Genomic DNA, 126367 nt, shown 5'->3' on the forward strand with positions numbered 1-126367 from the left:
CCCATTTTCATCCAGGGACCGCCCGAATTTGCCGGGACTGTCACTGAAAATCTGAGACAGTTTCTGCAAATTCGGGACAGTTGGCAACTATGCAGTAGTTATGCCCCATTAATCCATCCTCACAGTAGTATTCCTCCTAATATAAGTGAAGGCCCCCATAGGTGCAAATAAAATAAAAATCTGTAATACACACTGTCTCCTGAGTACATCCCGCTCTCCCCAACAGGCTTCATGCAGTGACATAATTGCACCTGCTGGGATGAGTAGACGAGGACAGGCCGGGGATGACCTTAAAGGGGTTCTCCGGGAATTTGGAAAATTAAAATACTTAAATATTACTTTATGATAAGTATATTCCCAAATACCTTTAATTAGATATAATGGCCTGTTTTGTCTGTGGAGTAATCATTAGGAGAAATAAAATGGCCGCTGTCCTATTAGTACACAGAAAAGCTGTCCTAATCACAAAGGAGGACATGCTGCTTCAGAGCAGTGAGCTAAAGAGCTGCCTCATCTTCTTCTATGATACTGAATACAGTTTGATATGATCTTCAGCTAAATCTCTGTAGAAATGGAGTTCATGAGGAGGCATGAAGTACAGAGAGGAGGGTGGGGGTGATGTAGATATGTGCAGCAGCACATGTATGCAGTCTTCATTACCACAGTCTGTCCTGTCCGTCCTCTGTGTCCTTCATGTCTCCTCATGAACTCCATTCCCACAGAGATTAAGTTAAAGTTCTTATAATCTCTATTCAGTATTATAATCCCTGACAAGCAGAGCAAAGAGGAGGATGAGGCAGCTCTTTAACTCAGTGCTCAGAAGTAACATATCCTCCTGTATGATTAGGACAGGTTTTGTGTGCATTAATAGGACAGCGGCTATTTTGTTTCTCCCTAAAAAAATTAGCCATAAATAATGAAAGGTATATGGGAATATATTTACAATAAATTAGTATTTAAGTATTTTCTAAATTCCCGAAGAACCCCTGTAAGCCCCTGCACTCTTCTACTTAGTCCAACAGGCAATGTCACTGCATCGCACCACATGCTGAAGAGAGCACGGTTGGGGAATAAATGACAGACATCCATTATGGCCTGGGCATACACACAGTACTCATTATTAGTACTCATTGGCGCCTCCCTGTTATATTTAACGCTTTTCCGCCCCGCCTCCAAGAGATTGCTATTGGACATTACAGGGAGGAGGTATAAGAGCAGGGAACTACAACTCCAAGCATGTTGGGGCAGTTATTAAGTGATATCAGAAGACATTACAGGAGTAGGAGGCATGAGTACAACTTCCAGCATTCCCCTGGCTCTTACATTGAATCCATGCTTTTTTAGTGTCTCCTAATGTCACAGCTGCTCCACCACTGAGCTCTGCCCCTCCTGCACTCATCACGTGCTGGTGATGTCATCACTGGACCTTCATTAGCACTTCCACTCGCCACTGCTCAGCTCCGCCCCTCCTGCACTGATCACTTGACAGTGATATCACCACTGGTCCATCATCACAACTTCTACTCTCCACCGATGAGCTCTGCCCCTCCGACACCGATCACATGATGTGACATCCACAGGTCCTTCAGCTCTTGCTAATGGCTGTTATCAGCCATTAGCAGAGCACTCTTACTAACGGCGGGACAGTGATGAATAACCGCAGGACGGGGTCCAACTCCCAGCAATACTGCCAATCAGCTGTTCGAAAGGGTACATGTGACGCTCGTGCGAGCCCTGATTCCTCTTCAAAGTTTACCTGAGCACTGTCTCTATTCAGAAAGAATTTGGCTCCCTGCTCCACCACTGCGGGCAGTTATTGAGAGGGAAGCGTTCCTTCCCTGCAATTCGCTCATCCCTGAATCCAGTAATTGGCGGAAGTATTACACTGCCAGATCATCCCTAGTGAGTGTTCATACAAACTCTTGTTAGCGATGATCTGAAAGATTATCTGCCAGTGTAATATAAGCTTTACTCTGCTAAGTTTCCATCAGGCAGCCCAACTATAGATACCAAGTTTATGTAAAGGTGGGGAAAATCAGGGAGCCATAGATGTCTGGAGGAAGCCTTCATGGCAGTCTGGGCTGAATGGAAAAGAAAATGGAAAGTCAGGGATAACAGTTTGAAAGTTCCTGTGTAGAACTGGTAACTAACACTATATGGTCACTGCAGGGTGGTAATTTTGGTCTTAGTACAGTGGTTTCTATTCAGTATCAGTATGGTGGTATTCTTTCACTATATGGTGGTAATTTGTCTTCATGGCCTGCAGGTTTTATTTGGCCAGTGGTAGTATTAGTAATGTTGGTTACAAGAAATATTGAAAATGCAAATAGAAAAACACAATAAAAACTATCAAAACATCTGATTTGCATCGGTATTCTGAGAAGTAGAACAGAGACTACATTTGTCTGAGGGGCTGAGGAAAGACTCCTCGATTTGGACCAGCAGAGCGGAATTAGCCCCAGGGAATGACTGAAAGGCAGCCTGCTCCAAAAGTGAACAATAAAGTGTGAAGGACAAAGTGAGAATCTTCAATATATAATTAAAATTTTTCAGTAGTTTCCCATATAATCACTCACCAATTATAGACCCAGCGGGAGGTTTATAGCTCTCTGCCTCAGTTGAATACCTGTAGTTAAAAGGAAATGTGTCATCAGAAAATGACCTATTGTTTAAATCATGTTTTTATGTTCAACATAATTTTAAAGAATGTTTGGTGGTTATTTTTAGTTTTCCAAGTCACCATCTATATTCAAACAAAATCTATGAAATCTTGCAGTTTTCGCACTGGTCAGCAAATCTAATAGGTGCCATTTCTTGGTCTGTACAGATTACTTTACTGAAGTTACCTGCTTATATGTCATTTTAATACTGCCTGTAATGGTATCACTTCTGTGTATAGATAAGACCGGATCCACAGAAGGTTATTAATAGAAGTCAATGAGGTCCCCTCCAGACCATTGTGTCTATGGCAAAAGCAATTTTCTAAATGCTTTCTAAATGCTGTTAAGAACAGCTCAGACAAGATGGCCGCCCCCATAATCTTGTTCAGGAAATAGAGTTAAAAACAAATAAATCTGCAATTAGAAAACAAAAAGAGATAAGAAAAAAAGGATGTGTTACTATCTGGTTTTAACTGGCAGAAAACATTTTTGGTGACATATTTCATTTATTACGTAACTCCTCTACACAACTATCCCACTGTAGGAGCATCGATGACCTATTTGCTCAGGCACACTAGAGATATAACTCTATATAGGAGAAAGGGAGTTTTAGAAAATTATTTTTTTCCCCCTCACCCACGACAGCACCACGAAAGAGGATCTGCCCCCAAAGACAGGAATCCTGAGGTACAAAAAGGCGAAGACTCCCCTCCAACTTCAGTATGGTTTCCTGTCTTTGGAGGGGAAGCCTGTGGTACTATAGCTTCTCTTCCTTTGGGTGCCTCTTCCTTACCTGCGGTCCCCCAGTCTGCTGACATGCGGCACGAGTAGTGCGCGATGGGTCGGGTAGAGACGCGACAGCCAGAGAGGACTTAACAGCGTTTGGAGGCATGATGCTTCAGTGCTAATGGAGCGGCACTAGAAGCATCTCTTTCTGGATGAGAGGATCGTCATCTTACCCGGGGGAGGATCTTCTGGCCTTGAGTAGCGCTATGGGAGAGGAGGAATCCAGGCTGAGGCTTGGAATGCACGTATGCATCGTGACGCAGCATGTGACAACAGGGGAGGTGCATATGAGTCGCGATACCCGGAAGTAAGCTGCCGGCGGGTTTTCATGGGAATAGACCGCATGTATGGTGTCCTGGTAGAACCTGGGTGTTCTGGATAAGGAGGGCTAAAACTCTTCTGGCAAGCTACTATGGAGGAGGAAAAAAAAGGACATGGCTGATGATCTGGCGTCCACTCTAGCCCTGGTACCTACAAGAGGGGGTGAGATGCCTCTGGCCATATGGTACTGATGGTATTTATGTATATGTATTTTCAGGGAAAACCTAAAAAAGCACTAACTAAAAGAAGAAATAAGGAATGTGCTATTTTTGACTATGAGAAAAAACGATGTCAGGTCTGCATTGATAAAACGAAGGCGGAGGAATCTCCATATTTTTATAAATGTCTTTAGTCATTGGTTAAATCCGAAGTGGATTCGTCATTGGCCCTAATAAAGGTTAATGTAACTAAAGAACAGAAATCAAAAAGGAGCCAGGCGTTAGATAATATAATTTCTTAAGAGTCAGAAGGGGAGGAAGATTTTCAATCCTTGGAAAATCTTTGTTCTGAAGCCTTATCCTATTCTTCTGGGGATGACGAGAAAGAGATAGGAAAAACCTTTTTTCCTGTAGAAGATGTGGATAGTTTATTAAAGGCAGTAAAAACTACAATGGGAATTGAAGACTCAAAAGAGTCAAAATCAGTACAGGATGTAATGTTTGAAGGGCTTGAAACTAGGCATCATAGGTCTTTCCTAGTTCATAAAAATGTGGCGGCATTAATTAAGGGAGAATAGAAAAGGCCTAATAAAAGAGTTTATAGTTCAAAATATATAAAAAGAAAATATCCCTTTTCGGAGGACATTTCTGCCTCCTGGAATAAAGCCCCTAAAATATATGTGGCTATCTCTAAAGGTAACTAAGAAAACGTCTCTTCCTTTTGAAGATATGGGATCTCTAAAAAATCCTTTAGACAAAAAAGCGGATGGTTTTTTAAAGGGTGCCTGGGAAGCGTCCACCTCTTCATTCAGACCTTCTATTGCTTCTACCTGTACTGCACATTCATTAATTATTTGGCTGTCAGAGCTAGAGGACCAAATCAAGAACATATGCCCCAGAGAAGAAATCTTAGCGGGGCTTCCAACAATTAAAAAAGCTGCTGACTTTCTAGTGGATGCTTCGGCAGATTCCATTAGGTTAGCGGCTCATTCTTCGGCCCTGGCTAATTCAGCACATAGACCCTTATGGCTAAAAAACTGTAGTGGAGATTTACAATAAAAAAAAAGAGACTTTGTGCTGTGCCCTGTGAAGGTGATTATATCTTTGGTTCAACATTAGATGAGCTGTTAGAAAAGGCAGCAGACAAAAAGAAGACCTTTTCAGCCCAGACTTTCTTTTCTTCTAGGGCCATTTAATCGGTCCTTTCGTACCTTTAAAAGTAACAGGGAAGAAGATAGAAGAGATAAAGACTTTAAACTTAGATCCCAAAGGAAAGGTGGCAGAGGTTTCTTCTTCAATCAATCCTTTGGAGATAAGAAAAAACCTGATCAACAATGAAGCCAGGGTTTCATGTAGGAGGAAGGTTAAAAAATGTTCTTCCTGCATGGAAAAGGATCTCCAGAAGTGCATTGGTTATAGACACCTTGGGCCAGGGCTTAAAACTGGAATTTAGTTCCCTTCCGTCATCAAGATACGTGGTAACAAAAGTTCCATAGAGTCAGAAGTTCTAAATCTAATAAAGAAAAATGTACTGGTGCCGTTCCCGGGGGTACAAGAGGGAGAAGGTTTTTATTCTCCTTTCTTTCTGGTGAGAAAACAAGATGGTTTATACAAAACAATAATAAATTTTAAAAAGCTAAATCAATTCTTGATCGAAAAAAAATTCAAGATGGAGACGATAAGATCGGCAATAAATTTGCTCTTTCCAGGTTGTTTTATGGCGGTGCTAGATTTAAAAGATGTCTATTTCCATCTACCTATACATCAGGATCATCAAAAGTTTCTTTGAATAGCGGTGAACATAAGAGGGATTACCAGACATCTGCAGTTTCATGGCCCTTCCTTTCAGGTTATCGATGGCTCCCAGAGTATTTACCAAGGTGGTTTCCGAGATGGGGGCCCACATCTGAGAAAAAGACATAATCTTCATTCCCTATCTAGACGACTTTTTGATAGTAGCAGAAACCGAGGAGACCTGCAGAAAAGCGGTACAGGAAGTGGCTCAAATCTTGAAAAATTGGGATGGATTCTTAACATGGATTCTTAACATGGAGAAGTCAAAACCGGATCCCGTGCAGATTCAGCAATTTCTAGGCTTGATACTGGATTCCAAAAAACAGAGTTGTTTTTTTTTTTACCAGAGGACAAGATCTTAAGCTTAAGAAAGAAAATAGAAATCCTAATCAAGAATCTCACTGAGAAAAGGTATGTTGATTCTTGGAAGTCTGACATCTTGCATTCCTGCAGTTATATGGGCCCAATTTCATTTGAGAAACCTTCAATGGGACATACTGACAGCCTAGAAGGGGGTAAAACAACCCTTAGACACAAAATTGGTGATCTCAGAGCAGACTATAGAAGGCCAGAAATGGTGGTTGACGACAGGCAATCTGATTCAGGGAGTGCCTTGGAAAATAGATCTATGTTAAACGACAGATGCAAGCCCTTGAGTTTGGGGCGCTCATGTCCAGAACCGATCATTTCAGGGGTTATGGAAAGGCAGTCTGAAATCAGCTTCCTCAAACATGAAGGCGTTAATGGCAGTCAAATTTGCAATGTTAGAAATTCTCCTGTTATTATCAGACAGGAACTTAAGGAACCAGAGAGTAATGTTGGACAACAGAACAGTTGTTTCTTACGGTTTCGGACAGCCGAACAGAATTGCAGGTCCATCTCGGCAGTTCACATAAGAGGGTCAGAAAACGTTCAGGCATATTTTTTAAGCCTCCATTTAATTTCTCAGGGAAAATGGAGTCTGAGTACAAGGATTTTCATGAAAATTGTACACAGTTAGGGTCTCCCCTGCATAGATCTCTTGAAGTAAAAAAAACTTTTTCTCTCTGTCCCCAGAAGGATTGGCCTGTGGTCTGGATGCTTTCTTCCACAGATAGCATATGCCTTCCCTCCTTTTTCTTTGATTCCCAGGGTTTTGAAAAAGATAAGGGAAGATCAGGCAAGGGTCATATTGATAGCCCCATTCCAAAAGAGCATGGTTCACCTGGTTAAGGAAGATGTCAGTGACAAACCCATGGGTTCTTCCAGTAACCCACAACCTTCTTTTTCAGGGCCCAGATTTCCACCCTCAGATGGAGAGCCTCCATCTGACTGCTTGGAATTTGAAGGGGTTCTGTTAGCAAGGAGAGGTTTTACCTTTGGAGCTAGTGAATACTCTCCTAAAAAGTAAAAAAAAAAGGTTACTGTTTCCATTTTTACGCTAGAGTCTGGAAAAAATTCCTGGTCTTTGCGGGTTTCGATTTTAAATTCCTTCGTTATTCACTCTCGTGTTGCTGTCGTGGGCGAGGGGAAAAATTAAGATTACTCTTACCGGTAACTGGATTTTCCTGAACCGACCACAGCACACTTATTTTCCCTTCCCCTTCTTTCTGGTGTTTAGTTGATAACTCATGGGTGTTGCATGGAAGAGAAAAAATAAATAAATAAATAAATAAAGATATTTATACTAACCATTCTTGGAAAGACATTCTGAAGGTGAAGGGGAGTCTCCGCCTTTTTGTACTTCAGGTTTCCTGTCTTTGGGGCAGATCCTTTCTCGTAGTGCTGTCATGGGTTCAGGAAAATCCAATCACCAGTAAGAGTAATCTTTATTTTTTGGTCAATGATGGACGAACCTTTTGCTCAGGAGAAAGCCATTCAACAAGAAGGTGTATACAGGGATGCACCACCAATGAGGTCAGGTGAGGCCATCGCCTTAGGCAGCACCAGGTAGGGGCAAGAGGGGGGCAGCGGAAAGACCGTGGGCAATGAGCGCTTCATTGTGGCAAAGGGGATAGGTTAAGAGATTGGCATGGGCATATAGGAGTAGTGATCAATTACGTGTGGGAGAGAAGAATGAAGGGTCAAGCTGGTTGTCAGGACTCCACAAGCTTTTGCTCGATTACTGTACATACCTTCGTTACATGTAATGTAGGGTTCATTAAGGACAATTTATAGGTGGAAACACATTATATAACCCCAATATTTATTCAATACAGAACCTACAAGTTTATTTAGTAGCCACCCTGCTCCCAGAGAGGAACAATGGGGAGATTTATCAAAACCAGTATAGAGAGAAAACTGGCTTAGTTGCCCATCGCAACCAGATTCATTTTTCAGAGCTCCTTTTGAAAATAAAAGGTTTAATCTGATTGGCTGCTATGGGCAACTAAGCCTTTATTTGATTTATTTTTTACACCAGTTTTGATAAAACTACAACTTATTGGGGGAGATGTAACTGCCCTTGGGGCTTTTTCCCTTTACAACGGCTCCTTGGCCATGTAAGAGGGCAGACAGTTTATAAATAGGGTGACAATTTGAAATAATTTTAATAACTGGTACAGCAGAAACGCGAATCTCCTGTATTTTGGTGTACAACCACTAGATGTCAGTGTTGTATACAGTTAGCCTGCAGTGACAGACTGCACTGAAATAACTAGTATCAGCTTGACTAGTTCTTTGCAACTTCAATGTCCAGCAGGACAGTCCTGAAACAACTGAGGTATGTGACAAGTTAAACTGCATTGACGTCCTGAGGATACAGTTAAAAGCAGTTGTGACGCAATGTGCACCACTGCTATTGTTCCCCTTTGGGCTTTTCAAAATCCTCAATTTTTATACTTAGTTTTTACTCCCTGCCCTTCAAAGCAAGGAACTCGCAGTGTGTGGTCCTGTTCTGACCGGATCACAGCATTTATAATCCTGCCTGACCAGGAGAGTCCTGGAATCTATTGTATTACACTGACAGAAGGGAGAGACGCTTTGAGTCTCCGCAGAAAGTTGAGGACCATTAAAAGGGACAGTGAATGAACAAAGATGGCTGTAGCGTTCACCATCACATGGTTTGGGTTATATTGCTTCAGGTGCCCTTCCACACTTCTGTTTCACAAGTATCAGCGCTTGTAATGCAGCGTCCCACTCAAGTAACCATGGGCCCCGCAAACGTGTTTTTATCATGTATTAATGTCATGTGATATGCCTGTATTTTATCTCCTGTCATTCTCCATGTCACAATGTGATTTTTACATGCAAATATCCTTTACACAGGCCTAGTCAGGGTGCACTACACTCAATTCTCCACCGGATGGCACAGTGTCAGTGTGTATAAATAGCTTAGCTCAGACCTAAGTTAGGCAGTGCAGAGCAGTTCAGTTCCTGGTTGAGGTCAATCCAAACCAGTGCAGATGAGCTCAAGTAAATCCAAGTGAGAGTTCAGTTGACTGCAGTTCTCTCATGAGCCTTCAAGAAAGCAACAGCCATGTAGCTGAATATCTGGAGGGAGGCATATTCCTAGCCTCTCTACTCTGTCCCTGTTGGTTCCATAACCCAGGGTTAAGGCCTCCAATCATTCTTCCTAGAGGTGAGCAATCCACTCCTATAGATCGCTCTTCCAGGGTGACCAATGTCTAAACTGCATGCAGCCGAGTATATAAGGAATTATCGCGTTTATGCAAGACAAAGGATTAGCAAGACAGTCATTACCTGAGGACTTATTAGGCACCTTTGTAGTAGGTGTAGGAGACAGCATGAAGCATCCACACCTCCAGTTTAATTCCTGAGGACAGTCCGGCCAACTGTCAGAACAACATTGGAATAGAAGTTTCAGGATTCAGAAAAGCACCTTTTTATTCAAGGATTAGGATCAGGCCGGAGTTGTTACCAGTGTTAAGACTCATTATTACAAGCCTAGTCTGAGCAGTCGTCTTCTTATGTATTACAAGAGCCTGTACTTCATTGAGGATTTGCATTTCCCTTTCCCCATATGTATGGGAGATTGTGCTTAATGCCGGATTGTATCAAGAGACTGTTTAATGCCTATGGATGTGTTGTAATCAAGAGTCATCATCAGTAAAGTGCCATTTGGAGTTTCCCTCTGCTTGCTTCAGACTCAGTTCCTCTATTAACACTATAGTAAATGGTTGTACCTCCATACAAAAAAGGTACTGGCGTCACGATTACAAGGGACATTGCCACTGGCACATTAATACAGACCACCAAGGGCACCTCGAACCCACATCTGGCCAGTGTCCCTTACACCAGAGTGTGCCCCAGAGAATCCTTGTGCCGTTCTTTTCACTTATGCGAGCCTGCCCAGGGACGACCTAACCGTGAGTAACCAGAACTGTATTTACCTCGGCCCACCTATTGCTCACACCATTAATTCCCCTGCAAGGTCTGGCATACCGCAGTAGGGCTAGAACAGGATTGTCACTGTGAGGACTACTACTCCCAACCACTCCATTTCACAGCTCTCCCATGGCTTATATGACTTTGCCTCCTCCAAAAATTGCGTAATGTGACTAAATCCAAGAAATTCTGCCATTTTGATTCCCTCAGTTGGGTTTTCAGTGTATGGGATAAACACTTATGCTAGTTTTCCTTTGGGGCAATTTTATCAAAACTAGCATAGTTACCTGTAGCAATCAGAATCCACTGTTCATTTTCCAAAGGAGCTCTGAAAACTGAAAAGGTGGGATCCAATTGGTTGCTATGGGCAACTAAGCCAGTTCTACTTGACACCAGTTTTGATCCATCTCCCCCAGTTTGAGCATGAGCCCATATTCTTCCAGCATTATGAATAGCCCTTATCTGCAGTGCTGATGCAGCACAACACCTCATGCAGCTGGCGCAGGTAGTAGGTCTGCTTCTGTATATCCGCCATGGTGTCGACTACCTGTACATTTATTGCTTATTGTTTTGAGGTGCTGGTCCAGATTAGATTTTTGCATTGTACATTTTAAAGGGTCCAACAGTAAAGAGGTTGCCATCTTTATTAACACTTTTTTAATAGCAATAGAAAAAACTTCCATGTTTACAACACGTAAAAGACAGTAAAAGTGCAACAAGTTATTTTACAGTACATAAGTCAGATGAGAGGGTTTCTGTCTCTAAATAAACCAATCACTGCCTGAATGGGAAGGTTAAATATAAGCAGCAGTTTTCTTCTGGCCGAGTCTCGTCATATTTGCCGGGTTGCGGCCTGATGTCCGCTAGTCCCCATTATACTTATTGCGGCTGGACCACGACATTCAAGCTTCCAGAACGCAGAGAGATCTGGCAGGCTAGATCTCTAGTTTTAATGTGAAACTAGTCCAAGCCATTTTCTCTAGGACCAACGCTGGGCTCACACCTGAGCTGGGCTCTGTATGCGCGATTTTATCAGGCGTTTACAGACACGGCTCCGGCAACAAGCAAAGCCCATTGTCGCACGTTCCTGGAAGTCTATGTACAGGAACGTGCAACCATACGCCCCAAAGAAGCTCCTGTACTTCTTGGGGCGTAGGGCGTTTTGCAGCGCGTTCGTACGCGCTGTAAAACGCTCAGGTGAGAACCATGCCCATAGGACATCATTGGTTCTTGCCTTTTGAGCGTTTTACAGCGCGTAGGAACGCGCTGTAAAATGTTCAGGTGTGAACCCAGTGTTAGTGTGGGCTGCGTCTGGTGCACTTTTCACTAGCACTGGCGATATTGATAGTGAAGTCATCTTCTACCATACGCACTCAGACAACCGGAGGAGAAATGTATCCTGCCCACTACCGAGCAACAGGAACTTGTCCCATCTGCCTGGCTTATGACTTACAGGATGTTTGCATGCAATTTAGGTTTTGTTTTTAATTTTTAACATCCCATTCAGGCAGTGATTGGTTTTATTCTACAGTAAAACCTTAGTCTTCCCATTCCTCTTCCTCCGCATCCTCTTCATCTGTAAATTAAAGAAAATGTAATATCATTAATCCAGTTAAGAGGAGCCATCCCACTAGATACTTGTGCAATACAGTAAACATTGCAGTTCTAGTATCAGTGGCGGTCCCAGCAGCCAGAGCCCATGGATCAGAGACATTTACGGCATATGCCACCAGGCAACCATAAATGTGGGTACTAGGAAAGCCACAAGGCAAATGCAAGTCAGTCCACCCAAGAATATGTAATGTACAGCTGCCAACTGACCAAAGTCTATAGAAAAGTGAATCCTGGTGAAAGTTTATTTGATCAGGATATCCGCTGTATGACGAGGCTTGCAGCTGTAAGTTGGAGAATAGCCAAGATTTGTTACTTCTATAGGTTGTGTAGACTTAAGGGTGTATTAGACACCCCGATCACACAGAATTGTTGGAAGAGAAGCATTCCCTCCCAGCAAATCGCTTGATGAGGAGACCGCTGCTATTACATGCGGCAATCTCAGCAACATGGGGAGGAGCCATCGCTATGCCATCATTCATCACCATGCCAGCAGCATATCCTAATCTCAAAGCCTGATGAACAAGTGTTTGCACGTTCATCGTGTAATCAGCGGTAGTATTAGACTGGCAGATGATTGCTACCGAACATTACTACGAACACTCATTAGCAGTCATAGGGCAGAGAATCTGTCTATCTAACATACCCTTTAGACTGTCTAGACCTTCACCAAATTAGTCACAGGGGCTCAGGCTGGAGGATAAATCTGGTGCAGGGACAGACACTTGTCTCTCTACCAACTTTTGGTTTGCTTACACAGGATTATGCTAGAATTGTGGTACAATTTTGGCACAAGATATTGCATCTTAGGCTACACCCCCTTGTTTAACAAGTTGAAAAACATGTATCAACCCCAACTGTGCCAAATTGCAGCACTTTCTAAATTCTAGGTGCAGAAAGATAATAGTCAGTGGTATAGCCGCTTACACCAACAAGGTTAAAGGTGTACCAGTCACATGCAGCAGAGTTACCATAGAAGTGAATGGGAGCTATGGAAACCACGTAGCACAACCCGCTCATCTGTTTACATAGCCCAAGCCACCTCTGGCCGCTGCATATGATGGCAGGAGATGGGAATACCACACTAATGAGGGCAAGCATTGGTCTTCTCATTATTTTGCAATAACTTCCATACCTGACGATTGTATAGCCTTGTGCCTTCTTTTTAGGACATCCATTAATGCTGTGACAAGATTAGAACATTCTGCATTTTCAACCTTCACAGTTTTTGTCACCTAAAAAAAGTGATAGAAACCCACATTAGAGAGGAAAAAAAAAAACAATAAAAACTTCGGCTCAATTTAAAGACAAAGGGGGTAATTTATCATAGACCGGTGTTTTATTCTGCTGGAGAATGTGCCTAATTTGTGGAGAGGAGCAGGCCTTGTCAAATTAGGTGCACCCTCTGGCAGTCCATGGACCTAGATTGAAGTCTGTAGCAGCTGAGATTTCATTCAGAAAACTGGCATATTAAAAAAAAAAAAAGTTCTGGGCCCACCCCCACCGGCAAAGGCATGGTAACAGGCTGCCAGAATAAAACTGACATGTCCGACATTTATTTCGGCAGCCTCTTTCCGTGCCTCTGGCGGAACTCTGCCCCCACCCCCATTATAGTCAGTGGGAACGGGGCGGCAGTCCGGGGGCACATGGTCACTAGCGGCAGGACGGATCCGGCAGGCTGTTCACCCAACGGAACAGCCTGCCGGAGGTCTGTGCCGCTGGTGTGAAAGTAGCCTAACAATGGAAGTCTACACCAAGTCCTTTCTGGCGTAGACTTCCGATTCTGGACATGGACCTGCTGAGAGTTGCCAAAATTAACCACACCTCCTAATATGTGCCATCTCACATCACCGCAGTCTAGATCAAGCCTGGTGTTGGAAATGCCTCTGTCTTCTCCATGGACTCATGAAAGCAGTTGCCTATTGCAAACAATCACAGCACAACTCATACCTCTGGAAAAATTAAACGATTGGTTGCTATAGTCATATACTTGACTTCTCCATGTGATCTGCTTCCTCATGTTTTTTAGAGGATCAATTTTTAGTTGCCCTAGTGGGGGTCATGTCATCTCAGACTTTGATGCCATATCACTAGGATATGCCACCCATGCCAGATAGGTGTGGGTTCTCAGTGATGGGACCCACACTTCTCTCCAGAACAAGCCCCTGAAAGTAAAGGCAAGCACACCATGCATGTGCAGTGTGCTCTCCATTAATTTATATGGGAATTCCGAATATAGCAGAGAATTTTGGAAGTCTCACAGAAAAGAATGGAGAGCACACTGCCCAAGAGTAGCCACCGCTCCATCCTTCTATGGGACGGCCAGAGATAGCCAAAGCTCTATTCAGACGGGGCAGATTTGTTCTTACTACAGCAACTCCTTCCCACCAAATCCCAAAAAGGCAAGTGTGATCGGCAACCAAATGGTCAATAGAGCAACAAAAGTGATTACTTCAAGAAATCTATTTTGTTAGCCTGGATTCATATATGCGCTGCTCCAGCGGAGGAACAGACTGGAGTTCACTGTATGTGGCAGATACCACCGCGCCACCACTATCCACTGTAATGGGATCCAGTCACTTTCCAGCATATATGCCAGCTTTCAGCTGGACAAAAAAAAAAAAAAAAGCTGCGTGTAGTATTTTTTTTGTCCAGCCAAGAGCCGGCATATGTGCCGGATACAGTAAATTCCAGCAGTCTGTTCTACCGCCGGAGTTCACAGTGCGCAGCCTTGCAAATTACCTTAGGAGGTGTCAGTGATTAATAGCATTCTCTGTGTAATTGTGTATACAGAGATAAACAGTCATCACTGATAAGTCCCCCCCCCCCCCCCCCTGCTCATGGGTGGTCCAGGCATGCTTCAGTTAGAAAAAGCAGAGTTATAAATTGAAGTTTTTCTGAATCTTTCCCCATAAAGCTATATAATCAATCTGCTCAGTTCCTCCTGCTCTAGGACATGCTGCCTGCACTGCATTTTGTGGTGACAGGTCCTCTTTAAAGGGAATCTGCCACCAGCCACCTCTCCAATTGTTTGCAAATACCGGTAGTTGTAGTTCATATGATTAAGGCACTGTTCTTTTGTGGATCCAAGGCTCCGTTCCGAAGTTATGATACTTTTAGTATGGAAGTTAGGCTTTTGGTGCAACGAGGGCATCATCATTGCTCTTGTTGCACCATAGCTCTGCTCCTTTCTGTGGTCAGCCCCTCCATGCTTTGTTGGATAGTGCCAGGCAGTAACAAGAGCAATGATGACAGTCAGTGCACCAAAGGCCAAATTTGTGTATTAACAAGATACAACTTAGGAACGGAGCCTTGGATCAACAAATGACAGTTTTAATCAGGTGAACCACAGCTATATGTATGTGCAAACAGCTGATTGGGAGGTTGCTGATGACAGATTCCCTTTGAGGTATTGTTACTAATATCGCAGAGCAGTATATTAGTATGGAATTGTTGCATCAGCTGTATTCCTTAATAGTGCACATGTCGAGGAATATGATCCAGCTATACTAGGTAGTACCCACTATAGATCACTGCCACTTTCCTCGTGACCCCCTTTTCCAGATACATGCTGCAGAGCTTGATAAATACAGTGCTCAGCCAGTGCCACTTATCAGTTCTCACCATTTGTGCACACTTACAGATTTCAGCTGGACGCCCTGCTTGATCTGGTCCAGGTACATAGCAGGATTAATCTGTTGCTCAGGTTCATTACTGGAAACCATGTTTTCTGGTACTTTGGATGCAGGGTTACTGTTTTTCTTGACTTCAGAAATGAACGGGAGCTCAGATCCATTGGACAGTGGCAGGGGAGGTGGTGGAGGCGGTGGAATAGCAGAAGAGACAAGCTCTGTGTTTAGCAGACATTCTTTGAGATCATAGGAGGTAATCATTTCTGAATTAGGTTTATCAAATAGTGGAAGAGGTGGAGATGATGGCACATCTCCAAATTTAATGGGCGGCTCAATGCATGGGATAGATGAAATTAAGTAGGCAGGTATGCAATTGATTTTATCTGAAGAGCCACTGAAACTAAGTGATTGAGGGGAGGAGGAGACCACATTTGTTGTAGAGTCAGCACAGGAATAGTCTGGTACGGGTTGTGGAAGAGGGCCAAAAGTTTCTGAAGGAAGGCTTTTTGCAACTGGAAGCAAAGGGGCTGGCATCTTCATGGGGTTTTTAGCAGAAAGGGATTGTGGAGGGAAAGATCCTTTCTTTGACTGATGAGACACAGAAAGGTTATCTGCTGGAGAAAAACTTTGCGACAACTCCTCCAAATATGGAGGAAGAGGCCTCATTGATGGGAAGTGGCTAGAAGGTGGAGGAGTTTCCATGGGTGGTGGCACTTTGCTTAGAGTTGGAGGGTAACATAATGGACTAGAACCATGTGCCAAAATTGCTGCAATTTTTGCAGCATGGGGAGAATCCTGTTCAAGACAGTTTTGCCTTTTTGTTGGGACCAAGCTGGAAGACGACAAAGAACGGAGTCTAGTATAGGTGCTTGGCTTTTCCACAGATGCTGAAAGAATGAAAACAGAGATAAACAGTGAATCTCCAATAAGAATAACCATGTCTATAAAGCCAAAATGCACGTTTTAGAGTCAGGTAAAAAAAACTGCTAGTACATACTCATTCTCCGAGTCTGCTTCCTCACAGCTTCCATGCCACCTGCCTTTTCTAGCACAGAAAATATTCGATGTGAGACTTCTGGGTCTTGAAGGTGTTCCTTTTTGACACCTGCCATGTTGAATAACTTCTTCAGGTCCATTTCTAAATTAGCCTGGAAAGGTCACAGTGGATAAAAAAAAATAAAAAAAATTAAAAAATATACAGGTTTAGATATAGAAGTCAGTTATGCTTCATACACAATCATGTGCTTTTTGGCTTGTAATACAGAAGGCAAAATATGGACCTGTACTGTGGACTCAGATCAGTGAAATGGAACCCCACTCAGATCAGATTTTCTCTAGATGTACTGAATTCAGTATGAAAACACAAATCTGCTGTGTTCTGAATTATGTTAAGTCTAAACAATAGAATATTTAAACACAGGAACGTGTGAACAGCTGTATTGATGAACACTGCCACCAGGTGCGCAACTAGAGGAAGCAGGAAAAGTGGCTACTACTGGACTTGAACCTCAGAAGGGGCCCACCCAGGAGGGTTGCATGGGAGGAGGGAGTTGCTGGTGGAGCCCATTCAAAAATTTGCTGTGGGGAACAGTCAGTTCTAATTACTCCACCAATTGCTTCTGTTATTAACGAAACACATGGTCCACAGATTCATGTTGGACTCGTAAGCACTCCATGCACCATATGTATCCATAAGGCTGGCCTGCAATATCTCCCCCCCCCCCTGCAAAAACACAGGAGAGCAATGCAACACATGGCAGCATTCACTTATTTAACCAAGATGCAACATGCTTGTGCATGGTTTGCAGCTACGCCATTGCTAGAGCCACTCTTTATGCAAGCAGGCTATAGATTATAGAAATCCATATGCCTTAGAAAAGATTTTAGAATTACTGTGGTGTAGGAGACAACTGTATAAGGACCCTTTTGATTTGACATTACCACATTTTAAATCATATTTGGCACATTCCATATGTTCCCTCTTGTGCCCCATGCAAAATGGTATGATCCATAGTGTCTAACCAATGGAGTTCTTCCACCCTCCCCTCACAGTGGATTTAAGTTGGGTACTCACCACTGTCTTTCCCCTCCTGATGGTCCTGGAGCAGCCTTATTCCACCGACCCTCCATTATGATGAACCTACTCTGTAGTACAATATGCAAATCACTTCATATCTCTATGCTACATGTCTTGTGTTCTGATGTGTGCTTTTGTTTTCTTCTTTTCAGCTGGCTATGAAGACATGGTTTTCTCATAACTGCTCAAGTTACAGCCAAGGTGGTCAATATGGAAGTGGGAAGCCTGTGGAATGGAAAGTGAACTTGCTCGCTGGAAGTCCAATGGCTGGAGTACAACATCCAAGAGATGCGGTTTCACAATATCTTAACCACCACAAGTACCTTACAGTTTATGAATAGCAACGTGACCAACCCCCGTCCAAAAGTTCTGTTTAATTTGATCCCGTAGTGACCAGCCTGTCCTTGCCCTTAATGACCACGAGATTCTCATTTTTTCATTGTTGCCTTCCAAGAAATATAACTTTTTTCTGTTTGAGGGACAAGTTGACGTTTTTAATTGCACCATTACGTATGGATTAACTTTTATTAGCTTTTTGGGAGGGAGATGGGAAAAACAGCAATACTGCCATAGAGTTTTTATGTTATAAATTTTGCGGCATTCATTTTTCAGTAATACCAAACCTAGTTTCTGTTTTACTACCCAAACTTCAAAAAAGCTAAATTTAGCCAACTAAGAGGCCATAGGCCTAACTAACTGGGACAAAGTCCTCAAAAATAAAAATACAGCCAAAAAATGGGATATCTTTAAAAACATCCTAAAATCTCATTGTGAGAGGTACATACCGTATGGGAATAAAAGGTTAAGGAACAAAAAGAAACCAATGTGGATAAACAGAACTGTAAAGAAAGCAATAAATGACAAAAAGAAAGCATATAAAACACTAAAACAGGAGGGTAGCACGGAAGCACTGAAAAACTATAAGGAAAAAAACAGAACATGTAAAAAACAAATAAAAGCGGCCAAACTAGAGACCGAGAGATTAATTGCCAAAGAGAGTAAAACTAACCCTAAAATGTTCTTCAATTATATAAATGTTAAAAAGTATAAATCTGAAGGTGTCGGCCCTTTAAAGAGTAATGAGGGGGGAGTCGCAGAGAGCGACGAGGAGAAAGCAAAGCTGTTAAATATTTTTTTCTCCGATGTATTCACTGAGGAAAATAAACTGTCAGATGAAATGCTGAATGCTGAAATAAATTCGCCATTAAAAGTGTCCTGTCTGACCCAGGAAGAAGTACAACAGCGACTTAAAAATATCAAAATAGACAAATCGCCAGGACCGGATGACATACACCCCCGTATCCTAAGGGAATTAAGTAATGTCATAGCCAGACCCTTATTTCTGATATTTGCGGACTCTGTACTGACAGGGATTGTCCCACAGGATTGGCGCATGGCAAATGTGGTGCCAATATTCAAAAAGGGTCCAAAAACAGAGCCTGGAAACTATAGGCCGGTAAGTTTAACATCTGTTGTGGGTAAACTGTTTGAAGGTTTTCTGAGAGATGCTATGTTAGAGCATCTTAACGGAAATAAGCAAATAATGCCATATCAGCATGGCTTCGTGAGGGATCGGTCATGTCAAACTAATTTAATCAGTTTCTATGAGGAGGTAAGTACTAGACTTGACAGCGGGGAATCAATGGATGTCGTATATCTGGACTTCTCCAAAGCATTTGACACTGTACCTCATAAAAGGTTAGTATATAAAATGAGAATGCTCGGACTCGGAGAAAACGTCTGTAAGTGGGTAAGTAACTGGCTCAATGATAGAAAACAGAGGGTGGTTATTAACGGTACATACTCAGATTGGGTCACTGTCACTAGTGGAGTACCTCAGGGGTCAGTATTGGGCCCTATTCTCTTCAATATATTTATTAATGATCTTGTAGAAGGCTTGCATAGTAAAATCAATTTTCGCAGATGACACTAAACTGTGTAAAGTAATTAACACTGAAGAGGACAGTATACTACTACAGAAGGATCTGGATAGATTGGAGGCTTGGGCAGATAAGTGGCAGATGAGGTTTAACACTGATAAATGTAAAGTTATGCACATGGGAAGGAATAATGCAAGTCACCCGTACATACTAAATGGTAAAACACTCGGTAACACTGACATGGAAAAGGATCTAGGAATTTTAATAAACAGCAAACTAAGCTGCAAAAAACAGTGTCAGGCAGCTGCTGCCAAGGCCAATAAGATAATGGGTTGCATCAAAAGGGGCATAGATGCCCGTGATGAGAACATATTCCTACTACTTTACAAATCACTGGTCAGACCACACATGGAGTACTGTGTACAGTTCTGGGCTCCTGTAAACAAGGCAGACATAGCAGAGCTGGAGAGGGTCCAGAGGAGGGCAACTAAAGTAATAAATGGAATGGGGCAACTACAGTACCCTGAAAGATTATCAAAATTAGGGTTATTCACGTTAGAAAAAAGACGACTGAGGGGAGATCTAATTACTATGTATAAATATATCAGGGGGCAGTACAGAGATCTATCCCATCATCTATTTATCCCCAGGACTGTGACTGACGAGGGGACATCCTCTGCGTTTGGAGGAAAGAAGGTTTGTACACAAACATAGAAAAGGGTTCTTTACGGTAAGAGCAGTGAGACTATGGAACTCTCTGCCTGAGGAGGTGGTGATGGTGAGTACAATAAAGGAATTCAAGAGGGGCCTGGATGTATTTCTGGAGTGTAATAATATTACAGGCTATAGATACTAGAGAGGGGTCGTTGATCCAGGGAGTTATTCTGATTGCCTGATTGGAGTCGGGAAGGAATTTTTATTCCCCTAAAGTGAGGAAAATTGGCTTCTACCTCACAGGGTTTTTTTTGCCTTCCTCTGGATCAACTTGTAGGATGACAGGCCGAACTGGATGGACAAATGTCTTTTTTCGGCCTTATGTACTATGTTACTATATGTTACATTTGCACAATAAAAACGTTTTTTTGCATCATCGCATCCCAAGACCCATAACCATTTTTCTTTCTACAGAGCTGCACGATGACTTGTAGTCTTCATTGGTATCATTTTGGAGTGTACAACTTTTTGATATCTTTTCATGGCAAATAAGCAGCAATTCAGATTATTTATTTTTTCATCAGAGTTCACTCTACAGGATAAGTGACAAGATCAGCGTGTAGTGCGGGCCATTGGACACACCAATATCAACTATGTGGAGATTTTTGAATTGTTTTATTTTATAACTTTTTTCTACCATTTAACAGTTTGTTATGTTTTTTCAGAAGTGTAACCAATTATATTTACTTATCCTAGTCATAATAGATATTCATTGCCTTTAAGAGCAATGTTGGCTTATATCCACTATTTTGTATGAATTTTTAATGTAAGCCGAAGTAGGTCCATGGGAAGATTACTGCGTTGGACATGGAGAAAATATATATATATATATATATATATATATATATATACACACACACACACATACACATACACATGTCAAAACAGCTTAAGCATGGGCTTTGTTAATGAGTATCTGTGAAGATGTGGTACAATTGGTGTAGCAGAGGAGGCATGGATATCTGAGAAAACAAAGTTTATTCATATTATTATCATCAGTCTTATAAGTCAACAATGTGGGAAACCTTCAAAAAGGAGTCTAAGAGTCTGTCTCCAATTGGTAAGAAGTGTCAAAATTAACCAGTTAGCTTTGATTTAAGCTTCCAAATACCAGGTGTGTGTACTGAAAATAAAGTCAGATTTACATAGTTACGGTAACTCTTTGGGGCATGATGCGTGCGAATTATACAACAGTGCCACACCAGTAGCAAAAGTGCATTCTGGGTAGTGTTATGACGTCACACCCCTTATCAATGTACACGCCTATCCGACAGTCATTGGAAAGTTCCAAACTAGGAAGGTGTGTTCATCTGATAAGTTTTTGGTTAAGAAACCACATACAAGGGAGAGAGAAAAAAAAAAAAAAAAAAAAAACACAAAGAAAGGGAGGTTCCAGGAAAAGATCTTTATCGGAAAAACTCTTGAGCAGACTTCCGAGACTCTGCACATCCATCACTTGACCCTTGGGTAATGTATATTTTGTTTTATGTAATATTGGTATAGATTAATTGGCTTCATACTTAGTCAAACCCCGCTTATTGCGGACGGATAGTGTTAGTACCACAACAGTATCAGCGGATTCAGTGAAGATGCATATCACTGAATACAAGATCTTATATGGATAACAAGAGAGCTTCTCTGCTGGGGATCTTTATATTCCCTAGTTTTATATCAAGCAGATAATTTATAAGTTTCATTGCAATACTACTTATACAATCTGAGGTTGGTCATAGACTCTGATCTTGGTGTTAAAGTTGTGTTCTGTTGGCACCATCTAGTGGCAGATTTTGGGTAATACAGTTTTCTTCTATCATTGGTTTTATACTCCTCGTTATTGATTGTATAATAAACCATTTAAATTTTTGTATAGACGCTTGTACTCTGTTTTACTGATTGTACAAAATAATTAGGTTCTCGATCAAACTCTGAGCTAGAAATATATATATATATATATATATATATATATATATATATATATATATATATATATATATATATATATAAAGAAATCAGGGCAGCACTCCTGGTGGTCGGGTGTGGGTGCCAGCGGCGATAAACACCTTACCAAGGTGTACAATATAGAATAAAGAAAGACACCGCAGCACATCCGTTTGGTGAAAAAAGTGGGACCCTTTATTCACCTGTGCGACGTTTCGGTCCGCTTACTGGGACCATTCTCAAGCAATGCAGATTGCTTGAGAATGGTCCCAGTAAGCGGACCGAAACGTCGCACAGGTGAATAAAGGGTCCCACTTTTTTCACCAAACGGATGTGCTGCGGTGTCTTTCTTTAATATATATATATATATATATATATATATATATATATATATATATTATACACACACACACACACACACACACACACACACCTCGCGGGTCTATATAATTTGCATAATTTTTCTTTTGATCCATTAGATTTTTTTATATAAAGCTTTTGCTTTATATACCCAACAAGTTCTACAAGGCGACTATAATAGATGATCTATTGATAGCTTATAAAATATTTTACACTATTCCAGTAAAGCAATGCATTTTTATTGTCCGTCCTACACTGACAAATCCTCAGCAGGCTGTGCCTGAGAGGTACAGCCTGCTGGGAAATGCTGGAAGCAGATCTGACCTTCACTAGGCCCCAGACTGCTTGCACCAACAGACACCCAGGAATCTCATTTGTGGGGTGCCCATGGGAGACACGAGTCCACTCTCTGTAACCACTTAAATGCTGCGCCATTGCCCACTGAATGTAAGGGATTAAATAGGCAGGAGCGCTGGTCTGGGCTGTTCGAGCAGCTGATATGTTACAGCTGTGTCCCCCAATCTCTGCAGCACAGGAAGCCAGTGGCAGTCCAGCCCATGCCCCTCTAGTGACTGCTGGAAAAAGGTGCATTAGTGGTCACCAAGGGGTTAAGGGGCATCATAGGGTGCCAAATGCTGTACTATTACAGTAGTTTTACATCCCAGCAGCCTGAGATTACAGCCTTCAAAAACATTTAGAATGGATATTGTTTAAAGGGATTCTGTCACCAGAATTAACCCTATTAAACTAGCGGATATTAGCGATGTGCTAATGTCAGCTGAACCTAACTAGTCTATTCCTACTTTTAGCTATGCCCCCGTAACTCCAGAAATATAACTATATATAATATGCTAATTAGCCTCTAGGAGAAAGGAGGGGGGCGTTGCCGCTGCTCCTAGAGGCTCCGTTCTCCCACCTCTGGCCACGCCCTGCTACACTAGATTGACAGGGCCAGGCAGCCTTCACCTCTAACTGCCGGCCCTGTCTGCCGGGTAAATCTCGCGCCTGCGCTGTCCCATTCAGTATTCAGCGCAGCGAGTAAAGGGCGCTCGCCGGCTTCCTCACTGCGCCTGCACCGAATAGTGAATGACGCAATATTTCCCTAGCGCAAAGGGCGCTAATGTCAGTTAGCTAAATTTGCACAGAACCCGAATTTCCTCACGCTTTGTGGTAACGAATCACATTTTTCCCTAAAATGGCTGCTGCACGCGTTAGGACATGGAGCAAGGAACTCTGGGAATGAGGGATCACCCACAATACCATGCATGCAGCCAATCAGCAGCCAGCCCTGTAATGTCACAGCCCTATAAATAGCCTCAGCCATCTTGGATTCTGCTATTTTCTAGTGTACTTAGCGCAGGGAGAAACGTCAGCAGGCACTAGGGACAGGGGTAGAAAAGACTTTAAAACTTATTTTGCTGTATAGAAGTTCAGGGAAAGGATAGGGAGGAATCATTCCACAGTATTGAAGCAGAACAGGGTTCAGTAGGGGAGGTTACAGCCTTGGAAATAGGAACAATCCTATTACACCTTGCTGCACTGACTGGGGATCCAAATTGCCATTATACAGCTCTGTAATTCCAGCAAAGCGTTCTTGTTATTGGGGTGCAAGTGCTGTTTGATACAGCCATTAACAGGGTTTATTACAACAAATATTTCTAAGTCTCATTTGTCCTTGTGCGGAGCAGTTATATGTTCTAAAGCATTTTTTTTTTGCATATATTAGTGGCAAAAAAAATAAAATAGCCATTCAGCGGTGAAGTTCCATTGCACTACAGCCATTTATGGGGTTTATTAATAGGATAGATACGCATGTCCTATTAGCCATTCTGCGGTGAATTCTGATTGTTATATTTATTTTTTTGGGGTGTATTAATAGGAAACAATACATCTCAGTCAGTCTGCAGTGAACAGACATGGTTATACAGACATTGTTGGGGTGTATCAATGGTAAAAATAAGTATGTATTATTAGCAGTTCTGCTGTGAATTTACATGGTCATTCTTTGGGGAAATTTGTCTGCGATACAGCCTTTTTGAGAAAATTGGTCGATAGCTGTAACTACGGTCAAGGATAATATATGTCCTTTACAGCCCATTGGGTAAATATGGTTCCTGCCCAGCCACACCAGCAACTTCGCCTCCACATTCTCACGCCGTTGGTCCTGCAACAAATGTTTGCCTCTGCCTCCTCATCCTCCAGTGTCCTCAGCCTCCACTGCAGGGACATTTCACATTGCTCCTCCAGCATACCACATGTGCAGGGCACGGCAGTGTTACGCTGTTTTACACCTAGTTTGCCTGGGCGAACAGAGTCACACAGGGGAGGAACTGCTCCGTGTCCTTCATCAAGAAATCAAATCCTGCCTTTCTCTACGACAACTCAAAATCGGAACCATGGTGACCGACAACGAAGAACATGGTGCCAGCGCTGAGTCAAGGAGGGCTGAGCCATGCATGGCACAAGTGTTCAATCTGGTTGTCAAGCGGTTCCTGAAGTCTCCCACCCATCAGCAAGACATCCTAAAAATGGGCAGGAAACTTTACATGCACTTCAGCCACTCGTACACCACAAAGCACAGCCTCCTTGAGCTGCAGAACGGCATCCCCCCAACATAGGCGGATATGAGACTTTTACACCCGTTGTAATTCCACCTTCCATATGTTGGACTGACTGTACGAACAGAGAAAGGCCATAAAGGATTTCCTGATGATCCAAGTGAACAGGAGTACTCCCCTGTGTAACTTCGATGTCAGCCAGTGGCAGCTCATGCATGACACCTGCCATTTGCTCAAGCCCTTTGAGGAGGCCACGTTATTTGTCAGTCGCTAGGACTATGGGATGAACAACATCATTCCACTGCTTCATGTCCTGGAACAGATGCTGCTAAATCTGGCTGGTCAGGGGATTGGAGATGTGGCACCTAGATCTCACAGCCACATAAGCCCTGTGGGGGCTGAAATGGAGGAGAGGAGGAACAGGAGCGGAGGAACAGGAGCAGCCAGAGGAGCTACAGGGCAATGAGGAAGATGGGGCAGAGGACCCAGATACACCATGGCAGTATGCAGTGGAGATTGAGGCAGGGAGTCTGAGTCACTAGCACAAATGGCCCGATGCATGCTCACTTGTGTAGTAACAGCTGAATTGTGAGTATTTGGCAGAGGGATGACTTCTGGCTCTCCACCTTGTTGGACCCTTGCTACCGGTCCAAAATGTTTTTTTTTTGTTTGTTTTTTTACACCAGCCGAAAGGGAGGACAAACTGAACTACTATAGAGACATCCTATGTAGTCATTTGGCTGCTGCCTATATGCACCATCATCCATCCTCTCGCAGGTCTGAACGGGGGGGGGGGGGGAAAGGGGGGCCCTCTGCGCTCACGTTCCTCTGCCATGGCGGCTGTGGCAGGGTGGGGCAGGAGCAGTTCGAGCTCCATCAACAGCAACTTTAGTCTAGAGTTGCTGATGAGCAGATTTCTTCACCGGCCTAGTGAAGAAACTACTCACCAGCTAGACCTGGAGCAGAACCTGAACCAGCAGGTGGTGGCATACTTGGACAGTACCCTGCCACCCCACATTGAAGATCCGCTGGACTACTGGGCAGCCAAACTGGATTTGTGGCCACAACTAGCAGAGTTTGCCCTGGAAAAGCTGTCCTGCCCGGCCAGTGGTGTGGCATCAGAGAGGGTGTTCAGTGCGGTGTGGGCCATAGTTACCCCAAGAAGAACTCGCCTGTCCACCCAAGATGTTGAGAGACTGACCTTTCTCAGGATGAATCAGGCGTGGATCAGCCAGGATTTCCATCTGATGCATCAGACTAGATCATCCATGGTGCCACACCAAAACTGACGAGACCGGTTTCTTCTGGCTACCTGCCTCAGCTACTATTCTTTCACCCAGCATCTTCAGCTGGTACTGTATTGCCACCCACCTCACCACTGTCACCGGGTAACTCTGTGGTCTCCTGATGCCGCCGCCACCTCCAGACTGTCATTGCGCCCCCCTGTGGCCTCCTCCTGATGCTGCTGCCGCCACCTCCAGACTGTCATTGTGCCACTCTGGTCTCCTCATGCTGCTTTGACCTCACCACTATGTCACAGGGCCACTTTGTGGACTTCACATGGTGTTCCCACCCTCCCCACTTCATGACTGAGCCACTATTTTGCCTTTTGGCCTGGCTGACATGATTTATTTGACCCGTTTTCTGATCTGTCAATGTAACAGCTGTAAGGCCTGCATGACATGGTCCCTATTTTGCATCAGAATTGGCTTATGATTTGGTAGCCAAAAGCAGGAGTGGGTACAAAACGCAAAAGACATGCAAATATTCCATTCACGTGTCATCTTTTTGGATCCACTCCTGTTTTTTTGGCTTTAACAATACTGATGGATTACGGACCAAATGCTGACCGAGTGAAGGCAGATGCTCCACAGACAGGATCTTTTTTGGGGGCTTATTGTTCAGTTGGATCAGAGGAAGGGCAAAATAATCAGTGATGTCAAAACAAGCTTACTGCCGACACCCGCTCCACTCTGTCGGGGGGCTCTACTTATAGAAGCGTTTAATAGAACAGGTTGTGTAGAAATCTATGTGGAATCCGCTGACGGTGTAAAAGGAGTGCGCTTCTTCTTGACGCCAACATCGACCTGTAAGGCTGAATTTGACACGAGTTATTTGGTCAGTTTTAGCCCCTGTAATTGCCTAAATAAGTGAAGTGTGCAGCGATTCTAAAAGAGAAGCCCGTCATCTAGATGTCATACCAACTCACAGAATTGTTTCACTACCACAGCAGACTCCATATGCGTGTTACTGCAAGGCACAGTGTTCTACACCCCTACAGGCTCTCTGCAGCCAGGAAATAGCCGTTTGCCACGAATAAATCCAGACCAAAACAAATTTTTGTGGAAAACTCGGCGAACCGCTGAATAGAATGAGAAATCCGCTCATCTCTAGTGATCACTAATGCCATCAATCGTCCCCATACTGACTAGTTGTTTGCTGGCAGCAGATTGCGATCAGACAGCAAGATCTGCCGCATGCTTAGAAATACGGATTGCCTGATTAATGAGCATTTGCTCATTCATTGGGTAATCAGCAGCAGTATTACACTGCCAGATCGCCAACAAGCATTCCTAGAAAACAAATAGTTACCAATGATCTGGCCGACAATTGGCCAATGTAATACTGGCTTTAGAATGGCAGATAGACAGTCTCTATGTCAGACTGCCACTGCAGCCAGAGAGCCCATTGTGGGGAATTAGAATATAACACATTACATTAAGCAATGCTCTTCTGTGGGCATCTTCCTATAGGCCTATCACAAAAACAAGTGAGCCGTCATACTATCATCAAGAGGAGTACTCTTCAGATAATTCCCTTCCCTCACAGCAGCAGTAAACAGGATTACCCATCTGTATTGGACGTCTAATCATTTGTGCTGACAATATTTTGTATTATCCTTAGCGCTGTACTAAGAAAAAATAAATAAATATTGATTTCTATGGATATGGAGTAAAAAAAAAAAAAAATTAAAATTTCTGATGGAAGGTTACCTTTAACCACCTCAGCCCCCAGTGCTTAAACACCCTGAAAGACCAGGCCACTTTTTACACTTCTGACCTACACTACTTTCACCGTTTATTGCTCGGTCATGCAACTTACCACCCAAATGAATTTTACCTCCTTTTCTTCTCACTAATAGAGCTTTCATTTGGTGGTATTTCATTGCTGCTGACATTTTTACTTTTTTTTGTTATTAATCGAAATTTAACGATTTTTTTGCAAAAAAAAGAAATTTTTCTCTTTCAGTTGTAAAATATTGCAAAAAAAAACAACGAGATCCATATATAAATTTTGCTCTAAATTTATTGTTCTACATGTCTTTGATAAAAAAAAAAAAAATGTTTGGGTAAAAGTCATAGCGTTTACAAACTATGGTACAAAAATGTGAATTTCCGCTTTTTGAAGCAGCTCTGACTTTCTGAGCACCTGTCATGTTTCCTGAGGTTCTACAATGGCCAGACAGTACAAACACCCCACAAATGACCCCATTTCGGAAAGTACACACCCTAAGGTATTCGCTGATGGGCATAGTGAGTTCATAGAACTTTTTATTTTTTGTCACAAGTTAGTGGAAAATGATGATTTTTTTTTTTTTTTTTCTTACAAAGTCTCATATTCCACTAACTTGTGACAAAAAATAAAAACTTCTATGAACTCACTATGCCCATCACGAAATACCTTGGGGTCTCTTCTTTCCAAAATGGGGTCACTTGTGGGGTAGTTATACTGCCCTGGCATTCTAGGGGCCCAAATGTGTGGTAAGGAGTTTGAAATCAAATTCTGTAAAAACTGACCAGTGAAATCCGAAAGGTGCTCTTTGGAATATGGGCCCCTTTGCCCACCTAGGCTGCAAAAAAGTGTCACACATCTGGTATCTCCGTACTCAGGAGAAGTTGAGGAATGTGTTTTGGGGTGTCTTTTTACATATACCCATGCTGGGTGAGAGAAATATCTTGGTCAAATGCCAACTTTGTATAAAAAAAAAATGGGAAAAGTTGTCTTTTGCCAATATATTTCTCTCACCCAGCATGGGTATATGTAAAATGACACCCCAAAACACATTCCCCAACTTCTCCTGAGTACGGCGATACCAGATGTGTGACACTTTTTTGCAGCCTAGGTGGGCAAAGGGGCCCATATTCCAAAGAGAACCTTTCGGATTTCACTGGTCAGTTTTTACAGAATTTGATTTCAAACTCCTTACCACACATTTGGGCCCCTAGAATGCCAGGGCAGTATAACTACCCCACAAGTGACCCCATTTTGGAAAGAAGAGACCCCAAGGTATTCGCTGATGGGCATAGTGAGTTCATGGAAGTTTTTATTTTTTGTCACAAGTTAGTGGAATATGAGACTTTGTATGAAAAAAAAATAAAATAAAAATCATCATTTTCCACTAACTTGTGACAAAATTAAAAATTCTAGGAACTCGCCATGCCCCTCACGGAATACCTTGGGGTGTCTTCTTTCCAAAATGGGGTCACTTGTGGGGAAGTTATACTGCCCTGGCATTTTCCAGGGGCCCTAATGTGTGGTAAGTAGGTAAATGACCTGTGAAATCCAAAAGGTGCTCTTTGGAATATGGGCCCCTTTGCCCACCTAGGCTGCAAAAAAGTGTCACACATCTGGTATCTCCGTACTCAGGAGAAGTTGGGGAATGTGTTTTGGGGTGTCATTTTACATATACCCATGCTGGGTGAGAGAAATATCTTGGCAAAAGACAACTTTTCCCATTTTTTTATACAAAGTTGGCATTTGACCAAGATATTTATCTCACCCAGCATGGGTATATGTAAAATGACACCCCAAAACACATTGCCCAACTTCTCCAGAGTACGGCGATACCAGATGTGTGACACTTTTTTGCAGCCTAGGTGGGCAAAGGTGCCCAAATTCCTTTTAGGAGGGTATTTTTAGACATTTGGATACCAGACTTCTTCTCACGCTTTGGGGCCCCTAGAATGCCAGGGCAGTATAAATACCCCACATGTGACCCCATTTTGGAAAGAAGACACCCCAAGGTATTCAATGAGGGGCATGGCGAGTTCATAGAATTTTTTTTTTTTTTTGGGACAAGTTAGCGGAAATTGATATTTTTTATTTTTTTCTCACAAGGTCTCCCGTTCCGCTAACTTGGGACAAAAATTTCAATCTTTCATGGACTCAATATGCCCCTCACGGAATACCTGGGGGTGTCTTCTTTCCGAAATGGGGTCACATGTGGGGTATTTATACTGCCCTGGCATTCTAGGGGCCCTAAAGCGTGAGAAGAAGTCTGGAATATAAATGTCTAAAAAATTTTACGCATTTGGATTCCGTGAGGGGTATGGTGAGTTCATGTGAGATTTTAGTTTTTGACACAAGTTAGTGGAATATGAGACTTTGTAAGAAAAAAAAAAATAATAATTCCGCTAACTTGGGCCAAAAAAAATGTCTGAATGGAGCCTTACAGGGGGGTGATCAATGACAGGGGGGTGATGAATGACAGGGGGGGGGGGGGTGATCAATGACAGGGGGGGTGATCAGAGAGTCTATATGGGGTGATCACCCCCCTGTCATTGATCACCCCCCTGTAAGGCTCCATTCAGATGTCCGTATGTGTTTTGCGGATCTGATCCATCTATCAGTGGATCCGTAAAAATGATGCGGACATCTGAAATGGAGCTTTACAGGGGGTTGATCAATGACAGGGGTGTAATCAATGACAGGGGGGTGATCAGGGAGTCTATATGGGGTGATCACCACAGTCATTGATCAAGCCCCTGTAAGGCTTCATTCAGACGTCCGTATGCGTTTTGCGGATCCGATCCATCTATCAGTGGATCCGTAAAAATCATGCGGACATCTGAATGGAGCTTTACAGGGGGTTGATCAATGACAGGGGGGTGATCAGGGAGTCTATATGGGGTGATCAGGGGCTAATAAGTGACGGGGGGGGGGGGGGGGGGGGGGTGTAGTGTAGTGGTGCTTGGTGCTACTTTACTGAGCTACCTGTGTCCTCTGGTGGTCGATCCAAACAAAGGGGACCACCAGAGGACCAGGTAGCAGGTATATTAGACGCTGTTATCAAAACAGCGTCTAATATACTTGTTAGGGGTTAAAAAAAAAACACATCTCCAGCCTGCCAGCGAACGATCGCTCTCTTACCTTCCGTTCCTGTGAGCGCGCACGCCTGTGTGCGCGCGTTCACAGGAAATCTCGTGTCTCGCGAGATGACGCGTAGATGCGTGATTGTGCGCAGCGCTGCCACCTCCGGAACGCGATCCTGCGTTAGGCGGTCCGGAGGTGGTTAAAAAGAAATGTGAAAACAAAACATTTTATCAATTACAAAATTAGCCAATATTGTTTCATAGAAACATTGCTTAAGGGCTCATGCACATGAGCTTGCAGTCCGCAATTCGGGCACAGGGCGCACATGCTCATGTGCGTGAACCCTAATGCTGGGTTTGCCGAGTCTACATAGACATTGCAACAGAACAGTTCATTCAAATGCATTCCTGCCGTCTCTCCCACAGATCTGCAACTTTGAATAAGGACCAGCCTTCTTTCTGAACCTTGAAATTTTAGTTTGAAAGAAAACAGGATGCCTCATGCACACGGTCGTGCCCGTATTGCGGCCCACAGACAGCATTCACTTGGAGATACGGTGCGGAACGGAGGCACGGATCAGACACAATGCACGGGCACTGACCGTGTGGACAGCAATCTGCAGGACAGGCTTAACGTTTTGTGGTACTCTCACCGCAGGATAATAACCTAGGTTCTGGATCACCCAAAACATACCCACTGTGCAGACAATGCAATCCAGCCATTACAAGCTTAAACAAATATAAGTAGGACTTACATCAAAACTTGGCACCGCACTAAATCCCACGTGAGTAACATGTCTGGGGGGAGAAGGAGAAAAAAAACAAATCAGTTTCTGGTCTTTCTAGATAATTAACTAGCATTTAGTCTTTTTTTTTTTTTTTTTTTTTTTTAGATAACTGACCATCTTTTTACTGCATTTTTTTTATAGCAGCCAGATTTTAATGAAGTGCGCCAAGAGTAAGAATTTGCAAGACCAATAAACAGATCCCAACAGTTTTTTTTTTTTTTTTTTTTATCTGGTATGTTACAGTACCGCTTTTCTAGCTACATCAGTTGTCACCCAAGATGTTGGTGGTTTAAAGAGGACCTGTCACCAAATCGATATATTTTTGATAGATTTGTGGGAAAAGATTCCGTAAAGCCTGTACTTTATACATTTATATCTCTGCTTTTTCCCCCTCCTGTGAGCAGCTATTGGTACAGGAGGGAGGGGTTATCAGTGATTGACAGCATTGTGTGTACAGGTGTGCATAAGACACAGCCGTCAGTCAGGATATCCCCTCCCTCCTGTACTGAACTCTTCATAGGGCTGCAGATGTAAGTGTAAAAATTACAAGTTTTACTGAAACTTTTCCCACAAAAATATATAAAATCAATCTGCTCAGCTCCTCCTGCGCTATAACATGGCGCTTTCAGACTGCATTGCATTTTTTGGCGACAGGTCCTCTTTAAAGGGGTTGTCCAGGTCCAGTGGGGCAGCACTACGGCCAGTGATGGGCAATAGGCATTTCCTGCATGTTGAGATTGGCGGGGACAGTGTCAGAACAAAGATTGCAGTGATTAGACAGCACCAATCTTCAACCACGCAGCCATTGTGTCCTGCTAGAAAATCCCCTTTAAAAGAGACTTGAATTGTTCAATACTCAAGGAAACATTATTTCCTCCCCTATGTGTTAAATCTTGAAGGGGATGTCCCAGCTGGACATTTATGACATACCAATAGGATAGGCTATAGTTGTCCAAGGGGTGCGGGTCCCATCTCAAAAAAAAAAAAAAACTGAGCGCCAATGTGAATGAAGACCACACCGTGCATGCACTCCGAGTCCAGATAAGAATACCCCTTTGGCCGAATGCACGCGGCCGTGAGCGGTCCGTGGTATCCAGGCCTGGCATCCTGCTGAGGGCAGGAGCGCACGGCGTCATTGGTTGCTATGACGCCGTGCGCTTCATGCCGCCGCACTACAGTAATACACTTGTATGATCTACACCAGTGTATTACTGTAGTGCGGCGGCATGAAGCGCACGGCGTCATAGCAACCAATGACGCCGTGCGCTCCTGCCCTCAGCAGGATGCCAGGCCGGGATACCACGGACCGCTCACGGCCATGTGCATTTGGCCTTTAAGTGTTGATACCAGAAGGCAACATCTAGATATGTTAGAGCACCATGAGGCTAGGGCTACACGGCAATGTGTGCAACTTGACAGCTGTAAAATCGCAGGCGAGTCGCATGTCTTGCGTGACTTACATTAAAGTCAATGGAGTAAAAGTTGTGCACGACTTGTGACAAAATCCCATCAGGTGTGGATTTTTTGAAGCATTTGCTTTAGCAATGTATCACACTGCAGCACCACTGCCGTTCATTAGAGCAAGTGTCGCAACTTTCTTGTTGCTCAACAGGTCACATTTAGCCCTAGCCTTACAACTGGAGGGCAAGCCTTCACTTACTTGAAGTTAGTTGGCGTGCCAATGTCGGATTTGTTCACCTTTCCTCTTAGACCTCGCTTTGTAAGGGACTCCTTTGGGGTGTAATAAACAGACCCGCTATCAGCTCTCTCCTCAGACGCTTGAAATATTGAGCCTGTGCAAGGGCAAAAAATCCATTACTGTGCGCAAATAAACACTTAAAGGGGTTGTCTCCCTTCAGCAAACGGCATTTATCATGCAGAGAAAGTTACTACAAGGCACTTACTAATGTATTGTGATTCTCCATATTGTTTCCTTTACTGGCTTCAGTCATTTTTCCATCACATTATACACTGCTCGTATCCAGGAGTTACAGCTACGAGGTGGCTGGGAAGAATGCTGCTGCGCATGCGTGCCTGTGTGGACTCCCATGGTCCCGGCAACCAGAGAAGCTATCACTTTTTCCTATAGTGTGCAAGCCCGACCACCACTACTGGATTGCAGGGTGGTCATAACCCCTGGATAGGAGCAGTGTATAATGTGATGGAAAAATGAATCCGGCCAGCAAAGGAGCCAATATGGACAATCACAATACATTAGTAAGTGCCTTGTATTAACCTCCTCTACATGATAAATGGCATTTGCTGAAGTGAGACAACCCCTCAGGAAATATTTTTGTACCCCAAGGCCACCGCCACACAGGAGCGGATGAATGCACATAAGATCCGCATGACTCTCCATGTGTTCCTGTAGCATATCCGACCAAAATGTCCAGATGCGGATTTGATGCGGTTTTGCTGCAGATCTCACCCCATTGAAAAGGATGAAATCCGCAGCTAAAACTGCAAATATAATTACCATACTGTAGACTTGGAAATCCACACAGCAGGTCAATTTCTGCACAGAAGAGAAAAAAAAATAAAAAAATTGGTGTAATCTCATACAGGTACTGTACTAGGCGGTGGTTTTCCTACACTGGAATCCACAGGGAAAAACTGCACGTATTCTGCAGTGTGTGCAGGTGTCCTATGGAGGAAGATGAAGACTGGAATTTCACACACTAGGCTTAATAAATAGTGAGTCTTTCCTCAGCACGCAAAATATGGAGCATATTTTGACAGCTTGTGCGCAAAACTTTTTATTTTTAAAAACCAGCATGTGGGAGAACAAAAAAATAAAAGTAAAAACTTAGGGTCCATTCACACGTCTGTATGTGTTTTGCGGATCCGCAAAAAACACAGACACCGGAAATGCGCGTTCTGCATTTTGTGGACCGCACATCGCCGGCACTCATAGAAAATGGCTTTTCTTGTCCGCAAGAGCATAACAACGCCCCTGAATTAGGCTAATTTTTTTTATAAATGACCCCTATTATGTTGTAAGTTTTAGCACAAAGTCTACAAGTATCACACTACACTTTTTCCGTGGCTTACAAAAAAAAAAAAATCCCATGAAAGTCATGCGTAAAAAAAAAAAAAAGAAAAAAAAAGAAAGAAGAGAAGTAGAAAGAAGTTTAGTCAGACTATAGAGAAATCTGAGAAAACCACCAGGGGGGGGAGGGGAAGTGGTCGGGGGTGCCACATGGGAAAAACAAGGAGACAATTAGGGTCATTTACAAAGACTGATGGTTCACACAGTCTTTGATTCCCCCTGCGCTGCCGGAGAAGGCGCCTAATTTATGACATTGCACACATCACATCATAAATAAGGCTACTTTCACCCTCGCGTTTTTTTGGCTTTCCGTTAGTGAGATCCGTTCAGGGCTCTCACAAGCGGTCCAAAACGGATCAGTTTTCCCCTAATACATTCTGAATAGAAAAGGATCCGATCAGAATGCCTCAGTTCCGTCTCCATTCCGCTTTGGAGGCGGACAAGCAGCGTTTTGGTGTCCGCCTGATGAAACTGAGCCAATGTAAGTCAACGGGGACGGATCAGTTTTCACTCAACAGAAAACGGATCCGTCCTCCATTGACTTTCAATGGTGTTCAAAACAGATCAGTCTTGGCTATGCTACAGATAATACAAACGGATCCGTTCTGAACGGAGGCAGACGGTTGTATTATCTGAACGGATACATCCATGCCGGATCCGCACAAAACACGTGTGAAAGTAGCCTTAGGCTAATCCATCGGCAGTCTGCGCGCCTCGAGTGGAAAAGGTACTTCTCTTCCTGAGTGGAATCGTTTTTTCACCATCATTTTCTCCCGTTTCCAGGCATAAGCGTCACTGCAAGTACCGCGGCCCCTGCCACTCCCCAGGGGAGAGGGCACTGAGAGCATCAAACATTTGCAAGAATGGGGCTTGTAACGTTTTTCCTCCAAACTGGCATTTATAAATTATCCCCAATCTTTGTACAGTTTTACATAAAAAAATAAAATAAAAAAAACTTTGGTCAACTAGTGTTTTTAACATCAGCATTTTTCAGCAAAAAAAAAAAAAAAAAAGTCACTGACCACAAAAAAAATTTTTTTTTTGTAAAAGAGACAAGATGGCCACCCTTAAGGGTGCATTCACACAACTGTATTATGCTGTTTACAAACCACAGATCCAGTCTGTGTGGAGTCTGCATTTTTTTTTTCGCAGACCCACAGACCGCATCCATATTTTGCAGACCGCAAAAGGATATGGTCATGTGACTTCACACTAATTAGGTACATATATAAAAAAAAAAAAAAAAAAAAAAAAAAGGGGGTCCCTGGGGGGGAAGATTGATCAAACTGGTGTAAATAAAAAGCCCGCTTAATTACCCATTGCAACCAGATTCTACCTTTCATTTTCCAAAGGAGCTTGGAAAAATGAAAGGAGGAATCCGATTGGTCGCTATGAGCAACTAAGCCAGTTCTACTTTACACCGGTCTTGGTAAATCTACGCCTCTAAGGGCTCATTCAGACCACAGATAGACAGACACGCAAACCACGGATACCGGGCGTGTGCATTCCATATTTTGCAGACTGCACATGGCCAGCACTATAATAGAAATTACTAATTTTGTCTGCAATTGCGGACAAGGATAGGACATGCTCCATCTTACTTGCGGGGCCACAGAACAGAACAACAGCCCCATTGAAGTGAATGGGTCCGCACCCGTTCTGCAAAATTGCGTAACAGTTACAGACCCATTCAGGCCGTCTGAATGAGCCCTAATGCAATAGAAGCAGATTACCTATTTTAACAACAAAGTCTACTCTTCCGTCACTTTCCAGCGCGCCAATCATTTCCACCATACTCACCAATCATGTTAAACAGCGCCATACTGCACAAAGCCAACCTACACACAGCCCTGCCTGACGGGGACTGCACTGTTTTATATACTGGTCTACCAGTATAACCAAGCACCTGATCACTGGGATAATCCTCACCTGATGGGAGGTCGCTAGAGCTCAGTCTCCTATCACAGGACTTCACTGAATTTCAGTCATTAAAGGGGTTCTCCAGGAATTGATAACGATGACCTATCTTCAGGATAGGTCATCATTATCACATTGACGGGGGTCTGAGTCCAGGAACTCCCGCTGTTCAACTGTTTGCCAGCTCCCGGCAGCTTCCTCACGCCTGTTTCACACTTGGGTTGTTGTTTTCCGGTATTTAGATCCGGCAGAGGATCTCAAAGCCGGAAAAAAATGGTTCCATTTAGTCCTAATGCATTCTGAATAGAAAGAGATTCGTTCAGTAGGTCTTCCGTTCCGGCAGCGTTCCATTTTGTGATCAGACACAAAACCGCTGCAAGCTGCGGTTTTCTGTCCGGACATAGAAATGGAGCAAACCGGATCCGTCACTAAAAACAATGTAAGTCAATGGTGACGGATCCGCTTTTTTAGGATACTAAAAAAACTGATCTGTTACCCATGGATATGGTTTTATGATCCTCCGTCGGATCTCAAAACCGGAATTAACAACGCAAGTGTGAAACAGGCCCAGGCGCAGTGCTGTACATTGTATAGTGGCTGTGCTTGGTATTGCAGCTCTTCTAACAGCTGATCAGCGGGGGGTCCCTAGAGTCGGACCCCTGCCAATTTAATATTGATGACCTGTCCTATCCTGATGGATCCGGCACTCCAATCATTTTTTAATTTCTGCTCCTATGGCCATACAGAAAACTAGAAACATGAACTCAGATGTGAACCCAGACTAATCGGTCACGTCGCCTCCAGGGGCCACACTCAGATCTGAAGGTCTGACTGTACCCACATGGAAAAGACATTAAAGGGGTATTCCCATCTTAGACAATAGGGGCATATCGCTAGGATATGCCCTCATTGTCTGAGAGGTGCAGGTCCCACCGCTGGGACCCGCATCTATATCGAGAACGGAGCGGGAGGCGCTGTGGCTGGAGGACCCCAGATTTCCCGGGGTCCGTCCACCACCAAGCACTAATCCCCGCCTCTCCTATAGAAGTGAATGGGAGCGTGCCGCGCATCCGCAGCCAATGCTTCCATTCATTTCTATGGGGCAGACGGCAATAGCATATGCCCCCATTGTCTGAGATGAGAAAACCCCTTTAATTTATATCTATTTATGTATTTACAGCGGTCCCTCAAGATACAATATTAATTGGTTCCAGGACGACCATTGTATGTTGAAATCATTGTAAGTTGAGTAATCGGTTCCAAGATAAGAGAAAATGAAGATTTCAGTAAAATAAGCAGATAACTAAGGCAGATAAAACGAATCCTTATATATAACAGTCAGGAATAGATGCTAACTAGCAACTAAGGCTACTTTCACACTGGCATTTTGGCTTCCGTTTGTGAGACCCTAATGCATTCTGAATGGATAAGGATCCGCTCAGAATGCATCAGTTTGGCTCCGTTCCGCCTCCATTCCGCTTTGTAGGGGGACACCAAAACGCTGCTTGCAGCGTTTTGGTGTCCGTCTGACGAAACTGAGCCAAACGGATCCGTCCTGACACACAATGTAAATCAATGGGGACGGATCCGTTTTCAATGACACAATCTGGCACAATAGAAAACGGATCCGTCCCCCATTGACTTTCAATGGCTATGTTAAAGATAATACAAACGGATCCGTTCTGAACGCATGCATGCGGTTGTATTATCTGAACTGATCCGTCTGTGCAGATCCATGACGGATCCGCACCAAACGCGAGTGTGAAGGTATCCTAAGGGTGGGTTCACACTAGCGTTAGGGATTCCGTTATGGCTTTGGAAAATAACGGAATGCCCAGACAGAATGCAAAACGGAATCCTTTAAAAGGCATTCCGTTTGCTTTCCGTCCTAATAGAAGTTTAAGGGAAAGCATAACGGATACGTCTTGGTCCCGTTATGCAATACTTTGCTTTCCGTCTTGAATAACGGGACCCATAGACGGGTCCGTTTTGATTCCCATAGACTTTTATTAGGACAGAAATCAAACAGAATGCCTTATAAAGGCTTCCGTTTTGCATTCCGTTCATGGGCAGAAGAACGGATCCGTTCTTCCGTCTTATGGATTCCGTTATAACATGTTATAACGGAAAGCCATAACGGCATCCCTAACGCTAGTGTGAACCCACGCTAATCCAGCTATTTTCCCATAGAAGTGGCCTTGACTGGTTGGATTTGACTCTGAGACATTGTATGTTGAGTCTACTTTCAACTTACGATGGATCAGAAAAGACCATTGTGTGTTGAAAATATTATATCCTGAGGCCAATGTATCTTGAGGGATCACTGTACATTAGGGATGAGTGGATCGATTCATATGAATCAGTTTGTTTCATCAAGATGTGAGGTGCGGTCCCCGCAGGTTAAGAGGCTGCCGCTTGATTGACAGGGCTGGATATCTTGCGCCTGCGCTGTTTACAGAACAACTGCGCATGCACCACTACACTTCCGGGTAGTAGCGCATGAACAGTTGCTGTTCTGAAAGTGGATGTAAAGCCTCTGCACCACTACAAGCGCAAGATCGTCAGGGTCCGGTGATATGTCCACCCTGTCAATCAAGTGGCAGGGGGAGCCTCTTTACCTGAGGGGACAGCACCTTTTTGATGAGAGGAATATATTCTCTCATCTCTAATTTATAGATATAGATAGACAGATACTGGTGTAAAGGATACCTGGTTTAGTTGCCCATAGCAACCAATCAGATTCCACGTTATATTTTTCAGCGCTCCTTTGAAAAATGAAAGGTGGAATCTGATTGGTTGCTGTTGACAAGTCAGTTTTCCTTTACACCAGTTTGATAATTCCCCCCTATCTATCTGAGGACGGCACATTTGTATAAAGGAGGGCATTATTCTTCCAGCTGCCATTTTCTAACAGTCCCCTCCCGCCGTCCTCCTGTCATCCGACCAGTGCTTTCCCTACTGTGTTATCTTGTGAACTTGTCAATAAAGTTTGTTGAACTGGAACCTCGTCGTAAACAAACATGGCGGCTCCCGCAGCAGAAGGCGACGATTAACCCGGGTGGAACCGTGATTCTTTTCCGTCCGCACCGTAAACCATGGAGGACATGGCGGGGTTTATGGACGACGGTGAAGAGCAGCTACAGGTGAAGATCATCGGCTCGGAGCTGGTGGAGAATTACACGGTCAGTGGGCAGGCCCTGTCATGTCTGCTTCATATCCTCCGGACTTTGCTTCTAATAGAATAAGCGGCTGTCAGGCTGTTGAAAAACTACAGCTCCCAGCATGCCTTGACAGTCGAAGGGTGTGAGGGCATGCTGGGAGTTGTAGTTTTACAACACCTGGGACCTGCAGAGCTATCTGACCATCCTTGTGGCAGCTGTTGAGCACATTCAGTAATAAATAATATTTCACTTTCCCCCAAAAATTTTTTAAGAACAGTTCTGTTTATTGATCTCCTTCGGCTGCTTTCACGTGTATTTTATTAGTGACTTTTTTTTACACATTTTTTGGATGCGTTTTTGCTGTAAAACCCCAGATCCAGATGTTAGCTGAAGGTATGGGAAATATGAAAGGCACAACACAAGTTTTTGGTTGATCAGGTGACGTCCTTTTTCTTTCTGGCTGTTGGCGTTTTTATGAAAACGCACGTGATGAGGTAGACGGGGAAGAGATCTCTCTAAACTGTAAAGTCAAACTGGCTTAGTTGCCCATAGCAACCTATCGGATTCCACCTTTTTTAAGAGCTCATTTTGGAAAATGAAACGATCAATCTGATTGGCTGCTGGGTAAGCCTGATTTACTTTGTAACCATTTTAAGAAATTAACCCCTCTGTACCCCCCTCTAAAAAAAAAAATGTAAAAAAAATGCAGAAGCCCTAATAGAAAGCAGCATGCACTTACTCTGGTGGTCTAACCGCTCAACACCAGTGCAAATTCCTGTGTGGAAGGACCGTACAATGGTAATAGTACTACTAGTCAGGATCTGGTGTCCTAATAGTAATAGGCTAAGGATCGTCCCTAGAACCCCCTTGGAGAGTGCAAGAGAATATGGAGATTGGTGGAGTGATCACATTTTCTGTGCTGAGAGAAACCAGTATAGACCCACAGAGAACCCAGGAAGCAGCGACTCGGAATGGGAATGTTGGGGATCAGTGACGCAGCTGGAATTTAGGGTCCTATCTTGCCCATAGCAAATCCATCCATCCATGCAAAGAATAGTAACTGAAAATCGCATGGAGTTTTTACAGACTGAATTTTGCATGGAGTCTGCCCTAAAAAGCTGCCACCTATTGTTTTACAGTGGGAGGCCGTGGCCATGCCAGTAAAGGACATGTCCTTTTGTCATGGCTGCGGCAATAATCCATGGCTTCTCATTGAATCCCTGACGGATTTTTATTGCAGAATCCATGCCAAATTCAGCCTGCAAGAAACTCTGGCCTCCTCTCCAGCAGCACCGTGAAGTGTAGTGTACCCTCCCCCACTTCGTCGGTGCGGTACGCTCGTCGGTCCGGTACGCTTGTGTCTTGCCACTAGAGAAGAGTCCCAGATGGTGTTGAGCGAACTTGTGTTTGAAGTTCGGCGTCTAAAGTTCGAAGAATCGAGTTATGGATTCTAAATTCTGTTATGGTCCGTGGTAGCAGAATCCATAACAGGGCTCCAGATGGCGACCAAAATGGTCGCCAATGCGACTTAAAATTTGCAGATGGCGACAAGACTTTTTAGTCTTGTCGCCATTTGCGACTGTACCGCCGCGCTCCTGCGCAGCCTAAGTTCTCTTCAGTAGCACAGTGGAGAAGGAAGGAGTCCCTCCCTCTCCACTGTGACGCGGCCGCCACTGCCACCAATGGGGAGATAGCAGGGAGGAGGAGGGGAGGAGCTGTGGCCACTGCGCCACCAATGAATGTAAAACATAAGTATAGGCAGTGGTATCACAGACCCGGCACCCAGCCTCAATAACAGGGCATACGATCTGCGGCAATTAACCCCTCAGGTGCCACATCTGAGGGGTTAACCACAGATCGCATGCCCTGTTATTGAGGCCGGGTGCCGGGTCTGTGATACCGCTGCAGACAATTGTATAAAGGAGTTAAAGAGGACCTTTCGTGGGTCCAAAGAATATGAACTTAGTAGCAGTAGCAGCGCTGTCCAATCAGAGCTCAGAGTGAGGGAGGTTTTTTTTTCTCCCTGGCTCTGTGCTGCGATTGGACAGCGCCCCTAAGGCGATTCTTCGATGACGCCGAACTTAAAACACAAGTTCGCTCAACACTAGTCCCAGAGCCTTCTCCTGGTAAAGGGCCTTTTAGATTTAGGGATTATCGCCACATGTAATAGCTTGTGCAGCGATCGTAATACATGCAGCGTTGGTTTTCTGTGTATCGGACCGATCTGTCTGACTGAAAGATTATCAGGAGGTTTAAAAAGACCTTTGCCATAATCAGGCGTCTTATTGGGAATTAATGGGATGTTCCCAATAATTGTCAACGGAGATGAGGGGTGCATTTACATGCAACAATTGCCTCAATTAGACAAACAAACAGACAGGAACTATGTAGTGTACATGGAGGGACATTAAAAATTCGGAAAACCGTACATCTGTTTTTTATTTAAAAAATGACATAGAATATTCACATATAGGTTTTTAGTATGTGATAAAAATGATGGAAGTTTCCCTATAAACAGTATAGAAAGACATGTTTTCTTATAACTTTTTGTCTTTTATGTGTCTTAGGTTTACGTCATAGAAGTTTATACTGGAATATACAATTGGACTGTGAAGCATCGTTACAGTGACTTCTATGATCTTCATGAAAAGGTGAGTATACCGGCAATGTTCTTACCTGAACGCATGTTACAGTTCAGTGCTTTTCCATATGCTTCATATGGTATAGAGCAGTGGTGGTGAACCGTTTAGAGGCCGAGTGCCTAAACTGCAACCCAAAACCCACTTATTTATCACAAAGTGCCAACACGGCAATTTAACCAGAGTACTACAGTCCGATATAGTGTATCATTATCGTTTAGGGCTCTTTCACACTTGCGTTGTCCGGATCCGGCGTGTACTCCACTTGCCGGAATTACACTCCGGATGCGGAAAAACGCAAGTGTACTGAAAGCATTTGAAGACGGAACCGTCTTCAAAATGCTTTCAGTGTTACTATGGCAGCCAGGACGCTATTAAGGTCCTGGTTGCCATAGTAGTAGTGGGGAGCGGGGGAGCGGTATACTTACAGTCCGTGCGGCTCCCGGGGCGCTCCAGAGTGACGTCAGAGCGCCCCATGCGCATGGATGGCGTGTCCAATGCGATCACATGATCCATGCGCTTGGGGCGCCCTGACGTCACTCTGGAGCGCCCCGGGAGCCGCACGGACAGTAAGTATGCTGCTCCCCCGCTCCCCGCTACACTTTACCATGGCTGCCAGGACTTTAGCGTCCCGGCAGCCATGGTAACGACGTTTAGCTTAAGGCCGGATCCGGATCAATGCCTTTCAATGGGCATTAATTCCGGATCCAGCCTTGCGGCAAGTGTTCCGGATTTTTGGCCGGAGCAAAAAGCGCAGCATGCTGCGGTATTTTCTCCGGCCAAAAAACGTTCCGTTCCGGAACTGAAGACATCCTGATGCATCCTGAACGGATTTCACTCCATTCAGAATGCATTGGGATAATCCTGATCAGGATTCTTCCGGCATAGAGCCCCGACGACGGAACTCTATGCCGGAAGAAAAGAACGCAGGTGTGAAAGAGCCCTTAGCTATAATAGCCTGCCTACATTCAGTGCGCTGCCTGTGCTGATGAATAGCAGGAAAATTCTAATGCATATTGGCACGCCTTATACTTTTTCCAGGGTGCAGGTGCCCACAGAGAGGGCTCCGAGTGCCGCCTCTGGCACCCGTGCCATAGGTTCGCCACCACTGGTATAGAGTGTTGGACCCCTGCTAATCAGATATTGATGGCATATCCTGATATTAGGCCATCATTATTAAAATCCTGAAAAACCCCTTTAAGGTTACATATAGGATGATAGCCTTGTATATCTATCTACATATTAAACTATAGTTGTATTCTAAGAATTTCATGAAAAATATATTTACTTTGAGGGTCTTTTTGTTGGGCAGGTATCTCTATTTGGTTTACTTAGGTCTCATTCCGATATATCTGAACATCCGTTTTATTCCTGGAGGGAAACTGATGCCAGAACTGCTCCCATTGTTTTCTATCGGTTTGTTTCTGGTATCTGGTACATCGGTTGTAATACCTGGTGTCTCCCTGCACCAGAATGAAAAATACACCATGTAGGGTTATTCTGTCTGTTTCTGGTTATGGATGCTGGATGGGTGCACAAAAGGCACAAAAATGTTACTAGTTGTGTTTGCCCCTGACATTAAAGAACTGGCTGGACACAATTGCTAAATGTGAACCCAGTCCTAAAGGGGTTGTCCGTAAGGCTACTTTCACACTAGTGTTTTGGCTTTCCGTTTGTGAGATCCGTCATGGGCTCTCACAAGCGGTCCAAAACGGATCAGTTTTGCACTAATGCATTCTGAATAGAAAAGGATCCGCTCAGAATGCATCAGTTTGCCTCCGTTCAGTCACCATTTCGCTCTGGAGGCGGACACCAAAACTAGGGATCGACCGATATTGATTTTTTAAGGCCGATACCGATAATTTGAGAACTTTCAGGCCGATAGCCGATAATTTATACCGATATTCTGGGTATTTTTATTTTTGAGGAAAAAAAAATTTTCCTACACAAATCTGCTGAAAATTAATATGTTTATTGTTAACGTGTATTTTTTTTATTTTTTTTGTAAATCTTTTTCATTTATACTTAATATTTTTTTTATTTTTACTAACTTTTAGCCCCCTTAGGGATTAGAACCCTTGTCCTATTCACCCTGATAGAGCTCTATCAGGGTGAATAGGAGCTCACACTGTCCCTGCTGCCCTGTGCTTTGTGCACACAGCAGCATGGAGCTGAACATGGCAGCCAGAGGCGGGAGCTGGCTGCAGAATCACATAGCCGGCTCCCGACCTCTATGAGCGACAACTGCGATCCGCGGCACCTAAGGGGTTAACTACCGTTTTACCCCCACCTGTCCTTAACCCTAAGGGGTTAACTAGTTTTACCCCCACCTGTCCTTTAATTTTTTTATAAAAATCACTTTTATTTATACGCTAATTGCCTTCATAAGGAGCCCAGCGTGGCTGTTAATTATTCTCTCCTCAGCTTTTTTTTCCCCGCAGTGCGCCATAATCTCGTGCATGCGCCAATGTTACACATGTCCGGGCTCACACGGTGTCCTGGCAGCAGCCTCATCCAGGGGAATCTGAAAGCTGGCGCATGCGCGGTGGTATGCAACCGTAAATGGCGCCCTTAGAAAGTACAACTTGTCCTACAAAAAATAAGCCCTCATAAGGCAATGTGAACGGAAAAATAAAAAAGTTAGGACTATGTGAAGGCAGGGAGTGAAAAACGAAAATGCAAAAATGGAAAATTGCAGGGTCCTCTGAGGGTTTAGCCATATTTCTATCAGTAAAATAAGAATTGAGCTATAATGAGTGTTTATAAGAAATAAGGAGGCATAAGCTGAGCTGTCTGATGGAACAGAGTAAAAAACAGAGCCTGCTACTAGAGAATCTCAAGGCTGTAAAGAGAAAAAAAAAACAGAGCAATGAAGATAAGGAAATCTACAAGATTAGGCAGAGAGAGGCCAAGCAAGTTATAAGAACTTCTAAAGCGCAGGCAGAAGAAAAACTAGCTCAGTCTATGAAAAAAGGGGATAAGACATTCTTCAGATATATAAATGAAAAAAGGAAATTAAAACAAGGAATAACTAAATTAAAAACAAAGGACGGAAGGTATGTAGAAGAGAATAAAGGGCTAGCCGACTGCCTTAATGAATACTTCTGTTCAGTTTTTACAAAAGAAAAAGGAGAAGGACCTCCACTAGAAAGAATGACTATTAAATCGTTTGATGCATGTATCTTTACAGAGGAAGATGTTCTAAGTTTGCTGTCTAAGGTGAAGACAAATAAGTCACAGGGGCCTGATGAGATACACCCAAAATTATTAAAAGAGCTTAGTGGTGAGCTGGCAAAACCGTTAACAGATTTATTTAACCAATCATTAGTAACAGGAGTTGTCCCGGAAGATTGGAAATTGGCAAATGTCGTGCCCATTCACAAGAAAGGTAGTAGGGAGGAATCGAGCAACTATAGACCAGTGAGTCTGACATCAATAGTAGGCAAATTAATGGAAACCCTATTAAAGGATAGGATTGTGGAACATCTAAAATCCCATGGATTGCAAGATGAAAAACAACATGGGTTTACTTCAGGGAGATCATGTCAAACAAATCTTATAGATTTTTTTGACTGGGTGAATAAAATAATAGACGGTGGAGGTGCAGTAGACATTGCTTATCTAGATTTTAGTAAGGCTTTTGACACTGTCCCACATAGAAGACTTATCAATAAACTGCAGTCATTGAGCATGGACTCCCATATTGTTGAGTGGATTAGGCAGTGGCTGAGTGACAGACAACAGAGGGTTGTAGTCAATGGAGAACATTCAAAACAAGGTAATGTTACCAGTGGGTTTCCACAGGGATCTGTACTGGGACCGATTTTGTTTAATATCTTCATAAGTAATATTGCAAAAGGCCTCGCTGGTAAGGTTTGTCTTTTTGCTGATGACACAAAGATATGTAACAGGGTTGATGTTCCTGGAGGGAAACGCCAAATGGAAAAGGATTTAGGAAAACTAGAAGAATGGTCAGAACTCTGGAAACTGAAATTTAATGTGGATAAGTGCAAGATAATGCACCTGGGGCGTAAAAACCCAAGGGCAGAATATAGAATATTTGACACAGTCCTGACCTCAGTATCTGAGGAAAGGGATTTAGGAGTAATTATTTCAGAAGACTTAAAGGTGGGAAGACAATGTAATAGAGCAGCACGAAATGCCAGCAGAATGCTTGGATGTATAGGGAGAGGTATAAGCAGTAGAAAGAGTGAAGTGCTTATGCCGCTGTACAGAACACTGGTGAGACCTCACTTGGAGTATTGTGCTCAGTACTGGAGGCCATATCTCCAGAAGGATATAGATACTCTAGAGAGAGTTCAGAGAAGAGCTACTAAACTAGTACATGGATTGCAGGATAAAACTTACCCGGAAAGGTTAAAGGACCTTAATATGTATAGCTTGGAAGAAAGAAGAGACAGAGGGGATATGATAGAAACTTTTAAATACATAAAGGGAATCAACTCGGTAAAGGAAGAGAGCATATTTAAAAGAAGAATAACTACCACAAGAGGACACAGTTTTAAATTAGAGGGGCAAAGGTTTAAAAGTAATATAAGGAAGTATTACTTTACTGAGAGAGTAGTGGATGCATGGAATAGCCTTCCTGCAGAAGTGGTAGCTGCAAATACAGTAAAGGAGTTTAAGCATGCATGGGATAGGCATAAGGCCATCCTTCATATAAGATAGGGCCGGGGGCTATCCATAGTATTCAGTATATTGGGCAGACTAGATGGGCCAAATGGTTCTTATCTGCCGACACATTCTATGTTTCTATGTTTCTAAAGCGGCTCAACATTTTTAATAAAGACCAGTTGAAAAAGTGATTTTTAGCTCAAAAGAAGTACAATGCAATAATGGCTCCCAAAGGTGTACATAGCCTTTAATTCTTTACCTGTGATGTTTGCTCTATTAATGTTTACTTGTGCATTTTAGCTTACAGCTGAAAACAAAATCGAGTGGAATTTATTGCCTCCAAAAAAGATTATCGGAAAGAACTCTAAAAGCTTGGTTGAAAAAAGACAGAAGGATCTGGAGGTCTACCTGCAAGCCCTGCTCGCAAAGTTCCCTGTCAACGTACCCAAAGCTTTATCACATTTCCTGCACTTTCACCTATATGTAAGTTCATTAAGAGTTAAACCTGACTGGCCGATGTGTAGCCTGTACACATGAGGCCCAAAAAAGTCATTCTGTCGTTTCCATAATGTTAGGTTTCACATTACAGAATGAAGATTTGTTCCTCCTGGACACTATTTGTGCTTCTTTCTAGAATGGAATTTCATGTAAGACATGTGGATTTAGCATCAGACTTATTTCTACTTTCTTCTTTAACCTCTTAAAGCGGTTTTTAAAGTAAAAACGAATTGCAGAAGGCATGGGATGTTATTAAAATAATAAAAAAGTAACTTATACTTAATGTTCAGAAGCCCCCTCACTCAGATCCTCCCTACAGCTGCAGCTATGACATCATTTTTTTTGGCTGTAGCGATCACGTCCTGTATCCCCACCTGACTGCTGCAGCCAGTCACAGGCCTCAGCGACACATGGCACAAGACTTCTAAGGCCAACAATTGGCTGCAGCAGTCACGGGAAGTATATTGGCATGTCACTGCTGCAGTCATGAAAACAAAGCCTGGCAGGGAGGATTATAGCAGTGGTACTGAAACAGAGGGAGTTTTGAATGGTCAGTATAACTTTTTTTATCATTTGGTACCTTCTCATGCCTTACAATTACTTTTTTAACTGTGACAACTCCTTTAAATACTGAGGCAATTTTTTAGGATGGTGTAATGTTTTCATTTCCAACCTCCCCGCCTTCAATGAGCCATAACTTTTAGATTTTTCTGTCGACATAGATGTTTGATCATTTGGTTTTTGCAGGGGTAGTGTTACAGCATCGTACATATATTGCATTAAAAAAACGGAAAATGTCAGATCGGTGCGGGTCATCAAAGCAAAGAGGAGCGCACCGAGCATGAGGGACGTGCTCGCTCTTCACTTCTATTGGTGTTATGATAATAGCTGAGCGCTGGCTCTGCTATTTTTGGAACTCTCATTAAAGTGAATGGGGAGCACACCACGCAAGAACGGCCACCGCTCCATTCACCTCTATGAGTCAGCGCTCAGCTATTTTCAGCACTCCCATAGAATGGAATGGACGGTGGTCGTGCGAGGGGCCCCGTCCTAGAGAAAGGTGCAGGTCCCAGTGGTGAGACCCCCGTATCGGCCACCAATATATGAGATGGGCCAACACCTTTTAATATTTTGAACATTTTTAGACGTGCTGATACTAATTACCGTATTTTTCGCCCTATAAGACTCCCACAAGACACTTAGGTTTTAGAGGAAGGCAATAAGGAAAAAATGTTTTTTATTAGACCTCAGGTCAGACCACCAAACAGACCCCCCAATGTTAATCAGACCTCAGCTGACAGCCCCAATCAGACCCCAATGTGAATGACCCCCAATCAGACCTCAGATAAGAGCCCCATATGCCTCTCATCAGCCCCCATTGCTGCATATCATCCCCCATGCCTCTCATCAGCCCTCAGCCATAGAGCACAAAAGAAAAACCACTTACCTCTCCTGCTCCGGACGCCGCTGCTCCTCACCGCCCACAATCTTTTTCCTCCTGCCTTTGGCTGTGCTGTGATCTGAGCCTTCACCACTTCCCGATCCTCCGGTACTAATGAGCGCTTTCATAATGGAAGCACTCATTAGTATTCACTCCATAAGATGCAGGGAGGGGGGGGGGGAATGCAACTTATGGGGGGAAAAAATACGGTATGTCTTTTTTGTATTTTCTTTTAGTTATGTGAAATGGGCAAGGTTTTTGTTTTTAACTTTGTATTTATTATTTTAAAAGGGTTTTCTGATATTTTACAACTGATGACCTATCCTCTGGATAGGTTATCAGTATCTGATCGGTTGGGGTCTGACACCTGGGACCCCCTTGTTCATTTGATTGCTTGTTTCTTACACTTAAGTACAACGTGAACGTTGATAATATGATTTTATTAAATATTACAATAAGTATATAGATATCGAGGTATAATGTCCTCCTTCTGACATGTTACGTATATTCAAAGAATAGAAAACGTACATCATCAATTGAGTTAACATCATCTGACAGCGACACATCAGCTGGGAAGTCCATTTTAGCGAAAAGCAGTCAGAGTCTCTATCAGGATAACATATCTACGTAAAGTGTCCTTCCATAGATGCACTTCACCTGCTTAGCTACAAAGGTCCAGCTTTTATTCTGTTTAGGCCTCATGCACACGGGCGTTGGGCGGCCGTGGCCGTATTGCGGCCTGCAAAAGGCAGGTCAGCAATCCTCGGCCGCCGGTCATGTGCACCCCGCATCACGAATGCGGACCCATTCACTTGAATGGGTCCGCAATTCCGGAGATGCGGAACGAAGTCACGGAACGGAACACTGGAAGCACTACGGACGTCATATTTTTGGCGGTGCCGACATACCATGGACCCATTCAAGTTGAATGGGTCCGGCCCGCTGCACGGATGTTGGGGACCGCAATGGCGGTCCCCAATGCACGGAACGGCACCACTACGGCCGTGTGCATGAGGCCTTAACCAAAGAGCTATCAGTTCTTTGGGTATAGCTCTGGCACCAAAAAACTCATTTTTGTCGATATTGTAGTGGACAGAGTTTGTCACTCCAATGGGAGCAACGCCGACCTCAGTGGGAGCAGCGCTGTAGTAGCGAGCTTTCTTCAATGCACAGTTGATGACGTTGTGTAGTTCCACCGCTGACTTCCGGCGACAGAGCTGCACCCGAAGAGCTGATCAGTTGGGAGTGCAAGGTGTCAAATCCCAGAGCTAGTTATAGGATGAATAAGATATCCCTCCATAAAAGATGGATGGCCTTTTAAGTGGTGGCATAGCCCACAGAAGGCCAAGAAAAATAAATATAAAGCATCTCTCGCATCACCTCAGATAAGGCTTCACATGAGCTGACAGAACTCAGGAGTGACAGTCTGCAAATAGACTGATTTGTAACCACCTGTATCACAAAAACTGCTGAAAATATTTAATAAAGACCAATTGGAAAAATATTTTTAGCCCAAAATGAGTAAACGGGTACTTACCTGTTTCAAATTAGTTTTTTCTCAATACTGATACTGAATTAGAGGAGTGTTTTGCTTCATGACTGTATATGTGTGCTTTATATAATTTATATATATATCTGGTACCCTTATTGCTAATCATGTATTCTGCTAGAAATCCTGGGAGTTTAGCACAATAACTTATTTCCATTCATGTCTGTAGCATTGCTGCCTGTCTGGATGTCACAGGCACATGAATGTCATGTGGTTGACCTGCCATAAAGAATCGTTTGTCTTTACAGGAAATCCATGGGATTGCAGCTGTCCTGGCTGAGGAGCTTTTCCATAATGGTAATTTTGACATGTAACTGAATAAATGTGATGCAACGAGCTTATAATGTTGCTTTATCCCACATAGATTTTGAGTTAACAAGGGTTATTACCGGGGCTGAACCATCCATTTTTATTATGCTAAATTATTATCCTTTATCAAATACTTGGGATTCGTGTCCCCACCTATCCCTTGGTTGAACTTGATGGACTTATGTCTTTTTTCAACCATATTAACTGTGACTTTCAGATTAAGGCTACTTTCACACTAGCGTTCTGCTGTCCGCTCGTGAGCTCCGTTTGAAGGGGCTCACGAGCGGAGCAGAACGCTTCCGTCCAGCCCTGATGCAGTCTGAATGGATGCGGATCCGCTCAGACTGCATCAGTCTGGCGGCGTTCAGCGGCGTGCGGATCCGTCCAGACTTACAATGTAAGTCAATGGGAACGGATCCGCTTGAAGATGACACCATATGGCTCAATCTTCAAGCGGATCCGTCCCCCATTGACTTTACATTGAAAGTCTGAACGGATCCGCTCAGGCTACTTTCGCACTTAGAAATTTTTCTAAGTTATTAATGCAGACGGATCCGTACTGAACGGAGCCTCCGTCTGCATTAATATGATCGGATCCGTTCAGAACGGATCCGATCAAGCGCAAGTGTGAAAGTAGCCTTATTCTTGAATTAATATCCACAGCTGTGTAATGGATGCCCCATTTTATAAAGTGCCTTTCTCACAAAGAAAACCTTTTTTCAGATGGAAGCTATCGCCATTAACTAATTGCCCCTGTCAGGCTTCTTGCACACCAGGCAAACCCCTTATTTTGCAGGGAAAGTTGCTGTTGGTTACATGTTCTCCCTTCATCAGCCCTATAAGGGAAGTTTAGTATTACATGGCAAACGGAGTCTGCCAGAGCATCTACAACTCTCAGCATGCCCAGGGAGAACGCATAGAACTCTCAGCATGCCCAGGCAGAGCAGATACAACTCTCAGCATGCCCAGGCAGAGCAGATACAACTCTCAGACAGCATGCCCGGGCAGAGCACAGGCAACTCTAAGCCGGCATGCCCGGGCAGAGCACGGGCAACTCTCAGCCGGCACGCCCATGCAGAGCACGGGCAACTCTCAGCCGGCACGCCCATGCAGAGCACGGGCAACTCTCAGCCGGCACGCCCATGCAGAGCACGGGCAACTCTCAGCCGGCACGCCCATGCAGAGCACGGGCAACTCTCAGCCGGCACGCCCATGCAGAGCACGGGCAACTCTCAGCCGGCACGCCCATGCAGAGCACGGGCAACTCTCAGCCGGCATGGTCAGGCACAGCAGATGTTAGAGCATCCTAATTGTTGTAATTTCACAGAGCTTCAGATCACAGGTCATAATTGTAGATAACCTGGAACACCTTCTGTTTGTGACTATGAAATAACAATATTCCAAACACCTCACCTGTGCTTAAAAAGAAGCTGTTACCACAAAATGCAGAGCAATCTGGAGGCAGCGTGTTATAGAGCAGGAGGAGCTGAACAGATTGATAAATAGGTTTTTTGGGAAAAGATTCAGTAATTTATACATTTATATCTCTGCTCTTTTTATACTTATGTCCGCCCCTGTATACAGCTGTCAGTGACTGACGGCTATCTGTATGCACACTTACATTGATGGCATTCTCTATCACTGATAACACCTCCAGTGTGTACAACTGAAATCAGAAAAAGCAAAGTATAAAATTAATAAAGTTTTACTGAATCTTTTCCTACAAAACTATATATTAATCTGCTCAGCTCCTCCTGCTCTATAACATACTGTGTGCAGACTACACTGCATTTTGTGGTGACAGGTCCTCTTTAAATGGCCACTGTCGTTTCAACAAACTTTGCATAAATCATAGTACATATGAGTACAAGAATCTCAGTAATATATCTTAGAGAAGAATGTCTCTTTCTTCCCTCTGCCCCTTAATAAACTAACAGTCTCTGTTGAATCTGTAGAGAAGATGCTGATTTATCAGATTTACATGCTGCCTATAGAAGTCTAAGGCGTGGGGTGAGGAGGATTGAACTGTTAGAGGGAGAAAAGGACAAAATTTGTTGAAAGTACAATGACCATTTAAAGGGGTTGTTTCGGTTCTAAGCTTAATTCCCTTGAAAGGGAGTTGATCTACATTAACCTGGCACAGACACTATACAGTGGGATGAGCCGTCTACTTCTGACTCCATGGTGGCTGCTGAGAGCAGTTAAACAGTGGATGGTACCTGGTGTCTGACCCTTTGATATTGATGACGTATAGGTGATCGTAATCTAGAAATCGGAAAACCCCTTTAAAATGAAGTGCCAACAGTTTGCAGAAGTTCAGGCACACTAGCTGAGGAGAAAAGTGGGATCAAATGTGGAAAGTAAATTGTAGAAGATAAATTATGGTTTATTGGGTAAAATTTGTTAGTTGACATTGTTTTATTTGACTTTCTTCAAGGTGAGCAGTTACTTGTAGCAGGGGAAGTATTTCATATGAGGCCTCTTCAGCTATATGCAATAACAGCGTTACTGCGCCACGCCAAACCAACATGCATCAACGGGGATGCCAAAACCGACCTGGGACATATACTTGACTTTACTTGTAGGCTCAAGTATTTAAAGGTAAACCATATGAAGATGTGTGGTGATGATATGTGTGTAACCATTTTTACACTTGGGGTCCATTCAGATGTCCGCATGTGTTTTGCAGTCCTCAAGTTGCGGATCCACAACACACAGATACCGGCCGTGTGAATTCCGCATTTTGTGGACCACACATGGCTGGCCCTGTGATAGAAATGCCTATTCTTGTCCGCGATTGCAGGCAAGAATAGGACATGCTCTATCTTTTTTGCAGAACGGAACTACGGATGCGGACATCTTTTGTGGCCCCATTGAAATGAATAGGTCAACACCCATTCTGCAAAATTGCGGAACGGACCCACAACTACGGACGTCTGAATGGAGCCCTAGTCAGATTTTCTTCATTTAGTTTTTAAAGAAGACCTTTTGCTCGGAAATGCAATCTGAAAGCAGCATGTTATAGAGCAAGAGAAGCTGAGCAGATTGAGATATAGAGACAGTAAAACTTGTAAATTATACTTTTATATATTTGCTTTTTTGCAGCCCTTTGAAGAGCTATTGGTGCAGGAGGAAGTGTTATCAGTGCCTGACAGCTATCTCTGTATACACACAATGCTATCAGTCACTGATAATACCTCCTCCCTGTACCGATAACTCTTCAGTATAGATTAATCTTTTCCCACAAATATATATAGAGCAAGAAATTTGTATGGCTGCACACCGTTATACATGAAAACAATAGAACTAGGTATTATTCTGGATTAAAGTGGTACTATACCTACTATACATTAAAAATGGAAGCTCTTCGAGCACAATTTTGATCAAATGTGTGTTGGGCCCATCTATCAACGTCAAGGTGGCTTCTGCAGATGGGTACCTAACACTAACCTAACTGCCTCTCAGGCTTCTCATTTCCTCCAGCTCTAACTTGCTGCTTTCAGATTGCATTGCATTTTGTGGTGACAGGTCCTCTCTAATCCTACAGGAAGTCTGACATCAGTTTTCTCAATGCAAAACTGCTGACAGACATAGGTAGGAGCAAGGACAGGAGGTAGAACATACTTCTGCTTTTAATCAGTGCTGTACTGTAAAAATGTACATTGAATGCCATGGTTGCAGTTCCCATAGGTGCACTGGGGGGGGGGGGGGGGGGAGAAACGTGGCTGCAGTGCTTCAGGCTAACTGCAAGAGCAGTCATTCACAGCAGAGGGGAGAGGCTGTGGAACTGCTCGTACACTGAGCCTGAAGCACTGCAGCTGGCAGTCACACACCCGATGTACTTCCAGTGCACTTTTGGGAGCAGCGCTAGTTCATTTTTGCATCATTAGTACTGCTGACAGACTCCCTTTAATCATCAGTATCGTATATTAGAAACTAGTCTCCTGACTTACTAGCAATAAGCTAATTTTCTTTTCTCTCCGATTTCATACGTTTACTCATGTTCTTCCTCAGATCAGCGGCACTAGGGGTCCTGTAGGAACAAGTAACATACAAGAACATTTACTTCCATATGATCTTTCTGTATTTAAGTCACTTTGTCAGGTAGAGGTAAGTACTAGTACACTGTTCACTAAGTACATGTTGTGTTTCTTCTCCGTTGAATACCAGAACTTACTATTAGAGGTATGGTGAATCAATTTGTATGAATTGATTTGTTCATCAGAGTTCTTGAGCAGCGAAGGATTGTCCCTGGCTGCTCAGGAGGCTACTCCCTGGTGCTTGATTGACAGGGCTGGACATCTCGCCCAGCTCTGACAATCTCTCGCCTGCGCCACTGCCCTACCTGAGCAGGGACTATGCGTGCAACACTATATTTTCAGGGAGCTGCGTTTGTGCAGTTGCTGCCCCGGTAGCAGCAGCAGAGCCTCAGAGCTTGGGCCGCACCTCAGAACAGTGGCGCATGCCTACGATTGTCTAGGCTTGGCGAGTTGTCCAGCCCTGTCCGTCAATCGGTGAGGTTTGCCTTTTCAGCAGCAGAGACAGCCCTTCGCTGCTCAAGAACTTTTAGGAACAAATTGATCTCTACTTACCATTAAATCAAATGTTACGCAGATTAAAGTGTTGGCTTTACCACTGTTTATTGTCTTCAAATTTGGCTGCTTGTTAGCTCAGTTGAACTAGGGTAAAGCTACTGTATAATCGGTGACTCCAGCTTAGTTGTATTGTCTATTGTGGTTCTGAAGAGGTCTGAAATCCATTGCCCATTTCATCACGGGCTATTGCTCTGTCATAATGCACAGAGGCTCTTACACATTTGATAGCTGTTGACTGACCACTTCTTCAGTTTACAGCAATCTCTCCTGACTCCTTGGCTGAGCATACATGTGTCCTGAAAAGGTAGAAAGCCACTGCCAGACACCGCCTAGCAACTTACCTCCCTGAGAACAAAAGAATCAAGAAGTTGAAATCCAATATGCCCCTATAGTCATTAGTTGGTCAGTCAATCTCGCCAAAGTGTAGCTAATGTGTATCTCCTGGTTAGTTAGTACGTATGCTAATACTCTCACATACAGTGGCATGCAAAAGTTTGGGCCCCCCTGGTCAAAGTTACTGCTACTTTGAACAGTAAAGCAAGTTGAAGATGAAAGGCACAAAGTTAAAACTTAAACACGTTTTTTAACATTTTAATCAATATCAGTGTATTATTTTGGCTTTGTACAATTTTAGAGTGAAAAAAGTATGGGAACCCAAGGAAATTTTGACCAAGGTCTCAAACCATAAATAGCCTGTTAGGGATAAGGCTTGTTCAGTCATCATTAGGGAAGGCCAGGTGATGCAAATTTCAAAGCTTTATAAATACCCAGACTCCTCTAACCTTGTCCCAAAAAATAGCATCCATAGGTTGTTCTAAGCAGCTGCCTAACACTCGGAAAATAAAAATGGTTGAGGCCCACAAAGCAGGTCAAGGCTATAAGAAGATAGCGTTTTCAGGTTGCCATCAGTTCGAAATGTAATTAAGAAATGGCAGTTAACAGGAACAATGGAGGACAAGAGAAGGTGTCGGAGACCAAGAAACATTTCAGAGACAGCTGCTTGTAGGATTGCTAGAAAGGCAAATCGGAACCCCCGCTTGACTGCAAAAGACCTCCAGAAATATTTAACAGACTCTGGAGTTGTGATACATTGTTCTACTGTTCAGTGACACCTCCACAGCCAATAGCTGGCCAAGCTGCTGACCTGCCCCCTTTGACGCAAGAGAGTAGGTCACCGACTGCTATTGGCTGCACCCCCTGTCGCTGGATGCTATGATCTGCACGATGGGGAGTTGCAGCAACAGCCGTGGAGGGATCCAGAAGGACACAGGCGTCGGGGACTAGGTACGTATTCTCTGTATGAGGAGCCTGGGCATTGTGGAGGGGTGGCTTACATCTCTGGATAACTCCTTTAAGAGGGGTGTGCAGTGTCAGGATATTAATGACCTCTCCTCAAGATAGGTTATCGGTATCAGATTGGTGGGGATTCGACTCTCAACACCCTCACCAATCAGCTGTTTTGTGTGAGCACTGCATCCTCTTCATTGTTTACCTGCATGTTGCCTAGTTTATAACACCAGCGCAGTGTGATTACACCTTCCTCTCTTATGCAATTGAATGGGAAAAGAAGGTATAATTACACTGCCCCGCCACTACAATCTAGACATTGAAGAGAATGCAGCGCTCGCTCAGAGTTGGACCTCCGTAGCTCTGATATTAATGGGGTTTTTGGAAATTTGTTTAACTGATAACCTATCCAGAGAATAGGTCATCAGTATCTGATTGGTGGTGGTCCGACATCTGGGACTCCCGCCGATCAGCTGTTTGAAAAAGCACCAACTCTCCTGTAAGCACTGTGGTCTTTCTGCAGCTTATCGTACACTGCACCCTACATGGCACAACGGCTGTGCTTGGTATTGCAGCTCAGCCCCATTCACTTGAATGGGTCTAAGCTGCACCTAGGCCATGTGACCTATGAATGTGACGTCTCTGGCCAAGGGAAAGCAGCGAGAAGGCCGCAGTGCTCATAGGAGTGCTTGTGCCTTCTCAAACAGCTAATTGGCAAGGGTCCTCGAGTCGAACGCCCACCAATCAGATCCAGTTTATAAGGCATCAGTTGAAAAGTCTTGGAAAACCCATTTAATGACATTTCCTGTGGATAGGTCATCAGCCTTCTGACATGGTACAACCCCTTTAAATAATAGTACAGTAAAAAAGTTTCAAAAAAACAAGTATTATAGACTTGGTTGGTCTTCCCACAATCCCACCAAGCTTTACATTTATGTTTAATACAAACATGTAAAGCAATATGGATGTAATGTGATGTCATTGTAGATGACACGTCACAGTCCAGCCTTGTAAACCGTACCAGTGTGTTGGGAGGAACAGGCTTCCCCAGTGCATCTAGAATGAAAGGTGGAGGAACTTGCACTAGGTTTAAAGGGGTTGGCCCACAAACCACATATATCACCTGTCCACTGGATGGTTGATTAATTATGTGATCGCTGGGACCCTGACCATTCATGAGAACAGGAGGCCTCGAGGTCCCTATGTGTATACAGCGGTAGTGCTCATGGGTGACCACCGCTCCATTCATTGTGTGAGTGGGACTGCCTAGTATAGTTCAATAGAAGTGAATGAAGCAGTGATCTGACATGCACACTGCTGCTGTATTCATACTCTCCTGATCATGGAGGTCCCAGTGTTTAGGCGCCCAGCGAGCTTACGTTTATCATGTCCTGTGGACAATTTAAAATAATGGCTGTGTAGGTGCGCCTAGCCCTTAATGGCTACTACCAATATATTTGGTACTGCAGTTCAGTCATATGGAGTGTGCTTCCACAGGAGAGCCGGCAGACCCCAAGCACCTTTGTTCTGCTGATCAGCATGTTCTGGAAGTCCCTGGGCTTTCTGAATATGAATTTACTGGTTAGAAAGCTGTATACAGCAAATAAACTTTCCATAACCTTCCTGGCAATATGTTATTTTGGTAGAAATTGTCATATTTTGTTTTTCCTTCTTCTTCCGACATTGTTTCCCAACGATTGCCGCCAGACCTTTTAAATGCTGATAGTCTTCCAGTAAAAGTTCATCTATCACGTGAAGCAGCTGACGGTCACCAGATTCTGATTCATGTAGTCAACAGAGATAATTAATGCAGCATTTCAGGATGTGCCCTGCCCCCACTATTGTTCTCAGTAAAGGCTGATAATGTTTTTCAGATCTGCCATTCCGATGCCAAACTTATCAAAGGATTCACCTCGTGCAAGAAAACACTGGCGACCATGACTGTTCAGTTTTCAACATCATCATTAAAGGTGCTGGTTTCAATAAATAGCAATGCCTTATGTCTGCACATTTTTTGTTGCTAGATTTGCTGTTACATGGGCCAAGGTAGTAATGCAGCCTCCTCTCTCACGCAACATGTCAGAAACGTCATCTATGTGGAAACCAAGGTTATAACGTACAGAGCTCCTACAAGCAGCGGCAAATAATCGTAATGCTGCAGCATAATTCTCCCGCATCATAACGCCTGACGGTGGGTTTGTGTCCTGTGGAGTTGTACGCACCATGTGACGCCATATTACTTAGAAGCATTGCTACTTTAGTTGAATAACATCGTAATATGGCATCTGATGGAGCCCAGTGATCTGCAGGATCACCAGGTTTAGGGCTCATTCAGACGTCCGTATGCTGTCCGCAAAAATGCAGATCTGCATTTTTGCAGACCGTTCAGCATGTCCGCAAAAAAAAGATTGCATTCCACATTTTTGCTGACCCATAGACTTCAGAGTGACCATGTCACTGGCAAGTATAGGACATTTTTTATTTGTTTTGCGGGGCCATGGAATGGAAGAAAAGGGCCCCATAGAAGCGAATTGGCCCGCATCTAATCCACAAAATTGCGGATCAGATGCGGCAAGCAACATACGGCCGCCTGAATGAGACTTTTATAGAGATATAAAAACTAGGTAATACGCTTACCTTTCGGTGTTGTGTAAACCTCAACAGTTCGATGAGAGGGCTGTATTTTTATACCGCACAGTGAGCGGTGGCCACAGCTCTGTGTGTGACCGCTGGCCGTCTGTCGAATGGAGGAAGAGTGAAGAAACACGGGACCTGTATCACGGCGCTTTCTCCAGTAACAGACTTCCAGACTAGGTAAGTATATAAAATAGGTTCCTTTATTAACGCTACGTTTTTTTACGGTGAATAGCACTCTTCATCAGGTATACAAAACATTGTATGCGCGCGGAAGTGGACTATTCGCCCTCGAAACACGTAGCGTTATAAAATAGGTTCTTTATACACTTACCTAATCTGGAAGTCTGTTACCGGGGAACGCGATGTGATACAGGTCCTGTGTTTCTTCATTCTTCCTCCGATCTGATGGAACATGTTACAATGTCTCCACACAGAATCGGACAGAAAAACATCTGTATGCCTGTGTATTCAATTAAAGGCACTCAGAGGTACACTGTGGATCCCAAATATTTCTGTGGGACCATTTTGCTACTGTAGACACATTGAAGATTGTACGAAGCGGTAATATGCTTATGTGTGTGAGACCTCACTATGCACAGGAAATCCATATTCAGACTTACAGGACTTAAAGGGTTTCTACCACCAGAAATACTGTTATGTAGCTGACATTAGCAAGGCGCTAACGTCAGCACTACATAACAGTATGTTTTTACCTTTCTCCTTGCAGCTGTTTTGGTAAAATACACACTTTTATAATATGCTAATGAGCCTCTAGGTGCTATGTGGGCATAGAATCAGCACCTAGAGGCTCTGTCTACTCTACTCACCCTTTATCCCGCCCAGGTCCCCTGTCCTGCCCGCCCCGCTCCTCTTGATTGATGCCACGGTTCGCAGCATCGCTTACGAAATCCCACGCCTGCGCCGTTCACTTCTGTATTCGGCACAGGCGCAGTGACTGAATGATGCGCTCCTGGTGCCGGATTCCTCACTGCGCCTGCGCCAACTACGTCACAGTGAGGAAGCCGGCATCAGGAGAGCGGCCTTCACTCCCTGCGCCGCATACAGAAGTGAACGGCGCAGGCGCGGGATTTCGTAAGCGATGCTGCGAACCGTGGCATCAATCAAGAGGAGCGGGGCGGGATAAAGGGTGAGTGGACAGAGCCTCTAGGTGCTGGTTTTATGCCCACATAGCACCTAGAGGCTCATTAGCGTATTATAAAAGTGCTTATTTTATCAGAACGGCTGCAGGGAGAAAGGTAAAAAACATACTGTTATGTAGTGCTGACATTAGCGCATTGCTAATGTCAGCTACATAACAGTATTTCTGGTGGTAGAAGCCCTTTAATTCCTCAGCATACAATGAATGAGATTCTTTAATGCTATCTGGAACAAATCCAAATAAAAAATTACTTTTCTGTAGAGCCCTGATATTGACTTAATGCATATATGGTTTTATTGTATCAGTAAGGGCAAAAACCAAAGCTAGCCAGCACATCCTAATGTGCAGGGGTGCGTCGCCAAGGCTGAAAATACATAATCAGCATAAAGCTGAAGCCTGCTCTCCCTGAATTCATTGGAGGCTCTTAGGCACCAGAAGAGGTCAAATACAGACTGGGCTTAGTATATGTGGAACCTGTCTCCCCTAAATTTATTGGAGGCCAGTTGGCACCAAAAGAGGTAGCATTTAGTGTGGGTTCCTGTTCAAAAGAGGTCACATTGCCGTAGTAGATGGGCACAAACTATTTTAATTAAAATATACTTGCTAAGAACATCTGTGAGCATGGCATTAGTTCATATATTCTGTGTTTGCAGCGTGCTGTTGCATTGTATTATCAGATGTCTCTAATAAACTGAGTTCTAACATGGACATGCACATAGAATACATCAGCAACCTCAGACTTAGAGTACATTTTAAAGTACTATTTGTAGAAAATAAACATTTTTATGATGTGTGCCATAGTGTGATGCTTTCTAAAGCAGATTGGTTGTGGCTTATTTTAGGACATCTTGGTACCAGAAGCTCTTGAATTTGATCATTGGGTGGCAGAAGGCACGTCTTCAGATTGTCCTATTACAGCTGTGGTTCCAAAATGGAGCGCTCTGACCACTGTGGATATGAGCCACAATCAAATCTCCTCTATAGATGATTCAGTGGTAAGAATGCTTCTGTATTATGTGCAAAAGAGGGTTCTAGACAGACGGAAGGAGAGAGAGGGAGAGACGGAAGGAGAGAGAGGGAGAGACGAAAGGAGAGAGAGGGACACAGACGGAAGGAGAGAGAGGGACACACGGAAGGAGAGAGACGGGGACACAGAGACGGAGGGAGAGAGAGGGAGACGCAGACGGAAGGAGAGAGAGCGCGACACGCAGACGGAGGGAGAGAGACGGGGACACGCAGACGGAGGGAGAGAGACGGGGACACTCAGACGGAGGGAGAGACGGGGACACTCAGACGGAGGGAGAGACGGGGACACTCAGACGGAGGGAGAGACGGGGACACGCAGGCGGAGGGAGAGAGACGGGGACACGCAGGCGGAGGGAGAGAGACGGGGACACGCAGGCGGAGGGAGAGAGACGGGGACACGCAGGCGGAGGGAGAGAGACGGGACACGCAGGCGGAGGGAGAGACGGGGACACGCAGGCGGAGGGAGAGAGACGGGACACGCAGGCGGAGGAAGAGAGACGGGGACACGCAGGCGGAGGGAGAGAGACGGGGACACGCAGGCGGAGGGAGAGAGACGGGGACACGCAGGCGGAGGGAGAGAGACGGGGACACGCAGGCGGAGGGAGAGAGACGGGGACACGCAGGCGGAGGGAGAGAGACGGGGACACGCAGGCGGAGGGAGAGAGACGGGGACACGCAGGCGGAGGGAGAGAGACGGGGACACGCAGGCGGAGGGAGAGAGACGGGGACACGCAGGCGGAGGGAGAGAGACGGGGACACGCAGGCGGAGGGAGAGAGACGGGGACACGCAGGCGGAGGGAGATATAGATAGATAATTTGGGTTTAACTTTTCTTTTATGTACTTTTTTTTTTTTTTTTGCAGAAACTTACTCCACAAGTAGAATTTCTGGCCTTGAGTCATAATCATATAAGCTCAATAGAGAATCTACAGGTAAAGATATCATGTGCATATATCAATGGTTCTCATCCTCATATACAGTTATCATTAACAAACCCACTGTTTCTCCACCAAACTCGGAGGTGTATCTCCATAGCAGCTCTAGTTGCTGTCATTGCCTTCCCCCACTTTAGCAGCTTCCTGGCCTGCTAGTCTCAGAAGTGGTAGATGCAGGTAAGGAAGAAGGACAGGCTGTTATTGAGACGGCACGTTTACAGCCAAAAATAAGTGGTCTGGGCAAAACTGGAAAAAAAAAACATGTTTCTGCTGTGTCAGCAAGTCTGGCTTTATGCAGATCTGCATCGAGATGGATGAAGCTCTGTCACTTGTGTAACACACATTTTTCTCAATGCCAAGCATGAAACTTCTTCTGTCTGGCTAATGCAGATTAGGAAACCATAACCGTTGGTGCTATATAGTTTACATTAAAATTTTCCTTGGAATAACCCTTTAATGCAGTACTTGGTTATTTTGGGCTCGCCTCATCTAGTTTCTGCGTATAGATTATTCTCTCATTTGATTTTGGCCACAAGGGTGGTATCGTGTCCAACAGAGGGGTTGTTTGGTTTGGAAAACCCATTTTGAAATACCCTATTAGAGAATTTTTATTTAGTACAGGGGTGCCCCTCATTTGGGACCTTGATCAAATAGCCGATGCCACAAAGAGCATATCTCACTGTGTAGGACCCTATCTTTCTGTATGATATATGGACAGCCTGCTGATGTCAATGGGCACCATGTATTGTCTTATTTCACCTGCGCTACAGTGGTTGAACACTTTCTGTCAGTTTGCCATACACATTACTGTTGACCATCAGCAGTGGAGCCTTCTAACAAAAGATGATTTCCAAAGTGCACATGCAGTTTAAAGGGGTTGTCCAAGACTGGACAAGACGTCTCAGGGGCCTGGAAATGATGTACAAAGGAAAAAAAAAAAAACCTTGTCACACTCACCTCAGACTCACCTTGTCATTCTGAAAAGGTGAGTGTTTTTCTTTTCACTGTACACAGTTTCCAGACCCCTGAGAATTTATGGTAGAGTTCTTAAAATTAGGACTCATTTGCATTTTGTGTGACATCTAAAATCATCATTTGCAGGTAGTTGCTCACCCTGTGTAAACAGGGATTTGCTGCTGGCAACCAATGAATCTGGGAAGAAAAGATCGTAGTAGTGATCATTCATCCCATATAGAGAAGATAATTACTGCATGTAAATGCAGCTCTACTGCGCCTGAACAATCGGGCAATGATCGAGAATGAACCGTTCATTCCCGACCATTGCCCTGTGCGTCAGCTTATGCTAAAGGGCCCTTAGCCCGTCCGAGATAGAACCTCATTTAAGGCCGGCTATACACTTTTGACAGCTGTCAGCCAATGTTCAGCTGACAGCTGTCTCTCCAGACTCCCTGATACACATGCATGCTTGTAGGGAGAATTGAGTCTGCCGCAGAAGCAAAGGTACTAGGCAGTTAATGGGAGTCTGCCAGCAGTTTTGACCATGTAAAACTGCTGAGAGCAGTAGGTAGCGGCTGGGGAAAGCAAGACAAACATACCTTTTATGGCTCTTTTACTATTAGGAGTAATTTGAATAAAGCATTTTATTCTGCCAGATTCTGGTTTTGAAAGTGCACTGGAGGCGGAGCTTCAATGTGAAGTGCTCTCTGCATTGAGCTGTTTTTCAGCCCCTCCCCTCTGTTCTGAGTGACAGCTATAGCATCCAACCAGGAGGCCACTACAGCTGTCAAGCAGAGGGGAGGGGTTGTGGAGCAGTTTAATGCAGAGAGTACTTCACAGTGAAGCTCCGCCTCCAGGGATCTGGCAGAATCAAAGTTCATATTCACCCTGCTCCTGATAAAAACTTCACTCAAGAAATGTTTGTATTGCTCCCTTACACCCCTGCCTAGTACTGTCAACGTTTTAGCATGATCCTTAAGACTCCCCCTGAAATCCATAAGTCTGATCCTTCTTTGCCCTGAAATCGTCTGGTTTGGTGATGATACATCTAATTTGTATGACTAGCTGTATAAGGAGATGTAACAGCCCGTTGATGTCAATGGGCATCATGCTAAAATGTTGCTAATGAGTGATAACGTAGAAGTGTTTTTTTTGTCTTCTTATTTAGCACTTGTACAATCTTGTTCACTTGGATCTTTCTTATAATAAGCTTTCCATATTGGAAGGAGTTCACTCAAAAATTGGGAATATTAAAACGCTTAATTTATCTGGAAACCTTCTTGAGAACCTCAAAGGACTTAATAAGTTGTATTCTCTTGTCAACTTGGACCTTAGCAACAACAAGATTTCACAGGTAAGCAGCCATTGTTCCTATGTCATTCCTAAATATAGTCCTTGTATGTGGCCTAAGGAGGTTGGTATTGTATATTATATTGGTGCGCTGATGTGTCACGTGACATATACGGTACAACTACACTGAAACATGTGTTGCACGACATATTTTATAATGCTAGTCTATGGTTTTGCGCTGCGACATGCTGCAACTGCGACACGACAGTTGTACAAAAACCCATCTTCGACTGTTGTGTCGAAGGTGCAGCACGTTGCATGTCGCAGTGCGACACTGTAGACTAAAATTGTAAAATATGCTGTGCGTCATTACAGCGACAAATAATCGCGCGATAAATGTCGTCATGTAGCCCTAGCCTTACTCTTATTATGCCAGATAAATTGCTGATCCGGGTACCTATCAGCAGCACCAGTTAGCAGTGCTACATTCCTAAAACATATATTTGCTTACAACATGAAAAGTGCTGTTCACCTCCACTTGTAGCTGTAGGAATTTCTTTACACAGTGTCAAAAAAATGCATAGACCCTGCTCCTCCGTTTTTAGCTCCTCTGTTATTTGTTATACAGAGTTGCTGATGTGTGCTAGCCTGAGCTCAGGAAACGGAACACTCGAGAATGATATAGTGTCACATATAGCGTACCAGGGGTCATCTTAAAGGGGTTGTGCAAGAATGGGGGGGGGGCCTGTGAAGGGAAGATTATTTTACCCGGCGCTGGCTCCCCACTCCTTCTCCTCCAGGCTTGGTCTGCTCCGCTGGGCTTCCTCAAAGTCAACATTCGGTTTGACATTGCTGTGGCCAATTACTGGCCGCGGCAGTGACCAGCTCCCCTTACGTTATGACAAATGGTCCCATGATCCGCTCTCTGCTGCGGCCAGTGATTTGCTGCGGCGATGTTAAACAGGATGTTGAGATCAGCAGAGCATTGCGGGCCAGGAGGTCAAGGAGCTGGGAACCAGAACCGGGAGGCAGGTAAGTCATCTTCCCATTACAGGTCCGGTAAAGTGGGGTGGTTTGCTACAAAAAACCCTATTCTTGCTCAGCCCCTTTAATATTAAGTTACTTACATAAAATGCTTTAGTATTTCGTTATCTAAGTTAGAAAACTTTTTCATGAATCATTTATTTTCAGGTTGATGAAATAAAAAATATAGGAAGCCTTCCATGCTTGGAGACTGTCAATTTGACAGACAACCCCGTTACGATTGTCCCTGATTACCGAACCAAGGTTCTTGCACAGTTTGGGGATCGAGCTGCGGAGGTAAAATCATGTTCAGTATGTATTAAATGGTTAAAACATCTTGGCTGTGTGCACTCTTATGGTCAAAGTGAACAATATGCTGGATGCCTCTTGTACAAGTATATTTGTACCCTGATGAAGATATTCTAGCAATGTATCATAGCGTGTAAATAGACAGCTAAGACCGACTGTCCCAATATACATATTTAACTGATTAGGAGTTAAAGGGGTTGTCTCATCATAGACAATGGGGGCATATCGCTAGGATATGCCCCCATTGTCTTATAGGTGCGGGTCCCACCGCTGGGATCCGCACCTATATCGACGAGAACGGAGCCCCGCAAGTGAAGGAGGGCGCGCGTGCGCAGCCGCTCTCTCATTCACTTCTATAGGGAGCCGGCTTGGTGGAAGCCGGACCGGAGTCCTCCAGCCACCACCTTGCGGGGCTCCGTTCTCGATATAGGTGCGGGTCCCAGCAGCGGCACCCGCACCTATAAGATAATGGGGGCATATCCTAGCGATATGCCCCCATTGTCTATTATGATACAACCCCTTTAAAACTTTTTATGTAATTCTGTGCCAGTGAACTTACTATTACCCAGACCTGCTTCAAGAGAGTCTGCCCCTCTGGAAGGTTTGTTGTGACCATGTATCACATATTGACTTGTGGCTACTGGGACAACTGCTTGGGACAACACCCCCCCAACTGGTTACCTCCCCTCTGTACCATTACTGCAGACTGCTAGCAATTCATTCATAACTTCTAGTAGAAATAAGAAAGGAATGGCACAACATAGAGCCATAAGAATAGATGCCCCAGAACTGTGATAACATGGGGAATGCATGAAGCTATTAAAACAGGTGTCAGGAGTGGTGAAAGGTCTTCTTTAGGGCTGTTTCACACGAGCGGATGCCGTGCATGGAATCCGCAGCGTGAAAGACAGCCAAGCCCCGTTCCGGACAGCAGAGAAACGGAGCATTAAAGGGGTTATCCCATCTTAGACAATCGCTAGGATATGCCCCCATTGTCTGATAGGTGCGGGTCCCACCTCTGGGACCCGCACCTACAACGAGAACGGAGCCAGGGAGAGTTGTGGCTGGAGGACCCGAGTTTCCCAGGGTCCGTCCACCACCAGGCACAGCTCCCCGCCTCTCCCATTTATGGTAAATGGGAGCGCACCGCGCATGCGCGGCCAACGCTCCCATTAATTTCTATGGTGCCGACAGAAATAGCCGAGCCAGCGCTCGGCTATTTTCGGCAGCTCCATAGAAATGAACGGAGGGCGGCTGCGCATGCGCAGTGCGCTTCTCCTTCACTTTCCCTGCTCCGTTCTCCTTGTAGGTGCAGGTCCCAGCGGTGGGACCCGCACCTATCAGACAATGGGGGCATATCCTAGCGATTGTCTAAGATGGGATAACCCCTTTAACATGATTGATAATGCTCCGTGCCTCTCTGTGATCTTTTTACTACAAAATCACAGGGAGATAAAGTTGTCACCGTGATTTTGTAGTAAAAAGATCACAGAGAGGCACGGAGCATTATCAATCATGTTACTGCTCCGTATCTCTGCTGTCCAGAGCGGGGCTTGGCTCTCTTTCATGCAGCGGATGACACGCATGGCATCCGCTCGTGTTTGTGTAGAGTAGGACGGTAACTAATATAGCCATAGTGGGAGCTATGTTCTTGCATGTTGTTATTTATTATTATTATGATTATTATTATTACTGAATTGATTGCTAACCGTAAGTTTTTTCCTTTTTTTATTTTATTTAAGGTTTGTTTGGACAGTACCAGCACAACGGAAAAGGAGCTGGATACTGTGGAAGTGTTAAAGGCAATTCAAAAAGCAAAGGAAGCAAAAAATAAATTGAATAATGCAGATAAAAAGGTATAAAGAAGATTTTATCTCTTCTGAAAACATTCCCGTAGTATTGATTTTATTTTATTTTTTCCGATTTTTGCACATCAGTGCACTGATAACAATGGGCGACTTCTTACTTTTTACATTTCTTGTTACACAAGTGAAGTTAGGTTCTCCCAGACAGTGTATGAGTTGTCTATATTAATAAGATGTAGTTGTACTTTTTTATTAACAAATGGTGTTCTACACAGTTCTGTTCTCAGAGAGGGAGTGGAAGAGGGACGGGGGAGAAAACTGCAACACATTTCACAGTGTAGCAGTTCCGAATATATGCGAAATAAGATATTTTTAATAGGAGATATTGATGATGTGTTATTTTTATATCATAGTTCAGTTTGATAGTGTTTTGGAGTGACTGAGAAGAATGCATAATATATACTCGTTCTATTTTTCTCTCTTTGATAAAAATTGCTGCTACATAATGACTGCCCGGGGCCGTACAGAACCCAGTTATTTGCTTTAGTGCTTCTCAATGACATAAATCTATGACGCCTTTTTTTTTTACAACTCAGCGTTTTGCTGTTCCTCAGTAATTCCTCCTGGAAGTGATCTTTTAATGTTATTATTCCTCATAGGGTGGGTTACTACACAGTCAGACATTGTCAGCCCTGATTTGACACTGTGAGAGTACAGAAATGTGCTGTCGATAACTAGAACAGCAACACTCAGTTGTCACTTAGGGTAGGTTCACATTTGCGTTAAACAGTCCCAGCAGGCTGGCAGAGAAGCGGTCGCAAGGGTTTTTGTCTGGCCGAAAACTGGCACTTATGCCAGAAAGCGAGGATGCAGTGAACTCCAGCAGGCTGTTCTCTCCCAGAATAGCCTGCAAGATCCGTTTAACACACATGGGAACCTACCCTTAGTTTATTTTTCCAGGGTGAATAACCGAAGAATGTCAGAATACAGAGTTGTAAGAAAATATTCTCCAAGGTTATTTCCTGGAGAATACAAGTTTTAGGAATTTACTATTAGAGATGTCAAGAGTGGTGACAAGTCCCAGCTAAAGGTGTTTTCTGAGATTTTAATACTGATGACCTATCCACAGGATAGGGAAAAACACAATAATGAGAGCAGCACCATCGTTCCCCCCCCAGACCTCCACAAGGGATGAACATGCCAGTCAGCAATTGCAGATCCGCGATGACCGCTCCACATCAATAGCACAAATACAAATTCGACATCATGGAGGGTATGCTGCCCTCGACTTTTTGTATTTGAGCTATCCTCAGGATAGGTCATCTGTATCTGATCGGTGGGGGTCCAACACCTGGGATCCCCGCCGATTAGCTGTTTCTCGCAGCTTTCCCTATGCCATGTGATGTCACTTTCATCGGTCACATGAGCAGCTCAGCCCTGTTGAAGTACATAGGGCTGAGCTGCAGTACCAAACACAGCCACTATACAATGTAGAGCGCTGTGCTTGGTATGCTGAGTGAAGCTGCGAGCAGCAGTGCTTTCTCAAACAGCTGATTGGCGGGGGTCCCAGGTGTCAGAGGATAGGTCATCAGTTAAAAAATCTCAGAAAACCCCTTTAATTGATCAGATGCCCACTTTCCAGTTAGGTATGTCAGTCGGCATGTATGAATCCCCTCACAACAAACCCTCCTATAATGAAGTTGCTTAATACGATCCCACTGTGGACAGCACATTGTCAATTTTTAATCTTTTTATCTGTTTTTTAACTGTTCTATTGTGTATAAATGTCTATTAAAAGAAATCATGGAGACCCGACTAAGATGGTGAAGTGTGGATGCTGTTAATTGTAATGTCCCTTATTGTGCCCCCTGATCTCTCATGTTGTTCTGCTGTTATATTCTGTACATTGACAGTGTTAGAAAAATAAAAAGAATCTGTGAAATAATGCATGTGAGTTTGCATTTGCTGCAATTCCATTCTTTTGTGGAGCCGCATTTTATGCATCAATTATTAATACTGACTGCTTGATTTATTCTTATTTCATACAGGTAAAATATTATAGTATTCATGAAGTCCTAGGAAACAGATGTATAATGCAATCAACATGGTTTGTTTCTGATTGTATGTGCAAATGAGTAGTGAATTGAACCTCCTGACTCTCCCTCAACATGTTAGTTCTCAGCCCTGCCTTTGCCCCATACATGCGTACCTGGCCAAGCATGCATGTATACAGAGCAGTCAGCCGAATGAGCATATAAGTGACTATGTAATGTGTATGGCCAGCCTCCGCCATCAGCTGTCTGCATAGAGCACTGAGGATAAGTGCCATGGGGTTTGCTCCTGTTTGGTGTCTCTTTGTTCTGATCGCTACAGCTAAACATTATAGAAGGTCATTAGGACTTAACGTTCACTTTCTTGTCTTCATACATGGTGTGGGAATCGCAGAGCACACTTTTCAGCACTTACAAGAATGAGGGTCACCAAACTTCAGTGCTTAAATCTTTACAATACCATTGGCCTATCTATAGTGTAGCTCATCATTTATCAGATTGTGGGTGGCACCCCTGCCAATCAGCTGTTTGAAGGGGCAATGCAATGAGTCAGACCCCCCACCGATCTGATATTGATGATCTGTCCTGAAGGAAGGCCATGAGTATTCTGAAGAAGCCTAAGCAAGGAATTGACCCATATTAAGGAATTCTACAATAAAGGGGTTGTCCGGGCTTTTACTATTGATGACCTATCCTCAGGATAGGTCATCAATATTAGATCGGCGGGGGTCCTACTACCGGCACCCCCGCTGATCCACTGTATGAGGAGACGGCGTGCGAACGTGCCGTCTACCCTTTTCTCTTCTTGTCCACTACTGCTGTCTATGGTCTTTGCCATAGACAGCAGCTGTGAACAGGAAGAGAGACTGCACATGTGCACTGCGGGCGCCGTCTCTTCATACAGCTGATCGGCAGGGGTGCCAGATGTCGGACCCTCCCCGATCTGATATTGATGACCTAGCCTGAGCATCAATAGTAAAAGCAGTGCAGATGACCCACACATACCCCTGCATTACATGCTCCACCAGTTTTAATTTGAATCTGTAATAATTCATCACATCAGATTACATTGCCGGGAGTCACACACGGCATTCACTGAGAATTAGGAAAACGCCTTGTAGTCAAATATGGATTAACGACAACGTTAAACAGATGCAACTATGTTATCTGGAATTATGTTTGCATGTATTTCTAAATTGTGTCTGCGTTGTTTTTGTTAAAATCTTTGTTATTTCAGTATATTCTGGTAGACTGCAACCACAAACATGGATGAAAATACAGATGCAAATAATAGGCTACATATTTTTTCCAGTGTAGTGAAATACAGACCGCACAAAGATGATTCATTAAGCTTAGGCTACATGCACACGACCGTATGCGTTTACTGATCCGCAAAAAAAAAAGGAAGACATCCGTGTTACATCCATTTTTTTGCGGATCCATTGTAACAATGCCTATGCTTGTCCGCAGAACGGACAAGAATAGGACATGCCCTATATTTTTTGCGGGGCTACGGAACGGACATACGGATGCGGACAGCACACAGTGTGCTGTCTGGATTTTTTGCAGACCCATTGAAATGAATAGGTCTGCATCCTATCCGCAAGAAAAAGCGGAACAGACACGGAAACAAAATATGTTTGTGTGCATGAGGCCTTATACATAGGAAACTTTAGGTTCAAACATATGTTGGTATCAAGCATGTGACAGATGGTCGGATATTTGCATACCATGCTGGTAAAGATCTGGCGGTCTGCAGCTTTTTTCACTTTTCTCTGGAGCTGTGCTCGTCTGTGGAATTGCAGTCTGAATGAGGGACTCTTATGTTATACATCACTCCAATAATCTCTGTTGAATAGCTGTGTGCAGGAAGAACAGAAGGAAGAAATATATCAATGTGTTTTACTGTTCACCTCTGCATTGTGGCTTCTGTACATAAGGGAACAGATTAGTCATACCATGGACACTCGTGGTGCCTTATGGATCCCACTGAATTATAATGGGGGCCATCATGTTAAAGGGGTTGTCTCACTTCAGCAAATGGCATTATTCACGGAGAGAAAGTTGATACAAGGCACTTACTAATGTATTGTGATTGTCCATATTGCCCCCTTTGCTGGTTTGATACATTTTTCTGTCACATTATACACTGCTCATTTCTAGAGTTTACGACCACCGCTGCAGCACAGATACGAAGTAGCCAGGACGGAAGCTGCTGCTCATGCGTGCCTACGTGCACTGCCATGGCCCCGGCCACCAGAGAGGTGAGCAAGCACGTCCACCAATTTATGCTGCTGCAAACACCGGCCCATTTCGGGGAACCCACTGCTGAATTTCCGTGTAAGAAATTCTGCACCCGAATTGTCCCGTGTGGTCCTACCCTTTAAAAGCAACATGTGTGCTTTGCAGACAGCGACGTGCTCCACATTACATAGTGACCATCTACACTAATTTGACATTGTTTCGTCAGGATTGTCATTTAAACCATTGGTGGTGACATCCCTTACAGAGGCCTCTTCTGTTGCTGTATGATCTCTACATTAGAAATTAACATTTTTCCTGTAAGATGAGAAGATCCCAACAATCAAATAAATGCTGTTCTGTGCTTCTTTCATGCCTGAAAATGGACTATACAGATCGCGCCAAAATGAGTTCAATGGATGCATTTATTATTTCACTGATGTGCAGCCCAGCAAGTGACAGCGGAGTCCTTCCTGTGATTGTTGTCTTGCTTAGTGTTGCCTGTTCTTCTGCTTATTTCATGCTCTCTTTTATCACTTTATTTGTCAGATGAGTGAGGACTTCCGGCTCACATCTGCCAGCTCTTCTTTTCCTGCAAACGCTTCCTCTTCACCTCTCTCTCGGCCTGTTATCTCCAGTCAAGGTAATCATGTATGTATCTTTTGGCTCAAGCTATTGCCCTTTTATTTCTCGGTTACCTTAAGGAAATCTCGAGTTTTGAGTAATATGTGCATTGAAAATGCATTGAAAATGAATTAAATAGTAGTACTAAGTATGATTGCTAGAAATGCTCAGACCAGGGCGCCTGTTAAATGATTACCCCAGTAAAATGTTTTACTTAGTATTTACTTTTCAGTGTCTGCCGGGGCTAGTATTGGTTACCGATTAATAGGTTGTCTGAGAATAGAAACGGGGTCTGTGTTTTTTCTGACACTACTCTTGTCAGTTAGTTATTTTCTGAAATTGGAGCTCAATAAGGTCATTGAGGCTGAGCTGCATTGCTTTACACAGCCAACGGACAGTGGTGGTGTTTCTGGAACAAAGAGTCTAATTTTGGACAGCCCTTTTAAATGAGGTCGCTCTGCTTACCTCGTCCAGTCTACACAGCAAAGCTGACAAGTGAGATGCAGAAATCGGGAAATGTCAGCATATTGTATGAGCTCAATGAATGAATATGTTGTTTTCTGAGGATACACTCTCCTTAAGTCATACAGGCTGGTGTTATACATTTTTCGTTAAGGCCCCCTTATACTGCCAGTTAAAAATGACAATTGTTGGGAAAGAAGCGTTCGGTCCTGACATTCACCTGCTCGTCAGTGAAGGAGACCGTTGCATTTACACAATCTCCTCAACAGTATGGGTAGGAGCGATCGCTAATGCCATTGCTCATCCTCATACAGTCATACAGAATCATTGTGTCTGGGCAGCAGAGTACTGTTTAGACAGCATGATCTGCTACCGGCAAACAATAGTTTAGGTGACCACACAAACGGTCACCAGAGGCACCTTTAAAGGGGTTCTCCAGGAATTCCTAAAATTACTGAAAATACTTTAAATATTACTTTTTTTTTATAAATATATTCACAAATACCTTTTATTAGTTATAATGGCTCATTTTGTCTGAGGAATAATCATCAGGGAAAATAAAATGGCTGCCATCCTATTAGTACACACAAAACCTATCCTAATCACACAGCAGGACAAGTTACTTCAGAACACTGAGCTAAAGAGCTGCCTCATCCTCCTCTCCTACTTGTCAGGGATTATGATCCTGAATACAGCTGATCTTCAGCTGAATCTCTGTAGGAATGGAGTCCATGAGGAGACATGAAGTACAGAGAGGTGGGGATGTGGCTGATGAGTAGCAGCTCTTGTATGCAGTCTCTATTACTGCATTCTGTCCTCTCTGTACTTTATGTCTCCTCATGGACTCCATAAGGAGATTCAGCTGAAGATCTTATCAGCTGTATTCAGGATCATATTCCCTGACTAGCAGAGAGGAGGATGAGGCAGCTCTTTAGCTCAGTGTTGTGAAGTAACTTGTCCTGCTGTGCTGTGATTAGGGCAGGTTTTGTGTGTACTAATAGGTTGGCTGCCATTTTATTTTCTCTGCAGACAAAACGAACCATTATAACTAATGAAAGGTATTTGTTTATATTTTTATAACTAAGTAATATTTAAGTATTCTCAGTAATTTTGTTTTATGAATTCCGGAGAACTGGCCGATTTATTGCTGTCAAGCGTTCTTATGAATATCTGGTAATGTAAAGGGGCCTTTAATCTATGATGATGTTTTTTACGTCTGACTTTAGAAGCAAATCATTTCAAAATCCATATTTCAAAATTTTCTTCTTCTTTTTCAATTTCTATATGATGGAGACAGCTACTCATTCAGTGAAAGTGCAAATTAACGCCATTGCCTGCAGTGGTGCTTATCCATTGTTTTCACATATCTTCTTTCTTCAACATATCGCCTCCTTATTTCATAATAATAATTCCTGCAGCTTGCTGGTAGAAGAAGACTTGCACGATAATTATCATTGATGTTTCTCTATCTTTGGTTAAGAGTTTTTAATAATCCACTCTAAACCTTGCTATCTGTATGTCTGTTCTGCAAAAAGATAGAGTATGTCTGCAAAATGAGGACCACGGATCCATTGAAGTCAATGGGTCAGCAAAAAAAAATAATGCAGATGGCTCATGGCCCGCATCCGGATTTTGCGGTCCATAAAATGAACACCGTTGTGTGCATGAGGCCTGATGCCGATCATCTGATAACTATACATTACATTTTCCACCACAGGATTTAAAGAGGTCCTGACATGTCTGATTTAGTGACAGCTTGCATTCCTCATGTAATAATTGTGGAGCATCTATTCTTATTACTCTATGATGTGCCATTTCTTTATTATTCCTGTAGCAATATCGAAAAGGGGAGCTCACTGAAATATAACTCGGCCTGCTATACCACCTAGCTTTTCAATACAATTGATAATAAATATATCCACGTTTACAAATATATCCACGTTTATTATTACCTAATACAAGGCATATAAAATACCTTGTAAACACAATAAACAATTGAATAAAAAAACTGAAAATAAAATATAAACAATAAAAATATAAAAATGTGCAGTCACGGTCCCTCTATAGACATATAGTGCGGAGCTCTCGCACTATTCAAAAATTAAGCAGTATATAACATTGTCTGCTTACTGCTTCGTATAGGGTGCACAATGATTGTCAGGTGGTTGCGCCCCTACCGCCCGACCCGTTCAGCAAGGAATGTAGTTATTCTGCGAGATGGTTGAGCAGAGTATATTGTTGGCTGCTTACCAGACCTGTCGCTGCATTCAATGATGGTTGGTACGTACGTAGCTGTGTTCAGGTTTCAATCCTCTTGTAGAGCACCTGTTAGCCTTCTTGCATAAGCGCTAGTGTCGGCACTGTTCTCTGGTGCATGCAGGTTTGTCACTCTGTAACACCGGCTTGGATCTTTGATTGCAAAGTTTTCGCTGTGAGGAATCGCACTCCGTATATGCTGCTGTGCATTCAATTACCAGATGCGTTTCGAAACCGCAAGGGTTTCTTTCTCAGTGGTTAAAAGTGTAATGAGAATGAGGGACACAAAAACCATTACATATATAGGGATAATGTGACTTCTAAGATCTGGACCGGACCGGAACAGGTAAGACCTGGACCGGACTATGCTTCATCTTAGTTCTTATATTCAGTTCAGACATTGCGGCTATGTGGTTACAATATTTCATATGTCACTTCTTTTCTTTATAGACTACATTCTCAATTTATATTACTCTTTTTGCATAACATATATAGTACTTCAGGATTAACAGTCCATATTGTGAATTACGGAATATATACCTAGATACCTCTCATATAATATACTTCCATATTGCTTAAATTTATATATGTGCGCTTGTTCAAACCCTAAGGTTTGTACTATATTATTATTATTGCCGTATTGTATATAGTTGAACCCCCAAAAATAAAAAATAAATGCAAAAATTGAATAAAATAAAAAATACAATATATGGAAATAATAATAACCCATGGTGATTCTTGAGGTCGGTGGGGGGATGCAGGGCGCGTCGTTGCGCTGGTAAAACAATCTGGCAGCGACATGTAAAACCACCACCAACCCTATTCTAGAAAACCAAAAATCTCCATTTCAGAATTGAGTGCCAGCGATCCAAATTCATACAGTATATCATTCTTGATTCGTATCTTGACATTTTGGAAATAAAATCTCCCCTCCATTCTCTCTTTACTGATTGTTTTGCCGCATATTTTAAACCTGCTGGATTCCTGGCATGATATAGATTAAAATGCTGTGAAAGAGTATGCTTCTCATATCCTTTTTTAATATTATTAATGTGCTTTAATAGTCTTCCCGTACGTCCTATCTATTGTTTAGCGCACGGGCACTCCATAATATAGATCACTGCCTCACTATTACACGTTAATGTCTCTTTAATTTCCCACTTAAATGTATTGACTTTAGATGCTACAGTGGCTGTTTTCCTATCAAACGTAGTAATTTTACAATTACTGCATAATCCACACCTATAGAAACCTTTCAGGTTCTCTCAAGGTGTGGTTATAGATCTTTCTTTTTGACTCCTTATAGTGGGGGCTATTTGTAAACCCAAATTTGGAGCTCTGGTAAATATAATTGGTGGTCTACTTGGAAGAGTAGTCGCCAAAACACTCACTTTATCCTCTTTTACTAGGTGCCAATGTTTTTTTATATTAGATATCTTTTTATACTCCACATTAAAAGGTAATATTAATTTAGAGGAGTGTTCACCTTCCTTTCCTAGTTTTTCAGTCTCTTGAAAATGTTTTAGTCGTTTTCATTTTCTAACTTTATTCAGCGAATCATCTACAAGAGATAGGGGATATTTTTTCTCCAAAAATTGGACTTTTATGGATTCTGCTTCCTTTTCGAATTGTTCCTCCTGTGTACAGTTTCTCTTGAGATGACGGAACTGACTAAAGGGTACATTTAGTAACCAGTGCGGTAAGTGACAACTAGTATTTAATATAAAGCTATTTTTAGCTACCTGTTTTTGATAGGTGCTACATATAAATTTTGACCCTTTCATTTCTATATTTAAATCCAAAAACTGTATTGATTGACTACTTATATTTGACGTAAATTTCAAATTAAGTTGGTTTCTATTCATGACAATAAACACGTCCAGCACTTTTCAGTTAGAAGGTTTTTCTTTGGTTCCTTTATTAAATACGGTACAAAAAATTTGTTTGTGCAGCAAGAGAATCCCAACCTATCTTCTATGAACTTGGTTAATTCCTCATGGGTGCCCTGCCAATCTAAAATCTAAACTAAAGTCATCAATATACCAACGCCATAGGACCAGACTCTCTCCCAGCTTAGGTGTTATTTTTGTTTGCTCCCATGCCGCCATAAACAGGTTAGCATAGCTGGGCTTGAATCTGGTCCCCAGGGCGGTCCCGGTCATCTGTAACTAATAATTAGACTTAAAATAAAAGTAATTGTGAGTAAGGAAGTATTTGATACTATCCAAAATAAACTGTATTTGTTCTGACCTAAGATCATTTTTTTGAGTTAGTAGCTTTGATTTCTCGTTAATGGCATTGGGGGACACAGCAGCATGGGTGTATGCCCAGCTGCCACTAGGAGGCTGACACTAGCAAAAGAAAAGTGTTGGCTCCGCCCAGGTGGGCTATACCCTCTCCACAGCCACTAGGCTAATCAGTTTTAGTCTTGTGTCCGTAGGAGGCAGACATGACCTTCTCTGTTTTTTTGCAGGTCTTGCTGCTTTTTTATATTTATTTTATTTCTTTTCTTCTGCAGGTCTCTGTCTGCTGCAGGATGCGGCCTTATCATGTGTATCCACTTTAGCAGCACCCCCTGCGGGCGCATACTTTGGGTACCTCGCCAGTCAACCAGTCCCCCATTACTGCATCTGCAGTGGCATGCCGGCAATCCCACGTATGTTCCAGTTTACCGAAGGGGTGACCCTGAGGCGCCTGAAGACGCCGGAGGGTAAGTATTACCCCCTGCGTCCCTGACGGGTTAGTTCCCCTCCTTTGGCCAGGGTGTGGGTTTCACTTTATTCGGGGGGCCTAGGAAGGTTCCCTTTTCCCCCCTGTTTTTTTCCGGGGGGGGGGGGATATATTTCTCCACACTTGTGGGAGGGCCCTTCTTTCTTCCCTCCCTTCCTTCAGTACCCTTCTCCTCCTGGCTACCCATGCCCCTCCCCGGCCTTCCTTCTATAAGAGGGGCTCACAGGAGCAACTATAGAGAAAAAAACATCAGCCATGGTTAACTAACTAAGCTAAGAGTAGCTTCTCTGGCCTGTCCTCAGGTCCCAGGTATACCTTTTGCCCCGTTTTTTCCCCTCCCTGAGCGTTGCTCCTCCTCAGGAGCCCCCCATGCCTGTTTTTTTCCTTTCCGGAGGGCTCCCGGCTTCCCGCGGTTCCGTCCCACCAACGGCGTACTTTTTCCAGCCGCTTCATTAAAGGGGTTGTCCGAGTTATTTTTTTGTTCTATGTTCCTAACTAAGCAAATCTAACAGCTTTCCAATTAACTCACTTTATCTGCAGTGCCTGGTTTCTCAGATTTCACTGAGGGTCACATGACCTGTGATGTCAGCTTCTCTCCCTGCTCTGATAAAGGTCGTTTACAAGCCTGTAAACGAGACGTCACTGTGCTGGCCACGCCCCCCTTCACTGCCGTCTGCTCTCTCTCTCTCCTAAGATTCTTAACCCCTTCAGCTGCACATACTGGCTAGCTGCAGCAGGCAGTGAGGAGACAATTCTGGGCACAGGATCTGACAGACTAGAGAGAGCATTGCACAAGAAGGTAGGGGGAAGATCCTGTGTGTATTAGCAGTGTCATTATACAGGTGGGACTTGTAGTTCTACACTTACAAGTTGCTGTTGATTCTCCCAGCACTCAGGGCAGCTCTTGTATCCACTCCCTTAGCAGTGTCATTATACAGCTTGGACTTGTAGTCCTACACATACAACATGCTGCAGAGTCTCCCAGCAGGCAGACATGTCACTCAGGGCAGCTCTTGTATTCACTCCCTTAGCAGTGTCATTATACAGCTTGGACTTGTAGTCCTACACATACAACATGCTGCAGAGTCTCCCAGCATGCAGACATGTCCCTCAGGGCAGCTCTTGTATTCACTCCCTTAGCAGTGCAGGGGGAGGGGCAGAGATTGTTTGTTTTTATTGCATGTAAACAAAGGGCCAGAAAAGAACCAGGGAAATAAGGAAATATATATATTTTTTTTGCATAAAACTTGCTTAGCTTAGTTATATATTGCTGCCCATCGGATTTTCAGTGCTATATTATTTTTTTTCATAACTCGGACAACCCCTTTAATCGAGGCAACGGCTTTTACCTCGACTAGGCCGCATCCTCTCTCCCCCCCCCCCCTCCCCTTCTGGCTTCCCGGGCTTTTTCCATGGCCCCTCCTCGTTCCTCTCCGCTTTTGGGAGCTGTCCCCCTCCCCATCTCATTCAAGCGTGGGCTTTAGCCCCGTGGGCAGAGTTTTCACTTAACTCCTGCTATAAGGCCTCTATTTTGCCAGCATCGAGGATCATCTCATGCAGCCTTCCTGCATGCTTCTGCGGCTGCTGCGGCACCTCTTCGGGGTCACAGCACCTGGGGTCCGGTAGGACAACCTCCGGCTGACTGTTTGTTTTTCTTTTTTCCGGCTTCCAGGCTGGCAATGCTGAGAAGTCCCCCATTCCCAGCCCACCTTCGGGGTCGCCACGTATTTTTCGTCCGCCCGTTGCTGTAGAAAGTCGCCATGCGTTCAGCCTGACCCTGTTTGTGAGCTCCCTCAGGGCTCCCTGCCCCCCTTTCTGTGTAGGTCCCTCCTGAATAGGCCCCTTCCCTGTCCAAGGCCATAGGGAATCCAGCCCTACCCTCCCAATCCATGGTGGAGTTATTGGACCGCTTATCTGCCCAAATGCGGCCGCCTCTGCCCCCCCAGGGACTCCTCTCCTAAAGGGGTACGCTCACACTCAGACACCAGGTCCCACAATCGACCTCGGGTTGTCTCAACTAGGTCCTGCTCCTCTTCTGTGTCCTCGGGTCACCCCCAGGACAAGTTTGAGGCTGGCAATGACTCCTCTCCTAAGCAGGTTTTCCGCAGTCTTTCCACTGTCTCGGGGGACACCTCTGACTCAGATTCTGGATCTGGGCAAAGCACGATTCTATCTGCAACCATACGGCCTAGGATCTCTCCCTCATAGGTCCAGCTCATCCTCTACATGGGGGGTAGCCGGCCTGGGGCTCTCCGACTGTTGTGGGGCTGCAGCTCCCAACATGTCCAGACTGCCTACAGCTATCAGCCTGCGGCCGGGCATGGTGGGGGTTGTGGTTTTGCGGTGGCTGGGGAGCCGTGGGCTTGGGCCATACCATCTCTACATCCTGGTTTTCTGCAGAACAGGACTAGTTGTGAGGGTATCGCCTATGATACCTTTTGCCTCATCGGGGGACTTCTCTGCACCGATTCTGTCTAGGAGCAGAGCACCAGGCTGTCTTTCACCATACAGAAGTATCTGGGTGGTCAGAGACAAATGTCCACTGAGGGACGTCTCCTCTTCGTTGTTGGTTTGCACTTTTAGTGAATTCTTTGGTGGAACTCCTCTTGTTGTAAAGGTACTTCCCATTCACTAGAGTACGCCAGTTTGCTGACTCTGCAGTGTGTGGTGGGGCCCTTGCCATGCCCTTTGCACGCTGGCACGCCTATATGGTGTCTCAGGTACGTACACTTTCACCTTCTGGGGGAGGCTTTCATACCACTTCTACATGATGTATACGGCAGACCTTCCTGGTTGCCAGGTTTTTATTTTCAGCCAGGGTAACTGCTCTATGCAGGGGCTCTATTCGACACACATTCCTGGATCCGTACCTTCTCCAGTTACTGTTGCTATGACACTATCCTGGTTCTAGTGTGCACCACTTAGCCATTTTACTCCCTCATCAGGTGAGTTTTTGGACCATCTCCAGCCCTGTGCCCTGTTCGTGCAAACTGTGGTCTACCATCTCTTGCATGGCCCTTTCTAGTTTTACTGTGGGGTTCTGTGTTCGTTAGACTCCCGCAGTTATGTCTTGCTCCTTTAGGAGAATTCTCTATGTCAGTGCTGGCTGCAATGTCCGACAGCCTGTGCAGTATTCCCTGCACCAGGGCTTCTCTTTAGCCTTTTAATTTTGTGGTGTATTCGGGTGTGTGCGGGACACTGTTTCGGTCACACCTCCTGGGTGCCCCAAGCCCTCTTGTTAGCACCTTCATTAGTGGTGTGTGCAGGGCACCGCCTGTCGTGTCTCTTTGAATGCACTGAGTCCTCTCATTGCCCCTATACTGGGCATGGTTTTTCTTCGTTGCATGATGCATTATCTAACAAGACCTCTTGGCCCTGATATGCACCAAGCAACCACATTCCTCCACCTTGGGCTGGTTGTCAGCTATTATACTAGGTGTGTTGTTCGACAACCATAGGAGGTACCCTATTCGTTGATGGGGTATTCGCACTGTTGTTGCTATCTTTCTGCTTGGTTTCACAGACGTGTAGGCTCCAATCTTGGTGGAGTACCTGGATCATCACTGGATGCTCTATACGACAGGGATTCGCCTCGATGTGAGCACCAGCTGCTACTGCAGTTTTTGGGTCATCGCTGGACGTCCTCTCTGACAGGGTTGTGGAGGGACTGGTGAGCACCATACACATGCCTAGGTGGGGTGAGTTTTCCACTGCTGGCTCCCGTATCGGATATAGTACCTTGGGTTTTTCCATATCCAGGCATCCTCTGTACTCCCCTCTGTCTTTGGAGTAGTTGGCTACTGCCAGATGCTCCTTTCACTTGGCCTTGCCTTTCTTGTATGCCCCGGCCACTCCTTTCCCCCTTTTTTTGCTGTGCTCGGCCGATAGGTGGTTTCTACATGTCAGTGTAGCCTCTTCCGGCTTCCGCTGGCGAATCCGGCATCCCTCCTACCATATGGGTGTCCGCAATTCTTGACGACAGCCAGGGTACTGTACTTGCTCCTTCGGCGGGGGCAGTGTATATGGTATGTCGGTAACTACTCTTAGTTTAGTTAGTTAACCATGGCTGATGTTTTTTCTCTATAGTTGCTCCTGTGGGCCCCTCTTTTCTTGCTTGGGGTCCTTGCTCTGATGGTCGCAGGTCCATCTAGCTTTCATAGCCATTTTCCCTTGATAGCCAGCTATTGTTCTGAGGATGTGGTCCACTCCTGTGGGCCTCTCTTGGGCTTCTTCTGAGTTATTTTACTTGGGGTCCCTACTCCTATGGTCTCAGGTCCAGCTGGCCGATTCCCTCTTGGGCAGCTACTCATAGCATCTCTATATGCTCTGTTTGGGAGCAGCTTCTTTGGACCCAGTTTGGTTCCTTTCTCTCCCGGGTCCCCATAGGCTTGTTTCCTTCTTGGATTTCTACCCTCACTTTCTATTCCACATTTTCAGGTCCCTGTTCCTGGGAGCTGGTTGCTCTAGAAGAGAGCAATTTACCTTCATATTGACCATTAGGGGAATGGTGCATTCCCTCTGGATGGGAACGCTTTCTCCTTTGGCTTCTCTTCTCTACTCCAATATCTTTCAGGCGAGTATGTCTCCACTCGTATTTTCAGGGCTTGCAACTGGTCCAGTTTTTTTCTCACCCTTCTTGTGCTCAGGGTTCCCTCTGGCCGTACATTTCCGGTTTTCATGGGGAATGACTCTCCCCCCATTTTTTTTGGAAAGCATGCTCTTATGTGCCCTCGTCCTAGCCATTGCCAAGTTCTCCCTCCTCCCCCAGGGGGTGGCTGCATTCCTGGGTGGGATGGGGTCTCACCTTCTTCTCATCGGGTGTTTCTCTCTCCTCACCTGTTTCGTGGTGGAAGGAGGCTTGCTCTCTTCCCATGGTGACTGTTGCGATTCCTTCTCTCGAAGCATTCAGTCACCTGTGCCTCCCTGTTTCCTCTCTATCCTGGCATTTGCTCCTGTGCCTTCACATTTCCTGGGTCTGTGACCATACTGAGTGGTTTTTCCTTGCCAAGTTTTTTTTTTCTGGCTGGGTTCTTTTGTTTCTAGGCCTTACAGAATTTACTTGTCCTCCAGGAAGTTGTTTTCCTTGGGTCAGGACTTCTGTCTTTTCCCAGGCAATTTTTTCTCTGACAGGTTCCCCCTCTGGCTCTTTGGGGCCACCATACCTTCTTGTTGGATCGGTCTTCTTCTAGATCCTTCTCCTAGGGCATATTTCTATATGTAGTTTGGCTAGGTCACTGCCAATGGTCGCTTTCCGGCGGTGATGTGCTCCTGTTTTATCAATGGGGAGAAGGGGATCTTCTAGTTCCTTCCTCTGGCTCCCCAGTGTGCATTTGTTCACCTCTGTTTCTATGAAGGACATATGCCCTCTCCTCCAGATTTTTCTTTTTCCCCAGCCTTGGGTCGAGCTGGGTGTTTCCCTTTTGCTTTTTTTTCTTGCATTTGGGATTTTCTACCAGGCACTTGTCCTAGGATTCTGGCAGTCTCCCAATATTTTCTCTTGGGATTCTTCCTGGTCCTGGAGCCTCTCTGCCCATTACTTTGGTTTCCTATCTCTCATTTCATGCTATGGCCTCTCCTGGTTCTGTTGGGTCATATGGTTCTCCTGCACCTGTACACCCAACCGTTTGCATGGCTGTTCTTTTCCCACCCTCGGGAACTGCTTTGGGACGTCCCATGGTGCTGTGTCCCCCAATGCCATTAACAAGAAAATTGTATTTTTGTACTTACCATAAAATCCCTTTCTCGTTCAATGCATTGGGGGACACAGATCCCACCCTGTGTTTTTACTTCACTTGTTGGTTCCTTGCTTCTGTTTCTCTCTTCTAATGCTATTGGTACAAACTGATTAGCCTAGTGGCTGTGGAGAGGGCATAGCCAACACTTTTCCTTTGCTAGTGTGGCCTCCTAGTTGTAGCTGGGCGTATACCCATGGTGCTGTGTCCCCCAATGCATTGAGAAAGTGATTGGTAAGTAACGAGAAAGGGATTGGTAAGTACAAAAATCACAATTATTGCCTGTATGCCCTGTACATGATTAATGCTAGTATATAACGAGCTCAGTATACCATATTATATGAGAGGTATCTAGGTATATATTCCGTAATTCACAATATGGACTGTTAATCCTGAAGTACTACTGTATATATGATATGCAAAATGAGTAATATAAATTGAGAATGTAGTCTATAAAGAAAAGAAGTGACATGAAATATTGTAACCACATAACCACAATGTCTGAACTGAATGTAAGAACTAAGATGAAGCATAGTCCAGTCCAGGTCTTATATATCAGTTCTTACCTGTTCCGGTCCGGTCCAGATCTTATAAGTCACATGATCCCTATATATGTAATGGTTTTTGTGTCCCTCATTCTCATTACACTTTTAACCACTGAGAAAGAAACCCTTGCGGTTTCGAAACGCATCTGGTAATTGAATGCACAGCAGCATATACTGAGTGCGATTCCTCACAGCGAAAACTTTGTAATCAAAGATCCAAGCCGGTGTTACAGAGTGACAAACCTGCATGCACCAGAGAACAGTGCCGGCACTAGCGCATATGCAAGAAGGCTAACAGGTGCTCTACAAGAGGATTGAAACCTGAACACAGCTACGTACGTACCAACCATCATTGAATGCAGCGACAGGTCTGGTAAGCAGCCAACAATATACTCTGCTCAACCATCTCGCAGAATAACTACATTCCTTGCTGAAGGGGTCGGGCGGTAGGGGCGCAACCACCTGACAATCATTGTGCACCCTATACGAAGCAGTAAGCAGACAATGTTATATACTGCTTAATTATCGTGCACAACAACGATACCGCTGACCTAAACAGTGACAATATAATGACCGCTGCATAGTACGTGTGGTACTATTCCAAAGAGTGGCAACTTTAAATCATTTAAGAACACTATAACAAGAAAGCATGCATCATTAAGGCTCTGCATTAACTCCTCCTATACTGCTGTGGAACATTTTAATTTTTGAATAGTGCGAGAGCTCCTTATTATATGTCTATGGGACCGTGACTGCACATTTTTATATTTTTATGGTTTATATTTTATTTTCTGTTTATTATTCAATTCTTTATTATTCCTGCTAGACGTTTTGTGAATGATTTTCCAGCAATTTGCAATAAAGGTCCTACTGTGTGTTACCAGTTGGGGAAGGGGTGTCCCTGCACAGTCTGCCACTTGCAGCACTGATTGGATAGTGTCAGATTGTGCAGGGACAAACCCCCAACTGGTAACACCCAGATAGACCTGATGGCAATGCATTCATAAGCTTCTAGCCGGAATTATAAAGGATTAAGTGTCATAAGAATAGATGCTCCAGTCCGCAAGCGTTTGACCGCAAGCGTTTTCTTCAAGGAATTTTTGCCCTGTAGAAAACGGGACGTGGAAATTTCAGAAAAACGCCAAGAGATCTAGTATGCTGTGTTTTTGAAAAGACAGACAAAATTGCTACACATTGAACAAAAACACCAGTAGTAAATAAAATAAAAAGCTTGTGTGCTGCATTTCATATTTCCATAGACCTTTAGCTAATATCTGGAGCTATTGTTCATACCCCCAAAAAAAACATACAAAAAAGTGCAAGTGCAGAAAACATCTCAAAAATCCAGAACTGCAGAAAAACGCCAGCAAAAACATCTGTGAGAAAGCCGCCCTAAAAAGTTTTTCCTGGGCTAAACATGGATGACTTAGGCCTTATTTCACGGACACTGCCCAGCCAAAAATGAATTTCCTGAGTGCTATTTTTTGTCTGAAGGATGCTAAAATAAAGTCCTGTATAAAAAAAAATAAAAAATGATGTGCACATATCAAGGTAAAAATAAAAATATTGAATGCTATTTGATATAAACAATAAATATTAGGGTAAAAATAAAAATGTGAAAAGGTACCGTATTTTTCGCTTTATAAGACGCACTTTACCCCCCCAAAAGTGGGGGGGAAATGGCCGTGTGTCTTATAAAGCGGATACTTTGCTGGCCGCTATGCTGCACAGCGCGGCCTGCGAAGTATCAGTGTGGAGGGAGGAGGCGGGGACACTCATGGCGGGGCCCGGTGCAGTGACTCTACTCTAATACATCGGGCCCCGCAACTGTTAAGTACATTTTAATCCGATCCATATCTTAATGTATACCGCACTGTTCTGTACTTACTGTAGTACCGTATGTATAGCATTAAGACGGCGCAGACCGGCAGCTCCCTCGGTCATGCGCCGCCTGCCGCAGCTCCCTCCTCATGCGCCGCCTGCCTGTTCATTCATAAAGTGAGATAAGCGGGCAGGCGGCGCTTGAGGAGGGAGCTGCGGCAGTCGGGGCAGGCGACGCATGACCGAGGGAGCTGCCGGTTTGCGCCGTCTTAATGCTATACATACAGTGCTACAGTAAGTACAGAACAGTGCGGTATACATTAAGATATGGATCGGATTGAATGTACTAAACAGCTGCGGGACCCGGTGTATTAGAGCAGAATCACTGCATCGGGCCCCGCCATGAGTGTCTCCGCCTCTTCCCTCCACACTGATGCATCTGATGGGGGATCTGTAGATGACACTTATGGGGATCTGTGGATGACATAAGTGTCATCCACAGAGCCCCATAAGTGTCATCCACAGATCCCCCATCAGTGTAAGGCCTCATGCACACGACCATTGTGTGCATCCGCGTCCGTTCCGTCATTTTTCACAGTTTAGCGGAGGTCCCATTCATTTCTATGGAGCTGTGAAAAAAAAACTGATAGCCCTCAGTTTTTTCTCCGCGTCCGTGATCTGTGATTACAGTCCCTCAAAAAATATAACCTGTCCTATTCTTGTCAGTGGAAAACGGAAGACGGACCCATTCAAGTCAATGGGTCCGTCAAAAAAAAACGGATGCACAACTGATATGTCATCCGTGTACGGTTTTTTTCCTACAAGACCTTGGTGCAATAAAATTACACTTTTCATTAACCTTCCTTTTTTTCCCCCTGTCAGACAAAAAAAAAGGAAGACACAAAGAAAACACAACTAAAGCAAAATCGGACACGGACCACTGAAGCCAAATCACTGACAGTGAAAAAACACTGTCGTGTGCATGAGGCCTAATCCACAGATCCCCCCCATCAGTGTAATCCATAGATCCCCCATCAGTGTCATCCACAGATCCCCCCCATAACAGTGCGTCATCCACAGTTCCCCAATAACAGTGCGTCATCCACAGACCACCATTAGTTCAAAACCTACTAAAAGCACACCTTTTGGTTCAAAATATTTTTTTCTTATTTTCCTCCTCAAAAACCTAGGTGCGTCTTATCATCAGGTGCATCTTATAAAGCGAAAAATACGGTATATTGGTATTATCGATTAGTGGTCTGTAATCTCCTCTATGATCGAAAGCAGACTATTATATTAAATGGGTGGCCAGTTGAATTAATGGCCGCTACCTAATACTTCAATACACATTTTCTCTTGGCAAAATAATGTTAACTTTGCATGACTCAATAATACAGGTGTCTATAAGAAAGATTGTAATATACCTTATTAGAGAAAAATGGGAGGCGAGAGGAAGAGTGAGAAGCAAGAAAAGACTGCTAGAGCTAATGGCATTATGTCTCATCCCAAGAGCTTTAAGGGAGGGTCACATCTGCACAAGTGAACTCTGGTAGTACTATTGGAGTTGCCATATCTGGCACAACCGGACTCCGCTAGATCATCATTCACACTGATGGTTTCCGGCAGTTTCCAGCGGTTTTTTTTCTCCAGCAGATTGCAAGTATCTATGCTGGAAACCAGTCGGATCCCGTTAAAGTGAAAGGGGATCCGGTGGTGTCCAGCTATGCTAGATATATTAACTCCGCTAGTCTCTTCCTCTGCAGGAGATGTGAACATAGCCTTACTCACATCAGAACTTCTCTATAATGTCCTATATTGTGCTTCTGAGTAAGAGATCGTTAGGGATCAGTACCCACTGTTTCCATGATACATGTTACTGTCCACCCTCCAGCTCCAGTGACAACTGAGCATTAGAGATGTAGCCTGCATAAGGAAAAACTGCTAAAACATGCCAGATACAAGTTATATAATGGAACTACATAGTGCTGTCACTCGTGTACACACAGCAGTGTATGTACGCCAAGAATTGTCTCTGATGAGGCAACCCTAATCCCAAAGAGACTAAATAACAGGTCATTTTGAGGGTAAAATGACTGTCCGTTATTTTAGGATCCAGGGAAAAACAGGACACAGTTAGTTCATGAACTAAGACACTGGCAAGTCTGTTGTATGGTCAGCAGCATTTCTCTTCTTTCTCTTCTCATGCAATGTTTCCATGGGACGTTTCCCATTACTGGCCAGTAATTTTCAGCTCTTCGAAGAACGACCTCCGCCTTTGTACCTAATTTGAAGCTTTAGAGCAGACACCGTAGTCTGGATTAGTTATTCACTTACAAAAAAAATGTCAAAAACCTGTTTATACTACTGCTGTTAACTAACGGAGGGGTGTTTCCCTACGGCCTTCAGGGCAAAAATCCTCACACAGATATACCTCGCATACGACAGGTGATAAATGTTAGATCGGTGGAGATCTGACCACCCTCGATCACTAAGATCCGTGCCTCCCTCCCTGCGGGAGATAAGATAACAGTTTCTCTATCATTTTCATGGGGAATTAGAGAATAATCGATTGTGTACGTACATCTCAAAAATGTCCCTAGAAATGCAGATTACCTTCGGAGAAGGCTTCTCTCCTTGCTGCAAAATACAGAGTTGAGACAGGCCCATAGACTTTCTGTGGAGCCCCTCATGCAGCAGGGAGAGGGAGCATGCTATGGGTGCGCTTCTCTATCTTCTCAGATCCCCACCGATCAAAACCTTTCATATGTCGCTATGACATCAAAAGTTTTTTGAAAGTTCAGTCACCTTTTTAAGTTCTTTCTCATAGAGATCTGCTGTACAAATTCGGTCCTAAAGAAGGCCAAGAAATAAAAATCTCCAGGGAAATCGTCATCAATTTTCCGAACCCTCCAAGAGCAGCTGCATACATTTCTTGAAGCAAATGAACACCATACCTATTTGTTCTATATATTACCGTATATGTCTCTTAAAGTCTGTTTTCATTTTGCAGTTGCTGCTTCTTGTAGTAGGGGTTCCACAGCTTAAAGTGTCACGTTATTTGCAATATTTTGCCCCATCTTACATTTGCTGTTGAGAGACACAGGAAGCACGCGGAATAGTTGCTGACTCAATCATGCAATGCCAGAGGAGTCTCGCACATGGGTCCTCTTCTAATTGGTGGGTCAAATGCACAGGGCGCTTTGGAGCCTCATACAGCTGCCTCAACATCTGTACCGTCCAGTAGGCTCCACGTGTCTCTCCACACTGGTTGTAGATTGGCTGGGATATTGCAGTTAAAGTGGGTCTTAAAGGGGTTGTCTCACTTCAGCAAATGGCATTTATCATGTAGAGAAAGTTAATACAAGGCACTTACTAATGTATTGTGATTGTCCATATTGCCTCCTTTGCTGGCTGGATTCATTTTCCCATCACATTATACACTGTTCATATCCATGGTTGCGACCACCTTGTAATCCAGTAATGGTAGTCGTGCTTGCACACTATAGAAAAAATTGCTAGACTATGCGCACTCCTGCTGTCCTGGCCACCAGAGAGGCCGGCGTTTTTTAACTTTTTTGTGCAAGCACGGCCACCGCCGATGGATTTACAGGGTGGTCGTAACCATGGAAACGAGCAGTGTATAATGTGATGGAAAAATGAATCCAGCCAGCAAAGGAGGCAATATGGACAATCGCAATACATTAGTAAGTGCCTTGTATTAAGTTTCCCTTAAGTTATAAATGCCATTTGCTGAAGTGATACAACCCCTTTAAATCGATTTTACTGTAAAACGTTTTACTACGAAAAAAAAGGCAAGTATAAATACGCTGAACACTTTTTAGATTTGTAGTAATCCCCAGGATGTGTTCCTTACAAGTGACTGATCGTTTTGTGTTTCTTAGACCTGTCCCCAGTCAGCAAATTCTCCAGTAGCTTGACAAGCGAACAGAAATGCGGAGTTGAACATTCCATACATGATGGGGGCCAAAACACCGAGGTGATATGATAGTCACAGTCTATTGTGCTAAAGGAATTCTAATACACCTTTCTCGACATTTTTATTTTAATTTTTTTAACTTTGGGGGACATTTATCTAGACCGGTGTTTTACACTAGGATATGCCACCTATGTCAGATAGGTGCAGGTCCTATTTCTATGGTACTTCATAGAAAAGAACGGAGATCGCACTGCGCAAGCGTGGCGACTGCTCAGTTCACTTCTATGGGATAGCCGAGCCAGTGCTCAGCTATTTTCAGCAGTCCCATAGAAATAAATGGATGGCAGCCGGACATGTGCAGCTGCTCCGCTCACTTCAGCAGTCCCGTTCTGGACCCACACCTATCTGACATTGGTGGCTCATCCTAATGATATGCCACCAATGTCTCAGATGAGACATGACCTTTAATCTCTCCACTGCTTGCTTAAGATCCAAAGCAATAGTTAAGAAGTTCACGCCTCTTAATATTTGTGGCACATCTTTGCAGTTCCTGTTAATAGATCTAGATTTAGATTGACGATGTCATTGATGAGATCATCAGAGATCTAGACCAGCAAGGGAGCTGGTGTAGATCTCTGTTATAATCTTTGCTAGTTTCGTGGCATAGGTTTTAATAAATGTGATGGACTGCCTACTACGGCTCCTCAACGCTCACCACTTTGTAGAGTGGTGAGCGTTGAGTAAAACCCTAGCAGTGCGCGCCAAAGTTTGCAACTTTCTGGCTCCACTTTTATGGTGCAGAGGGGATGATAAATGTCCACCTTCGTTTTATGTGAGCATATCACATGGAAAACCTTAAAAACCTTACATTCATAATCATTGATGTGTACGTAGATTTCAAGGCTTGTGCTTCCTGGTTATGTGGGTGATTGCAATGGCTCTTGGGCTTCGAAGTTATTGCTCATCTTTTGTGTTGCCTTGCATTCTAATCTGATGTTTTTCTTAATCACGTCTGTGTCTATTACATGATGCTGAGCCAATAACAAGTACAGATCAACGAGTCAGCACTTGTTTAGGTGTCATGCAAATGCACAGAACCGTATCCGTTTTACAGTCTGTAAAACACGGATACTGCTCATGTGCGTTCCGCATGTCCCGCCCTCTGTTAGAAATGCCTATTCTTGTCAGCAAAACGGACAAGAATAGGACATGTTCCATCTTTTTTGCCGGATGGCGGAATGGATGTATGGATATGCTGTCCGCATTTTGTACGGCCCCGTTGAAATGAATAGTCCCACATCTGATCTACAAAAAAAAAAGTATCGGATGCGGACCAAAAATGCGGTTGTGTGCATGGGGCTTTCACTTGTCCCAAGGTAAAATGAAATGTGATAACAATTCTTTGTCCCCTTTTCACTTTGCATATTGTGGAGAACACAACCCATTTACAGTCAGGTGATTGGCAGCAACTTTACACGGGTCTATTATTGGAACCAAGTGTTCATATCCAATAATTAGCCCGATCCTTGGCCTGTGCAAAAGGGCCCTAAGTAATGTATTGGACGTCAATATATTGGCTTTGCATTATTTCATTAGGACCAAATAAAGGATGTATATTATATTTGCAATCTCCTAATTGAGTTTGAGCTTAGTGCTTCTACAAAAGAAATCACACACACACAAAATACATGTTCCCTCTTGGGGTGAGGCCTCATCACCTTTGCGATGACTTTTTGTGGGTAGTAGTATGCTGTGGTGATTTGATCGTGTCTTTATTTCAGCAAACACCATATGATGAATCTTTGCCAGTCAGCCACAATAACCTTAATTTGATCAGGTAAGTGTTTCACACACATACCCTGGACAGCCTTCAGTAGTTTTTTCCTACATTAAAAATACTAATAACTTTAAAGGGGTATTCTGGTTACATTGTTATTCCCTATCCACAGGATAGAGGGTAACTATTAAATTGGTGGTGGTCCTACCACTGGGACCCCCACCGAGAACGCGGGCCCCCTGAAATTAATGCTGAGGTCGATCGGGCATGTGTGCGGCCACTACATTAATTTCTTAACCAAAACTCTTTTTATTGAGAGTGCAGAGGGTCTGGTCAGAAAATACGTATCTATATATAGCCATGTGCAAATGGCAACAATTGAATAGGTACATATACTCTTACAGACCTTATCATATTTACTAACATAGTGAGTATGAACAAATTTAGTTAACAAATAACGCAAGAAAAAGACACAGACAAGAGTGGGGGGGTGGGGGGTGAGGGAATGGGGTGGGGAGAGGAGAAGAGGGAGTTCTTCCAATTCACTCGGGGTTGCGGTACTTCTCCCAAGGCCGCTACAATTTGAGAAACTTGCAGCGCGTGCGTGTTTCCCAGTGGGCTAATTCCTCAAATCTAAACAGTTGGTCTGTTTTCTCGGTCCACATTAACATTGAGGGCGGTGAGTCATTCTTCCAGAGGAGGGGTATCAGCAGACGGGCTGCAGTAAGAAGCATGGTTGGGAGGTCAGTCTTGGCAGGGGTAAGGGAGTCGTTGGGGCACCAGAGGAGTACCAGTTTTGCATCTAGACGCACCTCAGAGGCGCATATCTGGTTATTTTGGTCTCTATTTGAGACCAGAAAGGGCAAATTTTACTGCAGGACCACCAAAGATGTGACAAGGAGCCAACTTCTGTTCCACACCTTCAGCACTGCTCCGGAAAATCCGGATTGAGCCTATGCAGGAATTCTGGCGTTTTGTACCAGCGGGTCAGTAATTTGTAGGAATTCTCCTGAATTTTGATGCATCGGTTAAAGCCATGCGAGTGAGATAAGATAAAGGCTTTCTCCGGTTCGGTAAAATGGATTGTGAGCTCCTTTTCCCAGGCGGGCATAAAGTGCAGTGCCAGAGGGGCGGAAGAAAGCAACTCCTTGTAAAGTGTTGAGAGGGGCTTTTTCGGTATCTCGGAAACACCAAGCTTTTTCTCTAGCCAAGTAGGCGTATCATTAGTGAGGGGGGGGGGGGGGGGTAGCTTAAGGGCTTTGATATCTCGGCTAAATGCCCCGGTAGAGAGAAAGGAGAGGGCTTTGACCCTCGGCAGAGTGTGGATCTTGTCCCATGCCAAGTCCCCAGCCACAGAAGTAATGTCTTGTAAGGTGAGGTACTACATTAATTTCTAAGGGGATTCCGGAGATAGCCGAGTGCTGTACTTGGCTGTACTATACATGCTGCTATGTACTTAAAGGCTATATATACCTTTTGGAGGCAATTTTTTTTATCATTGCATTTAAAGGAAACCTGTCACCAGGATTTTGTGCATAGAGCTGGGGACATGGGCTGCTAGATGGCCGCTAGCACATCTGCAATACCCAGTCCCCACAGCTCTCTGCTCTTTTATTGTGTTAAAAAAAAACGTTTTGATCCATATGCAAATGACTGATATGAGTCCTGTATCCGGAGATGAGTCCAGCGGAAAGGAGCCCAGCACCGCCCCGCGTCCTCCGAATCTCCTCCTTGCTGGCTGACGTCACAGAGCTGCGCATGCGCAGTGTCGGCATTATGTTCATTCCCTGTGCTGGCATCAGCACAGGCAGCGAACTACGCATGCGCTAGCTCGCGCATCGCGAGATTTCGGCGCTCCAGCTCTGTGACGTCAGCCAGCAAGGAGGAGATTTGGAGGACGCGGGGCGGTGCTGGGCTCCTTTCCGCTGGACTCATCTCCGGACACAGGACTCATATCAGGTTCATTTGCATATGGATCAAAACAGTTTTTTAACACAATAAAAGCGCAGAGAGCTATGGGGACTGGGTACTGCAGATGTGCTAGCGGCCATCTAGCAGCCCATGTCCCCAGCTCTATGCACAAAATCCTGGTGACAGGTTTCCTTTAACTTCTTTTTGGCTAAAAATCATATTTTCAATTGACCTTAATTAAAAATATCGATTCATTCTGTCACAAAGGGTTAACTGTTTTTCTAACCGTGTGACTGGTACTTTCACTTTGTGCTGGTCATCTAATTATCCTTCTCTCTAAACTACTAAGAGGTCATAAACACTTATTTAGGCCACATTCTTATCACTAAGATAAAAACTGACCTATAATGAGTGTTTATAAGGTCAGAGAGCAGAGATAAGGAGTCTGTCTGCTCCCCACAAACAATTCACAGGCAGCTCTGTACACAAAAGGATTCCACATTTTTAATAAAGACCAATTGAAAAAAAAAATTTTTGCTCAAAATAAGTACAATGCAATGATAAAAAATAATTTGCCCTCAAAGGTATACATAGCCTTTAAAGTTTATTGCCCGAGATAATTAAGAATCTTGGACAACCACTAAAATTGCTTGAAAAACTGGTTATAATCGCCCTTTTCTCTATCACTGTTCTCTGTGGTGCTGGTGCAGTCCTCCTGCTGCAGTGATTGGCTGTAGCAGTCATGTGCCGTACCCAGAGTGGCCTACAGCTGAGGACAGTGATCGGCTGCAGAGGTGACATATCGTTTCCCAGTATGTTATTGTGCAAGCGTCACTGCAGAAGAACTGAGCAAACACTTTAGATAATGTTGGCTGAACCCACCAATTTCAGCAAGATCAGCGAATTATTGGTTCTAACTCTTTCTTATGGCAGATTTAGAGGAAAGAGGGATCATTTTCTACTCAAGGGAGTACTTAGGCACGATACTAAATCTCCTTGAAGAGACCTGTCCTGTATGGAGACTTATTGTCAATGCTCCATGGGAAATGAATATGCAAAGAGGTCCAATAGGTGGCGTTGACTAGATGGTTCTCTTTTGCATATATTTGTTGAGGGAGATAAGCCACTGTCAGAGATGTCTGGTAGTAGCCTATTCCCCTCTCCCTATTGAGAACACATGTATGCTCAGCATGTATGTGTATGCAAGAATCGGAAGGAATAGCTGTTGGACAAGCGAGCTTAGTAATGTACATGGCCAGCCAGGTGGTTGACCGATTATTGCTGATCACTGAACATCTCAGCAGCAGAACATCCTGTGACCTGCTTAGCATCAAGGGACTCTAGCAAATGGGTTATTCCGAAGCAGTTGCCCTTCCATTGTTGGTTGCTGTGCCCTGTTGGATATTTTTTTACAATTTCTAATAGTATTGGTTAATATCCTAATTAAATTTTTCTTTTGGCCCTTTTAGTCACGTGGAAGAGGAAACCACAATAGAACCAGATCTTCACAGCTCAGTATTTCCTATTCCTTGTCTTTCATATCCTACGAGTGATCAGGATTTTAGCCCATATTTTTCTACATCGATTGCCCATGCATTAAAACAGAAGCAAGAGCTCGAGGGGACAGTGGAAACCAGGGATAATCCAAGCGCTGATTCCAAAAGTTGTGAGCCAGGGGATGGCTATTTTGAGATGGGACTCCATGAGAGAGACCACAATTTTTCAAACGGACCTCTTTCACAAAACACCGATGTCAGTATTATACGGGTACTTTGGAACTTCACAATCCGTCTCCATCGAGAAGTTAAGCAGTTTTCTTCATGCATTGTGTTAACTGATACTTTACTTGCCTTGTTTGAGGTGCACGGTGACCAGCTTCAGCAACAACACCTTTTCCATCCTTCCTCAATGAAACTGGTCGGCTATTATTATTATGGAGATTTCACAGAAATTACTTTCCTCATACCAGAAAGTTGCCTGGCATTGAGGGTGAGAAATGGAGAAGATTTTGTCATTATTCTTACAGATGCTCAGAATTTGGAGGAGTTTTTGTCATGTTTACAGTTACAGTGCTCACAAAACTGTACGACTCTGCCCCATATCTCTGCAGTGCATGGAACCGGCGTCCAAGGCTTCTTCCAACGCCTTACGGGAGAACATCAGCTTCATTTAGCAGACTGTGAAGTGAAGGGATATTTTCCCTGTCTATTTTATTGCGAAGAGGACAATTCAGAGCTAAGTTCCCAAGAAGTTCTCCGGTTTGAGAACACCCAATTGGGCTCAGACTTCTGTATTCAATCTCTTAATTGCACCAAACATGGCTTTAGTGAACAAAACAGGGATAAGTCCTGTCTGGTGTGGCTATTTCTCACACCACAAGATATGGTCGTAATCAGAATTGATTTCCATATGATTTGTCAGGGTAAAAGTATGGCTGCCTATTCCCACAACTCTTTCAAGCTCAGCAGGATTCCTATTGCCTCTGTGGTCGTTCATCCTGCACACCGGCACACTGACGCTAAGCAGTCACTTCAGGACAGCCATGTGCTCCAGTTCATTTTGGACTCCGTTACTGTTACTGCCATGTTTGTGCTACCTGATGATAAAAGTCACTTCTTATCGCTCTACAAGTTAGTGAGGAGTTCAGTTCACGATGTTAAAAGTATAGTCGTGTTAAAGTCTTATGTGAAGACCACAGATTGTGTTCTGGCAAACCAGACCCAACTGCCAACTATAAGGTGAGACTTTTGTTTTATGGGTGTGGAAGTGCGGTAAAAGATTCAGTAAAACTTGTATTTTAATCATTTAATTTCCTGCTCATTCTGGGCTATGAAGTCCAGGAGGCAGTCCTATCAGTGATTTACAGCTATCGCTGTACATTTCTTTAAGTATATTTTGGACTTTCAACATTTGACTGACTGCCTCCAAGAACTGGACTTGAACAAATTAGAACATAGGAGCTGTGCCTACCCGATCAGCACAGGCCCGACTGTCACTAATGCCGGCGTATTAACCCCTTGTTTTCCGTGGTCAGCGCTGACCGCAGCATACATGGGCCTCCCTCCCCGTCCCCATCAGGCCCCCTCGCTGTGGTGATGGGGACTCGATAGCTGAGAAGACAGCCCAATGCCTTGCACAGGCATTGGGGCTTGCCTTCTACGGAAGCCTATGAAATCCAGCCCCTGGCTGGGTCTCACAGGCACTGTGTCAGTGTAAAAGCTGACAGGCAGTGCATTACAATACAGGATGTATTGTAATGCATTGCAGAGGGGATCAGACCCCCAAAAGTTGAAGTCCCACAGTGGGATAAAAAGTAAAAAAAAAAATGCCCCTTTCCCATAATAAAGACATATAAAACTGTAAAAAATCGAAAAGAAGAAAAACCCACATACTGTAATGGGTATTGCTGCATCTGTAACGACCGGCTCTATGAAAATATTACTTGATCCATCCCGTCAGGGTAACATCATAAAAAAAAAAATATGTGCAAAACAGCCATTTTTTGGTCACCTTGCCTCACAAAATGTGTAATACCAAGCGATGAAAAAGTCATATGTACCCCAAAATGGTACCAATCAAACAGTCACCTCATCCCGCAAAAAACAGGCTCCTACACAAGACGATCTGCAGAAAAATAAAAAAAAATATGGCTTTCAGAAAATGGCAACACAAAAACAAGATTTTTTTTTCTTTTTAAAAAAGCTTTTACTTTGTAAAACTTAAAGGGGTTGTCCGGGTTCAGAGCTGAACCCGGACATCCCTCCATTTTCACCCCGGCAGCCCCCCTGACATGAGCATTGGAGCAGTTCATACTCCAATGCTCTCCTTTGCCCTGTGCTAAATTGCACAGGGCAAAGGCATTTTTAGGAGTTCCAGTGACGTACCGGGACTCTCAATGGGGCTGACAGGAACCGGCACTGATGGCACTGATGGGCGGGATCTAGCTCTGCCCTAACCAGTAAAACGGCTAGGGCAGAGCTGAAGCCCGCCCCTCAGAGCCGGTGACGTCACTGAACAGACACTTCCGGGCGGAAGTTACCGCCCGGCAGTGTGTTATTGAAAACAAAAAAGCCCGTGCCCTGCGTGATTTAGTGCAGGGCACGGGAGCACATCGGAGCATGAGATGCTCCGATGCTAGCCTCAGGGGGGCTGTCTGGGTGAAAAAAAGGGTATGTCCGGGTTTAGCTCTGAACCCCTTGACAACCCCTTTAAAAAGGACCTTTCACCACTCCTGACATGTCTGTTTTAATAGCTTCATGTATTCCCCACATACTAACAATTCTGGAGCCTCTATTCTTCTGTCTGTATGTTGTGCCATTCCTTTATTATTTCTACTAGAAGTTGTGAATAATTGCTAGCAGTCTGCAGTAAGGGTACAGAGGGGAGGTAACCAGTTTGGGGTGTGTACCTGCACAATCTGAAAATGGCAGCACTGATTGGATAGAGTCAGTCTGTGCAGGTACACACCCCAAACTGGTTACCTCCCCTCTGTACCCTGACTGAAAGCTAATAGTAATTCATGCATAACTTCTAGTAGAAATAATAAAGGAATGACACAACATAGAGCCATAAGAATAGAGGCTCCAGAATTTGTATTACATGGGAAATGCATGAAGCTATTAAAACAGGAATAGACAGAAATAGACATATTAGGTATGGCTGCGTCCATAACAACCCGCTCTATAAAAATATCACAGGATCTACCCCCTCAGGTAAATGCCGTAAAAAAAAAAAATAAATAACTCACTTTATCTCACAAAAAATAAGCCCCTACACAAACCAATTCGCAGAAAAAATAATAATATGGATTTCAGAAAAGGCAACACAAAAACAAGATTTTTTTTTTCTTTTCAAAAATGCTTTTACTTTGTAAAACTTACCAAAAAAAATAGACATATTAGATATCGCTGTTTCCGTAACGACCTACTCTATAAAAATATCACATGATCTAACCCCTCAGGTGAATGTCATAAAATAAAAATAAAAACTCTGACAAAACACAACTTTTTTTTTTGTCACCGTGCTCCAAAAAAGTGTTATATTGGACGATCAAAAAATCATATGTACCCAAAAATAATTAAAACGTCTCCTCTTCTAGCAAAAAATGAGCCCCTACACAAGAAAATGAAGACCCAAAAACATAATTTCTTTTCAAAAATCCTTTATTATGTAAGACTGAATAAAATAAAATAAAAATACACATATTTGGTATCGTCGCATCAGTTACAACCTACTTTATAAAAATAACACATGATCTATCCTGTCAGATGTCCCTGTAAAAAAATAAAAATAAAACTGTGGCAGAACAGCTATTTTTGGTTACCTTGTCTAACAAAAAGCGGAATATTGAGCGATCAAAAATCATATGTACCCCCAAAATAGTACCAATATAACTGTCACCTTATCCCTGTGATGGCTAACCTCCGGCACTCCAGCTGTGGTAAAACTACGACTCCCAAGATTGCCGGAGGTTAGCCATCACTGCCTTATCCTGTAGTTTCCAAAATAGGGTTACGTTTTGAGAGTTCTTACTGTATGGGTGCATCATGGGGCTTCTAAAGCGACAGGGCAACTTAAAATTATCTCAGTGAAATCTGCCCTCCAAAAACCATATGGCGCTCTTTCCTTTCTGAGCCCTGTGTTGTGCATATATGGGTTTTTTCTGTAAACTGCAGAATCGGGGAAATAAATATTAAGTTTTGTTTGGCTGTTAACCCTTGCTGAGTTACAGGAGAATGGATTAAAATGGAAAATCTGCAAAAAGAAAAGTGATATTTTGAAATTTCACCTCCATTTTCCTTTCATTCTTGTGGAACATCTAAAGGTTTAACAAAGTTTGTAAAAAAACTGTTTTGAATAAGTTGAAGGGTGTAGTTTCTAAAATGGGGTCATTTATGGTTGGTTGCTACTATGTAAGCCCCACAAAGTGACTTCAAAACTTAAATTTTCTAGGGCATAGCAGGAGAACGGAGCGGCGCCCAAGGACAATAGTAAGTGCAGTGAGATCCCTGGGCACCGCTGTACAGATCATGACACTTAGTTCACAATGTTTTGCCAGATGAAAGGTCCTCTTTAAGCTATCAGCTGATCACCACAGCGGCTGCATTTTGAAAAGTGCTGTAATTGATGAGACAGCTGCTTTAAGTTACTGATTTCCATTATCCGATATTTGTAATTTAAAGGGGTTCTGCAGTTTGTTTAAACTGATGATCTATCCTCTGGATAGATCACCAGCATCTGATCGGCGGGGGTCCGACACCCGGGACCCCCGCCGATCAGCTGATTGAGAAGGCAGCCGTGCTCCAGGAGCACCACGACCTTCTCACTGTATACCGCAGGCCCAGTGACGTCACGACTTGTACGAACTAGCCTGGGCACGGCTAAGCTATGTTCACTTGACGTCACTGAGCCGGCGGTAAACAATGAGAAGGCTGCGACGCTCCTGGAACGCCGATACCTTCTTAAACAGCTGATCAGCGGGGATCCTGGGTGTCGGACCCCCGCTAATCAGATGCTGGTGATCTATCCAAAGGGTAGATCATGAGTTTAAATAAACTGCAGAACCCCTTTAATGATCTTTACTTTTTTCTTTCCTGCAGTCCTAAATCCCAGATGACACTACCAACATTATACCCTTCTGAAAGTTTATTTCAGAAATTGTTGGGGGAAAATCAGATTCCATTTCATTTGGCAGCATCTACACCGTTGCGTTTTATTTCTGCCCTTAATGGGAGAAGCATTGTGAAATTCTTTCAAGGCAGCATCTCTGAGGTAACGAGAGGTGGTCTTATACTGTACCATTATAAAAAAAAAAGTTATTTTGCTCAGCGTCTTAAAGAAAAGCTACGTTGATTTTTTTTGTCTGTATGTTCTACTGCTCCACCTTCACATGTACCAGAATAGCATTATTAGAATATCAGCTTGCAACGACCTGAGACCATTGTATAGCTACAGCGCAGGGACTGATCCCTTGTTGCTTTTAGTCCAGTGTAATGTAGTGGTCACCTTATTAGGCTACTTTCACACTAGCGTTCGGAGCGGATCCGTCTGATGTTTCATCAGACGGATCCGCTCCGATAATGCAGACGTTCGCATCCGTTCAGAACGGATGCGTCTGCATTAAAACTTAGAAAATTTTCTAAGTGTGAAAGTTGTCTGAGCGGATCCGTTCAGACTTTACATTGAAAGTCAATGGGGAACGGATCCGCTTGAAGATTGAGCCATATTGTGTCATCTTCAAGCGGATCCGTCCCCATTGACTTACATTGTAAGTCTGGACGGATCCGCTCGCCTCCGCACGGCCAGGCAGACACCCGGAGCGGAGCGGAGGCTGAACGCTGGCAGGCGGATGCATTCTCAGTGGATCCGCCTCCACTGAGAATGCATTAGGGCTGGACGGATGCGTTCGGGGCCGCTCGTGAGCCCCTTCAAACGGTGCGCACGAGCGGACACCCGAACGCTAGTGTGAAAGTAGCCTTAGATGGACCCCACTTTACCCAGCGGTACCTGTGACGAGATCTAGATTAACCTGCTCCGTTTCAGCTCTGTGGTTCCCTGACGGTCTTCACTGAACTTCCAGTCCCCATCTGTCCACTTCTTCACAGACTGGGTCACAGGCGCAGATACAGCCAATGGCTGGCCTCCGCGGTGACATGTTCCTAAGCCGCATGTCATTGCTAGGGCTCTTGTTGCTTGGGCACAATCAAAGCCAGTCATTGACTGCAGTCTGTCTTTGTCAGCACTGTTTGGTAGGAATAATAGAGGGATGTACAAAATAGAGTTATATGAGATAATGATTGCCTAGCCAGCTTAATTAGGCTATGTTCACATCTGCACTGTAATTTCAGTTGTCTGTGCTGATATAGGAACAGAAAAATTAACAGCAGTGACAGATCCTACGTTTGACAGCCACCAACTGTGCCTGACTCCATTGACTATAATCCATTTCTGTGATGGTGTCCTTCATTTTGTGAACAAAATAGCGTGCTGTGCTATTCAGTCCTGCATTTATGAAATCAGCACTGTTGGAGGCCACCCTTACAGGACCTCCATCGCAGCTGTAAACAAAGCCTTGCTGTGCGACCATTGTGCAGTCGTAATATCTAATAACATTGATTATTTTGCAGGTTGACAATGAGGAATTAAGGTACCTGATGTGGTCCTCGGTGACACTGTATCAATTACCAGATTCGGAAATGACGTCATGTGTCTTATTGTCAACAAAAGCAATATATTTTGTGCTGGATGACACTTGTAAGAGCGCAAATCAAAATCCTCAGGGTAAGTGATGCGTGCAATAAATGAAGATTGTCAAGATGGTGGAGGGAAATAGTAGATTTTAAAGGGAGTCTGTCAGCAGTTTTGACCATACTGAACTGTTGGCAGAACTAGATAGGGGTTGGGTAGAGCAGTGCAAATATACCTTCTGTGGAGCTACTCTCGTCAGGAGTAGTGTGAAAATGAAATTTTATTCTGCTGAGTTCTACTCTTGCAAGCGCAGTGGAGGCGGAGCTTCACTGTGTAGAACTTTTTACATTGAGCCGCTTCACTGCCCCTCCCCTCTTCTCTGAGTGACAGCTGTGGTGTTTTCCTGGTTGGATGTTACAGAGCAGAGGGGAGAGGGCTGTGAAGCAGCTCAATGCAGAAAGAAATTCACAGTGAATCTTTGCTGTGAGCATAAGAATCTGGCAGAATAAAACTTCATTGTCACACTTCTCCTTATGAGAAGAACTCCACAAAAGGTTTGTTTGTACTATCTCCAGCCCCTACCTAGTGCTGTCAACTGTTCACATTGTCCAAAACTGCTGACAGACTCCCTTTAAAGCCCAGTTGCTTAAATTTTGCTACTTTCATTTCCCAATAAGCTTATGAGTCATAACTGAGGAAAGCAGGAGGATCCAGTTTTCATAAAAAAAAAAAAAAGATTAAAGGGTTTCTGTCACCAGAATTAACCCTCTTAAACTGTCTGACATTAGCGATGTGCTAATGTCAGCAGAATCGAACTCTGCTATTTTTATGTTTATTGATGCCCCCCTTCTCCTGCAGGCCCTGTGTGCTGGGTAAGTCTCGCGCCTGCGCAGTGCCGTTTAACCAGCGCATAGGGCCGGCAGGAGAAGACTAACGCTGGCCTGTCAATCAAGGACGGCAGGGCGTGGAATGAGGTGGGAGAACGGAGCCTCTATGAGCAAGAGCAACCCCCCCCCTGCTGCTGGAGTCTAATTTGCATATTACAAAAGTAAGAATTGTGCAGTAAGGGGGGCATTAATAAACATAAAAATAGCAGAGTTGGATTTTGCTGACATTAGCACATCGCTTATGTCAGACAGTTTAAGAGGGTTAATTCTGGTGACAGAAACCCTTTAAGATTTTATTTATAGCAAGAAGTAAAGGCTATGTACACCTTTTTATTAATGTATTGTACTCATTTTGAACTAAAAAATAATTTTTTCAATTGATCTTTATTAAAACTTTTGAACCCCTGTCTCTGTGCAGCCTTGAGTTTCTCTAGTAGCAGGCTCAGAATTTTTAGGCTACTTTCACACTAGCGTTCGGAGCGGATCCGTCTGATGTTTCATCAGACGGATCCGCTCCGATAATGCAGACGTTTGCATCCGTTCAGAACGGATCCGTCTGCATTATAACTTAGAAAATTTTCTAAGTCTGAAAGTAGCCTGAGCGGATCCGTTCAGACTTTACATTGAAAGTCAATGGGGAACGGATCCGCTTGAAGATTGAGCCATATGGTGTCATGTTCAAGCGGATCCGTCCCCATTGACTTCCATTATAAGTCTGGACGGATCCGCTCGCCTCCGCACGGCCAGGCGGACACCCGAACGCTGCAAGCAGCGTTCAGGTGTCCGCTCACTGAGCGGAGCGGAGGCTGAACGCTGGCAGGCGGATGCATTCTCAGTGGATCCGCCTCCACTGAGAATGCATTGGGGCCGGACGGCTGCGTTCAGGACCGCTCGTGAGCCCCTTCAAACGGAGCTCACGAGCGGACACCCGAACGCTAGTGTGAAAGTAGCCTAACTCTGTTCCATCAGGCAACTCAGCTGCTGGCTCCTTATCTCTGATCTCTGACCTAACCGCTCATTATAGCTCAATTCTTATCTTGCTGATAAGAATGTGGCTTAAATAAGTGTTTATGACCTCTCAGTAGTTAGAGATAAGGTTTATTAGATGACCGGCACAAAGTGAAAGTACCATTCACACAGGTAGACAGACAGTTAACCCGTTGTGACACAAGGGCTCAATATTTTTAATGAAATTGAAAAAATTATGTTTAGCCCAAAATAAGTAAAATGCAAGAATCAAAAATAAATTGCCCCGGAAAGTGTGCATGGTCTTTAAAAACCAATAAGGACAGACAGCATATAAGAGCTATAATTGTACCATCAGCATTTTAAGTTTTTGTAAAATATACATAAACGAATCTGTGATATTATGACCGGTATTTACTATTTTCCCTTCCTTTTTTCATTAGATAACTGCAGCCACATGAAATCAGGGTCATCAGGCACATTTCACCCTTGTTGTTGCATTGTAATTCCATTCAGCGACCTGCAGTCTGTGAACATTGGACTCTTTGATCAGTTCTTCAGAATAACAGGTAAGATCATCATTCTGTTGTAGTATCTCTCACCACTATGAGGACATGCATGTCTGTCTGGTTTTCAAACTGTTTAACAATTGATTGTTGACTGATAATGGCCATGTGGTTTTGCGGGTACCAGGTGGCCATGATCAGTTAGCCGTTAATCCCTTTGTGAGTGCCACATACTGTACATGCTAATTGTCTGTTCCCCATGGAATAGCGACAGATGAAGGGTTCAGACCTCCACCTCACCATGTCTCTGCTCTACCCCGCTTCTTTAAAAATCCCCCACATTCCGTGCTTCTGCCCAGTGATTACACCCAGTGATCACCGTTTCAGGGCAAATTTGGAACTGATGATCACCATGATTGCCCGATTGTGGTGGTCATAGAAAACTTTGTTTGCAATGTAAACTTTTTCTGAACTCTAAAGGCGGGTTTAGATGTTTTCACTACCTGCTCCTGTCAGTCAAAGTGCAGAGGGCGTGGCAGATGCAGAGAGAGCAGACCCTCTAGGAGTAATGGCAACGCCCCCATTGCTCCTAGAGGCTCATTTGCATATATTAAAACATAATTTTTCTCAGCAATGGGGGCACATATGAACTTGGGACTAACACAGATGCCTTCAGCTGCCAAGCGCACATGTAACAGGTCAGCCAGGGTCATAGGTACAAATCTGCTGAGAATTGCTTTTTAAATTTGATCAGAAAGTGAAAGTGAATCTGTTTACCTGTTTAATTGTACTTTATTTGCTGCCAGGTTCTTCTCCAAATCATGTTGTAACGTGTCTGACCAGAGACAGCTACACAACGCATTCCTTTGTACAACACCTAATGTCTGCATTATCCTTGCTGGAGCGAACCCCTTCTCCTGAACCGATTGAGAAAGACTTCTATTCTGAATATGGGAAAAAGAAAACCGGTAACAAGCTCAAGATTTTAAATTAAAAACAACATTGCACTTGCCATCAAGTTTGGTTACACCCGTGTTAGGCTACTTTCACACTAGCGTTCGGGGTTACGCTTGTGAGCTCCGTTTGAAGGCTCTCGCAAGCGGCCCCGAACGGATCCGTACAGCCCTAATGCATTCTGAGTGGATGTGGATCCGCTCAGAATGCCTCAGTCTGGCTCCGCTTGGCCTCCATTCCGCTCAGCAGGCGGACATCCGAACGCAGCTTGCAGCGTTCGGGTGTCCGCCTGGCTGTGCGGAGGCAAACGGATCCGTCCAGACATACAATGTAAGTCAATGGGGACGGATCCGTTTGACGTTGACACAATATGGTGCAATTTCAAACTGATCCGTCCCCCATTGACTTTCAATGTAAAGTCTGGACGGATCCGTCTGACTAACTTTCACACTTAGAATTTTTTCTGAACTATAATGCAGACGGATCCGTTCTGAACGGATCCCAACGTTTGCATTATAGGAGAGGATCCGTCTGTGCAGACACCAGACGGATCCGCTCCGTACGCAAGTGTGAAAGTAGCCTTAAGGAGCAGATCTCAGGGTGCTGTCACATTTCAGCTGCTGCATTACTGCCATTGAAATGTACATATTAAAAATCTGTGGTTGAGCATGGTTAATTTATTTTAGCCATATGTGGTTCAGCTGTGTAGTAAAGTAAATCCTTAGTTACCAATATGTATCGGGTATATAGAGGAACAATCATGGGTTTATGTATTACAAACTGGTATGCTTACCAGGTAGTGCGGCCTCTAAAGATGCAAGCACTTTTTTTTTTTTTCCTCAAAAATACCCCTTTGTTCCGCTGCTGTGCCCCCCTGCTGTTATTGGACAGTGTCACAGACAGGGAGAAGGAGACGTCCATTGAGAAAATCAAATGTCTCCTTCTGTACCGATGGTCTAAATTAACATATCAGATGCCAAAAAGAGCATGGGGCACATCAGCGGAACAGAGGGGTATACTTGCCTCTGTAGGGGCCGCACTGGTAAGCATACCAGTTTATAACATAACACATAATTCCATGAAAGGTCCTCTTTAAGAAAAAACTTTTACCATTCACAGGGGCAAGGGGGAAGGAAGTCTGACAAATCTAACAGCTTCTTAGGCTGTGAAATCCACGTCCCATTGTTGTCAGTGGGAATCCACTTTCACAGGGATAAGAATTTGCAATCCACGTCAATCAGTGACATCTATTTAAGCTGATTTTGTGCAGAAGCCGCAACGGGTTATCAAACAAGGGTTAGCTAGTCTGCTTATGGATTCACAGCAGATCAAACTGCAAATCCGAAGTCTGAACATGGCCTTAAAGGGGTTGCCCAGGATTTTGATATTCTTGGCTTATCATCAGGATAGGCCATCAATATCAGAACGCTGGGGATCTGACACCCGGCACTCTCAGTATCAGCTGTTTTTGTTGTAGCTCCAGCAACAGAACTAGACTGCTTCATCCATTGTGTAGCGGTCAGGGCTGGTAACTGCAGTCCAGGGCTCCAGATGGCGACCGAAATGGTTACCAATGCGCCTTCAAATTTGCAGATGGCGACAAGACTTTTTAGCCTTGTCGCCATTTGCGACAGGACTGCCGCACTGTAGCTGAATATTGCGGTGGGGCATGGGAGCCAATAATTCCTTGTCCTACCGCTGATCACCTACGCTACAAGCTACACACCTCATTGATGTGCGTCCCCGCACAGGAGGGCTTGATGATGTCATCACTCCTGCCTGTGCTGGGATTTCACTACAAAATAGACCTGGTCTATTTGGTAGTGAAATCCCAGCGCAGGCAGGCGTGATGACATCATCACGCCCGCCTGTGCCAGGACGCACAGCAGTGAGGTGTGCGTGTCTTGCGTTGCACCATCCTGGGCCATACCAGCAGCTAGTCAGCGCCAGCGAAAAGACACAGGTGAGTATAAGATTTTAGCTTTTTTTAGTGCCAACATTACTGACCATAAGGGGGGCACTGGGGGGACATTACTGTCCATAAGTGGGGCACTGGGGGGACATTACTGTCCATAAGTGGGGCACTGAGGGGACATTACTGTCCATAAGTGGGGCACTGGGTGGACATTACTGTCCATAAGTGGGGCACTGGGGGGACATTACTGTCCATAAGTGGGGCACTGAGGGGACATTACTGTCCATAAGTGGGGCACTGAGGGGACATTACTAGCCATAAGGGGGGCACTGAGGGGACATTACTAGCCATAAGGGCGGCACTGAAGGGACATTACTGGCCATAAGGGGGGCACTGGGGGACATTACTGGCAGTAAGGGGGGCACTGGGGGGACATTACTGGCCTTAAGGGGGCACTGGGGGGACATTACTGGCCTTAAGGGGGCACTGGGGGGACATTACTGGCCCCGAGGGGGCACTGGGGGGACATTACTGGCCGTAAGGGGGCACTGGGGGAGACATTACTGACCGTAAGAGGGTCAGTGGGGGACATTACTGGCTGTAAGGGGGGCAGTGGGGGACATTACTGGCTGTAAGGGGGGCAGTGGGGGACATTACTGGCTGTAAGGGGGGCAGTGGGGGACATTACTGGCCGTAAGGGGGGCAGTGGGGGACATTACTAGCCATGAGGGGGGCACTAGAGGACAGTATGGAGGGAAATTACTACTGTGGAGCATATTTCTACTATATTACTATATAAGGGCAGTATGGGAGAAAATTACTACGTGAGGGGTGAAGTTACTACTGTGCGGGCAGTGTGGGGGGAAATTACTATGTGAAGGCAGTGTGGGGGGGGGATTAATCTAAGGTTTTATTATTATTACTGGGGGCACTCTAGGTGGCTGTAGACACTATAGGGACATTATTTCTAGTGGGGTCACTATTTTTTCAGCAATATAGAAACCTGGGGCATTGGGGAGCACCACGGGTACAGTATTGGGAATGGCAGCAGGATGACATTGTTGGGACACCAGGATGGTGGGGTTGATGGGAAAAATTGAAAAATCAAATGTGTCTGTAACAAACTCTGTAGAGACGAGATGCAGCTGCAAGACTTTGTCATGGTGGTCTGGGTCAAATGGAGGAGAAGAGGAAAGAGAAGGTCTACTTGACAGGAGATGTCACTGGATGTAAGAGGTATGTGGTGCTGTATTCTCCAATATGTAGTGCTGGCTCACTACTGTGACCTGCGTCTCATCTTCTCCAAGTCTTTATTTATTTATATTTTTATTATAATTATATATATTTTCAATTTGGTGACAAAAAATTTAATTTGGCTCCTAAATTTTTCAGTTTAGGAGCCAGTGGCTCCTGTTTATTTATTTTTTAGTCTGAAGCACTGCAGTGCTGCTCTCATTGAAGTAAATAAAAGTAGTTCTGCAGTTACCAATCCTGTCCTCCACATGCTGGAAGAGCGGTGTAGTTACGGCACCAGAGCTACCCCAAAACACCTGATCGGCTGGGGTGCAGGGTGTCTGACTCCATCCAGTCAGATGTTGATGGCCAATCCTGACAGTAAGCCATCAATATCAAAGTCCCGGACAACTCCTTTAAGTATTACATACCCAACAGCGTAACTGTATGTTGGTGCAGTGCAAATGTATTTTGTGGGCTTACGCCCTGAGCCCATTTCATGCACGGCAGGTGTCGGCTGTGTAATACAGCTGACATGTGGCTGCAATGACCAGAATTTGAGATAACTCTGATCCCAGTCATTTAAACCCTCAGATGCCATGGCATCTGAGCAGTTAGATAGACGGAGGGTAGTCGAGGGGATTGGTTGCTATGACAGCCTGGGGCCTTGTCATAGGAAACTGCTTGTTAAGCTGAGCCTTGTGGTATAGAATTCCATAGACTGCAGTAGTATACTATTGTAGTCTATGGTAAAAAGTTTACAAGTACAGATCCTCTAAGGCTGTGCTCACACGGGCGAGATTTCCGCGCGGGTGCAATGCGGTAGGTGAACGTATTGCACCCGCACTGAATCCCGACCCATTAATTTCAATGGGGCTGTTCAGATGAGCGGTGATTTTCACGCATCACTTGTGCATTGCGTGAAAATTGCAGCATGCTCTATATTCTGCGTTTTTCACGCAACGCAGGCAGCATAGAAGTGAATGGGGTTGCGTGAAAATCGGAAGCATCCGCAAGCAAGTGCGGATGCGGTGCGATTTTCACGCATGGTTGCTAGGTGACAGTCTAGTCACTGTATTATTTTCCCTTATAACATGGTTATAAGGGAAAATAATAGCATTCTGAAAACAGAATGCTTAGTAGGTGATCAATTGAGGGTTAAAAAAATAATAATAATTAACTCACCTTCTCCTCTTGATCTCGTAGTTCCCGGTCTCTTCTTTACTTCTTTAATGATAAGCTGTGGGCTAAAGGACCTGTGGTGACGTCAGATCACATGCTCCAATCACATGGTCCATCACCGTGGTGATGGACCATGTGATTGGAGCATGTGATCTGACGTCACCACAGGTCCTAGCCGGTAGTTCATCATTAAAGAAGTAAAGAAGAGACCGGGAACTACGCGGAGGAGGTGAGTTAATTTTTATTTTATTTTTTTAACCCTCAATTGATCACCTACTAAGCATTCTGTTTTCAGAATACTATTATTTTCCCTTATAACCATGTTATAAGGGAAAATAATACAATCTACAGAACACCTAACCCAAACCTGAACTTCTGTGAACCCAGCCTAAGGGTCTAAGAAAGTGAAAAAAAAATGTTTTCTTAAAAATATTACAACTTCAAATCATGTCCTGATTCTACATATAAAAATAAGCAATAAAAATGAACATAATAGTATCCACCATCTAAAAATGTCCAAACTTTTAAAATCTAAAAGTATTATCATGCACAATGAACGCCAGGACAGGAAGAAAATGGCAAATTTGCTGTATTTTGGTCACCTTCCCCCCCCAAAAAAATGATTGATTAAAAATTATCAAAACGTCGGATGTACCCTAAAAAGGTACCAGTAAAATCTAGATCTCAGCCTGTAGAAAACAAGTCCACACACTGCTCTTTAGAGAGATATATAAAATAGATATGGTTGTCAAAATGGCAATGCGAATAAAAAAAAACAACATTTTTTTTCAATAGTTTTTTTTAAAAGCAGTAAAACATAATAAAAACTATATAAATTTGGTATTGCCATATTTTACCGACCCGCAGAATAAGGACATCATGTTCTTTTTTGGCGTACAGTAAACAAAAGCTAAAAATTTCTTAGCGGATTAGTGATTTATTTTTTCTATTTTAATCCCACAAAGAATTTTTGTGCTGTTTTCCGATACAAGCTGTGCTAAATAGGGCTATTAAAGAATGCAACTTTTCCCGCAAATTCTCATATGTGAACTGAAAACTTTAAAAAATGATGGCTCTGAAAGTGGGGAATACAAAAAGGGAAAAAATTAAAAATGCCAAATATACAGTCATTAAAAAGTAAGGGCATGTGCAGACGGAGGATTTTGTCCATGGCAGAAACCTTTGCATATCCCACGACAAAAACCACTGCGCCGTGCTGTGGGTTCTGCTGTGGGTTTTCAAGCAGTTCTGCTCTAGGTTTTGCCCCACTCAATGGAGCTAAACCGCGAGCAGACTGTGGCTTTGCGAGGGCCCGCACAGTACCCACTCCAAGACGGGACCTCTACATTCTTGGCGTGGTCTGGAAAACCAAGCCGCAAAAAGGGACAGATTCACACCCAGGTAGCGATAACACTCGTGCACTTCTATTCAGCTGAAATGAATGCCATATATGACATACTGTAAGTTATTTTTTTGTTCAGTCAAATTACCTTTATCTTTATATACTGTACAATCACATATCACACAAAATGAAAAAATGTACTTCCCTCAGGGCATGTTCAGATGTAGGATTTTGGGTGTAAGATTCTGTGCAGAAAACCAGGCAAAATCTGCGCTGAAACCGCCTCTGATTGTTTTCAATGGGAGGCTATTCTGCAAATTATGTGGCCAAGGGTTTTTTCATAAAATGACAGCCATAAAACCCATTAAAGACTGAACCCATCTCTTCCAGCCTGCGTACCCTTTGCCTGTTGACATAAATGTGCACGCTCAGTTGATTCCAGCGTGCCCGTCTAATGGTGGAGTGGGGGATATAGCTGTCGTCCGACAGGACTCTTGTGTGTGAACAGCAGTCGCTGCCAGGAGCAAAAGGCATCTGGGAAAGTTGAGTGATTGTTTCCCTTTTACTCCAGTTTCTGCGTCTTTCAGACTGGTGGCAGTTCCTTAGGGCTCATGCACACAAACGTATTTTCTTTCTGCTTCCATTCAGGTTTTTTTGCGGACCGTATGCGGAACCATTCACTTCAGTGGGTCCGCAAAAACAACGGAAGGTACTCCGTGTGCTTTCCGTTTCCGTATTTCTGTTCCGCAAAAAGGTAGTGCATGTCCTATTATTGTCCGCAAATCACGGTCCGAGGCCCCATTCAAGTCAATGGGTCTACAAATAATACGAAACGCACACGGAACACATCCGTATGTCATCTGTATTTTGCGGATCCATACTGTAGAAATGCTATGCCCAGCCCATATTGTTCATGTGTTTGGTGATTAATAAGTTACTGTTTCAGTTTCCGATCCGCAAAAAAAAAAACAGATCGCATACGGATATGTTTTGTGGAATAACGGAACGGAAGAGAACTTAAATCAGAGGGGAAAAAAACTTCAGATACGTGAAAAACAGACCGCAAATCAACAACGGTCGTGTGCATGAGCCCTTAACCAGGAAGGCAGCTTTAAACAACCATTGACGTTCCAGTCATTCTTATCTCATGTAAGACAGGAAGTATTGTCAAGGGGGGAAAAAAGTCTCCAAAAACAGGAAAACAAAGAATGTGGACCATGCTTGGCATTCAAAATAAAGGCCTGCCCCTTACTATGACCACTGAGGGGAAACACGTCTTCTTATAAGCTGGGGGTCACTTTCAATTGCTTTTCAGGTTGCTGAAGTTGCTCCTGCCGGCTGAATGCTACGTTTGAGGTGGCGCAGATCAGCTATGATGCTTTTTAGTGGATTATATACACTGTATTTTACATGTACACTGAACTACATTGACAGATATGGGACCATCTAGCAGTGCTTTGTATGTCTATTACTAGAATACTACATTTGAGTTTGCTATCACTCATCATCTTTTTTCTGGATGAGCTGCACTAGTACTCGTTTGCTATAGATTACTAGTTATAGGCTTAATATGTTTAGTAAATATCAAGTCTCACTTATTAAAGGGGTTTTCCAGGTTTCTGATATTGATGAACTATCCTCAGGATTGGTCATCAATATTTGAATGTGGAGGTCCGACCTTCAACACCCTGCCAATCAGCTGCAGCCTCCGGAACGAGCACTTTGAATGGAGGCGGAAGCACAGCTCTGTTCGTGTAGTGGTTATACCAGGCTGGGAGCTGGGCCGCAGTAACGCAGCACAACCACTACACTTTTGCATCCGACTCCATTCATAGTGCTTCAGCCCCAGAGTTTGGAGGGAACAGCTGATCTGTGGGGGTCTGACACCCCACGATCAGCTGTTCCCTGGGTGTGTAGGGTGTCTGACCACCACCAATAAGATATTGATAAGATCTGAGGATAAATCGATGTCAGGAGCCTGGAAAACCCTTTTAGAGGTCTGGTGTATGACAGAGGGAACTTGTGCAGTCTATATTTGGGAATTAAATACAGTATACGGCAATATGTCATAATTACTCACTTTTTGAGAGTGAGAGCTGTTAATAAAAAGTGACACCTCTATAAAATCGAATTCCTTGGAGCTTCTATCAGCAGACACAGGCTGAGCATGCATGTGTTTTCAGTAGGGAGAGGGGAATAAGCTGTTGCTAGACACACCTGGTGGTGGTTTATAACCCTTTAGATTATAAGGACCAGGCATACTGAACCCTTCTTTCCCCAACCATCTGCTATTAGGGGAGCGTCTGGACACCCATATGCACATTAGATGGTTTGGCTGGTCCCTCCAAAATCATCATTTTGACATTCATATAATATGTTTGGCCGCCTTAAAGGGGTTTTCACACTAAAAATATTCTACAGTTTTCAAACCAGCATCTGAATACTTTTATAATTGCATGTATTTAAAAATTTAGCATAGCCACTGAGTTATTCCATAAAATATATCTGTATAGCGCAAACTGCAGTTTTTGTTTTCTTACTTCTTTGTCCTGCTCACTGAGAAGGTCGCACATGCTCTGTTTTAATCCTTCAGCTGCCTCCTGAGCTGTGATAGGGAGAGCTGAGACACGCCCCCTGAGCTGTGATAGGCAGAGCATGGACACGCCCCCTTAGCTGCGCAGAGAAGACACGCCCCTTGAGCAGTTGCCTTGATATAAATCTAGCAGCGCAATGAATGTGGAGATCTCTGGATCCATGTGAGGTACAGGGCTGGTTCTAGCGTTGTTAGAAAGAGACTGTCATGGAAATGGACCTTTTAATGGTGCTTGATTCATTATCAGATATTCTGGATTATTGTACAGTCACAGAAATGTAAAGCTCAATTCTGATGGAGAAACTTTAGGAACACAGACCAAAACGTTACCACAAAATCTGTCATATAACAGTTTTTTTTTATCCAGATTGATTCTGTCTTCACAGTCTTCTGTTTTGGGGCTTCCATAGTCTTTTGCAGATCATAAACAAGTGCTGGATTATTAGATGCCGATGTTTAATTGCGCCATTTAGAATTGGAATCGCAACACAAAGGAGGAGATTTATCACAAGCAGAGTTTTTTAAATTCAGTTTTGCAGGAGTCTGCGTTGCCATAATTGGCACCAAAATCATCAAGGGTGGCATGATGTTTGGTATATTTGGCGCATCATTAATACCACTTCTGTCTTGAGGTGTTACTTCACTTTCTGCACCACACCTTTACCGGAGTAGGGTTAAGACGGTTTTGGCCACTGGCTTAAAAAAGCTAAATATCGCAACACAAATAAGCCCAAAAAAGTCTCAATTGCCCGCTTTTGCAACTTTTGAAGCCAGAATTCTGAAGTCCATGACTTGATAAATTCCCTTATAATGTATTTGATGCCACGTCTTCCCTTATATAATCCAGTACACAATGAGATGTCCAAATCCACCTGCAGTGTACCCTAGTTACTCACCATCGTGGCTTTTTGAATACGGTGCCTGTTCTCAATCACACGTTTCCTGACACTAGAAGCTCATATCCTGTTTATAAGTTAGCCATTTTTTGTAAGTGCAAAACTTGGGTTAAAAGAGTTGTCTAGGATTAGAAAAACATAGCTGCTTTCTTCCAAAACCAGCATTGCACCTGTCCATGGGTTGGTCTTCGTCTTGCAACTGAGCTCCATTCACTTTTTAATTTCTCCTGCGGTGGCGCTGCACGGAAATTGCTCACTTGCCTCCAGGTTTCCCCACACGTAACTGCTAATCGCACTGGGTCCCAGCAGGGACACTTTACGGTCAATTAATCCACTTATTGTCAATTGACCTTTCTAACGAGAAGGTATTGTCTAAAGTGGAGAATCCTTTAAACCCGTTAGTAACCGCCAATACGCGGTTCTACTGCATTCACTAACAGGCCTTAGGCTAGGCCGCTATCTCCCGTGCAGAGGAGAACAGGGGCTCGGCTCTCACATCAATGCTGAGCTCCTGCTCTAATGGCCTGGATCGTTTAACCCCTTAGATGCTCCAGTCATTAGCAACCGTGGCATCTAAATGATTTAGAGGCAGAATGAGATTACTGGGTGCATGTTTTCGCATGGCAGCCTAGGTCCTAATGAAGGCCTGTAGTATATCTGTATCAGGCTGCACCTCAGTCATCTCAATGTCATCACAGACAGGATTACAATGAAAGATAACATGAATATATATATAGATGACACGGGATCACACCATTCACCATAGATGATGTACACCGCTCATCTCCCCCCCTTCCCTGCCCAATGACCTCTGCACATGTCACTGAGCATGTCTGCAAAACTCTCCCATAGAATTCAAGCATGTAAAGCATATCTCTGAATGCGGTAAACAGCAGCTAAGACAAGATGGCTGTCCCCATAATCATGTACAGGAAATACAATAGCGAAAAATCATTTAAAAAAAAACTAATTAGGAAAAAAAAAAAGAATATGATTAGCTTCTGGTTTTAATTAGACTAAATATATATGGAGGTGATATATTTTGTCTTTAGGTTTTTTCTGCATGAAAGTAATAAAAAATGTGCAAAAAACCTACGTGTCTTAAATTCTGTACCTTGTCATATGGCACTGCACTGTGCTAATTTACCAGTAGTCATTTTGAGATTTAGTAAGTAAAAAATATTTTCTATTTATTTTTATTTTTCTAGGGAAACTGGAAAATTATGAACTAATTCATTCCAGTAGAGTGAAATTCATCTACCCCAATGAAGAGGAGATTGGAGACCTCACCTACATTGTGACGGAGCAGAATGAGTCCTCTGGCATGCTACCATCTCTAAATATTTTGCTGTATGTTCTGGCATTTCATGTGGATTCTGCTGAAGGACCCGAACAGGAAGCTTTGCTGCAGCCGAGGACCCTCATCCTTACCAGCTCAGACCTGTTTTTGTTCAATGAAGATTACATTAGTTACCCTCTCCCCGATTTCGTCAAAGAACCCCCAAAGAGAGATAAGTATCAGTTAATGGATGGGAGGCGTATAAGGGATTTAGACCGCGTTTTAATGGGTTATCAAACTTACCCCCAAACTCTAACATTTGTCTTTGATGACTCCAGTAACCAAGACCTGATGCATAGTTTATCAATGGATCATTTTGGAGAGTCTTTAAGCCCATCTGATACCCAGAAATCTTGTGTTGGAGACAGAGAAGTCCAGTGGTACATCTTCATACCCAGTGCGGACTGCCGTGAAAAGCTCATCTCACTACTTGCACGCCAATGGGAGATACTCTGTGGTAGGGAGTTACCTTTGGAGTTGACAGGATAAGATTTATGGTACACAGAATTAAACCAAATCTGGTGTTGATGCTGCTTTGCCGTGTACCTTTATATTGACATTGATAGCACCTGTCTGAGCAAACACGCGGAAAACAACTTCTGCTGATGTTTGAAGAGGAAATCCCACGAAAAATATTTATTACCTATCACCCACCACTGGGACCACTTGGCTGACTAGAGAGGAGGTCCTAATCCACCCCTTCCTTGTCAGTGATGGCATTGGGGAGGAGTTTGAATGGAGCGGTGGTTCCATTCAGTGACGGTGACGAGTAGAGCTGAATACAGTGCTTTGCTGTTTCCGTTGGCGACATAAACATTGACTGTAGTGGTGGAGGAACAGGGAGATCACACCGCCTGTTCTAATAATCTGCGGGTCCCAATGGTAGGGCCCTTAGTAATCATTCTTTTTTAACCTATCCCGATGGATATTTCTTATTGGTTAAGCGTCCTGAGAGTTCTTATTTGAATATGTCAGTCGACCAAGCCGGACGGTCTCGCTTTTAGGTTTAAAGTGGCTGCCTCAGGTCTCTCCTGCTTTCCTATTTGGTAGAAGTGGAGATGCTAAGCTTGTAGATATATACAGTACATATAGATTTATATGATTTTACGTGGTATTATCATGTAAAAAGCTAAGACTCATGGAGGGAACCTGTTTCACCTACACAATGATGGGCAGCCTTTCTTTGATGAGTTTATATACAGGGACAGCCATCAATCACTCCACATGGGAGGGAGACACAGGACTCAGGTGAGCATTTAAAAGTGTTTTCTCAGGACAGACATGGCTGGCATCGTGCTATGGTAGGCCATGAATGTCCATTTGGTGGGGGTTCTGAGCGTAGCGACTCCGAACATTGCTAGAAAAAAGTGGCAGAGGTGCTAAGGAAATATGAAGCCACCACAGTTCCCGTCTGCTCTGCCTTTGTCATATACTGGCCTCAGTTTAAGGCTCTATTCACACGACTGTATTTTTCTGCGTTTTCTGCAGACCCATTCATTTCAATGGGGCCTCAAAAAATGTGGTCATCACAGCTTGTGCTGTCCGCATCTGTGTGTCCGTTCCAAAGTACGGTCGTGTGAATGCACCCTAACACAGGAGACCCCACAGATATGCTTTAATTCATTGTGGAAGCCAGCAGTGGCCAGGATTATAGGAACAGCAGAGCAGGTATCTAACCTTAAAGGGGTGTGGGTGTACCCCTTTACGGATCCTTTTTCTTAAAACACAGTACTCTACAGCTCCCGTAAATGTTGATGTACCTTCTTATGCTCACTTTTCTTTACCATTATTTGGTCTTTGCGGTAAATGCGCATGCTAATAGTAAGTATTTTTTCTGTATGTTGCTTTGTATTATATTGTATGTAACCAGTATTCAGCAAATGTACTATTTCTGGCACAAAGCTTCCTTCTGGAGCCAACGCACATTTTGTATATTTCACTCTTGTAATGTGTACTATAAAACTTGTATGTAACATGTTCATCAGCTGCTGTGAACTATCTAAACCAAACTTCTCTCTGTAAGTACAGTAAATATGATGGGGCCTATCATGTCTAAAAAGCTTTTGGAAAATGTTAATTTAAGATCAGTGAGACCCTCACAGATCAGCTGTTGTCAGGAGCTGGAGTATGTTGGAACCAAGCACTTTAGGGTATTCCCACTCTGTACGCTGCCATGGCCGCTTCCTGCAGTGCCTCTCACTTTCACTTGAACCCCCTCCGGTTTTGCTGATTTATTTGTGCGTATTCATGGGAAAGTTGGGGGAGTCCGCTATTTTATCTTAGGGCAATTGTCCATTCAGACTCTGTGCTGATTATTTTGGTAATGATTCTTAACAATGGTTGGAGTTCTGCTTTCTCTGATACAGAGCTAAATCCCGGCATAGGCATAGTCTCAAAGGGGTTTTCCTGCAGGTAGGTCATCAATATCAGATCTTGGGTTTCTAATACCCAGCACCTCCTCCAGTCAACTGTTTTGGCAGGTGCTGGAACAAAACGGTGAACTTGAAGCCTTTTGCTTCTAGCTTTGTCCTCTGATGGGGTTCCGGGTGTTGGACCCCCAACAATCTGGTATTGTTAATCTATCCAGAGAAAAACATGCAGTAAGATCCCACTATATATATAATAAAACAGTGAGCAGAGAATGTCAGACCCGAAAATGACATAACATTTATGACATAACCTTTAAAGTAAGATACAAAACATGTGATTGCATATTTTTCAGATTAACAAGCATCAGTACAGCATTTTCTATATTTATTATAAGTATAAGCAACTGACCCTTAGCGCTGTTGGATAAAATAAATAAAATCAGAAAAGTACATGGATTCTCTGATGTATTATTATTGCTCTCCAGATATACAGTACGTTGTGTGTGTGTGTGTGTGTGTGTGTGTATATATATAATCAATTTTCTACTCTCTTTATAGCTATAATTTTACATTATTGTACCACCAAACTTGAAAACATGTCTGCATTTTATGAACCTTCATAAATATCTTAAAGGGGTTGTGTCATCTAAGACAACGGGGGCATATCCTAGCGATATGCCCCCATTGTCTGAGATGAGAATACCCCTTTAAGGATTAAAAAAAAAAAAAAAAGGTTGCACTAATAACAGTGATAATACTCTCTACTTCCAATTATATAAATAGCACAAGCAAAAATGAGAAACGGAATATATATTATCAGAGAAAAAGATCAGAAGTCGATGGCGAGAGGAGGGTGAGCAGGAGACTAGCTGCTATGATGTCTCCCATACAAGTCAAAGAGAAGAGGAGATTCTGCTGCACTATCCTTCTGTAGCACAACAGCAGCAAAGAGGACATTATACAGAAGTACTGAGCAGTGTAGCTGTGAATCCAGCCCTGGGATGAGACTGTAACACACTTACTAGACCTTTCAGTAGCCTCTCTGTATATCTCTCTGCCTCTCACTCTGAAACTGCTGCTTCTTTATCCCTTCTCAATAGACTTATTGGGCACCTGTAACCTCGCTCAATGCAGCTACTCAGGCCTGTGATGGCTAGCCTCCGGCACGCCAGCTGTGGTAAAACTACAACTCCCAAGATGTAAACCTGCTTGGCTGTTTCTTAGAACTCCATAGAAATGAATGGAGCATGCTAGGAGTCGTAGTTTCACCACAGCTGGAGTGCCGGAGGTTAGCCATCAATGAGCTAGTATGTTGTCTCCTCTCTTTTTAAATAATAATTTTTGCATATACATGGAGGTAAACATTTCTCGTTAATGGCATTGGGGACACAGCACCATGGGTATACGCCCAGCTACCACTAAAGGCGACACTAGATATGAAAAATTTTGATATACCCTCTCCACAGCCACTAGGCTAATCAGTTTTAGTCTAGTCTCCGGGGGAGGCAGACATGACCTGCTGTTTTTTTTGCAGGTCTTGCTGCTATTTTATTTTTATTCTTTTATATTATTTTTATCCCTTTTTTCTTTTCGTCTGCAGGTCTCTGCCTGCTGCAGGATGGGGCTCCATCATGGATAACCACTTTAGTTGCACCCCCTGCGGACGCGTACTTTGAGTACCTCACCAGTCACCCAGTCCCCCTTTATTGCATCCGCAGTGGCATTCCAGCAATCCCACGTATGTCCGAGTTTGCTGAAAGGGTGACCATGCGGCGCCTGAAGACGCCGGATGGTAAGTATTTTCCCCTGCGCCCCTGCCCCATGGGGTTCCCCGGGTTAGCCCCCCTTTCCTGGCCAAGAGATGGGTTTCCATCTTTTTCGGTGATCTTTTGTTTCCTCCGCCCCCCTTTTTTTTACTTCTCCCTGTTCCATCCTCGTGGGGTGCTTTTTTTTTCTCCCCCCTTCTGGGTTCTATTCTCCTCCCTAGCCACCCACTCCTCACCATCCTGTTTCTAGTGCGCATCCTCGTCCTCTCCTTCTAATTTAGTCCCTGGCTTTGGCCCGGGAATAGGCCGCAATTTCCTCCGGCCTGTACCCGGGTCCCAGGTGCTCCTTTTACACTGTTTTTCCCCTCCCCGTGCGACTCTTTCCCACAGGAGGCCCCACCTGTTTTTCTTTCTCCGGAGGGCCCCGGTTTTCCAGCGATTCATTTCCGCCGACGGCGCACCTTTTTCATCCACTTCATAAATCGAGGCCCCTCTTCCCGGGCTTTTTTCTGGACCCCTCCTCATGGGAGGAGTCCCCTGCCCCTCCTATCACGGTCAAGCATGGGCTTTGCCTGGGGGGGTGGAGTTTTTGCTTCTCTACTCCTGGGCCCTCCATTTTTGAGGTACAGTACTCTGGGTTCTCCTGGTATCTCTTCTGCAAGTTTCCTGCATGTTAGGTGGCTGTTGCAGCACCTCTTCGGGGGGACACCACCTAGAGTCCGGTAAGGCAGCCCCTGGCTGGCAACTTTTTTGTTTTTCAGGCTTCCCCTCAGTTTCCATGTCCTCTTCCTGAGTAGACTGTCTGTCCCAGTCTTCCCCCGGGGTCGCCACGTACTTACGTGTGCCCATTGCAATAGGAGGTTGCTATGTGGTTAGCTTTCCCCTCTTTGTATGCAGTGCCTTGTCCCCAGGCTCCCTCGGGGCTCCCTCCTTCTGCGTAGGTCCCTCCTGAATGGACCCCTTCCATGTCCCAGGCCATAGGGAATCTAGCCCTACCCTCCAAATCCATGGTGGAGTTATTGGACCACTTGCCCCATTGCGACCGCCTCTGCCCCCCCAGGGACTCCTCTGCTGACTGGGTACGCTCAGCTCAGACATCAGGTCCAGTAATCAACCTAGGGTTGTCTCAACTAGGACCTGCTCCTCTTCTGTGTCCTCGGGTCACTTCCAGGACTGAAATCCCTGCCCTCATGCAGCAGAATCGCCCCCCCCCCCGGGAGTCCTTTGCTTCCTGCCTCGCTCCATTTCAGGGGGGAGAGTCCAATAGCGGCCCAGGGTCTCCCCTCATAGGTCCTGCTCACCCCCTGCATCCTGGTTTCCTCCCAGGATGGGGCTAGCTCCTGCCTCATCGGTGGACTCCTCTGCACCGATTCTGACTCGGAACACAGCATCAGGAGGTCTTCCACCATACAGAATCTCTCTGGGTGGTCAAACACAAATGTCCACTGAAGAACCTCTCCTTTCCAGGGTTTGTATCCCCTTTAGTGTATTTTCAGATGGCACTCCCCTGGTTGCACAGGTAATTAACCATACAGGTAAGTCAGCTTGCTGTCTCTCCAGTAGGTAGTGCTTTACCCGCCACCGTGTTTAGCACGCCGGCACACCTATGTGGTGTCCCAGGTATGTACGCCTTCCCCTTCACAGGGGGGTACTTGTACCACTGCCAAATGCTGTATTCGGCAGACTTTACTGGTTCCAATGTATCTCCTTTTCAGCTGGAGTAATTTCACTATTACCAGGGGCTATTTTCAGCACACCCTCCTAGTCGGAGTTTGTTCCAGGCCATCGTATTACTTCTCTAGACGCTGTAGCCAATACACCATCCTAGTGCTAGTGTGTACAACGCAACCATATTACTCCCTTATTAAGCTAAGTACCTGTACCATCTTCAGATGCTATAGCCTTTTCACCTGTCTGGTTCTAATGAACCCCATGCACCATATTACTCCATTATTGGGTTGATTAACTATCAACTAATAGAGCTATTGTACCAGAGAAGTGGCCTTGATTGGTTGGATCTGAGTCTGAGACATTGTATGTTGAGTCTAGTTTCAACTTGCGATGGGTCAGAAAAGACCATTGATGCTTTGAAGTGAATGTAACTTTGAACATATACTCTGTACTAATATTTTGGATTGATACATTCTTGCTTTTATTAAGAGAATTAGGTGAAAAGAAAATCATCCTATTGATTCAGATTACAATAGCAGAATTTAATATGCTATTTAAAATAAAAAAATATTTACAAGAAAAGACCATTGATGTTGAAATTATTGTATCCTGAGGCCATTGTATCTTGAGGGATCAATGTATTACTGTCGATTCTGCCTTCTGACATGACTGCTGTTCCGTGTTGGTATGTTAGAATGATGTCCTGTTCCCCACTTTTTTCCAGCAGGCCTATAACTATTATAAGAAGGTACAACGAATCATCGTGGATGATAGATACTGTATGTGTCACCGAGGTTCCTGGCCTCGGTGGAGTAAGAGACAGTTTTCATGTGTCAGCAGCAGTTGCTGTTTGACATTTTGCTATTTAGTATGGCTGTAAATAGCTGATCCGGGACGGCTCTTACTGGGAGTAGTCAAAGTGCTTGGTGGGTGACTATTACCCATGTTCCAGGCCGGGTTTTGTCAGGCCTATAAAAAACAGCCAGCAGTGTCAGGTGTGGGGAATGATCTCTTTCTGACATTGGAGCTCTGGCAAGCTTTGTACAGGGATCTGAGCCTCGTGCCAGGCTGGAGGCCTGAGTCCGGGAGGACTGCTCTGTTCTGAGCTACATATGCCGGTCAGGTGTGGATTAACACCCAGGACAAAAGGTGACTGTTTTGTTTTTTGAGCTACCTGGGTGTGAACTAACACCAATACTGCAAATGAACTGTCGTACTGTGTACTTGCCATAAGTGTGAATAAACACTGACGTTTTTGAGTTAAAAACTGGTCTTTGCCTCTATACTGCGTCTGCTTGTCCTGACTACCAGGGCGAGTCCCCACACTATTAAAGCAAATATCTTTAAGCTCTTGTCCAGATACTGCATTTTATGCACAGAGGTTGTAGGGTAAAGAAGGTATGGACTTTCCACACTGAATCCACCAGTCACCACCCCTGCAGTAGAAGCAACATCTGACATTTGGATAGTTTGACGACATTTCTGCATGGTACCAAGGAAATAGGCAGATCGCATAGTTGGACAGACCATCAGAGTATCAGAATGGGCAGCAGATGGGTAAATGAAGTTGAAAGACAAAAAGGGTCAGAGCCAAGGAATACGGAGCCAGAGAACACCTCGTAGTCAACTAGTAGCTAAAGGACCTTATTCCTCAAGCACAGAAAGGTCCTTATAAAATCTGAAAGAATAGACCTTTGGCTAGGGTGCAAGGTTTTTGGTACATGCAAGCATAGGGACCCTAAGGGTCAGCGCACATCAGTGAGACCCCAAGTGAAGAGCTGCGGTAATAAGTGGGTCTCTAAGCCCAGAGGCCATGAGAAAGTGAGCAGAAGGGAACAACAGGACACCTGGCATGGGAGCAGCTGGAGAAAAAAAAAGGTATGCCGAAAGGACTTTTTTTTGGTATATGCCTAGAGCATTCCCAGGATGAACACCAAACATTTACCAAAAATGAATTGTGAACATAACCTAATATATTTAAAATGTGAGACACGTCATAAATTTATAATAAACTGTATTTAGTGGTGGAGCCTATACGATGAGTCTTGCTTTTCTGACAAGTACACATAAATTTGACTATAACTACATTGACCAAAAATATAAACGCAATACTTTCAGTTTTGCTCCCATTTTGTATGAGCTGAACTCAAAGATTTGAAACATTTTCTACATACACAAAAGACCCATTACTCTCAAATATTGTTCACAAATCTGTCTGAAATGTGCAGTTTGATCACACAGCACAATGCCACAGATGTCACAACGTTTGAGGGAGCGTGCAGTTGGCATTGGAATGTCTACCAGAGCTGTTGCCCGTGAAATGAATGTTCATTTCTCTACCATAAACCGTCTCCAAAGGGGTTTCAGAGAATTTGGCAGTACATCCAACCGGACTCGCAACCGGTGCAACCACACCAGCCCAGGACCTTCACATCCAGCATGTTCACCTCCATGATCATCTGAGACCAGCCACCCAGACAGCTGCAGCAACAATTGGTTTGCATAGCCAAAGAATTTCTGCAGAAACTGTCAGAAACCGTCTCATGGAAGCTCATCTGCATGCTTATCGTCCTCATCTGGTCTGGACCTGACTGCAGTTCATCGTCGTAATCAACGTGAGTGGGCAAATGCTCACATTCAATGGCGTCTGGCATGTTGTAGAGGCGTTCTGTTCACGGATGAGTCCCGGTTTTCACTGTTCGAAGCAGATGGCAGACAGCGTGTGTGGGTGAGCGGTTTGCTGACGTCAACATTGTGGATCGAGTGGCCCATGGTGGCGGTGGGGTTATGGTCTGGCCAGGTGTATGTTATGGACAATGAACACAGGTGCATTTTATTGATGGCATTTTGAATGCACAGAGATAAGGTGACAAGATCCTGAGGCCCATTGTTGTGCCATTCATCCACGACCATCACCTCATGTTGCAGCATGATAATGCACGGCCCCATATTGCAAGGATCTGTACACAATTCCTGGAAGCTGAAAACATCCCAGTTCTTGCATGGCCAGCATACTCACCGGACATGTCACCCATTGAGCATGTTTGGGATGCTCTGGATCGGCGTATACGACAGCGTGTTCCAGTTCCTGCCAATAATCTGCAACCTCACTCAGCTATTGAAGAGGAGTGGACCAACATTCCACAGACCACAATCAACAATCTGATCAACTCTATGCGACGGAGATGTGTTGCACTGTGTGAGGCAAATGGTGGCCACACCAGATACTGACTGGTTTCCTGATCTCCCCCCCTTCCCCCAGTAAGGCAAAACTGTGCTCATTTCAGAGTGGCTTTTTATTGTGAGCAGTCTAAGGCACACCTGTGCAATATTCATGCTGTCTAATCAGCACCTTGATATGCCACACCTGTGAGGAGGGATGGATTATCTCGGCAAAGGAGAAGTGCTCACTAACACAGATGTAGCCAGATTTGTGAATAATATTTGAGAGTAATGGGTCTTTTGTGTATGTAGAAAATGTTTCAGATCTTTGAGTTCAGCTCATGCAAAATGGGAGCAAAACCGAAAGTGTGTTTATATTTTTGGTCAGTGTATGTAAAATTTAAGACTACATTCACAACTCCATTATTGAACTTCGGGAGAGGAACAGACTACCAGAGCTGTATCCTCCAGACACAGCCACGCACAGCTGGATCCCCATTGACTGCACTGAGACCCGACGGGGATTCTGCTGGTTTCCAGCATAAATTCAGAGTTTTACCCCAACCAAAAGTCTTGCATGCAGGAAATCATTGTCCTGCACAAACCCAGCATTTATGCCAGAAGCCGGCTGGATGCCATTATGGGATTGGCTATGCCGGATACCGTAACTCCTCTGCCAAAACAGACTACCTCAATTCAATAACGGAGATATGAACCTAGCCTTATGCTGTCCTTAAAATGATAATTTTTTGTATAGGCGGACATTGTACCTGAGGTTATGAATAAATAAAAAAAAGGACAATAAAAAGCATTTAGGACTTGAGAACCCCGCCCTGTAATTTGCAGTCTCACTGATAAATGCAAGTAGGAAAGGCAACCCATTTTAATGCGGGAACATCAATTTACAGCTTTTAGGCAATGTTCCCTTTTTTTTAATTTTTTTATTTTTTTATGGTCCACATTGTGCGGCTCAGGGGCGGAACCATTCACTTCAATGGGGCCGCAAAAGATGCGGACAGCACTCTGTGTGCTGTCCGCATCCGTTGCTCCGTTCCGCGGCCCCGCAAAAAAAATATAACGTCCTATTCTTGTTCGCAAAACGGACAAGAATAGGCAGTTATATCAATGGCCTTCCGTTCCGCAAATTGCGGAAGGCACACGGGCGGCTTCTGTTTTTTTGCGGATTTGTGGACCGCAAAAAACAGCACGGTCGTGTGCATGTAGCCTAAGAGACAACTCAATTTAGTGGAGCACTTAAGACGTTTTTTTATTTTGTTTTTTTTTACCAGTCATTAATTGAAATTGTACTGACCTATAAAAAATCAGGTTTAGGGCTCATGCATACAAAAGTTTTTTATGTTTTTTCATCTCCCGTTTTTTTTTTGCAGCCCTTATAC

General features: G+C 44.0%; 2 protein-coding genes across 3 annotated transcripts; one reads left to right on the forward strand and one right to left on the reverse strand.

The window, feature by feature from the left end:
- Positions 1 to 11517: 11517 nt before the first annotated feature.
- On the reverse strand, positions 11518 to 54883 carry LOC120978762 (wiskott-Aldrich syndrome protein-like). The gene is made up of 8 exons (XM_040407093.1): positions 54847 to 54883; positions 52515 to 52559; positions 33356 to 33488; positions 31663 to 31705; positions 16286 to 16436; positions 15298 to 16175; positions 12792 to 12891; positions 11518 to 11621 (listed from the first exon to the last, which is right to left on the reverse strand). Exons 5-8 carry the CDS (start codon positions 16422 to 16424, stop codon positions 11584 to 11586), a joined length of 1155 nt encoding a protein of 384 aa, XP_040263027.1. The 5' UTR covers positions 16425 to 16436; positions 31663 to 31705; positions 33356 to 33488; positions 52515 to 52559; positions 54847 to 54883; the 3' UTR covers positions 11518 to 11583.
- NISCH (nischarin) lies at positions 39508 to 118807 on the forward strand. 2 transcript variants are annotated; one of them, XM_040407084.1, is made up of 21 exons: positions 39508 to 39843; positions 42390 to 42473; positions 47397 to 47579; positions 50833 to 50881; positions 53331 to 53494; positions 54908 to 55003; positions 58650 to 58745; positions 61414 to 61566; positions 62460 to 62528; positions 64657 to 64842; positions 65970 to 66098; positions 67853 to 67966; positions 72757 to 72850; positions 90280 to 90374; positions 92096 to 92151; positions 95472 to 96740; positions 100602 to 100773; positions 102129 to 102282; positions 104486 to 104611; positions 105355 to 105516; positions 115872 to 118807. In XM_040407084.1, exons 1-21 carry the CDS (start codon positions 39757 to 39759, stop codon positions 116489 to 116491), a joined length of 4158 nt encoding a protein of 1385 aa, XP_040263018.1. In that variant the 5' UTR covers positions 39508 to 39756; the 3' UTR covers positions 116492 to 118807. The 2 variants fall into 2 exon arrangements, 1 of the variants encoding a protein (XP_040263018.1); XR_005774184.1 differs by lacking the exons at positions 100602 to 100773; positions 102129 to 102282; positions 104486 to 104611; positions 105355 to 105516; positions 115872 to 118807 and having other exon boundaries at positions 39516 to 39843; positions 72757 to 72858; positions 95472 to 95554.
- Positions 118808 to 126367: the final 7560 nt, after the last annotated feature.

Source organism: Bufo bufo, chromosome 9, assembly GCF_905171765.1.
Source record: "Bufo bufo chromosome 9, aBufBuf1.1, whole genome shotgun sequence".
Lineage (NCBI taxonomy): Eukaryota > Metazoa > Chordata > Amphibia > Anura > Bufonidae > Bufo > Bufo bufo.

Coding starts and splice junctions, on each gene's coding strand:
- LOC120978762 (XM_040407093.1), bottom strand. CDS start 16,424: ATGGACCTGAAGAAGTTATTCAACATGGCAGGTGTCAAAAAGGAACAC. Junction 16,176..16,285: donor GAAGCAGACTCGGAGAATGA/GTATGTACTAGC, acceptor TCATTCTTTCAG/CATCTGTGGAAAAGCCAAGC. Junction 11,622..12,791: donor CAAGGCTATACAATCGTCAG/GTATGGAAGTTA, acceptor TTTAATTTACAG/ATGAAGAGGATGCGGAGGAA.
- NISCH (XM_040407084.1), top strand. CDS start 39,757: ATGGAGGACATGGCGGGGTTTATGGACGACGGTGAAGAGCAGCTACAG. Junction 104,612..105,354: donor TCAGTTCTTCAGAATAACAG/GTAAGATCATCA, acceptor ATTTGCTGCCAG/GTTCTTCTCCAAATCATGTT. Junction 105,517..115,871: donor ATATGGGAAAAAGAAAACCG/GTAACAAGCTCA, acceptor TTATTTTTCTAG/GGAAACTGGAAAATTATGAA.